Genomic DNA, 121896 nt, shown 5'->3' with positions numbered 1-121896 from the left:
CCCAGTGGCAGGACTCCCGCGATCAGGCATCTTATCCCCTATCTTTTGGATAGGGGGAAAAGATGTGTAAGCACCGGAGTACCCCTTTAAACTGGCCATAGATTTTCTGCTTTAACCACTGACAACCTGTTTATAGGGACAGGCAGCAGACGCCCGACATAATCTGTTGGGAGAAACAAGCATCAGATGTTTGGTTTGCTTCCTGTCCCATAATGCACAGCACCAGATGATTTGTCAGATGCTTATTCCGCATCTATAGAAATAACATTCCCAACAGGTAATTGGAGGAGTCAGGGGAGAATATCTATAAGCCGGTCTATGGGCAGCTTTACTGTGAGGTATACTATCGCAACAACATGAAGGTTTAGTGTTTTACCATTTGGTCATGATTGCTTAGGAATGGGCAATTGCATTTTCTCAATGAGGTGAACCGATACATTTCTATAAAAAAGAATACATCAGCGATCAGTCCAGCAGCGTTCTCAAACTAGAAAATAAAGTCCCTAAAACTCTAACGCTCATGTTGAGACTGGACTGTACATCTTCAGAAATGATGATCAATCACAGCTTATGTACAGTGGAATCAAGTCTAGGTTATCAGAACGTATACAGCATCCAGGCTTCCTGCAGCAATGAAGGTCACCGTCACTTTACATGTTACAAGGAAAACAACTGAAGTCTTTTCGATTGTAAATCTTCACTTTCTTGGCTGTTTGATAATATCCAGCTTAGTAACAGTGAATACAGCCCTTAGGTGACGCGCTGAATCTCCACGCACTTGTGGAGAGATCAAGTGTTGTCACACATTGGCCCAGATTAACCAATCTGTCTGAGACTAAAATATGCCAAAGAGCAACCAATCACAGCTCAACTTTCAATTGCTCTGGTAGAGTGAAAGCTGAGCTCTGATTGGTTATCATGGATAAATCAGACCTTTTTTTGTAGCTGCCAACACTTCCCGTCTCAGCTGGAAGGGACAGAGTGACTGTGTAGCTGCCAGAGTTTCTACTTAAAAAGATAAAAACAGTATAGCATAAAGACCTACATTGTGTGTTCTCTTCTAAATACAGTACATTAAATGTGCAAATATTATTAGATATTATATCTGTCCATTTTACCTGTTTAGGTGAAGTCGACAAACAAAGTTTAGAACTGACCTGAAATCAGTGTGGGCACTACTCCATCTTAGTCACTATAGATAGCTATCCTTTTACACTGTATATCACACAGGGGTCAGCCAACACTGGTCTAAGTAATCACCACCTCACCATAAACCAGGATTGTCTGTCTCATTTCTCCTAGAGGACCATGGGAAATGTCATCTTATTAGTTTTATGAGGGGGTGCTAACACTTGTAAAAACTAAAAAAGACAGAATTATTTTCTGATTTGGTTGGAATTCCCCTTTAATAAAGGAATAATAGTGTAGTGTTTATTCTCATGTCTTTCTATCTTGCCAAACAGCAGTAATCCGTTACCATCTCATTGGCAGATATATGGTTAATGTAGTAGTGCAATGTAATAATATGCATCCAAACCATTTACAGAGCGAGGCATTCTCTAACCACTAGTCTAGTAAAATGGTCATTTAAAACCATGATTTATTTCATGAGACTAAGTCATCTCTTCACCATATGGCCCCAAATATCTGTCTAAGGCTATAAGGACTGCAGTGCAGTGAAAGATGTGGAGGGACTTAACTATTGTTACAATGTATTTAAGAATAAGCAATAATTGATTGTATGGAAAAATATCCCACACAGGAATGTGAAAACTACTTCCCTGTGATAACATGTAATGAAATTAAAAAAGTCACAGATTCATCTTTCTACATGATAAAAATATTAAATGGGCACTGTCATAAAAAAAAAATGTTATGCATTGATAGAGCAGGTAAAATAAATAAGATTTGTTCCCTGTAATATGTATTTTTATGTCATTTTCATGGCCTTATAAATCTGTCCCTTAGGGGTCTCCCTACAAAACTTATTTATTTTACCTGCTGTATCATATGCAAAAAATAATAATAATGACAGTGCCCATTTAAGTACCAAGGTCAAGAATCTCCACATTTATTCCCATCGAGATATACAAAATGTAGTCAGCTCCTGTACAGAGATATAAATCAGGTATTGAGGCCCTTTCTCCGGTTTGGGGGCACATTCATATGCATATAGGTCCTGGGGTTGTTCTCACAACTGGTATACAAATACAAATTCAGCATCTGGATACCTGTCTGGATGGTAGCCTCTGAGAATATCATTTAAAATATGGTGCTCTGCAAAGCCAAATCAGCATGCACTTCAAATGTCAGAGATAAAAGACCATCACAACCAAGAAAACATGACACTGTGTGTCAGATAGGTACATAGGGAGCAGTGTGGTGAACCAGCACCACAATCTGGAATTATTCTTCAATTTCAGAATCTTCTTATTAAAGAAATATCATTGTTGCTTTCGTCATATAGCTCTCCCTGTCTTTATTTTCTACAGTTTCTCTATTTGCAGCCTTATCACAATAATAATGTGATAGACAGCTTCAAAAGTCCCATTCTGGTGAGACTACTAAAATGACAATGCAAGGAACAGTTACCTCATGTGATGGCGTACATCAGCAATATGAGTAAAGAATCCATTGGTGGAGCAGAGTGTAGTGCTCACAATCACCACCCTTATTTTGGCTTTGTAAAGTAGAAGGATACATAGAAGGTACAAGACCATCCTGTATGTCACCTAGGTTTAGATGTATCATTTACAAAGACAGAAAGCCCGTTTCTTTTTCTAAAGTGGCCGTATTCTAGTTTTGCTTCCCTATTTGTAACACAAATGCTTGTGGTGAGCTGAAGAGCAAGTGATCTGTAGATCAGATTCCTCTACAAAGAAAGAAGACACTGCTACAACATAAGATTGAGAGGCTGGTAACTGAAGGTGTAACGTCCTATATGAGAAAGGAATCTAGATTCTGCCAAGGAGAAAACGGAAAGAAACCACAATATATGATTAAACACCTCTAAGAGACGGCTGGAGGCATAGATCTTACTGCGTGTTGTAACATTAAAATATACTTTCAATCACTACTGTGTATGATTTTAGCATTTACCAAAAGCATTAGATGACACAATGCTACTGATATAACTGCAGCATATAAACACTACCAACTTCACAATGGCAATGCTCAAAAAAGCTATTCCATCTAAGGAAAAGATGTTCTGAAAGGTCTGAACCCCCAAAGCCATTAATTCCCTAGGAGATTATTCTAGCAGGAGTTGCTCATCAAAGTTAGAAACTCTAACTTTACTCCGAGGGCACATTCTTATGTGGTAGAAGATACCATGGATAGATGACTAGAGGTTCACCGTGATGGTGGTGCCAGCACAGGATACATCAGAGTGACATTCAGAGCATCATTGTGTTGCACCAGGGATGTGTGCTGGTAATGTAGGACTAGCTCTTTTAAAGAAGCATAAAGGTAATAGGGTTCAGCAAAGCCGTAGCCGGTGGCTGTCTTGTAGATAACGCAGTGCTTGGTGTCACCATCAACCCTAAAAAATGTGAGATTAAAAGCGTTAATGCATATAGAAAATACATACTATCCAGATACCTATTTAATGTAAAACCTGTACATTTTTACTTACACAACAGAGCATGCATAGCAACCTTTCTGCCTGCTCTCTCGAATCAAGAAAGTACCATCTGGCTTCCCACTAAGCATGTCTTCAGCCTGCTCACGTTTCATCTTTCCCATATACCAGGTTCTCTCTTCATGGTGCGGGAGATCCTCCTCATCATCCATCATGGAGTATGGACTGAAAGGAAAGAAAGATCTGTGTATGTCTTGGTAAGATGCTCCCTCTTGTTCATCATCTTAAACTGAGTTACTGGGCCTTTTTGCAGGACCATTAGGCGAGGTTCACACTACAGAATTTTTCTGTGAGCGATTATGAGTTTAGCTAGGACTGTGCAAACATTGCCATCCCAATAGACAGCAATGTATTCCAGGCGGATTGCGATGAAAGAATAAGGCTGGGTCCACACTACATTTTGTCCCATACGGGAGCGCATACGGCAGGAGGGAGCTAAAACCTCGCGCTCCCGTATGCGCTCCCGTATGTCATTCACTTCAATGAGCCGACCGGAGTGAAACGTTCGGTCCGGTCGGCTCATTTTTGCGCCGTATGCGCTTTTACAACCGGACCTAAAACCGTGGTCAACCACGGTTTTAGGTCCGGTTGTAAAAGCGCATACGGCGCAAAAATGAGCCGACCGGACCGAACGTTTCACTCCGGTCGGCTCATTGAAGTGAATGGCATACGGGAGCGCATACGGTCACATACGGGAGCGCGAGGTTTTAGCTCCCTCCTGCCGTATGCGCTCCCGTATGGGACAAAACGTAGTGTGGACCCAGCCTTAGCAAGATGATTCATTCGGAGGTGGAAATTCTGCGGAAATTCCGTAGTGTGCACTGTGCAGCAAAATCCCATTACCAGCAATGGGATTTTGCTGCACTGGAATTTGGGTGTAATTACACTTGGAAATGCAGTAGTGTAAATCTTGCCTTAATGTTAACACCTCCTTTATGACAAGCACATTTTTGTGTTTCAATTTTCTTCTTGCCTTTTAATAGCCATAACTCTTAATTTACAAACTCATAAGAGCTTGTTTTTTTTTGCAGGACCAATTTTTCCAGCTACTGAAATCAGCTAGGGGTCGCGGGGTACAGAGCCTGCTCCCTACACCCTTAGAGGCACCATGAAGGATTAGAACAGTTATGGGTCACAAAGGGGTTAAAAATGCCTCACTAACATCCTTGTAAATGGTTACAAGTCTGTATTTTTGAAAGTTTAATATTTTAAACTTTTTTTGACTAGTAAACTTTTTTTTTTTATGATGTAGTTTGTTTGGTCAGTATATTTGAAGAAAATAGATCCATCAAAAAATGTGTCTTCAATTCGATATTACAGCTTTATATATCTTAAATAACATTTCCTAAATGATACTATAAATGGTGTAATAATAGTATCCTACAATGTGACCAATACCACATTATAGAATGACTAAAATATGTAATGAATATACTGTTGACAACACTTACTCTTCAGGTTCATTCTTCATGTCCAACCACTCACTGATATCTTTCTGTCGAGCACCTTTCCCAACTAGCCAGCTACAATATGAATTGAAATAGTCAGAAATCATAATACAAATGGTTAAGCTTTACATCAAGTCAGCAAGTTATGTTTGTATTAATGCAGAAGAAAACTGTTAAAAGCAATACACAAAAAAGGCACTAACCCCCACAATAAAATACAAAAAAAAATTGAAATGAAATGAGGTACATTTATCCAGCAGTGCAATGAACAAGTGTCGTAGTTGCCCAAAAGCAGACAATTACATTTTAGTTTTCATTTTCCAAAGAAAAATTGATTGGTTGATCTCAGATATCACTTTAAATAAATCTTTGGCAATAACTCCCTAAAACGTGCCACACATGGGACACTTTACTTCAATTGGACATTCGAAGAATACAAAGAGTCAACAAAATGTGTAGGACAATTTAGCAGGCATCCAATATTTGTGGAATGCAATACAGTTGCCTACCAAATCACACCCTAAGGAAGTCAATGGAAAGTCAAATGCCATTTTAAACAACTTCTCTCTATTTGATAGCCCCTGTGTGATTCCTAACATATTTGCAAATCTCTTCATTGCCCAAAAAAATAAAATAAAAAAGAAAACAGCCCTAAAAATTGGCACTAGGTGTCTCACTTGTTTGCATTCTGCTGTCCACTTTCTGTTGTCGGGACAAAACACAGGTGAGGGGAGGCTTAGAAAAAATCCTGGGCTGTCCACCTGCAAGCAGAGTCTGTCTGCCTGCTGCAGATGATACACAAAAGGTATATCAAGGCTTTCCTCTCATCTTTGAGCACCTATATTAAAATCAGAGCAGCTGTCCCTTGTGCAAATAGCAGTGTACTTTTTGCTCTATGTATAGAGGGCTGTAGTGTAATCTGTTCTTTCCCCTCCCTTTAGCTTCTCAGCAGCAGCTAATGTAACCACTTCATTGTTGCTGCTGTTTATTGCAATTCTGCTCCTCACACAGCACCTGGCAAAACCAGTGCATCAGTAACCATTTCTGCCCTCCACATGTCTTTATAGTACTAATACTAAATCATTGGCCAACACAGTCGGCTTGTTTCACCGGCACTATGTCATGGCATAGCCAAAGACAGTTTCCTGGACTTTGTGTTAGTAATTTCAACTAAAGGGACATATGTATTAAAAGTGAAAAACATAAAGCATTAAAAAAGGGCAAAGGAGTTCATTGAGTGAGGCAGGAGAATCATGGAGCCAAGTTACTTACACAAGATACTGGTCTCTTAGTTTCCGAAGCTGCATCAGATCTGGCTTCAAGCTATTCATTTTCTTGTCAATCTCTCGGTTTTCATTCGCTTGCTTCCTTAAGTCCTGCTCCAGTTTTTTTTTGCTGTCATGGATCTCTGTTACCCGAGACTTTAGTTTTTCAGAATTCATCATGATTCTATTAGAAGTTGAATAGAGGAAAGTGACAAAAGGGAAAGGTATTGTATATATTATATACCTGGTTTTATTATTCCGTAACATGTCTAACACTTACGCCTCACATATAACATATTCATAATGTAACTGAGCACTTTCCTCTTTATGCTATCTACCTCCTGGGTATGAAATGACAACATGTCACAACAGTTTATTAGAGCTTCACAATAACAACTTCCTTCATTGTAGACTTGTTTCTGGGTCCCACACACCCACAAATGTATTTAATACTTGGGGCTTCTATGGACCCAACATAAAAAGTTTTGAAAGGTTCTGAAAACTTACTAAATGCATTGCATATTAAGGAAGCATTTCCACCTAGAAGCATTCATTTCATAGTATGGCACCATGCGGATGGGCACAGAGGGCTCGCCTTTTTGAAAACTACATTTCTTGAGCACTGTTTAAAAGGGTTATCCAAGAGGACTTTCCAAATTACCTGTCAGCCAGTAATACCAATGCTAAACAAGGATCTGTGCTTGTGTTGTTGGTAAATGGCCGTGTCCTGTGTTCCCCATTCTGCTGCTGGCTTGTTTGTGTGAACTGGCTATTTTCTGTTTCTGTACCCTCCCTCCCACTACAATGCTCAGGATCCCTTGTTTCTAGATGGGAGGTGACATATCAAGCTCAGCACGCATGGAAGGGAGCTCAGCTGTGCTGCACTGGGTGGGGTACCCAGTGCAGCACAGCTGAGCTCCCTTCCATGCGTGCTGAGCTTGAAACTACAATTCCCTACCAAGAATTATCTCCCTCCCACCCAGCAGTCGCTCCAACCATTGAAGCACAGACAAGCTTCTTTTCAACATTTGACTAGAGATGGAATGTCTTGGGTTCCACTGCAACCTGAGAAAAACCCAAGACAACAGATTTTGAATGCTGCTAAAAATAAAAATACAAGGAAAAGATAACCTAAGAATTGCAAGACCAGACATCAAATGCAGGTACAGACACTACATTATGAACTACACTAACTTTATAGCCCCTTTAGCACGGGCAAATAAAATAAAAAATAAAAACATCCCGGGATTAAGTATTTTTTTTATTGTCGTAATTCCAAGAAGACAATGCTTTCTGTATGTTTATTTTTTTTAATAAACAGTATTATATATATATATATATTTTTTTTTTTTTCCTTTTTTCTTCTTCTGTAAATGGTGTCATTTTCAGGTAACTGTTTTGGGACTGGTGAGAAAGAGGGGGAAAAAATCATTTACACCACAGGTTTTTGTATATATTTTTTTATTACACTGTTATTTGCTAGGTATATAAAACTTTTCATATATTTTCTACAGGTCATCTTATTTATGCCAATACATGATCTGTATAGATAAGTAGAAAGAAAAAGTTGGAATATTCAGAGACCATTCCATCGTGCATCTTGGAAATCCTAAAACGATAGGACTGTGGACCAATAAAGGGGTGTGTTGTTTTGGTGTTGGTAGAGGTGGGGGCCAGTATTGGTGAACTCCTACCAGTGGATTATTGTGCGAGATTGACAAGTCAGCAATTTAACATCCTGTGGGACTGTGTTTAACCTACTTTAAGGGTTGGAATCCTGCCATGATATCTGGTGGTTGTTCAAAAGCAGCACTGGCAGTTAAAACAATCACCTTTATTCCAACTTCTTAGAAAATCATGATACAAAATCAAAGTGTGGTGCAGCAAACATGAGTTGTTCCTCCTACTAATCTGATATGTTACCACCCTACAGGGCTTTGACAAGTTAGTGTTCGTGGCTGAAGAGAAGCATAGTCACATGCAAGGGAAATACATGAACCCTTTTTGCTATCTGGTGGTTGTTATAAAGCAAACCATTTTGCATTATCCTGAGGAATAATATTGGGATATAAACTATTGTGGCCCCAATTGTGCCTAAAGAATTTAACATGATGAGGCAAGACGTGAACCACCGGTTTTGAAGGACTTACCACCAAGTCCATCCACATATGTCTGACCACACTGGGCTCATCATGTTTGGAGATAGATAGATATATATATATATATATATATATATATATATATATATATACATACACATACACACACACACACTAATATACCTATCTACAGTACATCATTCTTAATACATATATGCTGTATATGAAGGTGTGACAGGATCGGCTCAAGTTTTATCATCGGCAGAGTCTGTAATATCATATCACTGTTCGATTATACCACACCCTACTAGTCCCCTGATGAACCTTCTCTTTGTTCCATTGTATGTCTGATATGGGGAAACGCGTAATATATCGTAATTTACATATATGTTTGACTTTTAAGATATGGATGATTCTTAGTGAATTTATTTTTGTGATCCAAGTCTGAGTGAAGACAGTGCACTAGAGAGAAGGGCGCCCTTAAAAGGGTACTCCAGTGAAAAACTATTTTTTTTTTAAATCAACTGGTGCCAGAAAGTTAAACAGATTTGTAAATTACTTCAATTTAAAAGGATAGGGAGCAGGATAGGTTTTCTATTGGGGATTTGTTCCTGCTCTTGACAGTTCCTGAGACAGACAGAGGTGTCAGCAGAGAGCACTGTGGTCAGAAAATAAATGTAAAAAGAAAAGAACTTCCTGTTAAGTACTGGAAGGATTAAGATTTTTAAATAGAAGTAATTTACAAATCTGTTTAACTTTCTGGCACCAGTTGATTTAAAAAAAAAAAAAAAAAAAAAAAAGAAGAGTACCCCTTTAACCCCTTGAGGACTCAGCCCATTTTGGCCTTAAGGACTCAGACAATTAAATTTTTACGTTTTCATTTTTTCCTCCTCGCCTTCTAAAAATCATAACTCTTTTATATTTTCATCCACAGACTAGTATGAGGGCTTGTTTTTTGCGCGACCAGTTGTCCTTTGTAATGACATAACTCATTATATCATAAAATGTATGGCGCAACCAAAAAACACTATTTTTGTGGGGAAATTAAAACGAAAAACGCAATTTTGCTAATTTTGGAAGGTTTTGTTTTCACGCCGTACAATTTATGGTAAAAGTGACGTGTGTTCTTTATTCTGAGGGTCAATACGATTAAAATGATACCCATTATTATATACTTTTCTATTATTGTTGCGCTTAAAAAAATCACAAACTTTTTAACCAAATTAGTACGTTTATAATCCCTTTATTTTGATGACCTCTAACTTTTTTATTTTTCCGTATAAGTGGCGGTATGGGGGCTCATTTTTTGCGCCATGATCTGTACTTTTTTTTGATACCACATTTGCATATAAAAAACTTTTAATAATTTTTTTTTAAATAAAATGTATTAAAAAAGTAGGAATTTTGGACTTTTTTTATTTTTTTTCGTTCACGCCGTTCACCGTACGGGATCATTAACATTTTATTTTAATAGTTCGGACATTTACGCACGCGGCGATACCAAATATGTCTATAAAAAATGTTTTTTACGCTTTTTGGGGGTAAAATAGGAAAAAACGGACGTTTTACTTTTTTATTGGGGGAGGGGATTTTTCACTTTTTTTTTACTTTTACTTTTACATTTTTTTTTACACTTGAATAGTCCCCATAGGGGACTATTCATAGCAATACCATGATTGCTAATACTGATCTGTTCTATGTATAGGACATAGAACAGATCAGTGTTTTCGGTCATCTTCTGCTCTGGTCTGCTCGATCACAGACCAGAGCAGGAGACGCCGGGAGCCGCACGGAGGAAGGAGAGGGGACCTCCGTGCGGCGTTCTGAATGATCGGATCCCCGCAGCAGCGCTGCGGGCGATCCGATCGTTCATTTAAATCGCGAACCGCCGCAGATGCCGGGATCTGTATTGATCCCGGCACCTGAGGGGTTAATGGCGGACGCCCGCGAGATCGCGGGCGTCGGCCATTGCCGGCGGGTCCCTGGCTGCGATTAGCAGCCGGGATCAGCCGCGCATGACACGGGCATCGCTCCGATGCCCGCGGTTATGCTTAGGACGTAAATGTACGTCCTGGTGCGTTAAGTACCACCTCACCAGGACGTACATTTACGTCCTGCGTCCTTAAGGGGTTAACCCCTTCACGACCAAGCCCATTTTCACCTTCAGGATCTGGGCATTTTTTGAACATCTGACAACTGTCACTTTAAACATTAATAACTCTGGGATGCTTTTACTTATCATTCTGATTCCGAGATAGTTTATTCGTGACATATTCTACTCTATGTTATTGGTAAAATGTCACTGATATTTGCATCCTTTCTTGGTAAAAAATCTAAAAATGTCATGAAAACTTAGAAAAAATGCTACATTTTCAAACTTTGAAGCTCTCTGCTTGTAAGGAAAATGGATATTCCAAATAAATTATATATTGATTCACATATACAGTGGCCCTCATTTACTTAGAAAATCGGGTTGTAAGTCTATCTTGCTTTCTTACCCGATTGCTTTTTTCCCCTGATATTTATTATTATGTCGCATCCTGTTTGTCGCACGTGGGTTTTGTTGGTTTTGGTTTCCAAGTTCTCTGAGTTGTCGGGAAAAAATCCACAACAATTCAACACATTTGGGTTGGAAACCTGTATAAATACGTGGGAAAGCTCAGAAATGTCGGGTTACGCCCCTTTTTCGGGTTTGGTAGAATCCACATCGGGTCCGTAGGGAAAAAATGTTGCATCGTGTCGCAGACTGGCGCACCATGTCTGCGACATGTCGCAGACAAAGATGGGCCAAAAAAAACGACAAAACAAGTCGGGTTTAGAATAGTAAATGAGGGCCAATGTGTCTTCTTTATGTTGGCATCAAAAAAATTACATGTTTTTACTTTTGGAAGACATTAGAGGGCTACAAAGTACAGCAGCAATTTTCAATTTTTTTTACTTTTTCAGGGACCAGTTCAGGTTGGAAGTGGATTTTAAGGGTCTTCATATTAGAAATACCCCATAAATGACCCCATTATAAAAACTGCACCCCCCAAAGTATTCAAAATGACATTCAGTAAGTGTGTTAACCCTTTAGGTGTTTCACAGGAATAGCAGCAAAGTGAAGGAGAAAATTCAAAATCTTCATTTTTTACACTCGCATGTTCTTGTAGACCAAATTTTTGAATTTTTAGAAGGGGTAAAAGGAGAGAAATCACCCTAAAATTTGTAACCCAATTTCTCTCAAGTAAGTAAACACCTCATATGTCTATGTAAAGTGTTTGGCGGGTGCAGTAGAGGGCTCAGAACGGAAGGAGCGACAATGGGATTTTGGAGAGAGTTTTTCTGAAAGGGTTTTTGGGGAAAATGTCCCATTTAGGAAGCCCCCATGGTGCCAGAACAGTGGACCCCCCCCACATGTGACCCCATTTTGGAAACTACACCTCTCATGGAATTTAATAAGGGGTACAGTGAGCATTTACACCCCACTGGCGTTTGGTCTGTGAAAATGAAAAATACAATTTTTCATTTGCACAGTCCACTGTTTCAAATATCTGTCACTGTTCCAAAAATCTGTCAGCCACCTGTAGGGTGTAAATTCTCACTGTACCCCTTATTAAATTCTGTGAGGGGTGTAGTTTCCAAAATGGGGTCACATGTGGGTATTTACTGTTTTGCGTTTATGTCAGAACCGCTGTAACAATCAGCCACCCCTGTGCAAATCACCTCAAATGTACAAGGTGCACTCTCCCTTCTGGGCCTTGTTGTGCGCCCCCAGAGCACTTCGCGCCCACATATGGGGTATCTCCGTACTCGGGGGAAATTGCATTACAAATTTCGAGAGTCTTTTTTCCCTTTTACCTCTTCTGAAAATGAAAAGTATGCGGCAACACCAGCAGGTCAGTGTAAAAATTTTTATTTTTATACACTAACATGCTGGTGTAGACCCCAACTTCACCTTTTCATAGGGGTTAAAGAAGAAAAAGCCCCCCAAAATTTGTAAGGCAATTTCTCCCGAGTACGGCGATACCCCATATGTGTCCCAAAACTGTTGCCCTGAAATACGACAGGGCTCCAAAGTGAGAGCGCCATGCGCATTTGAGGCCTAAATTAGGGATTTGCATAGGGGTGGACATAGGGGTATTCAACGCCAGTGATTCCCAAACAGGGTGCCTCCAGCTGTTGCAAAACTCCCAGCATGCCTTGACAGTCAATGGCTGTCCGGTAATACTGGGAGTTGTTGTTTTGCAACAGCTGGAGGCTCCGTTTTGGAAACAGTAGAGTACCAGACGTTTTTCATTTTTATTGGGGAGGGGGGCTGTGTAGGGGTATGTGTATATGTAGTGTTTTTTACTTTTCATTTTAGGTTAGTGTAAGTGTAGTGTTTTTAGGGTACAGTCACACGGGCGGGGGTTCACAGCAAGTTTGCTGCTGGGAGTTTGAGCTGCAGCGCAAAATTTGCACCATCTCAAACTTGCAGCACTCACTATAAACCTCCGCCCATGTGAGTGTACCCTGTACATTCACATTGAGGGGAGGGGGCAAACATCCAGCTGTTGCAAAACTACAACTCAGAGCATGCCCTTTGGCTGTCCGTGCATGCTGGGAGTTGTAGTTTTGCAACAGCTGGAGGCACACTGGTTGCGAAACACGGAGTTAGATAAACTGGTGTTTCGCAACTAGTGTGCCTTCAGCTGTTGCAAAAACTACAAATCTCAGCATGCAGTGACAGCAGAAAGGCATGCTGGGACTTGTAGTTATGCAACAGCTGGAGGCATACTGCTACAACTCCCAGAATGCCCTTTAGCTGTCCTTGCATGCTGGGGGTTGTAGTTATGCAACAGCTGAAGGCACACTGGTTGCAAAACACTTGAAAGTTTATTACTTAACTTAGTGTTTCCAAACCAGTGTGCCTCCAGCTGTTGCAAAACTACAACTCCCAGCATGCATGGTCTGTCAGTGCATGCTGGGAGTTATAGTTTTGCAACAGCTGGAGGCACACGGGTTGGGAAACACTAAGTTAGGAAACTGACAATGTTTCCCCAACTAGTGTGCCTCCAGTTGTTGCAAAACTACAACTCCCAGCATGCCCAGGCATGCTGGAAGTTGTAGTTCGGCAATATTTGAAGGATCAGATGTTGCCGAACTACAACTTTCAGCATGCTTGGGCAGTCTGGTATGCTGGGAGTTGTAGTTTTGCAACATCTGGAGGTCCACAATTTGGAGACCACTGTATAATGGTCTCCAATCTGTGCTCTTCCAGATGTTACAGAACTACAACTCCCAGCATGCCTGGACAGCCTGGACAGAAAGCCAAAGGCTGTCTGGGCATGCTGGGAGTTGAAGTTTTGAAACTCCCAGAGGCAGTGGTGAGATCGCTTTACGGCGATCTCACTGCTGCCAATGAAGATGCCGCACTGCTGCTGGAAACTCACCGCCGGGACCGCTCGGGACACCGCATGGCCGGGTAAGTGACGCCGGGGGACGGGTAAGGGACACTTAGCAGAGTACACATTCAAATGTGTACTACAATACAAAGTGGACTGTTACTAGCACACTTTATTGTCCAAATTTCACCATGATAGGATTTGTAAAATGTAACATGGATATTATTATGACTATATGATTGTACCTGCTCATTATCTTTGGATATATCCACTGTAACAAAGGTTTCCTGAGTCCAGAGACACTAATTATCTGTGAATGGATTATGCAAGTAAACTATCTCGCTCTGGGACTTGTGTCATATAAGTAACTATATGTTTGTGCATTTTCACCAGTACTGGATCATTATCTTATATAAAACAGTTTGACATTTCTAAGATTGTGTAGAAGTTTTTTTTTACACCAGATATTAATAAAATGTAAATGTTAGCTAGTTTTTCTTTGTCAGTGATATATCACATTCAGAGACAAAAAAAATGTCCATAAATAAACAAAGTCCTACGAAAGTTTTTTTTTTTTTAGCAAGGCAAGTCAAATTTTTCATTAGAATTACCTTTTCTTACAGTTTTATTGGTGGGGGGGAGGGGGATGCTTTTTCATGGCAAACCACTTTTTAAATAAACTATTTTATTCCGGCTATTGCAGTGTTTTACTAGGTACCTGAACCAGGAGGCTATGTTCGGGTGCATTCACACCACGTTTTTACAATACAGTTCCCGTATCAGGTTTTTGATGAAAAACTGATTCCTGAAAACCTGACTAAACTATATCAAAACATGAACAAATTTTAACCCATATATAGTTAAAAACTGTATACTGTTTAAAAAATGATGTCCAGTTGCATCCGTTTTTTTAAGAAAAAAACATAAGTTTTTAACTTTTCACTCCATTATGAATAAAGTTTCACTTGTTTGATTGACATTCCAAGAAAAACTGTGCAAAGTCAAAAACCGTACGGTGTAAACCAGATGGAACTGTACGCACATACGGTTTTGTACGGTTCCCATTGACTCCCATGTTAAAAAAAAAAACGTATACGGTTTAATACGGTTTTTGACCCAGACCAAAAACCGCGATTTTGGGTAGGGGAGAAAAAAAAACGGACAAAACCGTACAAGACGCAAAACGGATGCAACCGGATGTATCGTTTGGCATACGGTTTTCAATGGAGAGTCAATGCATACGGTTTTCAATACGGTTCTGTACGGTTTTCACATTGAAAACGTATATGGGAAATGTATTGATGTATTACAAAACCGTGGTGTGAATGCACCCTTAGGCCAACAGCTGCTATAAAAACCCATCAACCACCAATCCATAAGCCCACTCCCCCTGTTAAACACCTAGATGCTACAGTTGCTATAGATGCTGGCATCTCACATAAAATTGTCCTGGCAGTTGCAATATGCTAAAGCAAACTCCCACTAAAGATGGCAAAAACACTGCTCTCGTGCTATCTCCATAACGCATCTGTAGGTAAAGGTGCTGGAAGTCACCTTTAAATCATTTAGCTGAAAGAGGAGTCAGCAAAGCCACTGTGATTGGCTGAGACGCGCACACCCGCCCCATACTATTGGTTGTGTGTGTGTGTGTGGGGGGGGGTGCAGCCTTGGTCAGCTCAGTATTTTGGCACCAGCTCCCTGAACACATCTCACTACACCCCAATCTCTGCGCTCTCACAGCAGGATAAAGCAAACTGTATATCGGGACAGAAGCAGAGATACAGGGATGTTGAAAACTGTCTCCCTGCTGCTACGGCTCACTCTTGCTGCTGTAAAACTGTGAATCCGATTCCCACAGCTCTCATTGAAATGCGTGTCCCCGCTGCTGGCTCTCTCCATCCCCGATCCCTGCGGCAGGGATGTAGAAATGTGTGTCCCCTAGTACAGAGGCAGGGGAGACCGCTATCCATCACCGTTCTCCCCTCCCTCTGATTACCGCTTCTTCAAATCATTGTACCCGTACCTCACTGTTTCCCCAGAAATTTTCTACATCCTTGAGGCAGTGGAGAGCGCAATCACCACTCTCCCCTGCCTCGATGATGTAGAAATTCTATGGGGAAACAGTGAGGCACGGGTACAATGATTTGAAGAAGCGGTAATCAGAGGGAGGGGAGAGCGGTGATGGATAGCAGTCTCCCCTGCCTCTGTACTAGGGGACACACATTTCTACATCCCCGCCGCAGGGATCGGGGATGGAGAGAGCAAGCAGCGGGGACAAACATTTCTACATCCCCCAGGCTGATGAGAGCCGTGGGGATCGGGTTCACAGTTTGACAGCAGCGGCCAGAGCGAGCTACAGCAGTAGGGACACAGTTTTCAACATCCCTGTTCTCTGCTTCGATCTCTCCAGTCCCATAGAGAGGATACAGTTGGCTATATTCCGCTGTGAGATCGGGGTGTAGTAAAAAGTGTCCAGGGAGCTGGCAGCAAATACTGAGCAGAGCGAGTCTGCACACCCCCACAACAACCAAAAGTATGTGTGAGTGTCAGAGTGGCTTTGCTGACTCAGCATTTATCATCAGCTGCTTGGACCCATTTCTCTACAGGGAACAATTTTCTTCACTAAACCAGCAGCATGGGGGAAGGGGAGTGGATCGCTCTGTGCTCTGCATGGAGATGTCTGGAGGAAGCAGGTTGGGGTCACTGTGCCACACACCAGTCTGTATACTATATTCTCTAAGATACAGTCAGCTCCAAGCTATGACAGCAGCTCTCCTGCCCAAGAGATAGGCTCTGGTCTCTGTCAGCCTATAGACTCCCATAACAGTGTTCCATTTACATATCCCCCATACCAGTATCATCTAACCCCCCCATACCAGTGTCATTTACGAATCACACATAACAGTGTGTCATCTACAGATCCCCATAACAGCGTGTCATCTACAGATCCCCCATATCAGTGTCATTTAGAGATCCCCCATAACAGTGTGTCATCTACAGATCCCCCATAACAGTGTGTCATCTACTGTGAATCAGGGTGCTCCCCCCTGGGCTGCAGTACAGGTTAATGCAAGTGTTCTCTCTCTAAATCAGTGTTTCCTAACCAGCGTGCCTCCAGCTTTTGTAAACACTGCCCCCCCCCCCTTTTTTTATTTATTTATTTTTTTTTTTAAACTGTAATTTTTATTAAAGGATTTTTGTAAAAAAAAAAAAAATCAATAAGGATAATGCAAGTGACTGTAAAACGCAAAATAGCACAAGTTGGGAGGTTCCAAAATATAAAGCACTTGAAGTATACAATATCCAAGCTCAAACCAAAATAAAAGGGTAGGGTAATATAATTACAAATAAAAAACCACAAGACAGACTACACAACATAAAACAAATACACACAAGACAACAAAAAAAGAGGGAACAACACTAGGAGATAAAAGGAGGGAGACACTCAAGGAGGTTGAGGATCAGTAAAGCGATCCCATGGATCCTAGACAGACAGAAACAACAGCACAGCATTATTCAGTGAGGCAGTCAAAGACTTTAGGGATCGGATCTCACGAACACTGGCCGCTCTCCGAAGGGGGAAGGGTTCTCTTCCAATATTTAGTAATCAATGTTTTTGGCGGCAAGCAGTGAGACAGGGACAAGTGGCACGAGGAGGCAGTGGGACAGGGACAAGTGGCACGAGGAGGCAGTGGGACAGGGACAAGTGGCACGAGGAGGCAGTGGGACAGGGACAAGTGGCACGAGGAGGCAGTGGGACAGGGACAAGTGGCACGAGGAGGCAGTGGGACAGGGACAAGTGGCACGAGGAGGCAGTGGGACAGGGACAAGTGGCACGAGGAGGCAGTGGGACAGGGACAAGTGGCACGAGGAGGCAGTGGGACAGGGACAAGTGGCACGAGGAGGCAGTGGGACAGGGACAAGTGGCACGAGGAGGCAGTGGGACAGGGACAAGTGGCACGAGGAGGCAGTGGGACAGGGACAAGTGGCACGAGGAGGCAGTGGGACAGGGACAAGTGGCACGAGGAGGCAGTGGGACAGGGACAAGTGGCACGAGGAGGCAGTGGGACAGGGACAAGTGGCACGAGGAGGCAGTGGGACAGGGACAAGTGGCACGAGGAGGCAGTGGGACAGGGACAAGTGGCACGAGGAGGCAGTGGGACAGGGACAAGTGGCACGAGGAGGCAGTGGGACAGGGACAAGTGGCACGAGGAGGCAGTGGGACAGGGACAAGTGGCACGAGGAGGCAGTGGGACAGGGACAAGTGGCACGAGGAGGCAGTGGGACAGGGACAAGTGGCACGAGGAGGCAGTGGGACAGGGACAAGTGGCACGAGGAGGCAGTGGGACAGGGACAAGTGGCACGAGGAGGCAGTGGGACAGGGACAAGTGGCACGAGGAGGCAGTGGGACAGGGACAAGTGGCACGAGGAGGCAGTGGGACAGGGACAAGTGGCACGAGGAGGCAGTGGGACAGGGACAAGTGGCACGAGGAGGCAGTGGGACAGGGACAAGTGGCACGAGGAGGCAGTGGGACAGGGACAAGTGGCACGAGGAGGCAGTGGGACAGGGACAAGTGGCACGAGGAGGCAGTGGGACAGGGACAAGTGGCACGAGGAGGCAGTGGGACAGGGACAAGTGGCACGAGGAGGCAGTGGGACAGGGACAAGTGGCACGAGGAGGCAGTGGGACAGGGACAAGTGGCACGAGGAGGCAGTGGGACAGGGACAAGTGGCACGAGGAGGCAGTGGGACAGGGACAAGTGGCACGAGGAGGCAGTGGGACAGGGACAAGTGGCACGAGGAGGCAGTGGGACAGGGACAAGTGGCACGAGGAGGCAGTGGGACAGGGACAAGTGGCACGAGGAGGCAGTGGGACAGGGACAAGTGGCACGAGGAGGCAGTGGGACAGGGACAAGTGGCACGAGGAGGCAGTGGGACAGGGACAAGTGGCACGAGGAGGCAGTGGGACAGGGACAAGTGGCACGAGGAGGCAGTGGGACAGGGACAAGTGGCAGCGGCAGGCAGTGGGACAGGGACAAGTGGCAGCGGCAGGCAGTGGGACAGAGACAAGTAGCAGCGGCAGGCAGTGGGACAGAGACGTCGGGCAGCGGGAGGCAGTGGGACAGAGACGTCGGGCAGCGGCAGGCAGTGGGACAGAGACGTCGGGCAGCGGCAGGCAGTGGGACAGAGACGTCGGGCAGCGGCAGGCAGTGGGACAGAGACGTCGGGCAGCGGCAGGCAGTGGGACAGAGACGTCGGGCAGCGGCAGGCAGTGGGACAGAGACGTCGGGCAGCGGCAGGCAGTGGGACAGAGACGTCGGGCAGCGGCAGGCAGTGGGACAGAGACGTCGGGCAGCGGCAGGCAGTGGGACAGAGACGTCGGGCAGCGGCAGGCAGTGGGACAGAGACGTCGGGCAGCGGCAGGCAGTGGGACAGAGACGTCGGGCAGCGGCAGGCAGTGGGACAGAGACGTCGGGCAGCGGCAGGCAGTGGGACAGAGACGTCGGGCAGCGGCAGGCAGTGGGACAGAGACGTCGGGCAGCGGCAGGCAGTGGGACAGAGACGTCGGGCAGCGGCAGGCAGTGGGACAGAGACGTCGGGCAGCGGCAGGCAGTGGGACAGAGACGTCGGGCAGCGGCAGGCAGTGGGACAGAGACGTCGGGCAGCGGCAGGCAGTGGGACAGAGACGTCGGGCAGCGGCAGGCAGTGGGACAGAGACGTCGGGCAGCGGCAGGCAGTGGGACAGAGACGTCGGGCAGCGGCAGGCAGTGGGACAGAGACGTCGGGCAGCGGCAGGCAGTGGGACAGAGACGTCGGGCAGCGGGACAGAGACGTCGGGCAGCGGCAGGCAGTGGGACAGACGTCGGGCAGCGGCAGGCAGTGGGACAGACGTCGGGCAGCGGCAGGCAGTGGGACAGAGACTTCGGGCAGTGGGTAGTCTAATCTGGTAGTTTGTACCACTCTTCAATCACCAACAAAAATGGCCCTGCCTAGTGGAATTGAAAAAACTACAAAATCCCCTCCCCCTCTACTTTTGCACATAGGACACAAAAGGGAGGTGTAGACGAGCGAGGCAGAATTTGCAGCAGTTGCTTGTTTTTACCAGATTCCCCATGTTAGCTCCCTCTGCTGGTCAACAGTGGGAAAAATGACAAGTTATAAAATTTTTCATGATTTGTAAAAAGTAAAAAAAAAATTTTTATATTTTAAAAATGTGAAAAATGTATTTAACCTCTAAAAAAAATGAAATAACATTTGGTGACACATTCCCTTTAAAATCATTTCTTTATTAATTTGTGTTATTCTGACCTTTCTATCTCCTGGTTGTTACCCTCCCTGCGACACTTCTCCATATAGTCCTTTTTAAATGCTTCTTGGGTCTGACACTGTTCCTCAAAGATTTTGATGGTTTCTTTAAAAGCCTCAATAGCTGTCCGCTTCATTTGTAGTTCCTGGTAAAAAACAGAGGGTTGTGAAATGTGATTAATAACTTGTGAAGAGCAGAATATCCAGCTCCAACTAAGCATAGTCAAGGTATTACCTGAGTTGTCCTGGTATATTCTTCATAAAGGGAGTCAAACTCTCGACTTTTATCTCTGAACTGTTGACTATAAATTTTGAGCTGTTCCCCTACAGCCTCCACACTGTCTTCCTTGACAATCTGATCCTAAATTCCCATAAGGGGAAAAAAGAAAAATAGTCAATTAAAACAATTTTTTTTTTAATTGAAGAGAATCCTCAACATATCTGTGAAATCCACCATGAGCAACCTTTACCTGCTGGTATTTCGACATTGGGTACAGAAGTTTGGTGTCCAGTTTAGCATTGTACTGCGCTAGAGACTCGTGCCGATAATGTGCAATTAGAGCCACAACAGAAGAAAAAGTCAGGGGTTCCGAAAAACCATACATGTTATCCCGGTGGAAAATTTTGATCAGCTTATTGTTCCCACCCTTCCTAAAATACAAAGGCCAAAATGAGTTAGCACTAAAAGCAGTAGCTCATATTAATTCTGACTATTCTAGAAAATGTTAAAGTATTTGTCTGGGGACATTTTTTTTTTTTACACCACATTCAACCCTATAGCAAAAATGTTAACTCATATCCCCCAGTCCCCTGCAGCTCTTGGGTAGATGTCATTCGTTCATCAATACTTCTTCCTGCTTCTGAAACAAGTCATCTCAGCAGAACCTGCCCTCTCAGCCAATCACCGACCAAGGATAGACAACTGTGGCCACTGATTGGCCTGGCGGCATGTCCGATGGGACAACTTGTTTCGGAAGCAGGAAGTGGGAAATATATGAGGTCAGATTGGGAGCAGCGGGGCAATGGGGAAGGCAAGTAGAACTTATTTTTTTCTTTCTGCACCACCCTTAACCATATAGCAAAACTTCTGTCCCCTGAGAACCCATTAGATGCATTTATATCTAAATTATGTAAATGGGGTTAAACATGACAACCACACAGCACAGCATCCATGTAGAGATATATTACCTCAGAGTAAGAGTGTACTCCCCAGGGATTTTGCTAGAAGCATCTCTCACCAAAAATGTTCCATCTGGTGTATCTCGAAGTTTATCGTTTACTTCCTCCCTGAAACCATAGAGAATCATAGTCAAAGGGTCAGCACTTCACCAGGTATGGAGCTGCAGATCCAGGCAGTTATGTGATAGGGTGCTAAAATTAACAACACCTTTAGTTTTACTATTTGTCAAGTTATAAAACAGCATTTTTTCTTAGCAGCTGAAGAGTCAAACTGGTGGTGCTGAGCTGCAGCCGTACGCCTCCTCCCCGCCCATCCCACCCCGTATGACTGATTAGTGCATATACGGATGAGAAATCAATATAAATCTACAGGCTCAATAAAATAAGATTTATGTCTTAAACAGTAGCAAACCTACAGGCTGCATAAAGAAAAATATTGTCTCACCTAGAAATGTCTCCCCAGTACCATTCTGCCTCTTGCAGTGTCCCTCCAATCCCATTAATGGTACAAGCTGGTAGTTTAGGTTTGGATGGTTTGGGAGGGAGAGCTGGAAAGGTGAAGCAGACAGTAAGTAAAGAAATCTTCATAATCAAAAGGTACCAAAACATAAACCTTATTTAAAGGAGTATTCTCATTATCAAAGGTTAGTCCCCCTAAATAAATAAGTAAATACATCAGCTGTTAAATCCCCCACCAGTGATGCTATATCATTATGACTATTGCAGCAAATTGCTGGCCTGAAGGGTAATGCCAGCATATAGTAATTTGCTGCAGAGGTAACAGCAGTAAAAGACGTAAAACTATAACCTTTGCATAAAACAGCATTATTTGGATGCAGCTATACCTGGCGGAGGCTGATCTCGTGGAGCTTCATTATCCTGAAGCAAAAGCTCCAGGAGCAGAGCAGGATAATCTGGCAAAGCTTCTGCCCTGATCAGAGTAAAAGAAAATGACAAAGTTAAATTAATAAGCTAAAATATCTACCTCATACTACAATGAGTACACTTTATCTGTTCAGGAAACCTGCATTTCTGGGACTATTTTAATCTTTCCACTCACTACTCCTTGCAAATATTTCTTACCTCTCCTTCTAGCCTTAGGCCGCAATGACATTTTGAGTCTCTGCTGCTGGTATATGTCAGTATACAGTCAAAAACGTATTCCATTGTAGACTCCAGAGCAGCCGTATATAATATGTCTGACTAAGTCTGTTTCATGACCGTATGTATCCTTTTTATATGCAGGACTAAAAAAGCATGGTAGACTTCAATACCTAGAAGACAGGTGGCTGTGAAGCCTCACGTTGCAGTGGACTTTTTAAAGGCCCAGGCATATTGGCATATTGGCATTTAAAGAAGAGGTCTCGTACAAAAAATTTTTTCCATAATGCCCAAGCTGCTTGCAAATAATACGATAAACAGGTATTACCTGCCTCAGTCACCTCAGTGTCCCGGTATCTTGCTCCGCTCCTAGTCTTCTTCCTGGTCTTGCAGTGGTCAGTGTGTCACAATTCGGGTCAGCAAATCGCCGGCTGAAGCGATGTCCTGCCTCGGCCAGAGATGGGCTGAGCAGCAGTGTGATGCATTGAGCCTAGTGACCAATGCTACGGCTCAATGCACCACTGCCACTCAACCAGCCAGGAATTTGCTGACAGACCCTGCGACACAATGACCATGGTCGGACTAGGAAGAAGACAGGAGTGGAGGAGCTGCGTGAGATACCAGGACACTGGAGGAAGGAGAGTCCTGTGTATAGTTTTATTTGCAGGCAGCCCAGGCATTATAGTAAAATATTTTGTACATGAGATATCTTCTTTAAAGGGGTACTCCACTGGAAAACATTTTCTTTTACAGATTTGTAAATTACTTCTATTAAAAAATTCCAATCCTTCCAGTATTTATCAACTGTTGTATACTACAGAGGAAGTTCTTTTCTTTTTGAATTTCCTGTCTGCCTGACCACAGTGCCAGAGTAGAAGCAAATCCCCATAGCAAACCTATCCATCTCTGGACAGTTCCTGACATGGACAGAGGTGTCAGCAGCGAGCAATGTGGTCAGGCAGAAAAAAGAACTTCCTCTGGAGCATACAGCAGCTCATAAGTACTGGAAGGATTGGGAATTTTTAATAGTAGGAATTTACAAATCTGTTTAATTTCTGGAACCAGTGGCTTTAAAAGAAAATGTTTTCCAGTGGAGTACCCCTTTGAGCGGTTTTTACAAATGTAACCATTAATTTCAGACATAAAAACATAGGGCAAATGCAATTATGAAATTTCAATTTTCCTTGTGTTAAGGTAAAGACCACATACCACAAACTGTAATTTTGTCTTGGAAAACAGGCAAAGCCTTGACAATTGTGTTACTAACATTTGCACCACTTTTTCCACACAAGCGTAGCAGATAATACTGCTACGTACAACCTAGCCTTTTCAACACTTGATTGTTCATTAGGCATTCACTATATATAAATATATAATATATTTATATATAAATATACAATATACTAATGTAACCTCTTTACTCTTTGAGCAGTATGTATGCTATTTATTAACTATCATGTTATACACAACAGCTCACCCGGCAATGACAGGTCGGAATAGCAAAGGTCCAAACACCTCCACAGCAAACTTCAAACTGAATCTATTTATGTTACTGAGGCTGCACGCTTTCCTGATGTGTTTGAGGACAAACTGGAAAGTGAAAATATGCTGTATAGGAACAGTAGGGGGCTGTAGGATTGACAACACGCGCGCTCTCTTCTGCACATCTTCCCCATTGTCTGCATGTAAGAAATAGAAAGCAAGCATTATAATAACCATACTAAACATGTGCCTATCCAGGTTAGGAAGACAAATGCAGTACATTACTGGACTTCATAATCTATTCTACTTGACAATCAATTAAATTCATCAAAATATCACTATTACTTGTGAACCGGACATTTTGTTTCCTACATTAGTGAAAAAATTACCTGTAAGTAGAAATAAGTTCTAATGATGGGGACTAACTAGAGGAAGTACATAGATTTAACTAGGAGTTCATTCAGATCTTCTGATCTTGCACCATTAGGGGGCAGTACTGTTTAACTCTCTGTAGAGTGGCATGGGCACACGTGACTAACATTGCCTGTAAACATACATCTTATAACCCCCTATCTGAAAGGATTCTAAAGTGTTAAAAGTGCAGGGCCATTATTTACACAACATCACAGGTAAAATACTGGTTTTAGTAAAGTCCTAATCCTAAAAGCCCACCAATACTGGCAGATTGTAGATGATCGAACAGGAAGGTTACTTACCTAGTAACGCCTGAATGAGATCCCGGTGGATGTGAACTGGAATGACAGGACTAGGCAACTCTTGCAGGAACGACTTCACAATGTCTGTGAGGAAATGAATATCTGCCGCTTCCAGGTCTATTCCAGAGAGATCTGAAACTACAAAACCAAAAGTAAAAGCAAGGACTAGGTAAGAGGGGTTCCAAATAAAAGGCCCATGCCTTAAGTAAAATTCTAGCCACACAACTCCCTCATGGTTAGTATTTTTATTCTGTTTGGGACCAGAACTAAATTTTGAAGTGTTTTATTTTTTAGCCAACCAGAGGGTATGGAACATGGTGGTTCATTTAAGATTTTTCATGTATTGTTTGTCCTAATAATTTAAGTATATGGAGCCTTCTTATTCTCAAAGCCATCATACAATTGGGACCCCAGCTCGGCCCTGACTCTGCTCATGCGCGTTTCGTTCCCAGCACGTCAGCTGGTTTAAACACACCCTCTCCATTCATCTCTATGGGAGAAGCGGAGACACACGAACGCTGTGCCTCCACCTCTCCCATAGAGATGAATGGAGGGGGCATGTTTCAACCAGCCGACATGCTGTGCGCAAAACGTCATTTCCTGGAGCAGAGCTTAGGCCGAGCCGGGGCCCCATATGGGAGATTGCAGTCGGACCCCCTGCGATCAGACACTTATCCCCTATCCTACGGATAGGAAATACATTTTATTGCTGGACATCTTTAAAGCAGGTCTTTCATGAAAATATGCCATTCTACTGATGAACACTTTAAACAGTTATACCGAATGGACACATACTGTGCCATTTGTAGAAGATAAAATGCCGCAGATTCAGGGAGCCTGCTGTATCCATGTGCTCCATGCTCACCACACCTCCATGGATTGAGGGACGCAGACTTATCTGCCTGTATACACTGGCACCATCAATAATTAATGATCGGGTATGGGAGTGTGTCTGGCTGATGAATACAGATCATCCATAACTGGGAATCTGCTGTCGCTTCTGAGCTATTACACCAAATGCACAATTTTCCTTGTATAGGACAGCATATTCTCATAAACAGAAACTGTACGAGACACCTTTGAAGAAAATGTATCATCTATAGATTTTTTTTGCTAAATGAAACCAAATCGTGACACAAATATAGTCTATTTTCACTAAGTGAATATAAATGCAGCTCTCTTTGAGCCAAGAGCAGCACCTCAAAACATTTCCTTTACAAAAGCCATATGGATTTAGGGAACTCTGGAGAGACTAATTTCTATGTGGAAGCACTCTAGGCATGCTCTGTGACCTGTGCAAAGGTCAATGTGCAGGGTAGATGAGGTGAGCTGTGACCTATTGTGAATAGCACAGTGACAGAATAAAAAAAAAAACACTAAGCTGAAAAAAATTTAGGTAAGGTGTAACTTTAGATACATTGATTCTTGTTTTCTGATTGTAATTTTTTTCTGTATAATACTATGAGGTCAGCCATCCTGGCCTGAACCACTGCCCTGTTCACACTTAGCTCAGTGAGATATTTTACTGAAGAAACTGTAGTGTGCGGACTCAAAAAATAAAAACACCAACAATAAAACATAATATTAAAACTATAGGTCAATTTGTGACTCAAAAAATAAAAACCCCAACAATAAAACATAATATTAAAACTATAGGTCAATTTGTGATTACATTCTCTTTAAATGTCAAAACGTCATTTAAACAACAGATTCCTTTTTGATTATTGACTCTCTTTGAATGCCCAAGTACAGAACATACCTATTTGAAGAAGGCAAGCAGCAGCGCTAAGATGTTATTCCTCAGCAAGAAACAATAGGAATGGGTATTTCATTGTTCAAGCTTTCATAAAATACCCTATTGCCATTTGTCTTTGCTAGACTTACAGGGACAGTGGCCCTCAACTGGCCTCAGGTGACAACATTTTCTGCATAAAATGGTCTTTTCTGAGCCATTGTAACTTGAAACCATATTCAACATATAATGCTATGAACAGTCCAGATCTGTAAAACATGTCAATGGCTGAAAGAACTGATCAATCAGAATGGTCATTTCACTGATAAAACATCTATATTACTGAAGTGCATGCACTGACTGGCTGTCTGGTAGCGCCCCCTACAGTACTGGAGGGTCTTACTTGTTTTGTACTCCTTTACCTGTGCCAGGATTAGCTGCTCCCCTGGACACCAGATGAAGGCGACTCCATTCCTCACTTTTTCCCATTTTTGGCTGACATTTTGGGGACTTTAACACCAATTACCAGGTTTCCATAGAGTTATGGTTTCAACATACAATGATCCTCCTGGAACCAATTAATACTGTAACTTGAAGGACCACTTGAAACGATGACAAGTAAATTCTCCTTTGGGGTACGTTGACACATACAGGATCTGCTGCATATTTTTGCTGCATATCTTGTGCACCTGATTTTGCTACCCATTAACTTCAATCAGTAGCAAAATAAGCTGCAGAAAATATGCAGCATAAATATTCCGCAGATGCTGTACACGTAAACGTCCCCTTAAAGGGGTACTCCGCCCCTAAACATATTAGCCCCTATCCAAAGGATAAGGGATAAGATGTCAGATCGCCGCGGTCCCGCAGCTGGGGAGCCCCGGGATCCCCGCTGCAGCACCCCGCTATCATTACAGCACAGAGCGAGTTTGCTCTGTGCGTAATGACGGGCGATACAGGGGACGGAGCATGGCTCCGCCCCTCGTGACATCAGGGCCCGTCCCCTTAATGCAAGTCTATGGCAGGGGGCGTGGCGACCTCCACGCCCCCTCCCATAGACTTGTATTTAAAGGGGTGGGCCGTGATGTCACGAGGGGGCGGAGCCGTGACGTAACGATGCTCCAGCCCCTGTACTGCCAGTCATTACGTGCAGAGCGAACTCGCTCTGTGCTGTAATGATAGCGGGGTGCAGCAGTGGGACCGCGGCGATCTGACATCTTATACTCTATCCTTTAGATAGGGGATAAGATGTCTAGGGGCGTAGTACCTTTAAGCCACGTTCACATGCCAGAAATTCCACAGAGAATTCTGCATGAATTTCTGCTGTCCCAGTCACACAGCTGAATTTTTGCTGCAGAATTTCTATTAAAGTAAATTGGCAATAAATTCAAGCAAAATTTTCATGCCGAATTTAGAGCAGAAATTCTTCTGTGTGAACCCGGCCTTAGGGTACGTTCACACGTGAGTATTTTTTGCTGCAGATTTTGCTGCCCATTGACTTTAATGGCTACAGCAAATCTGCAGCAGCAATTACGCATGTGTGCACGTACCCTTGGGGTGTATTCACACACATCAGATCCACTACAGATACACCCTTAAAGGAAAGTTTCAAATTACAAGTATTAGTGGTTTAAGACAGGTTTCCCAAGTTTGCAGCCATTCCTAGGCAATGATCTTCAGAGTATGAGAGGACACTCTTAACCTAGCAGCGGAGTAGCAGATAGGAACAGCAGCATTTACATTTATCCATAAAGCCTCTACTAAAGGATTTTACAATTGTATGCATCAACAAGATAAATAGTCTATAGGTGGTCTTTGTCTACATTCACACATGCTACTTTTCATTACTATTACTTGGAAATAAACTTACAATAACTGGCCACTTATTTGCATAGAATAGTGCAGCAATGATTCAAAGAACTCTGGTTTACACCAGTACTGTGACAGCTGGAGGTACGGTATACAAAAGGAGATATGCCACACAGACTGGGGCCAAGACGTGTAACAATAAACCCTAAGTACTGGCCACAGTGTTTATTCACTCCAGGCTTCCCCGTACAACAGCTTATTGGGTGGAGTGTATACTATACACCTAACTACTTAAAGACACCAGGCTAACTTTAGCTACAAACAAACAGCAATGCAGCCCTCAGTATCTCACTCAGCCTAGGCTGATTATCTAATGAATATAGGGTTAAATTAATAAACCATATATTTGTTTAATAAACACATGAATTTGTCCTATTACAATAACTTCCACAGGGCCCTTGCAGTTCACTGTATATAGGTAAAAGATCAAATAAGATAGAAATAGATGAATAAAATATCTGAATAAGATATCGGCTCGTCACACACTTCTTATAGCAAGCACACGCTATGATAGCAGATTCATGCCACCTGGAAACATGTTCATGATGTTGTATTCCACCTGTAAATTGGTCCGCATGTGGCTAGTTGGCAATAATAAAAACCACATGAAATGAAACAAAATGTTCCACCTGAAATGGAAATAATCCGCTTATAGTCACTCAATATTGCCACTGAAGTACACCTGGAAATAAAAGCAGGGACGTTCCCAAGTGGTCCATTTGGAGGACCTGTAAAGTTCCAAGTGGGACACCAATTATATCATGCAGTACAATCACTTTGAGCCATATACAGTAAATTCTCCACAGAACTGTTCCCGGAATTCAGTGTGCCGACCTGCGGGAGAAAGTGCACTAGTGTTGGCACTATGTGCCACTCACCGCTCCACGTCGTCGGGTTCAACTCCCGCTTGCGGCCATACAAGCTGGTGAGCTTGCTGTGTGGTGCGGTCAGCTGACTGCAGATCAGCTGACGTGATACAGAGTGTGCACTCCTTTGAACATATAAGCTTGTAAACTTGCTAATGCCCCCAAGAATACAGAGTCCCAAAGAATAAGTGTGTGAATGATGGATAACCTCTTCCTCAGTGGTATAAGATATCTCTAAAATATATGAAGCTGGCTCCATTCATGCCTATTGAATTAGGTCACCTGTGTATTGACATCATCAACACTAAAACCTGGTATGGGCTATATCCCAGGAAACAAGGAAAACATGAACTGAAACGGGAGTTAGAAGAGGTAGACAACTTAAAAGTGTGAATATGGGTCAATACAGCCAAATAAAACATGAAATAAATAGTGGAATAAATGATAAAAAAAAATAGGGAAAATAAAACAGAACACCGGGTAGAATTACTGAATACAATTAAATGGAATGAAATAAAAATAATCTATATATATAAAACTCAACGTGTGTGTGTGTGTATGTATGTTCCAGCATCACGTCCAAACGGCTAAAGATATTAACATGAAACTTGGCACACGTTACTTATATGTCAACAACAAACATAGGATAGGTGATTTAACCCTTACTCACCCCTATTTACCAGGGGCGGGGTGTATGTTTAAAGTCCTATACAAGTCTATGGGAAATATATGTTACTGCATAACTTCCAAACGGCTGGAGATATTTCGATAATACTTGGTCACCTGTTACTTATATGTCCACTTAAAATATAGGATAGCTAATTTAACCCTTAACAACCCCCATTTGTGAGGGACGGGGTTTTTGTTTAAAGTCCCATGCAAATCAATGGGAAATGTATGTTCCCACATAACTTCCGTACGGCTGGAGATATTTCAATAACTGGTACACATATTATGGGTCGGGACAGGAGGACCGGGACAGGAGGACCGGGACAGGAGGACCGGGACAGGAGGACCGGGACAGGAGGACCGGGACAGGAGGACCGGGACAGGAGGACCGGGACAGGAGGACCGGGACAGGAGGACCGGGACAGGAGGACCGGGACAGGAGGACCGGGACAGGAGGACCGGGACAGGAAAACAAAAAAAGCTTCCTCCTTTGTTTATTTTCCTTCCCAACAAGGATTAGGAAGGAAAAACCGGGCAACGCCGGGTACTCAGCTAGTAGATATATAAAACTCAATATGTGTGTGTGTATGTATGTGTATGTTCCAGCCTCATGTCCAAACGGCTAAAGATATTAACATGAAACTTGGCACACATGTTACTTATATGTCAACAACAAACATAGGATAGGTAATTTAACCCTTATTCACCCCCATTTGCCAGGGGCGGGGTTTTTGTTTAACTCCTTAAGGACCCGGGGTTTTTCTGTTTTTGCATTTTCGTTTATTCCTCCTTAGCTTTAAAAAAATCATAATTCTTTCAATCTTTCAACAAAAAATCCATATGATGGCTTATTTTTTGCACCACCAATTTTACTTTGTAATGACGTCAGTCATTTTACCGAAAAATCTACGGCGAAACAGAAAAAAAAAAATCAATGTTAGACAAAATTGATTAAAAAAAACGCCATTTTGTAACTTTTGGGGGCTGCCGTTTCTGCACAGTACACAGTACAATACCACATGTGTTTATTTTTATTTACACTTTTTTTTATGGGGGAAAAGGGGGGTGATTAAAACTTTTAATAGGGGAGGGGTTAAATGATCTTTATTCACTTTTTATTTTCACTTTTTTTTGCAGTGTTATAGCTCCCATAGGGACCTATAACACTGCACACACTGATCTTTCACATTGATCATTGGTTTCTCATAAGAAACCAGTGATCGATGATTCTGCCACTTGACTGCTCATGCCTGGATCTCAGGCACTGAGCAGTCATTCGGCGATCGGACAGCGAGGAGGCAGGTAGGGACCCTCCTGCTGTCCTGTAAGCTGTTCGGGATGCCGCGAATTCACCGTGGCTATCCCGAACAGGTCCCTGAGCTAACCGGCATGGTTTCACTTTAATTTTAGACGCGGCGTTCAACTTTGAACGCCGTGTCTAAAGGGTTAATAGCGCGCGGCAGCGCGATCAATGCCGCGCGCTATTAGCCACGGGTCACGGCCACTGTTAGAGGCCGGGCCCGGCCCGACCACGCTGTGGCCCCGCGTTATAGATCGGGAGCGGACTCAGGGCGTACAGTTACAGTCCCATACAAGTCTATGGGAAATATATGCTGCATAACTTCCAAACGACTGGAGATATTTCGATAATTGGTCACATGTTACTTATATGTCCACTTAAAATATAGGATAGTTAAATTAACCCTTAACTACCCCCATTTGTGAGGGTTGGGGTTATTGTTTAAAGTCCCATGCAAATCAATGGGAAAAGTATGTTCCCACATAACTTCCGTACGGCTGGACATATTTCAATACCTGGTACACATATTACAGGTCGGGATAGGAGGATGACGGGATAGGAGGAGGAAGACGGGATAGGAGGAGGAAGACGGGATAGGAGGAGGAAGACGGGATAGGAGGAGGAAGACGGGATAGGAGGAGGAAGACGGGATATGAAATCAAAAACTCCCTCCTTTGTTTATTGGTACTCAGCTAGTAATAAATATATTAAAAATGTCATTTCCATTTCATTTTTATTATCATTATTATTATTTTTTTTTTTATTTCATTCAATTTTATTGTATTAATTTAATTGTATCCAGTAATTTTCCCTATTTTTTTTTTAATCATTTATTCCACTATTTATTTCATGTTTTATTTGGCTGTATTGACCCATATTCACACTTTTAAGTTGTCTACCTCTTCTAACTCCTGTTTCAGTTCATGTTTTCCTTGTTTCCTGGGATATAGCCCATACCAGGTTTTAGTGTTGATGATGTCAATACACAGGTGACCTAATTCAATAGGCATGAATGGAGCCAGCTTCATATATTTTAGCTATATCTTATACCACTGAGGAAGGGGTTAGGTTATAACCTTCTGTACCCCGAAACGCGTTTGTGAACTTTTAATGCAAAATCGGGTTTTAGGCTTGGATCCTACACACAGTGCGACTTCTGGAGATGCGGCACTTATAATTTTTCACTCCTGTGAAACAGATTGGACATTGAGGAGTCAAACAGGAGGGTAATATCCATTATCCACCATTCACACACTTATTCTTTGGGACTCTGTATTCTTGGGGGCATTAGCAAGTTTACAAGCTTCAAAGTTCAAAAGGAGCGCGCACTCTGTATCACGTCAGCTGATCTGCAGTCAGCTGACCGCACGACAAGAAATTACCTGCAAGAACTACCGCCAGCTGTAGCAAGGAGGACAGACTATCACAAGCGGGAGCTGAACCCGACGACGTGGAGCGGTGAGTGGCACATAGTGCCAACACTAGTGCACTTTCTCCCGCAGGTCGGCACACTGAATTCCGGGAACAGTTCTGTGGAGAATTTACTGTATATGGCTCAAAGTGATTGTACTGCATGATATATTTGGTGTCCCACTTGGAACTTTACAGGTCCTCCAAATGGACCACTTGGGAACGTCCCTGCTTTTATTTCCAGGTGTACTTCAGTGGCAATATTGAGTGACTATAAGTGGATTATTTCCATTTCAGGTGGAACATACAGTTTGTGGATTTGTTTCATTTCATGTGGTTTTTATTATTGCCAACTAGCCACATGCGGACCAATTTACAGGTGGAATACAACATCATGAAGTAGCCACATATCTTATGTGAACATGTTTCCAGGCGGCATGAATCTGCTATCATAGCGTGTGCTTGCTATAAGAAGTGTGTGACGAGCCGATATCTTATTCAGATATTTTATTCATCTATTTCTATTTTATTTGATCTTTTACCTATATACAGTGAACTGCAAGGGCCCTGTGGAAGTTATTGTAATAGGATAAATTCATGTGTTTATTAAACAAATATATGGTTTAGCTGGCTGCAGACATTAATTTAACCCTATATTCATCACATACTCAGCCTAGGATGAGTGAGATACTGAGGGCTGCATTGCTGTTTCTATCTATTTTTTCTGCCTTTGAGTGAGTGAGGAAGTGGCAGTTAGCCTTGTATCTTATATTGTGAGCTCCACTCTTTATTTTTTCATATAACTTTAACTACAAACATATGAACAAAGTGTAAAACGCAAAGTAAACTGCACATGATTTCCTTGCTGTATCTGCTACACAGAATGATCAGACGTCCCCACCGCTTGCTGCATAGGCCCTTGTTAGAACTGGTTCTTACCGGTTCTTAGTGTGTGTCTAAACTCTGAGCCAGCGGTCCTGTAAAGCATTTCACTGTCCAGTCCTACAGAGGGGGGAAAAAAAGCATACAAATTTCATTTACATAGCACCCGAGCAGCCAAGTCAGCTCCCAGCCCCCATGCCATATGCCTTTCCTCACCCTTGTTATAGGTAACTGAATGTATATCTCACACCATACATATATTAACTCCACACAGGAACCATAAACTATATTCAGAATCTGGCATCAAGCACCAGAAAGACTAGTAGTTCCTTATAAATAAAAAAAAAAAGGTATACACACATTGTATATATTTTTAATAAGGAACTACTAGTCTATTTCTGGTGCTTGATGCCAGATTCTGAATATAAAATTTATATATATATATATATATATATATATATATATATATATATATATATAATTTTTTATTTTTTTGTATTAATTGTTACCAAAAAGGTCCTAGCATTACTAACCCCTTCCTTCTCGGGCTATTTTTCATTTTTGCCCTTTTTCTAAAACGCATAACACTGTCAACTTTCCACCTACAGACCCATATGAGGATTTTTTTTCTTGCGCCATCAATTTTACTTTGTAATATCATTAATAATTTCACCACAAAATCTATGGCGACACCAGAAAAAAAAAAAAAACTATTTGTGGGGCAAAATAAAAAAAAAAGCCATTTTGTAAATTTTGGGGGCTTCCGATTCTACGCAGTGCATTTTTCAGTACATATGACACCTTATCTTTATTCTGTAGGTCCATACGGTTACAAGGATACCAAATTTATATAGATCTTAAATTTTATTTTACTATTTAAAAAAAATTATAACTACGGTACATGCACCAAAATTAGTATGTTTAAAATTGGCATCTTCTGATCCCTATAACTTTATTTTTCCACATAGAGATGTATGAGGAATAATTTTTTGCGCCATGATCTGAAGAAGTTTTTTAATCTGGACCATTTTTATGGCACCTTTTGATCGCGTTTTATTCATTTTTTTCTAGTATATGAAGTGACCAAAAATACGCATTTCTTGACATTGGAATATTTTTTTTTCGCTTGCACCTTTGACCGTGCGGTTTTATTAACATTATATTTTAATAGTTCAGACATTTTACATACCACACACCTTTAGGTTTTATTTACTTTACTTTTTTTTTATTTGAAAAATGGAAAAAGGAGTGAGTTAAACTTTTATTAGGGAATGGGTTAATGCATATTTTTTATTTCCTTTTTTTATTTTATACATTATTTTTATTCCCCATAGGGGACTATAACATGCAAAACTGGCAAACCTGGCAAAACTGAAAGCATGGAGCACTGTTCAGACAGCAGGGGGGGGAAGGCAAGATACACCCCCCTGTCCTCTCAGCTGATCGGGATGCCGCGGCAGTCCCAATCAGCCCACTGTGCTAGCTGGGAACAGAATTAACCGCTTGTAGACGCCGTAATCAACTTTGATTGAGGCGTCTAAGGGGTTAATGCCTGACCTCAGCCCGATCGACAATATCCAGAATTAGCCATGGGTCCCAGTAAGTGATAGCAACTGGGTCCAACAGGGTATGATGCGCGCTCACCTGCTGAGCGTGCATCATACAGCAGGAGCCCGCAGTGGATGTACATATACGTCTATTTGTGGGAAGGGGCTAAAGTAGCTCTACCCCAAAAGGTAATTGTTAAGTGCACCTCTTCATCATCTAATACGGTAACTAAACACATTTTACAACCAAACGCTAAAGCCGATATATACGAGACCAAAGTCAGCCAAACCTGCCGATTTCAGCGACCATTCTCTCACCCGATGATAGAGAATAGTCAGGCATGTTGGAATCACCATGTCCAATACTTTTGGTCTCAAGAAGGTAGGCTGCAACCAGACCTGTCTGGTGACAGCTTTCTCCTCTCAGCCCATTAAAATGGCATGCAAGCTAAGCTGAGCCTAACATGCGTGCATACAGAAAAAGATTGAGACACAGTTTTTGTGGCCGATGGATACAAAAGGCATATGGCCAGCGTAACTGGCCATAGGCGTAGGATATTAGTTGGTACATCTAGACATTTTAACTGGATCTGCTGACATTTATATCACATATATGGGCATCTTAAATGGGGTATTGCAGTATCCTAAAAAAAAAAATTATATTATGTACTGCTGTGAAGGTAGGTACTGCTGAGATGAGGACCAGAAGATCCTGGAACAGGAATTGTGGGGGACTGAGATAGGCAAGAATCATATAAAAAATTAGAATACTGGAATACCTCTAACTGGCTGTATACAAGTTGGGCTTATTATCAGGCTACAGTTACTAATGAAAGTCTTGGGAAGCGGCATTCAATGTAGAAGCCAGACACCATTCTCACCCAGCAGCATGGTCTTCTCATGCATAACCGGATGGGTGCCTCCAATCTTTCTGCCACATGGAAGGAGCATAAAATGACAATTCTTTTAACTGTGCTGACATGGTTGACAGAATTTACAGTCACTGCTAGACCTAAACTGTTACTAAAAGTGGACCCCAATAGCTTGAGAACTTTAGCTCTAAATATGGACCACAAAAGTTATTTTGCATTATTATGATAATCAGTAATGTGTCAGTAACAACGTGACAGGCTTCATGTCAGCTTGCCAAAGCAGATAGCACTGCTCAGCTGGTACTGGGTACAGTTGGGATGGCTGTAGCAGGAGATCAATGCAGGTAAGTTAATATGACATCCTAATCCTAATTTTGTGGGTCCGGACAACAGTATCCCTGGTATTAGGAGCTCACCTTTTTTCTCAATAGCTTTGAGCAACCTTACAAGAAGAGGAGGTGCTTCTTCAGGAGGGGAAAACTGATCGACAAGTTCAAGTAGGAGGGAACCTAAAGCAAAGGAAAAAGAAGTGTTAAATGCCATGTAAAATCTATATTCTTTGAATATAAAATGCGATTATTGCACCAGCTATGCCCACTTAAAAGTGGCACTTCATGTCCGAGATTAGGAAATGTCCAGAATCTGAAATCCATCTAATAGACTACAGCACATTAATTGCATTTTATTTAAGAATTTACAGAACAGCTGCTGATCAATGTTATAGTAGAAGGTTCTTGACATAAATGAACAGGACTAGATATACATACATCACTAATATGCTACGTCTAGCTAATATGGGGTTTTAATAGATTATACCATATTAAATGTCCTTGTTATCAATACTTGGATGTTGCAGGTCTAAAATCCACAGCTGTGAGTATGTTGGCACTTAATACGTAACAAACATTACCTTTATGGTTCAGACTAGTTATAGAAATAATAAAGTGCAACTCCAGTGATGACTTGGGTGGCAGAATATATGGTTTACATTTTTTGCACAGTCACCAGACACTTGCATGAGACTATGGTGTTTAATCTAAGGATTTGGCGGAAGTCCCATAGACTTGCATGAGACTTCTGAAAAACCCGTTGATTGAATGCTGTAGTCCTGTGCAAGTCTCGAGTGCAAGTATTCTTTTTACCAAAACCAGGAGAGGGTCCTGGGTCCAAAACTTCTGGTTTTGGTATAAAACACTGATCAAAATGAGATTCAAAAACAGCTAGAAAACTAAGAACTTAAAAGGAAAACTGTAGTGGAACACTTTTATATATTCCCGTGCCCAGGCCTCAAAAACAAAATAAACTTATACATACCTTCCTATGAGCCCCCGTTGGTCCAGCACAGGCCTCACGGTCCGGCAGTGCGAACCTCATTCCACTTCCTGGGGACGGGGACACCGGCCGCAGCGATGTCTCCGATAGGCTGAGCCCACTGTCATGTAAGGAGCTCTGGCCGGCTTCTTACATAACAGTGGGCTCAGCTTATGACTGGCCGGGGCTGGACATCGCTGCGGCCGGTGATCGATACGCCGACGGCTCTGCGGCATCCCCGTCCCCATGAAGTGGAATGAGGTCAGCACTGCCGGACCGTGAGGCCTTTGCCGGACCAACGGGGGCTCGTAGAAAGGTATGTATAAGTTTATTTTGTTTGTTTTTGAGGCCTGGGCACGGGACTATATAAAAGTGTTCCACTACAGTTGTCCTTTAACCCCTTAAGGACTCAGGGTTTTTCCGTTTTTGCACTTTCGTTTTTTCCTCCTTACCTTTTAAAAATCATAACCCTTTCAATTTTCCACCTAAAAATCCATATTATGGCTTATTTTTTGCGTCGCCAATTCTACTTTGCAGTGACAGTCATTTTACCCAAAAATGCACGGCGAAACGGAAAAAAAAATCATTGTGCGACAAAATCGAAAAAAAAACGCCATTTTGTAACTTTTGGGGGCTTTCGTTTCTACGCAGTGCATATTTCGGTAAAAATTACACCTTATCATTATTCTGTAGGTCCATACGGTTAAAATGATACCCTACTTATATAGGTTTGATTTTGTCGCACTTCTGGAAAAAATCATAACTACATGCAGGAAAATTTATACGTTTAAAAATGTCATCTTCTGACCCCTATAACTTTTTTATTTTTCCATGTATGGGGTGGTATGAGGACTCATTTTTTGCGCCGTGATCTGAAGTTTTTATCGGTATGATTTTTGTTTTGATCGGACTTTTTGATCACTTTTTATTCATTTTTTAATGATATAAAAAGTGACCAAAATACGCTTTTTTGGACTTTGGAATTTTTTTGCGCGTACGCCATTGACCGTACGGCTTAATTAATGATATATTTTTATAGTTCGGACATTTACGCACGCGGCGATACCACATATGTTTATTTTTTATTTTTTTTACACTGTTTTATTTTTTTTATGGGAAAAGGGGGGTGATTCAAACTTTTATTAGGGAAGGGGTTAAATGACCTTTATTAACACTTTTTTTTAACATTTTTTTTGCAGTGTTATAGGTCCCATAGGGACCTATAACACTGCACACACTGATCTCTAATGCTGATCACTGGCGTGCATTAACACGCCTGTGATCAGCATTATCGGCGCTTGACTGCTCCTGCCTGGATCTCAGGCACGGAGCAGTCATTCGTCGATCGGACACCGGGGAGGCAGGTAAGAGCCCTCCCGGTGTCCGATCAGCTGTTCGGGACGCCGCGATTTCACCGCGGCGGTCCCGAACAGCCCGACTGAGCAGCCGGGTCACTTTCACTTTCACTTTAGAAGCGGCGGTCAGCTTTGACCGCCGCTTCTAAAGGGTTAATACCGCACATCGCCGCGATCGGCGATGTGTGGTATTAGCCGCGGGTCCCGGCCGTTGATTAGCGCCGGGACCCACGCGATATGATGCGGGATCGCGGCGCGATCCCGCTTCATATCGCGGGAGCCGGCGCAGGACGTAAATATACGTCCTGCGTCGTTAAGGGGTTAAAAGGGGTTATCCAGGAAAAAAACTTTTTTTTATATATCAACTGGCTCCAGAAAGTTAAACAGATTTGTAAATTACTTCTATTAAAAAATCTTAATCCTTTCAGTACTTTTGAGCTTCTGAAGTTAAGGTCGTTCTTTTCTGTCTAAGTCCTCTCTGAAGACACCTGTCTCGGGAAACACCCAGTTTAGAAGCAAATCCCCATAGCAAACCTCTTCTAAACTGGGCGTTTCCCAAGACAGGTGTCATCAAAGAGGACAACCTTAACTTCAGAAGCTCATAAGTACTGAAAGGATTAAGATTTTTTAATAGAATTAATTTACAAATCTGTTTAACTTTCTGGAGCCAGTTGATATATATATATATATATATATATATATATATATATATCAAAGTTTTTTCCTGGAATACCCCTTTAAGCCTAAGGGCACTCACTTCCTAATCCTTAAAGAGTAAAATTCACACACAGCAGATTTCTTGCATTTACAGTGGGGGAAAAAAACGATTTAGTCAGCCATCAATTGTGCAAGTTTTACCAGTTAAAAAGATGAGAGGCCTGTAATTTTCATCATACGTATACCTCAACTATGAGTGACCTAATGAGGAAAAAAAAAAAAATCCATAAAATCCCATTGTATTATTTTTAAAGAATTTATTTGCAAATTATGGTGGATAATAAGTATATGGTCAATAACAAAAGTTCATCTCAATACTTTGTTATATACCCTTTGTTGGCAATGACAGAGGTCAAACGTTTTCTGTAAGTCTTCACAAGGATTTCACACACTGTTGTTGGTATTTTGGCCCATTTCTCCATGCAGATCTCCTCTAGAGCAGTGATGTTTTGGGGCTGTCGCTGGGTAACATAGACTTTCAACTCCCTCCAAAGGTTTTCTATGGGGTTGACATCTGGAGACTGGCTAGGCTACTCCAGGACCTTGAAATGCTTCTTACGAAGGCACTCCTTTGTTGCCTGGGCGGTGTGTTTGGGATCATTGTCATGCTGAAAGACCCAGCCACATTTCATCTTCAATGCCGTTGCTGATGGAAGGAGGTTTTCAGTCAAAATCTCACGATACATGGGGCCATTCATTCTTTCCTTTACACAGATCAGTCGTCCTGGTCCCTTTACTGAAAAACAGCCCCAAAGCATGATGTTTTCACCCCCATGCTTCACAGTATGTATGATTTTCTTTGGATGCAGCTCAGCACTCTTTCTCCTCCAAACACGACGAGTTGAGTTTTTACTAAAAAGTTCTACTTTGGTTTCATCTGACCATATGACATTCTCCCAATCCTCTTCTGGATCATCCAAATGCTCTTTAGCAAACTTCAGATGGGCCCGGACATGTACTGGCTTAAGCAAGGGGACACGTCTGACACTGCATGATGAGTCCCTGGCGGCGTAGTGCGTTACTGATGGTAGCCTGTGTTATTTTGGTCCCAGCTCTCTGCAGGTCATTCACTAGGTCACCCTGTGTGGTTCAGGGATTTTTGCTCACCGTTCTTGTGATCATTTTGACACCATGGGGTGAGATCTTGTGTGGAGCCCCAGATCGAGGGAGATTATCAATGGTCTTGTATGTCTTCATTTTCTAATAATTGCTCCCACAGTTGATTAATTCATACCAAGCTGCTTTCCTATTGCAGATTCAGTCTTCCCAGCCTGGTGCAAGTCTACAACTTTGTTTCTGGTGTCCTTCTTTGGTCTTTGCCATCGTGGAGTTTGGAGTATGACTGTTTGAGGTTGTGGGCAGGTGTCTTTTGTACTGATAAGTTCAAGCAGGTGACGTTAATACAGGTAACTAATGGAGGACAGAGAAGACTCAAAGAAGAAGTTACAGGTCTGTGAGAGCCAGAAATCTTGCTTGTTTGTAGGTGACCAAATACTTATTTCCACCATAATTTGCAAATAAACTCTTTAAAAATAAGACAATGATTTTATGGATTAATTTTCAAATTAGGTCTCTCATAGTTGAGGTATACCTATGATGAAAATTACAGGTCTTGCACAATTGGTGGCTGACTAAATACTTTTTTCCCCCCACTGTATTTCAGCAACTAAACGGTGTTTTACTGGCTAGCACATGGGTTTTTGCCACATGTTAATTGACCCTAAATGTTCGTATACAAAACACAATTCCTACTGTTCAACAAGAGTAAACCTTGATGTGGATGGTCTTTGGATGTACACAGCATCATACGACTAAACTGTACAGAATTAAAGAGGGAGCTTTATTAAAACCTGCCTAGAGGAAAAGTTTCTGAGTTGCCCATAGCAACCTATCAGATTGCTTCTTTCATTTCTCTCAGGCCTTTTCAAAAATGAAAGAAGCAATCTGATTGGTTGCTTTGGGCAACTCAGCAACTTTTCCTTTGGAGAGGTTTTGATAAATGTCTCTCAAAGTGCATGCAGGATGTGTCATGTGGACATAGTAGTTCAGCAGAATCAAACTATGGACCATCTTCGTGTAAACTAAAGGGTCTTTAATCTAATACTTTTTACTTCTTTTCTCCTAAAAGCATAATCTAGCTCTCTCTCCTCTATCTATCCATCCATCGTTTAAAGGAAAACGATCACCCGTGCACCCGCACTATAACCTGATACACCGGGTTTTAGTGCGGGTGAACAGGAGATCGATGCAGGGTCTCAGACTGCAATACCTACCTGCAGTCCGGCGCCCCATTTCTCCTAAAGGTCCCCCTTCTTCCAGCACTCATTTGGGCGCTGAGGCGGGCCCGCCGGCTAGATGTAAATATTCATAAGCGCCGGTCACATGAGCGCTCAGTAGGCATGAGCGCTCACGTGACTGGCGCTTATGAATATATAAATCTAGCCGGCAGGCCTGCCTAAGTGCCCAAGTGAGCGCTGAAAGAAGGGGGACCTTTGGAGGAACGGGGCTGCCAGACTTCAGGTTGGCGCCTCGTTCTTCCAAAGGTCCCCCTTCTGGAACAGCAGTCCGATACCCCGCATCTTCTGTTCACCCGCACTATAACCCGGTGTATCTGGTTATAGTGCGGGTGAACGGGTGACCGTTTTCCTTTAAACACTACACCAAACTGTGATTATATACTTTACATTTCACATTTATAGCAAATTAAAACAGTAAGAAATTCCAGCAGTTTCTAGGACAATGACATTTGTCACCCTTCAGCAGTGCTTAGGAGAAATGCGAAATTGAGGAAAGATTCAGAGTGAGACTTTGATGCTTCCCTGCCCCCTCCTCCTCACACACATCCTGGCTCTGTGCTTAATCCTCAGCCAGGCTTATTTAGCCTTGTCAGCAAATTCCAGCCTCTCCGAACACATTAACTCTTTATAGAACACAGTGGACATACTCTGATCCAGCCTTACAAATGTATCTTCAACACTGCATAGAATCAACCAATGCCTGGAATATCAACATATAACGGTCTTTCCTAAATAATTGCAATTCAATATCATACTCCATATACAACGTCACAAAGTCGAGATCCATGGCTCGTGTGAACGGCTGGAAGATCTGACCAACCTGAGAGGGCATTTCACTAGTAAAACCCCTGTAGAGCAGTACTGCATTGCTCTTTATCTATGCCAGCACTACTCCTTTGGACACCAGATGAGGGCAGATCCATGTTGTATCAGGTTTACTGTGCGTACAGTACAGGACCCTGAAGAACCACCTGCCCTCTAGGATTTGTTGATGAGTTATGGCCCCTAGATACTATGGTTTCAACATACAATGTTTGTCCTAGAACCATTGTAACTTGAGGGCCCAAGTTTCTGGGACAATTCTGTATGTTCCATGTACTATTTATCTATTACTGTTCTGCCTATTGTATTCCCAATATTGGAGACTGTGGCTAATCTTCTACAGATATTGGGGGCCTTTGGTGAACTGTATTATTAAAGCATTGGCCCTGATTTATTCAGAGTAGAGTAAAGATTTCATTGTGGGTTTTAATTCCCTACAAGTATTTTTCCACAGTATTTACTAATGTTTCACTACATTTTGCCTTTTTTTTCACACCTTCTCTGAGCTGTGGGGTTTTCAGAGCTCAAATCCACCATATTTTCTGTGTAAACCTTAGTAGATATGTTGGGATTTTTTTTGAAAACGTCGGGGACATGCCCCCTTTTTGGCTGCCACACCCCCTTTCCCTGTTGGCCACTGGGTTTTCTGAGTAAAATGGAGAGTTGGTGGGATTTTTACATTTTTTGGAGCACAACCCCCCAAAACAGGCTGGGTTTACAATAGTCAGAGCCATTGTTTCTATAATATATAAAGTTCTCATTTCATGAAGCCTTGACTTATACATCTATATGGTTGCCATTAGCTGTAGAAACTAACAGATTGATAGAAGAGGTTTATGGCAGATCCTCCAGTTTGCAAGCACTAATGTGTCAGATAAAATAGCAAGTGACTGCTTCCCTTCACATGCCCTATCAGGGGCGTAGCTATAGAGGTAGCAGTCATATTGGGGCCCTGGTGCTCAAGGGGGCCCCAAAGCACATCTTCCCCATAAGAGACCAGTATAATAAATGGCATATGGGGCCTTGTTGCAGATTTTGCATTGGGGCCCAGAAGCTACAAGCTACGCCTCTATGCCCTATGTATGTTAAGTAGCTTGATCATGACTGTATCTACTGTCAAAATCTGCTGGGTCACAGATCAGTCACTGCATAGGTGTCATCATAGGCGAGCAACTGAAATAACAGGAATTTTAAAAGGGAACCACATGTGCATGTTTTTTTTTTTTAGGCCGATAACTGTAGCTTATGTCTACAAAACCAAGTTCACAATAAATCATTACATGACATGACAGCATGCTCAGCCTATCACCGGCCGAGGTGAGACATAGCTGCGGCCGGCAATATGGTGACTGCAGTGTGACGTTCTGAGCCTAAGAAACAGGGAGCCGAGCAGCACCGGAGGAATGGGACGCTGATATCGCCGCAACAAGGGAACATAGAAAGGCGAGTTAAAGTTATTTTTGTTTTTGCAGCCCGGGCACGGGGGAACTTAAAATATTTCTGCAATATTTCCCCTTTAAACAAAATCTGCAGAAATAAAAATAATTCTCTTGTTCTCTTCATTATAACAAAAAGACAGCTAATCACACTGGAAAGTCTTTGAGAAGAATACTCTCACGCTACAGGGAAAGAATAATTGCCAGAGACATAGAAATAGTCTTTTTGTCTTAAAGGGGGCTATCACCAGAGAATGGTCCCCCTGTTCAGGGCCTCCACCACTTAGTTGTTGCATAGATTAACTCTTTCTTCAGGGGACCCTGCACATCCATGCTTTACATGAACAGACCGTCTATTTCAGGGGGACCTGTGTGATGGTTTATTTTCCCTATGGAGGCACAGCCGTTTCATTTCTAGATTATAGTGTGTTGATGAAAGTCCAAGCAATGTGATAGCCTGAGATTATTCTTTTTGTGCAGACTCGCAAATAAATAAATTCAATAAGCACAAACTCCTGCACCTACTAATTTATAAAACCTAGCCTGTGTGGTTGTTAAATACAGTAGAAGTATAAATCATGGCCACAATGTACTTGCATAGAAAGTCAGACAACGTAACCCCCCCCCCCCCCCCATCCCATACACATCTGTTAAAAGGTGGGACCAGCCAAGCATCTAATGTGTATATAGGCCTCCTGATTCTCTCCTGACAGATGATGTCAGAGAAAAGGATTGGGCATGTCCGATTTAACCCCTTAAGGAAAGAAGGGGTTTTACCTTTTCGCCTTCTAAAAATCGTAACTTTTATATTTCCATCCACAGACCCATTTGAGGACTTGTTTTTTGCGCAACTAATTGTACTTTGTAATGACATCACTCATTTTACCATTTACCAAAAAGTTATTTGTGTGTGGAAACTGGTAAGAAAACCACAATTTTGCTAATTTTGGAAGGTTTTGTTTTCACGGTAAAATGACATGTTTTCTTTATTCTATAGGTCAATACGATTCAAATGATGATTACACAGTTTTCTATTATTGTACTGCTTAAAAAGAATCTCAAACGTCTTTAACAAAATTAGTAATCCCTCAATTTACAATGGCCTCAACATACAATAGTTTCAACATACAATGGTCTTTTCTGGATCATTGTAACTTGAAATCATACTCACAACGGACAGTCCAGATCTGTGAAACATGTCAATAGATGGAAGAATTTATCAATTAGAATGGGCATTTTACTGGTAAAACCCCTGTATTACTGAAGCGTATGCACTGAAATCCTGTCTGGTAGCGCCTCCCTACAGTACAGGGAGGAATTACATGTTTTGTACTACTCTTAACCTATACCAGTTAGCTGCTCCTTTGGACACCAGGTAAGGGCGGCTCCATGTTACTTTTTTAGGACATTGCTTGTACTGTACAGGACCCTGAAGAAGCTCCTGTCCTCTACATAGACAGTGATTTACAGCTTCCAGGAGATCTTTCTTACTTTTATATGTAAGGACTTGCTATATCTAGATTAGTTATCTACGTTTTGTTTAATCCTCACTTTTTCCTATTTTTGGATGACATTTTGGGACCAGAACTAATTACCAGGTTTCCATAGAGTTATGGTCTCAACATACAATGGTCTCAACATTCAATGGTCTCCCGGAACCAAATAATATAACTTGAGGGACCACTGTAGTATGTTTAAAACCACTTTATTTTGACCACTTTAAACTTTCTAATTTTTCCATCTACAGAGCTGTACGAGGGCTCATATTTATGCAGTGATCTGAACTTTTTTAAATCAGTACCACCATGTGTATGTGTACCTTTTTATTTATTTGTTTTTTTATAATTTTTTGGGGAATGTGATGTGACAAAAACAGCAATTTTGGCTTTTTTTTAAGTTTATGCTCTTCACCGTACGAGATCATTAACTTTATATACGCTTTTTGGGCTAAAATGGGAAAAAAGGGCAATTTACATTTTTTTTTTTTTAACACTTATGTCCCCATAGATTTCAGATACTGAACAGTGTTATGCATAGGCATAGCACTGATCAGTATTATCGTGATCTTCTCTGGTCTGACCAGAGGAGAAGACCGTGGGCGATCCGATCATCCATTCAAATTACCGCATTGCAACATATGCTGTGATCTGTAGTGATCAAGGCATCTGAGGGGTTAATGGCGATTGCTGATGTCTGCAATTACCGGCGGGTCCCTGGCTGCTGATACCAGCCAGGAATTGTCACCATGCATGATGAGAGCACCGGTCTGGTGCTCGCGTCATGTACAGGACGTAAATATACGTCCTGGTGCGGTAAGTATTAGGGCACCAGGACATACATTTACGTCCTATGTCGTTAAGGGGTTAAACTACAAAATAAGCCAATGCCAGAAGAGTCTCTGGACCTTCAGCCGACAGCTATTGTGTATGGGCTCCTTAACATTTACATACAACTTCACAAACAATATAGAGTAAATATTTAAGGTCAGTTTCCCCAAATTATAATTGTAGGATTATTTCCTGTATTCATTTTTGCTCTTACACTGGGCTCTTATCGTAATGACACCTATCCTTTTTTGGAGTTCCACTTTTTCTTCAACCTGGTGAATAGCCATACTCCATTTTAAGCATGACAGAGACACATGTAGTGGTGACTGTCCAGCTGAAGTATGGCCAAAAACAGTGCCAAAGTGTAACTTTACTGAAAGTTTTTCAAATAATTACATAGTTTATAGCATTGAAAGAAGACAAAGAAACCTACATTCCTACTGTGTTGATATTTATACATAGTTATTAGCCACCTTTTTCTAAACTAAATAACCCTAATTCTGATAATCTTTCTGGGTACTGTAGTCCTCCCATTCCCCGTATTACCCTGGTTGCCCTTCTTTGAACCCTCTCCAGCTCCACTATATCTTTCTTGTACACTGGTGCCCAGTACTGTACACAGTATTGTATGTGTGATCTGACTAGTGATTTGTACAGCGGTAGAATTATTTCCTTTTCGTGGGCATCTAAAATCATAAATGTGTCTCTCTACCCTGAGTATAACCCCAATTTCCTACTGGGGGCCATTCAAAGGAAAATGCTGTACAAGTCATAGAGGTCAATGATCTTTTTGACTGGAGTATTGGACTGTTATGGATCAGTTTATAGGATGGAGCAGAGACGGCAGTGCTTTCCTCATGTGTAGACAGTCCATAATGAACTTTTAGAGGCCAGCTGTCAAGTAGGAATTCCAAGTTCTTTCACTGGTTCAAATGTGATAAAGGGGGCATGTCCTTGGAGTGGGGATCCATTACGTAAATTCTATTAATTTTGGAATAAAAATAAAAAAACACAGTTCATTATATATCTTAAATGAGTTATCCAGTCTACCTGCAGATGGGGGAGACGTTTTTAGACTGGACTACTCCTTTAAAAATAAGACTTCTGCCAACATATTGTATGCAAGTCTATGGGAGGGGGCATAGCTGTGACGTCACGAGCCTCCGCCCCACATCGCCAGTAATTCGACAAGAAGTTCGCTCCGTGCACTGGATGTCTGGTGTGCCGCAGCCTAGATCGCCCACTGGCAGGACCCCTGCTATCAGACATCTTATCTACTATCCTTTGGATAGGGGATAAGATGTCTAGGGGCGGAGTACCCCTTTAAGCCTCATTCACATCATGTTTTCAATCTCCACTGCAGTATACATTGAGATACTGTCAATATATTCCAATGCATAGAGGCATTTTTTTTTTTACAATAAACTGGTGCCAGAAAGTTAAACAGATTTGTAAATTACGTCTATTTAAAAATCGTAATCTTTTCAGTACTTATTAGTAGCTGTATGCTCCACAGGAAGTTATTTTCTTTTTGAATTTCCTTTCTGTCTGACCACAGTGCTCTCTGCTGACACCTCTGCCCATGTCAGGAACTGTCCAGAGCAGGAGAGGTTTGCTATGGGCATTTGCTCCTGCTCTGGACAGTTCCTGACAAGGACAGAGGTGTCAGCAGAGAGCAATGTGGTCAGAAAGAAATGAAATTCAAAAAGAAAAGAACTTCCTGTGGAGCATACAGCAGCTGATAAGTACTGAAAGGATTATGATTTTTTAATTGAAGTAATTTACAAATCTGTTTAACTTTCTGGCACCAGTTGATTAACCCCTTAAGGACCCGGGCTTTTTCCGTTTTTTCATTTTCAATTTTATCTCCTTAACTTTAAAAAATCATAACTTTAAAATGTTCACCTAAAATTCTATATGATGGCTTATTTTTTGCGTCACTAATTCTACTTTGTAATGACAGTCATTTTACCCGAAAATCTACGGTGAAACGGGAAAAAAAAAATCAATGTGCGACAAAATTGATGAAAACACACTATTTTGGACGTTTTGGGGGCTTCCGTTTTTACGCAGTGCATTTTTCGGCAAAAAGTATACCTTATCTTTATTCTGTAGGTCCATACGGTTAAAATGATACCCTACTTGTATAGGTTTGATTTTGTATCACTTCAGAAAAAAATCATGAATACATGCAGGAAAATTTATACGTGTAAAATGGTCATCTTCTGACCCCTATAACTTTTTTATTTCTCTGTTTTCAGGCTGCTATGAGGGCTTATTTTTTGCGCCGTGATCTGAAGTTTTTAGCGTTACCATTTTTGTTCTGATCAGACTTTTTGATCACTTTTTAGTGGTATAAAAAGTTATCAAAAATGCGCTATTTTGGACTTTGGAATTTTTTTGAGCGTACGCCATTGAACATGCGGTTTAAAAAGCGGTATATTTTTTATAATTCGGACATTTCCGCACGCGGCGATACCACATGTTTTTTTATTTTTATTTACAGTTTTTTTTTATTCTTGGAAATGCCAGGTGATTCAAACTTTTATTAGGGGAAGGGATAATTGAAAGGGTTAATGATTTTTTTACACTTTTCTTATGCAATATTATAGCTCCTATAGGGGGCTGTAACATTGCATGTACTGATCTTTAAACACTGATTGATGCATCTCCATAGGAATGGATCAATCAATGTTTTCGGAGATTGAATGCTCAAGACTGGATCTCAGGCTTGAAGCATTCATTCGGCGATCGGACAGCGCAGGAGAAGGTAAGAAGACCTCCTCCTGTGCTACAGCTGTTCGGGATGCCGCGATTATACCGCGGCGATCCCGAACAGCTCCCTGAGCTAGCCGGGCACTTTTACTTTCGTTTTTAGCCATGCACTATTAGCGTCGCGTCCCGGCTTCACTATGACGCCGGGCCCGCCGCGATATGATGCAGGGTCACCGTGTGACCCCACGTTATATCGCAGGACCAGGACCCTCTGGGTCCTTAAGAGGTTAAAAAAATAAATAATGTTTTCCAGCGGAGCACCCCTTTAAGAAAGGTTACACATTTTTGGACAAAATTTGGGACACATCAGGATTAGCAATGCTTTTGGCACAAGTTATGCAAAAAAAGGTTGTAAGTTACTTAGTAAGTGCGTGTACAGTTCCTTTTTATTTTACTGTTCTGTGGCAGTGTGGGCTTTGGAGCCTGAAAAAGCATGAGGGTTAAAAAATTTGGCAGGCGAAGTGCTGTCTTCTATACAAAATGTCTGTGACAAGGGACGATATCAGAGCTGGCTTGAGGACGGGAGAGGAACAAAAGAGGAATTATGCACCCGGCTGGCCCTCCCTGGGCTTTCTTTGATGCTGACAGCTTGTGGGCCAGAATAAGAGAACAATCAAAGTTTCACACACAGGGCAAACTATGCTGCAGCAGGAAATTGACAAGAGGCAGAAAGGTTGTCTATGCTTGTAAACCTAGCTTATGTTTGAGTTTATAAAATATAGGCTAGCCTCTCAAGTATTGCATGTGTGGTCAAGGCTCCATATACACTGCTCAAAAAAATAAAGGGAACACTTAAACAACACAATGTAACTCCAAGTCAATGACACTTCTGTGAAATCATACTGTCCAATCAGGAAGCAACACTGACTGACAATCAATTTCACATGCTGTTGTGCAAATGGAACAGACAACATGTGGAAATTATAGGCAATTAGCATTGCTGATGTTTTGGTCACTTTTGAATGCTAGCGGTGCTCTCACTCGAGTGGTAGTATGAGACGGAGTCTACAACCCACACAAGTGGCTCAGGTAGTGCAGCTCATCCAGGATGACACAGCAATGCGAGCTGTGGCAAGGAGGTTTGCTGTGTCTGTCAGCATATTGTCCAGAGCATGGAGGCACTACCAGGAGACAGGCCAGTACATCAGTAGACGTGGAGTTCCTGGGTTCCTCCTAATGCAAGATAATGCTAGACCTCATGGGGCTGGAGTGTGTCAGCAGTTCCTGCAAGAGGAAGGCATTGATGCTATGGACTGGCCCGCCCATTCCTCAGACCTGAATCCAAGTGAGCACATCTGGGACATCATGTCTTGCTCCATCCACCAACGCCACAGACTGTCCAGGAGTCATCAGGAGTATGCCCAGGTGTTTTAGGGAGGTTATACAGGCACGAGGAGGCCACACACACTACTGAGCCTCATTTTGACTTGTTTTAGAGACATTACACCAAAGTTGGATCAGCCTGTAGTGTCATTTTCCACTTTGATTTTGAGTGTGACTCCATATCCAGACCTCCATGGGTTGATAAATTTGACTTCCATTGATCATTTTTGTGTGATTTTGTTGTCAACACATTCAGCTATGTAAAGATGAAAGTATTTCATACGATTAGTTCATTCATTCAGATCTAGGATGTGTTATCTTAGTGTTCCCTTCATTTTTTGAGAAGTACATTAAAACCTTTCCTATGGTCACATAGTACCATAGTGCTCATAATGTAGAGCAATGCATAGCCACAAGCAAAGGGACTATCAGATCCAAATGGGTATATTTCAGTACTTGAGTACTGTCTGGAACCCATTTGTTTAGTTTGTAAGAGGGGAACCAAACTTTTGCCACATCTAGAGACAAGCAGTTAAGAGGGGTACTGTAGTCTTTAAAAAAAACAAAAACTGCTGGGTGCGGGAGAAGGAGAGGGGAAACATAGGAGAAAAACAAAAACTCATCTGGAGAATCTAATAACAATGACCTAATATGTTTTCGTAGTTTAGAGTACCCGTCACCAGATAAAACTTAATATAGTGCTCCTTGTGTAATTAGCAGACACTTTCCCATTCACTTGCTTTTAAAATTATCAAAATAAATATATGTTTAAAAAATAGAAAAAAACGGCTACTAGGTGGCTCTGTTCTGTTCCCTGCCGCAATTAATACAGGAGACCAAACTCAGGAGGTGCTTCTCTGCACTGAGCTTGATTGACAGCTGCACAGAGCCTGAGGTCTTCTATTCATCACAGCGCTGCAATGATCTGAGGGCAGAAGTGGTCCCCCAGCAGGCTTCAGTGATGTCATGCCTGTTGGGAAATGTCCACTTTCTCCTGCTGGGAGATTGCACTATGTGAGCAAGAATAAAAAAGGTATGATACACAGCACTCTTTTTTTTTTTTTTTTTTTTTTTTTTTTTTAAGGGTGGGAGGAGTGTTCGGGAACATGGCCTAAGTTAGTTTTTTTTATTTGGTGACAGGTACTTTTTAAGGTCTAGTGACCAGAACTGAAAGCCTCATAGGGTTCTATGATACTTTCTGTTTGAGTCATTAGAACCACAGTTAGGCTGGGACTTGCGTTCATATTACAGTTGCAAGAAACCGGCCTTGAGCAATATAAAGAATGTATAAAGAAACTGTAGAGTAGGATCCAATATTCTGAGAAAGGCAGGGAGTTTAAAAATAATAATATTATAATAGTAAAATAAATGTACAAGAATGAGTTTCAATACGTGTCTTAGTTTTATTAATGAATACATTGTAGGTTTCTATTTTATTCTTTAAATAAAATTATAAATTGAATGAACTTTTATTAAACATTATAAACTGTCTACAATTAAGCGCACAAATAAATGTATGCCTTGTATGTGTGATTGCTGGGCATTTTTTTTTGTCCTTTTCTAACTTCACAATTTTCGCCTCATTGTCAAAAAAAAAACTGCAAAAGTAACCTACCTGTTGAGCTGGGCTGGTCTATCCTAGATGCAGTAGGAGTTGCAGGCAGTGGTCTCTGCCCACGTGGACGGTGGGCCGGCAATGACATTCGTACAGGTCCGATAAATTCAACATAAGTTCCTGGAAAGTCTCCCTTCTGCTTGGTTCTATCGTTGACTCCCAAAATCCAGCCAATATGCTGTGGGTCCCGCTCCTCTCCATCTTTACACCCTAATGCTAACAAAGATGCACGACTGACTGTTAGAACATCTCCTGGCAAAAGGTCTATGTCTTCCTCTCGTTCTCTCTCATAAGGATACAAAGCTCGATACTGGAACCCTTCGGTTGACATTGGTACAGAAGGTTTCCGGTTGCAACTTTTAAATGTCCTAGAAGTCTCAGGTGCTCAGTTATGTCCTTAGTGCATTACAGCACCAAAGATTTTTTTGGGGGAAAAAATTACACTAAGAAAAAAGATGGACTTTCCATTAACATTGTTCTACAGAGAGTATACAGAAAACTCTTCTGAAGCGGAGTTCACATTTAGCAAATAGAAATTAAACGGAGAACATAGAGGGTAGTGTGACCAAGACAAATATGCCTTTAGCTGCCTCTTATTCTGAGCTTGAAACCTCTATTCAGCCAGATGATAGAGCACAAGAACAGTGCGACAAACATAATCCAGGACTTTTCAGGGATCATGCGGCAAATGGAAGAAAAACAACAAAATGGAGGAGGCGAGTAAGGATTGTCCTTACAGTTGCCAGTACTTCCTTGATCAATGTTCAACGTGTTGAAGGTTGCAAATCTGAAAGACAAGGAGTACAATGGCATGAGAAAAGACTCAGTGATCACTTAGAACCAGTTAAATACAGTGAAATATACTATTCCCTATTATAACACAATATTTATTTGTAAAACTTTCTTTTAGGGGGATGGGTTCACACCATGTTTGTGCTTTATGTAACTGGTATATATCAAAATGTTGATGTATACAGCAGTGGACTCAATGGATCGAGCATAGCATATCACTGACTGTGTTCAGTCTTTAGATCTAAGGGATATTTATATTTTGCATGATTTAGGAGTGCAGTAGACAACACTTTTTAGTTGCATATAATAAAAGTATACATTCAGGAAATTAACCCAGTGTAATCACTAGGACACTATATTCAGTGATGTAAATGGTCCCGCTGTGGTATATGGCAGCATACTTGTTAGTATTCCAATGTATACCTGTAAAATAGAGCACGAACACAGTGGAAAGCCAGCCTTAGCATGAAAGACTTACATATATTTATCATCCAGTGTTGTAGTTAAAGGCATACTCCGGTGGAAAACAATTTCTTGCTTATCAAAGTTAAACAGATATGTAAATTATTCTATTAAAAAATCTTAATCCTTCCAGTACTTCTCAGCTACTGTATATTAAGTGGAGTTGTTCTTTTCTGTCTGACCACAGTGTTCTCTGCTGACACCTCTGTCCATGTCAGGGTCTGTCCAGAGCAGGAGAGGTTTGCTATGGGAATTTGCTTCTACTCTGGAAAGTTCCAGACATGTACAGAGGTGTCAGCAGAGAGCACTTACATTTTAGTGCGGTAATAGAGTGAAATAGAGCAGACAGCAGTGCAACAAATGGAAGGTAGACACACAAGAAGAATGCAGTTTGTAGGTCACATCTGCTAGTCGAAAATTCCTACTGCTGCCTCTGGAGACAAAGAAACTGAGAATTTACAACAATTTGGCTATGAATGAAATCCTCACCTCACAGTGGTCTGACAGGAAAGGCCTTAACACTTTAGTGACACTGCACAGTTAGATAGCAGAATATCCTGTGCCATGCTGGGAACATTTTCTTTTTCCTTAACCCCTTAAGGACCAAGCCCATTTTGGCCTTAAGGACCAGAGCGTTTTTTGCACATCTGACCACTGTCACTTTAAACATTAATAACTCTGGGATGCTTTTAGTTATCATTCGGATTCCGAGATTGTATTTTCGTGACATATTCTACTTTAACATAGTAGTAAAATTTTGTGGTAACTTGCATCCTTTCTTGGTGAAAAATCCCAAAATTTGATGAAAAATTTGCTAATTTTGCATTTTTTTTTAATTTGAAGCTTTCTGCTTGTAAGGAAAATGGATATTACAAATACATTTTTTTAAATTCACATATACAATATGTCTACTTTATGTTTGCATCATAAAATTGACAAGTTTTTACATTTGGAAGACACCAGAGGGCTTCAAAGTTCAGCAGCAATTTTCCTATTTTTCACAAAATTTTCAAACTCTATATTTTTCAGGGACCAGTTCAGTTTTCAAGAGAATTTGAAGCCCAATTTCTCCCAATTCAGAAATCACCCCAAATGGGAGTTAAAAGTGCTCTGCTGGCGCACTACAGGTCTCAGAAGAGGAGTAACATTTGGCTTTTTGGAAGCAAATTTTGCTTGGGGGGCATGCCGCATTTAGGAAGCCCCTATGGTGCCAGGACAGCAAAAAAAAAAACAAAAAAAAAAAAAACATGGCATACCATTTTGGAAACTAGACCCCTTGAGGAATGTAACAAGGGGTTAAGTGAACCTTTATACCCCACAGGTGTTTCACGACTTTTGCAAAATGTTTTTTTACCTAAAATGCTTGTTTTCCCAAAAATTTGACATTTTTAAAAAGGGTAAAAGCAGAAAATATCCCCCAAAATTTGTAACACAATTTCTCCCGAGTACGGCTCCCCCATATGCGACCCTAAACTGTTGCCTTGAAATACGACAGGGCTACAAAGTGAGAGCGCCATGCGCATTTGAGGCCTAAATTAGGGACTTGCATAGGGGTGGACATAGGGGTATTCTATGCCAGTGGTTCCCAAACAGGGTGCCTCCAGCTGCTGTAAAACTTCCAGCGTGCCTGGACAGTCAGTGGCTGTCTGGCAATACTGGGAGTAGTTTTGCAACAGCTGGAGGCTCCATTTTGGAAACAGTGGCATACCAGACATTTTTCATTTTTATTGGGGAGGGGGTCTGTGTAGGGGTGTGTGTATATGTAGTGTTTTTTACTTTTTATTTTATTTTGTGTTAGTGTAGTGTAGTGTTTTTAGGGTACAGTCGCACGGGCGGGGGTTCACAGTAGTTTCTCGCTGGCAGTTTGAGCTGCGGCAGAAAATTTGCCGCAGCTCAAACTTGCAGCCGGATACTTATTGTAAACCTCCGCCCATATGAGTGTACCCTGTACGTTCACATTGGGGGGGGGGGACATCCAGCTGTTGCAAAACTACAACTCCCAGCATGCGCTGACAGACTGTACATGCTGAGAGTTTTAGTTTTGCAACAGCTGTAGGCACACTGGTTGTGTATCACTGAGTTTGTGACCTAACTCAGTGTTTCACAACCAGTGTGCCTCCAGCTGTTACAAAACTACAACTCCCAGCATGTACGGTGCATGCTGGGAGTTGTAGTTTGCAACAGCTGGAGGCACACCGGTTGTGAAACACTAAAAAAAAAAAACATCTGAGCTTCACAACCAGTGTGCCTTCAGCTGTTGCAAAACTACAACTCAGCAGTCACAGACAGCCAACGGGCATGCTGGGAGTTGTAGTTCTGCAACCAGCAGATGCACCACTACAACTCCCAGCATGCACTTTGGCTGTTTGTGCAAGCTGGGAGTTGTAGTTATACAACAGCTGAAGGTACACTTTTCCATAGAAAAAATGTGCCTCCAGCTGTTGCAAAACTATAAGTCCCAGCATGCCCATAAGGGAATGCTGGGAGTTGTGGTGGTCTGCCTCCTGCTGTTGCATAAATACAGCTCCCAGCATGCCCTTTTTGCATGCTGGGAGCTGTTGCTGAGAAACAGCAGGAGGCTGTCACTCCTCTCCAACTGCTGCAAGCTGCCGCATACATGTCAATCCCTCACCGCCGCCGCTCCTGGGGCCCTGATCCCAACATTGACGCCGGGGATCGGGGTCCCCAGCTGCCGGGGTCTTCTTCCCGCATCCGATCACGTCCTCCGGAAGAGGGGCGGAGCGGCTTGCGGGAGTGACACCCGCAGCAGGTGTCCTGATTGGTCGGCCGGTAAACCGGCCGACGAATCAGGGCGATCGTGAGGTGGCACCAGTGCCACCTCACCCCTGCTGGCTATGGCTGTTCGGGGCCGTCAGAGACGGCCCCGAACAGCCTGTAATTCCGGGTCACTGGAGACCCGATTGACCCGGAATCGCCGCAGATTGCTGGGCTGAATTGTCCAGCGATCTGCGGCCATCGCCGACATAGGGGGACATAATGACCCCCCTGGGCGATATGCCGCGATGCCTGCTGAACGATTTCAGCAGGCATCCGGCTCCGGTCCCCAACTGGCTAGCGGTGGGGCCCGGATTTCCCACGGGCGTATGGATAAGCCCTGTGTCCTTAAGGACTCGGAATGCAGGGCGTATCCATACGCCCTGTGTCCTGAAGAGGTTAAAGGGGAACTCCAGTGGAAAAGTTAAACAGATTTTTTAATTACTTCTAGTAAAAAATCTTAACCCTTCCAGTACTTAGCTGTTGTATACTAAACAGAAATTTGTGAAGTTCTTCCAGCCTGACAACAGTGCTCTCTGCTGACACCTCTGTCCATGTCAGGAACTGTCCAGAGCAAGTAGAGGTTTTCTATGGGGATATGCTTCTAATCCGGACAGTTCCTGACACAGACAGAGGTGTCAGCAGAGAGCACTGTTGTCAGACAGAAAAGAAATTCACACATTTCTCTGTTTTATACAGCAGCTAAAAAGTACTGGAAGGATTAAGATTTTTAAATAGAAGTAATTTACAAATCTGTTTAACTTTCTGGCACCAGTTGATTGGAAAACATTTGTGTTCTATTTGTTTCCATTGGAGTTCCCCTTTAAATTAGGATAAACAAATTGCCCTATTCCCTTTAAAAGAGGACCAGTGACCTCTACTACTCTGTGTTGCGCTATGCACATGTACGTCATGGGTTGTGGAGTTAAATTGGTTGTCTATATCACCTATGAGCATTTCAATGGGCACAGTGTATTGGGACATTCCTGTTGCAGAGTATTCCTGCAGCATCTAAATCTTCCGCTGGAATGTCAGCTGATGGTAAGGGTTTTTTTGCAGCTTGGGCAGCATCTTCTACAATTCATTTGAACACCAGAAAAATCTAATTCCTACGTTCCTAATCCACTATGGTAATAACTTAACCTGACAAACATGTAAATAAAGCAACATCATTTGCTTAGAAACATTTTCAGCTGCTTACACCGCCGCACTTAAACCTTCTGCAGTGTGTATGGAGAGACTGCAGTCACTCATTCACGCCTCCAGCTGCAAACATGGGAGAACATACAAACTGTATGTAGATGTTGAAACACAAGATCTCGGGGCTACCCAATGAGACGCCATGCTTTGTTATACTTTACAAACCAAAACAACAACTAAAAGAAACGGGAAGGCTTCTGGCAATTGTTGGATTATACAAAGCATGATGTCTAACAGCGCCCTAAACGGTTAATGGTACTGGAATTATTTATTTCACCCCCATGAACTGACAAGGCTTTCATGTTGAACATTCCCAGGAAACAGTGCTCTCTGTTTCTTACAGATGTGACCTATGGCCCAACAGTTTACAAAAGGTGTCACATGGGCACAAAACAGAATTGATAGTGATGTCTTACTAATTTATAGAGGGGCCGGCATATTTATGAAATACCTTTCTGTCAGGATGGACTGTGGTAAGTGGTTAGCCACATGCTCCGCATGACCTACCTCTAATGGGATAAAACAAAATGAATGGCGTACACATGAAACAGCATATACACAGAAAACTACACCAGTCATTCTCCAAGCAAGAGGGAAATGCATTCACCGAGAGGAAAGAAGTGTATCTTTAGGAACATAACATGGATGCTGCAGGGAATCTATTGTGTGTGAGAAGCAGCAGAATACATACCAGATGTCTGTGCTCTTAGACAGTTGTTAAATTACTAAAGCCATTTAACCTCTAAAAGGCCACATGCACAGAATTTCCTCTACACAACAGGGACACCTCATGGTGTTACAGTTCTCTAAATGTGTGAGGCTACTTGAACAACCATGAATAGCCATAATTCACTAGGCAGATAGTCATGTATGGCATATGGCCATTATATATATATATATATATATATATATATATATATACACACATACATATATATACACATACACACACACAATCACAAATGTTGACTGGAATGGGAACCATAAAAATTATAATGTAAATAATAAAATGTAACTGTGCAGTCAGCAGAATTGTCTGTCAACAACACAGTAGATCAAGAGAATTCTACACAATCCTCACACTACAAACCAACAAATGCCACAGATGCTAGAAAAAGATAACTAAGATAGTTTGTTCGGAATAAATTTGTCATTTAACATATCACCTAAATATTGTTCCTATCAGACAGGACTACGATTTACCAGATCCTCCATTCTCTGTCTTGCCCAAGAAAGCATTGTAAACAAACACAAACCCCTGAACAAGTAACAACCTTGTGCAGGCTCAATACAGCTTCCTGGTTTGGCATGGAGTTGTGTGGGTTAGGCCCTGTTCACACAGCCGGAATTCCACTTGTGGCAGACCCCTCCCCCCATTGATTCTGCTGTGAAGTTTATACTGCAGGTTCTGACATAGAATTGGATATACCACCAGAAGATTGAACACGTTCAATCTTCTGGCGGAATCAGCCAGAGAGGTCCAGTGAATAGCTTCAATGGCTGCCAGACATTGCCGTGGAATTCAATCTCCCGTTGCACGCATACCGATCAGAGCTGTTGATCCTCTGTGGGGCACTTTATAACCATGCCAAGAGCTGCCCTCGGCATGCACTTCCACCACCATTGTACGTTGGGCTCCCAAAATTAACCACTGTGACGCACTGATCCTAAGAATGGAGGACAACTGCCCTCCAAATGAATGGGGTGGTAGTGCGCATACCCGGCCAGCTCTCCACTAATTATATATGATGCCTCATTTATTTATTTTATTTGTATAGCGCCTACAGATTACGCAGCGCTTACAATTATGGGGTACAAACAAAGACAAGAATCAGACATAATATTACACAATAACTATTCAAACAAGAGGTGTGGGGATATATTGAGGATATGTTGAGGCCAATTAGAGACTGTTATAGGCCTGTCTGAAGAATTGTGTTTTTAGGCCACATTTGAAACTATGGATGTTGAGGGATAGCATTCCAGAGAACCGGTGCAACACGAGTGAAGTCTTGGAGACGGGAGTGAGAAGTTCGGATTATAGAAGATGTTAGTGTGAGATCATTAGCAGATCGGAGAGAACGTGTAGGATGGTAGACGGAGATGAGAGAGGAGATGTAGGGAGGTGCAGCATTGTGGAGGGCTTTGTGTGCGAGACTGAGGATTTTGTACTGTATTCTGGACTGAATTGGTAACCAGTAGGGATCGACCGATATCGTTTTTTTCGGGCCGATACCGATAATCGGTGGAGGTTAGGGCCGATAGCCGATAACTTATACCGATATTCCGGTATAAGTTATCGGCTATTTATCCCCCACCCCGCGACGCTTTAAATCAATGCACTGCAGTGGCTTTTGCGGTGCCATAGGCCGCCGCCGCCACCCGCTTCTCTCCCCCTGCCTGTCTGGGAGTCCCAAGACTTATCAACGCCACCGCTCCCCCACCGCCGCGACCGCTCCCCCGACACACCGCACCGGCCCCATTGCCTCCCCCATCCCCGATTTAATAATTACCTGTTCCAGGGGTCCACTCTACAGCTGGCTCCGGTGGCGTCCTCCTGAGCTGTCACTGTGCGCACTGACGGTGACGTCACGTTGCGCACGTCACGCGTCATTGCGCACAGGATGCAGCAGCGTAACGCAGGATGCAGCAGGAGCAAGAAGTAGCGTTGGCCCCGGGAACAGGTAATTATAAAACAGGGGATGGGGGAGGCAATGGGTCCGGGGCGGTGCGACGTGGTGCGGTGTGGTGGGTCGGGGGGGGGCGTTCACGGTGCGGCGGGTCGGTCGTGGTGCGGTGGGGCATTATCGGCAAGGTAATTGCCGATACCGATAATGCCCAAAATTGTGATTAGCGGCCGATAATATCGGCCATACCGATAATCGGTCGATCCCTAGTAACCAGTGTAGTGACTGGCACAGGGAGGAGGCGTCTGTGTAGCGGCTGGAAAGGAAGATGAGCCCGGCTGAGGCATTAAGGATGGACTGGAGAGGAGAGAGTTTAGAGAAAGGAAGGCCTTTAGTCGAGGTGGGAGTGAATCAAAGCAATAATGAGAGTTTTAGCAGTTTCAGTAGTGAGAAACGGGCGGATTCTTGAAATGTTTTTGAGATGCAGGTGACAAGAACGTGAAAGAGACTGAATATGGGGAGTGAAAGACAGATCAGAGAGTTGAACGTGTCAAAAAGGCGTTTTGGGTTGTTAGACAGAGAGGAGATGAGGGAGGTAAAATATGTTTGTTTGGCGAGGTGAAGAGTAGAGTAATAGGATTTAAGCATGAATTTATAGTGCAGGAGTCTGAAGAAGTCTTAGTTTTCCTCCACAGACGTTCAGCACACCTAGAGCATCGCCTGAGAAAGCGGGTTGTTAGCGTGTGCCAGGGTTGCTGCCGTCTGTATCGGGAGGTTTGTGTTTTAGAGGGTGCCATTTGATCCAGGGTAGACTTTAGGGTGTCATGGTAATGTTTGGCTGCTAGATTAGGGCAGGAGAAAGAAGAGATTGGTGATAGTGAAGATTGTAGAATGTCTATAAATTGATTAGTGTTTATGGCACGCAGGTTTCTGTAAGTGTACAAGGTTGGAGTGTCTGGAAGAGGATAGGAGTTACTGATAGAGAAAGAGAGAAGGTTGTGGTCAGAGAGCTCAAAAGGAGAATTAGTGAATTTAGAGACAGAGCTTCAGAACAATATCAAGCTTTGCAATAAAATATGTGGAAATGTATACATGGATGGTGTGCTGTGGCTACAATCTTTCTTTACCTGGATAACTAGGGTGTAATCAGGCCTTCCCCTTAAAGGGGTACTCTGGCCCTAAGGCATCTTATCCCCTATCCAAAGGCTAGGGGATAAGATGTCTGACCACGGGGGTCCTGCTGCTGGGGACCCCCGCAATCTTGCATTCGGAACCTACCTCTTTGAGCTGCACGCCGCGCTCCCAGCTCACAAATTGCCGGATTCCGACCACAGGGCCGGAGTATCGTGACGACTGTGTGTGATGTCACGCCCCGACCCTACTTTGCAAGGCTATGGGAGGGGGCATGACGACCCATAGACTTGCATAGTGGAGGCGGGGGTGACGTCACACAGGAGCGGAGTCGTTACATCCCTATACTCCGGCCCAGTGGTCGGCACCCGGCAGTTTGTGAGCTGGCAGCGCGGCCTGTAGCTCAAAGAGGTGGGTGCCAAATGCAAGATTGCGGGGGTCCCCAATGGTGGGACCCCCGCAGTCAGACATCTTATCTCCTATCCTTTGGATAGGGGATAAGATGTCTAAGGTCCGAAATACCCCTTTAAGCTGTGTGCACAAGGTTATGGACAGATGACCACCTAGTCTGCTGGTGCTGTCTGAACCTTTTTGATTCCAGCATTGGAATTGGGGCACCAGAGGCTACAAAATGATGTAAAAAGCTTGTTTCTTATACTACAGGTCCACACTATGATCAGTTAAAAGAGCTACAAAAAGTCTCCATGTAGTCAAGGTCTTATCCTGCAGTGCGGGTCCCGAGGAAAGCAAAATTTGGCAGTTGCCGAACCAGTGATTTTACAAAAAAATATTAACAACTGACATAAATTAAATAAAAATACATTTTGGCTCATCTCAGACAGTAGTTAACACCAAAAACAATTTAGGAAATAAAGCTTCACAACATCAAGTTGCAGCGAGTTTCATAAGATTACTACTTCTCGGTAACACCCACCCTTAAAGGGGATAAGATGTATGATTGCGGGGGGTCCTCTGCAGAGCTGGAGGCTCCGAGTGTGAAGCGTAAATGGGGCAGGAGTATCGTGACGTCATGACTTTGCCCCTGTGTGACATCACACCCCGCCCCCTCAATGCAAGTCTATGGGAGGGGACCTGACAGAGAGGAATCCCCTCTAGAAACGAGTTGTCCTGCACATCCCGAATCTGTGTAACTAATATTGCCCGTGTATACTACTGTACATTGGAAATAAAGTTCTCACAGTATTCCTGCAAAAATTGTCTTTTTCATCCTGGAGAAGCTCTGCACAAGCAGTCGGATTTTGGGTCCGTCCCTTGCCATGGACACCCGCAAGCCACTTCCAGCCTGCATCCTGACTGCCTGCCAGCGGTGGCGACAACCAGCAGCTCCCAGAACCCAGCCGCACCTGCCAGTGGTATTAACATCCAGCGGCTCCCAGTACCTCACCGCACATCACCTGCCAGTATCTTGAACGTCCGCCAGCGCTGCCGACAGCCAGCGTCCCGGGACCTCGCCGCACACCACTTTGAGTGCATCCCAGAGTTGTGCCTCTAATTTTGCACAACTCTATAAAAGGTGAGCAGTACTTCATTCATTCAGGTGCCATCTCTGCGTTTTCTTTTTGTACACCCCCCCTCCCCCCTGTATATCAGACAGGAGAGAGCACAGAGAGGAGCGCCATCAGGCAGGAGAGAGCACAGAGAGGAGCGCCATCAGGCAGGAGAGAGCACAGAGAGGAGCGCCATCAGGCAGGAGAGCACAGAGAGGAGCGCCATCAGGCAGGAGAGAGCACAGAGAGGAGCGCCATCAGGCAGGAGAGAGCACAGAGAGGAGCGCCATCAGGCAGGAGAGAGCACAGAGAGGAGCGCCATCAGGCAGGAGAGAGCACAGAGAGGAGCGCCAGACAGGAGAGAGCACAGAGAGGAGCGCCATCAGACAGGAGAGAGCACAGAGAGAAGCGCCATCAGACAGGAGAGAGCACAGAGAGGAGTGCTATCAGACAGGAGAGGGCACAGAGGAGTGCTATCAGACAGGAGAGAGCACAGAGGAGTGCTATCAGACAGGAGAGAGCACAGAGCGGAGTACTATCAGACAGGAGACAGCACAGAGGAGTACTATCAGACAGGAGACAGCACAGAGGAGTACTATCAGACAGGAGAGAGTACAGAGGAGTACTATCAGACAGGAGAGAGTACAGAGGAGTACTATCAGACAGGAGAGAGTACAGAGGTGTACTATCAGACAGGAGAGAGTACAGAGGTGTACTATCAGACAGGAGAGAGCACAGAGCAGTGCTAGCCCACCCTCACCTACTGGACTTTGTCCATGCCTGAGCTTTAGCTCCGACAAAGCCATGATTTTATAAGCCATGATTTCTATAAAAAAAAAAGGAAATAAAATTTTCTTATGAAGTATATTAGAAAGGTTAATGATTTGCCAAGATCTACTAAGATATTAAAAGTTGTATCTGACAGTGCCCATTTAAGACATATATTATTTTAAGTGAAGAAGGCAAATGATTGTAAAACAACAAAAAGAACTTTACAAGCACTACCCTTCCTGTCTGAGCAAAGTCTTCCAAGCCGTGGCTGATTTTTAATTATCTAGCAGTTCCTATAGACCTTACAAAGATTCAGAAATCTATGGCACAACAAAGTGGTTACACTTTACAATACATTAGCAACAATGAAATCCCTAGCAAAGCTCCAGGCATTCCTATTTACCTGTGTGGCGTGGTATCAAAGACCAGATACAGGTTACTTTTGTTAAGATAGTCCAGAATAGCATCTCAGAATTTATTTTTATTTTTTTAATCTTACCCATGACAGATGTTAAACTTACAGGCCTATAGTTGCCAGGATCCCTTCTTGATTAATGGTACCACATTTGCCAAGTGCCAGTCCAGCAGAACAATCCCTGTCATTATATAATATTTAAATAAGGAATAAGGGTCTCTCTAGAACTGTACTTTATTCCTACAAAACTCTGGGATGGATACCATATGGGCCCAGTGATTTATGTGTTAATGTTAATATGGCGGCTCTGCACTGTTGGGGTAAAGAGGTGAGATTTGCAGGAGATTTTACAGTATCCCTTCAACTGTCATCTGACATTGGATTTTCCTGTGTAATTACAGTAGAGAAGAAAGCATTTAGTAGATTGGCATTTACCTCACTCTCCTCCAATACATCCAAATATTTCTTAGGGGGCCATCATTCTCAGTTTTAAATGTCTTATTTGTGTAGGTAAAAAATATTTTGGGTTCTTTTTACTTGATATGACAAACACCTTCCCACTACCTTTTTCTTTCTGAATGTAGTAGTCTGAATGCTTTCAGTTATCGCAACCCCTACCGTTTTAGTTAAAGGAAAAGTTACAGGCTGTTAACCCGCACTACACCCAATATGCTGGGTTATAGTGAGGGTTATACTGGGTTAATTTGTCTGTCCGTTTAATCCCCTATTGATATAGCACTTCTGTGCGCAATGAAGGCGGGAGATAGCTCGCCGAGCTTCTCTGCCTCCTCAATATGCATCGCACTGCCCGCCCCTGAAAGGAATATGCTAATTTCTTCATTTTCACATCAGGAGGACATGAGATCCTGCTGGTGTCTATGCTCTTCGAGAGAGCGCCTCTTGTCCTGTGCTGCTATCTCGTCCCCCCTGATGTATGCCATCTGACGGTACTAGTGCGGCACTTACGTATAACTTTGCATACGTACAATAGCAACAAGATTGAACTTCCGTCAGTAGTAGGAGCCTGCCATGGAGGACCTCACCAGCTAGTAATACAACACAAGTACACTACATATGCTCATAGTTTTACACAGCTCCATCAGAGCACACCATATACTGACTGCAGTCACCATATTTGGCATAATCCTAACATTTGTGTTAATGTTAGAGGGAGTGGGCGGGACTGGACTCATGTTGTGGGAGCAGAACATACATCGTGGGAGTGGGTGGTAAAGGTCAGAAGTTCATCGGGAGCAGGCTGAAATGGGATTAAGAAAACCGTCCCACGCAAGGCTCTACCTGGCCTTAAGCTTACTGTCGAAGTCTCTGAAATCATTTTTTGAGGACACTCCACCTACCCTTACTTTTGTCATTGGTGTCAATGTGCACCATGACTGCTGGATCTTCTCCAGCTCTGCACCCCCCAGTAATCTGTCAACACAATCTGCAATGTGGGAACTCAAGCTCCAGGAAGACAACACACTGTTTGACCATCCCTGTCTTTGTGACAGATTGCCCTAATAATTGCACTTCTCTCCCCTCCCCCTTTACTGGCGCAGACACTCCTCTCTGGTGTCAGAGGCAGAGTCTTGCTGCAGCGATGCTAATTCTAAAATGACAACCCCATCATATGCCAAACCTTATTCCTCTACCATTTCTTCTGAGGAAAGGGATTAAGGAGTAATCATTTTGAAGGACTTAAAGATAGGCAGACAATGTAATATAGCAGCAGGAACGGTTATAAGAATGTTTGGGTGTATAGGAAGAGGTATTAGTAGTAGAAAAAGAGGGAAGTGGTCATGCTGCTATACAGAGTGCTAGTGATACCTAATTTAAAGTATTGTGCGCTGTACTGGAGGCCATATCTCAGAAGGAGAGAGAGGGAGATTTGTCAAAACCTGTCCAGAAGAAAAGTTACCCAGTTGCCCATGGCAACCAACCAATCAGCTCGCTTCTTTCATTTTTAACAAGGCTTCTGCAAAAGGAAAGAAGCAATATGACTGGGTGCTATGGGCAACTTTTTCTCTCAACAGGTTTTGAGAAATCCCCCACCTTGAAGAGAGTTCAGAGAAGAGCTACTAAACTAGTACATGGATTGCAGGATAAAATTTACCAGGAAACGTTAAAGGACCTTAACATGTATAGCTTGGAAGAAAGAAGAGACAGAGGGGATATGATAACTGTATATATATATATATATATATATATATATATATATTACACAAAAGGGAATCAACACGGAGAGTATATTTAAAAGAAAAACAACTACCAAATAGTTTTATAATAGAGGGGCAAAGGTCTATGCAGTGATATCAAGAAGTATTACTTTACTGAGAGAGTAGTGGATGCATGGAATAGCCTTCCTGCAGAAGTGGTACAGCCATCACACCCCCTCCCATAGATATGAATGGAGGGGGTGTGATGTCAGGACCACAGCCGGCAAAAAAACAGCTTTCTGAGCATAAAGGTTCAGAATGCTAGGATGCCAGGCAGATCACGAGGGGCATAAGGCTATCCATCATATGAAATTACGGCAGGGACTATTTATAGTATTCAGAATATTGAACAAACTAGATGGGCCAAATGGTTCTTATCTGGCGACACACTCTAGGTTTCGGTTTGTCACAAATCTACTTGCCTCTTTCTCCTGCACCTGGTTCCCACTACACCCCTTTCTGTTATCCCTGCTTCTCAATGTTGCCAGTTTGTTTTAGATCCAGGATTTAGGCTTCCAAGCACACAACAAGCTCATATCTCGCACAGCAATATGCACCCTCAATCAGCTGTTCAAGGAATGCATACATAACACAAGATGTTTATTGGACCACATTGTAGACTTGTGTAGATAACAGAATCTAAAACACATTTAACTATAGAGAAAAGTGTAAGGTCACTGAATCTCAAGTCTACTTCTAAATTGCTTTTAAAGCAGTCTTATCCCCAGTCAAAATGCAGTAGGTTCTAATTAGCAGTATTTAAAGGGGTGTTTCAGGAAAAAAACTTTTTATTTAGATCAACTGGCTCCAGAAAGTTAAACAGATTTGTAAATTACAGGGTGTGGGGAATAGTGATGTCACGGGCCCGCCCCTTGTGACATCACATCAGCCCCCAAAATGCAAGTCTATGGAAAGGGCGTCACGCCCCCTCCTATAGACTTGTATTGAGGGGACGGGGCATGACGGCACGAGCTGTGACGTCACAAAGCCCTGCCCCCTGCACTGCCCATCAGTCTCTGGTACAATATATGCACAATCCATCACTTAAACAAATGCAGCTTTATTCTAAGTTAGCAGAAGGTACACAGAATCGCCCCTGCACAGACCACTCCATTCGTTCACATCTTGACGAGATTCAGGTGCATGCGCCCTTTGTCAAGAGATGTGAAAGTGCGCATACGCCCAAAACACGTCATGTGAATAGGTAGGTTATGCAGGTGCTATTTTGTGTGCCTCCTGCCAACTGTGAATAAAGCTGCATTTGTTCAAGTGCCCATATTTTTGACAAGGACCCAGACCTCAACCCCCCCCCATTCACATTTTGCCACCAGGCTTCTACTGGGGGTATTGAGGTCGGGGACAAGGTTGTATTTTAAATCCTTAAGATGGAGGGGGGGGGGTAGCTGTAACACAATTTTGTTGATCTTGATTGCTGGCACTTCACATGGCTCTAACTAGCAACACTTAGAAACATCCTATAATGTATATATTTCCCAAGTCCAGTGCCATCCTGAAAGATGAGTGTTTAGCAGGTGGCAATCCTAGACGTCTGTATGCCAGGCTGTATGTGATCAGCTTATCTCTGATTCATCCATCTTCTGTTGCTGGCAGCTTGTCCCAGCATTGATGTGCAAGTAAAATTTATGTTATAGCTTCAAATATTGATCTCGCTCTTCCTAATTTCCTCAATTTTTAGCATTGCTGTGAAAAAATGCAAAAAAAACTTTCAAATAGTGGGGGGAAAAATTGGCAAATGCAAATCTGCTTTGACTGCAATGCAAAAGCAGATATATGGTAACGTAGAGGCGATACAGGTGATATTATTTTACCTTGTACTCACATATATTTGAGGAATCTATCAGAAACTGAGGAAAGCACATTTCCTTGCCCATTTTGAGATCTGCCAGTTCCCCCTCACCCCAATGCATTAGTAAATCAATTCTTCCACTGTATTCTATGGACCAGCTTGGACTCGTACTGACAGTTATTAAGCGTACTGCTGCCAGGACACCATTCAACTCTCTACATGTTGTTCTTGGCCCGATCCTGCAACTTCAGTTACATTATATAAGCAGTTTCTTGATGTTGTCTTAAATGCAGGTTCAGGGTGAGCACCACCCCTTCTACATTACAGTCCACTACAGGGAACAGGATTGCAGTGTTAGGAAGTGTAAGAATTCACAGCAATTCTTCAGCAATATAGAATTCTATAACAATGTTTGTCTTATAATTCATCATACCAATGGTTATGCACTGCAGTACCTGCATAACACCAGCTGAGGGTCTGTAACGTCCAGGGAAAATGCTGAACAGGCTATAGGGTCCATTTCCTGGGGGGATACTGATCCCAGGGTTTCCTCTGAGAAGAACACTTGACGATGGACATCTCCCCGAGATGGATAAGGAAAACAATGCCTGTACCTTTTCTCTGAATAGCTAAAAACTTGTTTAGACAGAAATCATCATGACTGAAACAATATATCTGGGTTTTTTGTGTGCACTGAGTTTTTGATGTCAGTTTCTTGTGGATCAACATGAAATTCACATTAAAGAGACTCTGAAAATCTGCACTGTGAAAACAGCATAGTTCTTAATCTTCATCTAAAATCCACAAGTTGTCACATGGAATTTAAATTTTCTTACCAAAAAGAGTCACATAGTTACACAGTTCATAAGACTGTTCAACCATCAAGTTCAACCTATATTTCTATTGTGCTTCTACTGAGTTGATCTAGATGAAGGCAAAGAACCTGTATGTCAAGCTGATCCCAATTGCCACACGACAGAGGAAAAATTCCTTCCTGACAATCGGAATAAATCCCTGGATCAACCTTCTGTCCCTATAGATCTAATATACATAACCTGTAATGTTATTATTCACCAGAATTGCATCCAGCCCCCTTTGAACTCTCTTACCGAGTTCGGCATGACCACCTCCTCTGGCAGAGGTCTCACTGTTCTTACAGTAAAGAACCCCCGTCTGTGCTGGAGAGGATGCCCCCTTGTTATAGATACAGTCCTGGGTATGAATAGATCATGGGAGAGAGATCTCTGTACTGTCCCCTGATAGATTTATACATAGTTATTAGGTCTCCCCTAAGCCTTCTTTTTTCTAAACTAAATAACCCTAATTCTGATAATATTTCTGAGTACTGTAGTCCTCCCATTCCCTGTATTACCCTGGTTGCCCGTCTTTGAACCCTCTCCAGCTCCACTATATATTTCTTGTACACTGGTGGCCAGTACTGTACACAGTATTCTATGTGTGGTATGACTAGTGATTTGTACAGTGGTAGAATTATTTCCTTGTCGTGGGCATCTATGCCCCTATTGATGCACCCCATGATTTTATTTGCCTTGGCAGCAGCTGCCTGACGCTGGTCACTACAGCTAAATTTACTGTCTGCAAAGTTATTATTCAAAACACTAAGCTATGTGAACATCCCAAGTGTTTGCATATCCAGCGTGTCTTGACTGCTACAAACCTGTTTAGGGAATGTTCACACCTGCCATATTTTGCTGCAGATTTTGATACCCATTGATTTTTAACGGTTAGCAAAATCAGCAGCAAGATACGGACGTACCCTTAGAACAGCATTTCCCTACCTGTGTGCCTCCAGCTATTGCAAAACTACAACTCCCACCATCCCCTGGCAGTCTCTGGCTGTCTGGGTAGGCTGGGAGTTGTAGTTTAGCAACTGCTGGAGGCACACTGGTAGGGAAACACTGCCTAAGAGTGAAATTAAGAATATGAAAGTTGAATAGGGCAATGCTGCAGACCAAAAATTCAGCCAACTCTCACACTACAGTATAGATGGAAAGGCTATCCTGTCCCTTCAAACCTGACCGGACACATGAATATACAAAATGGTGAACAAATGATAAAACCATATTCACAGGATAAAGAATGTTCCCTATTGTCTGATAATAAAGCTTTGTTAACAATTCTGCCGGCTGAATCTCCTCCGCTTGCAGCACGCTCCACTGAAGTAGTCCATGGTAGGACCGCACAGACGTACAGAATCTTAGCAATGTAGTCCACCCGAAGAATGAACACGCCGACATTCACACTGTGGACATAACGCCAGCAGAATTCTGCTTGGACAGAGTCCAATTGTTTCCAATGAGATTCTGCTGCTCTGGGCACACTGTGGAATTGCAGCAGTGTGAACGAGCCCTAAAGCTGTGGGCATCCATGTAAGGAAAAGCTGAGTAAACTGCTAAACATTAAAGTGTGCAACACTTCCCTCTGACCGCCACTGGGAATGCATTCAAGGAACCATCATGGCATCATGTTTCATAGACAGAGGGAGGCGGTGAAGTAGACTACACCGATACAGATACATTAGTGACTGGGAACAAATAAGTTGCAGTTACCGTATAAGACGCACTTTTTCTTCCCCAAGTCTTATAAGGCGAATACACACCTATCGCGGCGGTCCCTACGGCCATCAACGGCCGGGACCCGCAGCTAATACAGGACATCGCCGATCGCGGTGATGCCCTTTATTAACCCTTCAGACGCGGTGATCAAAGCTGACCGCCGTGTCTGAAGTGAAAATACTAACCCGGCTGTTCGGGACCGCCGCGGTGAAATCGCGGCGTCCTGAACAGCTTACAGGACACCGGGAGGGACCTTACCTGCCTCCTCGGTGTCTGCTCCGTGCCGGGATCCCCTGCATGGCCAGCACTCTCCTTTGTCATTATCATGTCGTCGTGCACGCTGTCCTGTCATGCAATAGGAGCGGCGTGCGTAGCGACGTCATGGCGGCGACGGAGAGCGAGGATACCCAGCAGCAGAGGCGTTCCGGAGCAACAGGGACACCCCGGGGACACGGCCACAGCGATGGAGGGCAACATACAGGGCTGCGTTGACTGGTCCGGAGCGGCGGGGACACGTGAGTATTACCTCCTATACCAGTGGTCTTCAACCTGCCGACCTCCAGATGTTGCAAAACTACAACTCCCAGCATGCCCGGACATCCAACGGCTATCCGGGCATGCTCGAAGTTGTAGTTTTGCAACATCTGGAGGTCCGCAGGTTGAAGATCACTGTCCTATACTTTACATTGTATTTGGTTCAGAATCTTTATTTTCTAGATTTTTATCCTATAAAATTAGGTGCGTCTTATATGCCAGAGCGTGTTATATAACGAAAAATACGGTACATCTCTGTAAGTAATTGTTTCAATATTTCCTGCTTCTCCAAAAACCATGCCAGCCATATATTACTGATAAATCCCTGGGTAAAGACTATATTTATACATCTTCCCCATCTGTGCCAACTTTCATTTTTGCATTTCCGTTCTTTCCTGATCTACTTTTAAGAGCCTTAACTTATTTTTCCCATCTACAGACCCCTATGTTTTTTGGAGGATTTTTTTTGCATGCGACAATTTTACTATGTAATTGAATAAACCTTTTATTTTACCTTAAATGGGCACTGTCAGATACAAAAACGTTTTATATGTTGTACATTAGAGATGAGCGAACTTACAGTAAATTCGATTCGTCACGAACTTCTCGGCTCGGCAGTTGAGGTCTTATCCTGCATAAATGAGTTCAGCTTTCAGGTGCTCCCGTGGGCTGGAAAAGGTGGATACAGTCCTAGGAAAGAGTCTCCTAGGTCTGTATCTACCTTTTCCAGCCCACGGGAGCACCTGAAAGCTGAACTAATTTATGCAGGATAAGCCATCAACTGCCGAGCCGAGAAGTTCGTGACGAATCAAATTTACTGTAAGTTCGCTCATCTCTATTGTACATCTTGGCAAAACGTTAACCTTTCTAATATACACTGAAGATAAAAAATTAGAGAACAATTTATGAACTTGAAATAATGTAATATACCTTGATCATCATTTGAAGGATTTTTTTGTAAGGGGTACACCATGCCATTAGAACAGTGTCTTACAAAATAACCAAAGTATAATCAACAAAAACCGTGATGATAATTCGAGAACAACAAGGACTGTAGCACAGAGAAAGATTGTAAGTAAATTTTCTGAAGGTTACACCAGTCACCAATCAGTAGGAAGTGTACAAGCCTTTGCTTTGAATGACTTCAGCACATCTGCGCCCCCCACAGGACATCACTAGTCTCTCACACTGCTCTGGTGGGATTTTGGTCCACTCTTCTTTCAGTCTCTATCACAGTTCTGTGACTGTTGTGGATTTCTTGGCCATAGCTTTGTCACCAAGGGTTTTCCAGAGGTTTTCTATTGGGCTTAGATCAGGACTCTGGGCGGCCATTTCATGGTTTCAAGGAACTGTTTTACCCATTTTGCTGTGTGACAGGGGGCATTGTCCTGCATGAAAATTGCTGCTGATTGATGAACACAAGGAAGGAACCCCGTGTTGTTGAAGAAGGTTCTGATACACACCATGTAGCTGTATGAGAGGTCCAACTCCTGCTGCAGAAAACATTCCCCAAACCATGACACTTTCTCCTCCACCTTTCACTGACTTCTTTACACACGTTGGGTTCAGTCTTTCCCCATAATGTTTCCCATCAGACCCAAATAAATTAAACTTGCTTTCATCACTAAAATGAACTTTGGACCACTTCTCTGTCCACACAACATGCTCCTCAGCAACGGTGAGTCCGGCCTTTTGAGTCTTTCTGCTAATGAGAGGTTTGGTCACTGCAGAGAGGACTTTCAGTCCAAATGCTCTTAGGGTGCATTCACATCACGATTTTACCATCCTACTTTCTCTCACGATTTTTAACTTTGAAATCGTACAAATCTGCATGCCAAGTCGTATCCATTGACTACTTCCATTCATTAATGGAAAAAAAATGCAGCAGTTTTGATCTGCAACAGATTTTGCACAATTTAAGATCGGAGGTAAAATCATGGTTGACCACGATTTTTCGTCCAGATTCAAAATCGGATCAAAATAGTGTCAGTTTTTTTATTATTGATGTCTATGTAAATTGCATGGAATCATGTGACTGTGCGATTCTACCACATTAATCGCACACAATTTTTTTTGTACGCATTCGCAGTAGACTTCAAAACACATACACTTCAAATATATAAAACTTTATTGCCATTGGCATACATATTCATTTTAAAAACAGGATCAAATTTTTATTGAAAATCAAATGGAATTTTCATCTGTACGATTTTTGGATACGATTTTAAATTCGGATAGCAGAGATAATTTTTACATTCAATTGTATACGATTTTTTGCAAATAAGATTTCGTCCGATTTTACAGTCCGATAATCGGATGGTTAAATCGTGATGTGAACCGAGCCTTAAAAGTCAAGACACTGTATTGCGAGACAGAACCTTACCCTGTTCGGTGCTGAACTGGCGAGCAATTCCAGCTGCAGTGTTTTAACTATTACCCATGGAGATTCTCCCCATTATCCTGTCCTCTCTTGCATTCGTCTTTCGAGGGCGACCAGCCTTCTTGGGGGACTTGAATGAGTTTGTGATGTTGTAAAGATGTAATAGTCTAGAAATCACAGACTTGGAATGACCAACTTCTCTTGCTGTGGCTGATAGGGTCACCCCTTCTGGACAACCTGCTGCCGGAGGGTTTCAGTCACTTTGGAACGGCACACCATTTTGGCAAAGTCAGTGAAAACTGGAAGGTTAGGCTGCCAGTTAAATAGGGTTTGTCAGATCATGTCCAGTGTACTTCATTAGATAATTAAATTTTTTTTGTTAAGGAGTTATCCAGGGACAGAAAAACAAAGCTGTCCTCAGGTTACGTGTGGTATTGCAGCTTGGTTCCATTGAGGTAAGTAAGTTATAATACCACACACACAAACTGAGGACATGGGCAGTACTATTTTTTGGGGAAAAAATAGTTGTTTCTATTCCTAGATAACCCCTTAAAGAAGACAAAACAACATAAAAAAATCTTTACTCAACTGTTTGATTTCATCTAGCACATAATGTGCTGCCCAGAAGACCCCTTTAAGATGGTCTATGAACCCCACTTCTGGCACTGGACCCTGTACATAAATCATGCATGGCAGGAAAGAGGTGGGCATTCTGCAGCTCAGCCCTATGATTCTTGAGCTTAGAAGGGAAGCACTACTTTATAACTTTGCAGTCAGCCATCAGCTAAACAACAGGTATCAATTGTTTCATCTCCGCATCAGCCCATGTCTTTAGCTATGACATACAGCTAAAAGATTAAAGGGGTATTCCGGGCAAAAACATCTCATCCCCTCTCGAAAGGATAGGGGATAAGATGTCTGATCGCTGGGGGCCGCTGGGACCCCCGGGATCTCCCTGCAGCGACCCGCATTTTATGCATAGCTGCGTCTGCAGTTTCGGAAACCGCCGGGCTTCCGAGACAGGGACGTGACGTCACGCCACGCCCCCTCCATTCATTTCTATGGAAGGGGGCATAACGGACGCAACACCCCCTCCCATAGACATGAATGGAGGGGGCGTGGCGTCACGTCCCAATCTCGGAAGCCCAGCGGTTTCCGAAACTGCAGACGCAGCTACGCATAGAATGCGGGCTGCTGCAGGGAGATCCTGGGGGGTCCCAGCGGCGGGCAACCCACGATCAGACATCTCTTGCCTGGAATACCCCTTTAACTTTAAATGGAACTTGTCATCACTTTCATGCTGCCTGAACCATGAGACATAAGTGCAGCCCCCAGAGGATTCATTCTGTCCCACCAGCTCAGGGGCCAAGAAAAGGAAAAAACTAAAAGACAAGCGCCCCTAGTGAAATATGTAATTACACCGGTATTACAATTGGAACAGGATAAGCTCACTCACCCTGCAAAGTTGCACTAAGAGCACAATGTCTGTAAGCATATGGTAAAATGTGAATGGTCCTGCAGCCGTGTTCCTCCCGGTTCCAGGGATTGGCGGTCCGGTAAAAGTGACAGAGAAATAAGCAGTGAAAACTGGAACATGATACAGCGATGGATCTGAAAAGTATTATCTTGTGGCAAGGAAACCGTATATAACTATAAACTGTTTATTAAGGGCACATATATACGCATTTCTGGCCCGGATTGGGCCCTTCTTCACGATGAGGTGCATCAGCTCAGGAGGGCAGAGAAGCCACCGGAGACCACATTGATGACTTGTGGTTCAAGTAGTGCTGGGCGATATACTGGTACATACCGAATACCGCTATTTTAATTCTGTACGATATGAATTTTTCCTATACCACAATACCGGTCGGGCCCCTCAACCCCTTCGAGTGAATGAATTATCAGCTGCAGCGCTGCGCTGTCCCCCACATCAGGGAACTAATCATATGTGACCCGCGGGCGCTGCTACCCCCGTCCTCCTGTGAGCCGCCGGCGCTTTAGATGAACGAGTTGTGTGCCACGGCACTGGAAATGATTAATAAAGAACATCTGCACTGATTAATTTTACATATTACTGAGCCCGGGCTGCAAAAATAAACAAAATAAACTTTGGCTCACCTTCCTAAGTTCCCCCATTGCTCCGGTATCGGCCTCACTGTTCTGCGCTGCGATGGGAACGTCACAGAGCCGTCAGCGTATCATTGGCCGCAGCGATGTCCAGCCGGTGATAGGCTGAGCGCACGGTCATGAAAAGAACCGGCCGGGGAATACCGTTAAATACATACCGTGGAACCGCCATAACTTACAAAAATACTGTGATATGCATTTTTGGTCATACTGCCCAGCACTAGGTTCAAGCAGCATGAAAGTGACGACAGGTCCCCACTGAGGCCTAGTAAATACAATGGAACAACATCTTCCAATAGTCAAGTAGACTTTGTATGCATTGCTTTTTGGAGGAAATTAATCTGTACATACTGCATGCAAGTAAAACGTGCCGAAACAAGCCAATTCAAATAAAAACTAACAGCAAATCTGCTGTGTCTGAGCTAAGGGCTATGATCACATCTACATTGAAGCTCCTACAGATCCTGCTAAATAAATGGACGAACCCCATTAAAGTCAATGGGATCTGTTAGTGTCCATTGTTCAAGGGACCGTCCAGCTCCATTTTCTGACCCCGAACAGAGCTTCAGACACAGATGTGAACCAGGCTTTACCCTTGTGCAGAGTGTCTGCTGGAAAATACAGGCAGACAATCTGCACATTTACCCGATTCAGCAGGACCGCCATCTCGACAGACGGCAATGCATTCCCAAGTGAAGTCAGCAGAAACATTGAACAGGAATCGGGATTTCCACAGCAGAAGCATCTGTCATGGAAGTTCCACAGTGTGCACAGTGCAGCAGAACTTCCTAACGGAATATTTCCGCAGAATTTCGCTCTAAAATTTCGCAGTGTGAACATAGTCTTACACATCTCTGTGCCTGCATTGAGGCCAGAAAATGAGGCCCAACTGTAGATCTATTGACCTGAACTGACCATGTGATAGAAAGCTAGAATACATACAGTTAGTTTGTGCCACTAGACCCACAATAGACCCACGCATTCATATTCAGTTTACGCTTTCAGTATTTTTACTCCGTGTGAAATCTGCATTACTTTTATAATGGCAGCTGTTGAAATGGCAATGGTGAAAGAAATCAAGAGATACTGACAAATAGTAGAAAAACAAAAAAAACGTAAGAATATGTTTGGTTCTCGACCATCCTTATAAATAAGATAAGCTACAGCAATCCACTATTATGGCTTCATAAATGGATGCAGAAGACATCCCGGAGAAGATGCATACACTGTTAAGATAAAGGAAAAAGCCACAGAAATTCCTGCAACAAATCCAGCACATGTGATCATACCCAAATACTACTGTTTTAAGCCCCTTCCCTACCAGACGATCTGCTAGTTTGATCCATGGCTCAGACAGGGCAGGTGCACATAAGGATAGTGGTTTTGGCGTGGAGAACCTCACTATTATTATAACGTCTGTAAAAACTCCATGGGGCGTGCCAAATGTCCAGCCTCTTGTCACACACAGCAGTTTTAGAAGCCGAAGCCAGAAGTGGATCCAGCAGGTAAGTAGAAGGCCTTCTTTAATATTTTCCATTCCTTTTGAATCCACTTCTGGCTTTGACTCAAAAACTGGAATGGTAGTGGTAAAAAAATAAAAAAATAAAAATATATATGCTTTTTGTGTGACACCACAAAATTAAAATCTTTTAAAAGTCATGAACACATTGTTAACAGTTTAGATCCAGAGATCTGCTGCAATTGTGGGTTATATGTTGGTGAAGTGTGTGATTCCACGCGCTTCACTCCCCGGCTGTCAATCAAGTCCAAATATTTCACTATAATAGTCCATGCCAGTGTTTCCCAAAAGGGTGCCTCCAGGTGTTGCAAAACTACAACTCCCAGCATGCCTGGACAGCCAAAGGCTGTCCAGGCATGCTGGGAGTTGTAGTTTTGCAACACCTGGAGGCACCCTGTTGGGAAACACTGGTCTATGCAGTGTATTTTTGTGCTAGCAAAGTCTATGGGAGTAATAATAAACACCCATAGATATTGCTAGCACAGAAATACGCATGCATCCAACATACAGTGTATACGCTTTGTGTGACCCTACCCTCAAGGTAAGGACACGCATTGCGTATACGCAGCTTATTTCATGCTGCTCAAAATTTGCAGCCCAGTAAGGAAATAAGCTGTTGTATTCCATGAGCAGACACACAGAGCTACCCCTGGCAGCCGTGTGTGTGCAACGAAATTTGGAGGCTGACATGGCTGTGACGCACCGGCCCACCTCCAAACTTTACTGCATGCACAGGGCTGTGGTAGGGGAGCCCTGCGAGTCTGCTCATAAAAGAATATGCAGCGGATTTTGTGCAGTGTGAAATACGCTGCATTTGCACTACATGTTACTCTACACTTAAAGGGGTACACCGGTGAAAATGTTTTTTTGTTTTTAAATCAACTGGTGCCAGAAAGTTAAACAGATTTGTAAATTACTTCTATTAAAAAAAATCTTAATCCTTCCAGTACTTATTAGCTGCTGAATACTACAGAGGAAATGGTTTTCTTATTGGAACACAGAGCTCTCTGCTGACATCATGACCACATTGCTCCCTTCTGACACCTGCCCATTGCACCATATGTTTCCTATGGGGATTTTCTCCTACTCTGGACAGTTCTTAAAATGGACAGAGATGTCAGCAGAGAGCACTGTGTTCCAAAAAGAAAAGAATTTCCTCTGTAGTCTTCAGCAGCTAATAAGTACTGGAAGGATCAAGAATTCTTTTAATAGAAGTAATTTACAAATCTGTTTAACTTTCTGGCAGCAGTTTTTCCACCGGAGTACCCCTTTAAAGCACAACTGCAACCTAGATTCTAATCTAAACAGACCTTTGCTAAAAAAGCAGGCTGCTGTATACTGACAAATCGGTTTGGAAATCCCTCCTGAAGTCAGCCAAACAGTTGGAAAGTTTGGCTATGCCACTTTGTTGACTGACACACAGCGCTTGTCTGCCGGAGACGGCCCTGCGTACTTCTTCTGCGTACACACTGTCAATCAACAGTGCATCATAGTCGGAGGTTCAGCCCCAGAGCTTAGCAGACCAGCGGCCCCGCCTCCCTGACTCCCGAAACTATTTTCAAACACATTTATTGTCAGTATACAGCAGCCTGGCATGGATAGAATATTGTCAGTATACAGTAGCCTGGCATGGATAGAATATTGTCAGTATACAGCAGCCTGGCATGGATAGAATATTGTCAGTATACAGCAGCCTGGCATGGATAGAATATTGTCAGTATACAGCAGCCTGGCATGGATAGAATATTGTCAGTATACAGCAGCCTGGCATGGATAGAATATTGTCAGTATACAGCAGCCTGGCATGGATAGAATATTGTCAGTATACAGCAGCCTGGCATGGATAGAATGTTGTCAGTATACAGCAGCCTCGCATGGATAGAATATTGTCAGTATACAGCAGCCTGGCATGGATAGAATATTGTCAGTATACAGCAGCCTGGCATGGATAGAATATTGTCAGTATACAGCAGCCTGGCATGGATAGAATATTGTCAGTATACAGCAGCCTGGCATGGATAGAATATTGTCAGTATACAGCAGCCTGGCATGATAGGCCCTACTGCACAGCTTCACAAGCCTATTTTAGGTGACTTTTCCCCACAAACAATGCCCTCAAGCTAGGATGTGGAACCATCTGTGGTCTTTCTGCTAAATGTGACTGGAAAGCCATAAAGGTAACAAATAGACCAAATTCAGCAAAGCAGCCAGTATGGGCACAAACATGACGAGATAGGTTGGCAGGACCTGAGGGGCTGATTATATTGTGTTGCTATGGTCCTTCCTTCCTCTGTGAAATAAAAGTCCTATCTACTGTAACCTTCAGTGACCCCCCCCCCCCCCACATTGATGCCAGTTTCTGCTCCCCATCAACCAGATTCATAACTGACAAGATAAAGTGACTATATAGTGAGGGACATACCGCAGCATAACTAGGCCCATGTACATCTGAGGACTGGCTACTAAACACAGGAACGTGCCACGTCTGAACACAGCCACGGGCCACTATAATACAAGCACATTTTAGCAGTCCCATTACAGAACTGCTGGAGGTCTGCAGTGTGCCCGCATTATGGCCGCCTGAGAGGGATGTCATTGTCAGGACACGGTCTCCAAAATAACATTCTTTTCTATTTTCTTTTGATTTATTTAGTGAACTGCCGAATATACATTTGTATACTGCCGAATATACATTTGTATACTGCCGAATATACATTTGTATACTGCCGAATATACATTTGTATACTGCCGAATATACATTTGTATACTGCCGAATATACATTTGTATACTGCCGAATATACATTTGTATACAACACAATGAAGGAAACAACTGGTGTATGAGGACAGTTGGGGGTGCACAATGATAGGTCTAAACAATTTAGGGACCGGTCATTTACAAAGCTTCATGGGAATTTACTTTTTTGGGGGGGTTTTCTTCAAACTACTTTCTCAAAAAAGTAACTCCCCATGTATTTCTCTAGGTTCACCAGATCCCATGCCACCACCTGTAATAGGTAAGTACCTACCATCTCCTCCTACAGTAGGACTGTATATAAGAGTATGTATAGTAATACTGTGTACAAGGCTTGTGGAGAACCGTCCAGGGCCCAGCCGGCTGACTAGTCCTTCAGGGAGTCCCTGGCCTCTTCCATACTTGTCCTAAATATACAGTAAAACCTCTTGGAGAAGACCACCTCCTTATCCAGACCACATTTCCAGTCCACTATGCCCTTTGGGGGGGGTGAGGAGCACTTTTTAATGCAGCACCTCCCTCCTACACTGCGGCCAGGCTGCCAGCCTCAGCACTAGGCGCTAATTTGTTGCGGAGAAGTGGCAAAGACGCCCCCCCAGCACATAAGGCGCACAGAGACAAAGCGCAGCCGCAGCTCGGTCCCCGTGCAGACACAGCAGTAGCCCGAGGCGCACGTGTGCAGGCCAGGCCTGAGCTCCCCACTAGTTGCCGTCCAATGCCCTCTAATGCCCAGCCCGGTGCCAGCCTCCGCCGCATCTTACCGCTCTGCGCTCTCCTGGCCGGCCCCGGGGCCTCGCCTTTCCCCCCGCTTCTCTGTCCGCCTCCTGCCTTCACACGCCGAGGCTCCCGGGAGCTGCCATCATGCAGCTAGCTGAGAGGTAGAGCCGAGCGATTCCGGAAACTGCCGAGGTGACGTATCATGGCGCTGCTGAGGGCTCACGGGAAAGAACGAGCTGAAAGCCGATCCGTACGAGACAAAGCGGAGCCCGCATTCCACTGGAGCCGAGCGGCAACCCTTAAAGAGACAGTAGCCCTCCAGTGTGGGGAGTCCACTCCTACTTCATGTCTTTAGTAGGGAACCACATCTAGATCCAATAGACCACCAGTGGTCTCCAAACTGTGGTCTTCCGGGCATGTTGGGAGTTGTAGTTTTGCCACATCTGGAGGTCCACAGTTTGGAGACCACTTTGCAACACTGTTTGTCTATTCACACGGGCGGGATTTCTGCACCAATTCAGCTTCCTTGGGTGGTTTCTGGCTTGTGTGGAATTGGTGTAGAAATTCTGCATGCGGTATTTCAGAAGTGTGGAATCCCATAGAAGTCTATTGGACTTTCATTGAGGCGGACATTCTGCTGTGTGAATAGAGGCTCCCGCTGACCTGAAGGACATGTACCTATGTGCAGTATTTTCTTATATAAGAAAGAAACCAATAGGCCCCTAGGGAAGGTCTTATGGATAGTTGCATGTGGTAGAAGGCTTTTCTCTCTATTATTTTCTCTTTGTGTGGCACAGTCTTTAACCCCTTAAGGACCAAGTTCATTTTAGCCTAAAAGGACTGAGCCAATTTTCATTTTTGCGCTTTCATTTTTTCCTCCTCCCCTTCTAAAAATCATAATGCTTTCAATTTTGCACATACATATCCGTATAAGCGCTTATTTTTAATTTTTTTCCCATCACCAATTGTACTTTGTAATGACATAAGTCATTTCATTACAAAATCTATGGCGAAACAAAAAAAATAATATATATATTTGTGGGTGGGAAATAGGGGAAAAAAAACTAAATTCATTCTGTAGGTCCACAGGGGTACAAGGATATTCATTCTGTAGGTCCACAGGGGTACAAGGATATTCATTCTGTAGGTCCACAGGGGTACAAGGATATTCATTCTGTAGGTCCACAGGGGTACAAGGATATTCATTCTGTAGGTCCACAGGGGTACAAGGATATTCATTCTGTAGGTCCACAGGGGTACAAGGATATTCATTCTGTAGGTCCACAGGGGTACAAGGATATTCATTCTGTAGGTCCACAGGGGTACAAGGATATTCATTCTGTAGGTCCACAGGGGTACAAGGATATTCATTCTGTAGGTCCACAGGGGTACAAGGATATTCATTCTGTAGATCCACAGGGGTACAAGGATATTCATTCTGTAGGTCCACAGGGGTACAAGGATATTCATTCTGTAGGTCTATAGGGGTACAAGGATATTCATTCTGTAGGTCAATAGGGGTACAAGGATATTCATTTTGTAGATCCATAGGGGTACAAGGATATTCATTCTGTAGGTCCACAGGGGTACAAGGATATTCATTCTGTGTGTACCAGTATGCCTTGGTCCTTAAGGCAACATTGGCGCATTTCATAATCGGATTATCGGCAAGGTAATTGCCAATACCTGTAACGTCTAAAATCGTGAATATCGGCCGAACCGATAATCGGTTGATCCCTAGTAAGTATAAAACATTATACATACGTGTCTCAGAAGAAGAGATAGGCGGCACCACTGTATCTCAAGACTTAATGGATGCAGTGTAGAGGGTGCTGTCTCACCAATGAGTCCGGTAGTGCTAGGAATAACCGAAGGCAACCATCAATGAATAGTAGAGTAGAACAAACAACAATATCCTGCACCCACCGCAAAACAGACAACTCAAAGCTCCTCTATAGGGGGACCGGCGGACCTGGCTTGTTGGTATGCTTGGGGGGCTCAGAGGCGACTGCCGGTGTATAAAACGTTACACACTGAATTAGAGAGAGCTGATGCCTGACATCTTGTGACCAATAACACAATACCATGTGGTGACAACATCACCAGAAGCTCTATGGGGGAGATTTATCAAAGGATTTAGTCTGGTTTATTCAGTCTAAAATTGTTGCCCAGAAAGTCGCAGTCTAAATATGCAACTTTTTCACGACTTTTGCTTTAGAGGATTTTTAGGCTATTTTAGACAGAAAAATGCATTGGTGCTGAATTTAACAAAAGTGACTTTTCAGCAACAAGTCGCATCTGCTGAAAGTACGCCTAAATGTCAGACCATACTGGATCTGGTTTAAATACAGTGGTCCCTCAACATACGATGGTAATCCGTTCCAAATGGACCATCGTTTGTTGAAACCATCGTATGTTGAGGGATCCGCGCAATGTAATGTATAGGACAGTGGTCTACAACCTGCGGACCTCCAGATGTTACAAAACTACAACACCCAGCTGTTGGCTGTCCGGGCATTCTGGGAGTTGTAGTTTTGCAACATCTGGAGGTCCGCAGGTTGAAGAGCACTGGTATTGGAGGTAGTACTCACGTGTCCCTGCCGCTCTGGACCATCACCGCTGCCCTGGATGTTGCCTTCCCGCCGCTCCAGCAAGGCCTCTGCTTCCCCGGCACCCTCGCTCTCCATCACGTGGCTATGCACGCCGCTCCTATTGGATTATGGGACGACGTGCGCAGCGACGTGATGACGACTGCCATCGTATGTTGAAATGATCGTATGTCGGGGCCATCGTAGGTCGGGGGGTCACTGTACAGTAAGAGCCGTGTGACCTTTAATAAATTAGGCGCACAATTGATCGGCCTTACGCTCTGTAGTTTGGTCTATATTGATGCGGGACATAGACAACTTTGATAAATCTCCCCCTATCTGTTGAACTCCAAAGATGTGGTGCCAGTATTTCTGAAACTGCTGTACTACTGTGTACACAGAATGGATGAATCGTTGTCAGACATCCGACAGAAGACCACACAGCAGAAGCCCCTGTGAGACTGATGAAAACACTTAAGTAGGTAATGGATAACTGGTACCCCAAGACCAAGATGAAATAGGGCCCTTTGGTGCATATAATTGAGTATATTATAGTTAGAAGAACACCAATTAGGCAAGGAAAGATTATAGAAAATATTTACTAGGAAATGAAGTGCCCACATTACAATACATACATATAATAAACAAAGAATGATGGGGGAATAGGCTACAGGTGAATTTCTACACTAGAGTTCCCACCTATCTAGGATGGAAACTCCTGAACTAAGTGTGGATAGGGAAAGGGGAACAAAACTAACAGAGTTGATAATCTATGAGCTAGCCTCTCTAACCAACGTGTTTCACCCGATAGTTTATAGGGATCATCAGGGAACAAGAGGAGGTCAATAAAATGAAACAAATACAATGCAGGTATTAGATAACACAATTAGTAAACACACAAGTGTTAGATGATAGTTAGTGGGCACAGTACAGGATTAATACACAATGTTAGATACACAATTAGGATAAGTAGGCACAGCGTCAGTGGGTAAAGGATGGTCAGTCAGTCACAGAGAATAAGAAAAAGGTTGTCTTTGGTCCAGGATTACAACAGACAATGTGTGAGAAAAGTACAACAACAGAGGTCAACAATAACATAATCATATATTGGATAGAAAAAACAAAACATCAATAATGGCCATGAAGTATGTTTATGGGTGTTGAACTTCCCAAACGTCCATCAAGGACCGAAAGTTGTGCGTATGTCCGGCAATTATATACCAGCCCGCGTGGGTGATATTAGTCAACCCACGCAAACATAATGGGCCCGTATGCTGGTTTCCGGGCAATGGAACGCACAGGAAAGCAGTATCCGGTCTCCTGAGGCGCATAGTTCCCATATAATGGAACGCAAAAATGCGTTCCAAGTGCCGAGATACCGATGACAGCAGTAGTATGGTCAAAAAATAGGCGGCAGCATAGCCTAAAATAAAAGCCAAATATACTCAGCTTAGTGTAATCCTCATTGATAAATATTTAATTGATGAAAAAGTGGATAAATGATGAAATATTGTCATGCCAAAGACACTGTACCTATTGGTCTACACTGGTAGAGGACATGATATGATAAATGGCAACCAGGACTTACAATTATGTAGATACCTAATAATGAACCAGGGGGACGGAAAGACAATGAAAGAATAGATTTAAGAACTAGATATATAGACAATAGAAGTAAATAAAAAAAAAATGATGAAAAATAATATCAAAGTAAATACAATAAAGAGGGATTGTCAGTTAGATAAAAGAGGCAAAGGATATTGTATCATTTAAGCCAGTTGGAGTTACAGTTTTTAAGCAGTAAATCCATCTTGCTTCTGTTTGTATTAGTCTCCTGTCCAGATCACCCCCTCTATTGTCCAGTTTTACCATTTCTATGGCCTGAAAGGAGATGCTGAGAGGAGAACCAGGATGGACTGAGTGCATATGTTGAGCTAGAGTTTTTTCTCGTTTGTTTTTGATGTTACCAATATGCTCTAAAATCCGACGTTTAAATTGTCTAAGCGTTTTCCCAACATATCCTTTTGAGAATGGGCATGAAGCTACATAAATGACACCTGTTGAAAGGCAGTTGACAAAGTCACGGTTATTGAATTCCTGCTGATCAGTGTACCTTTTGAAGGTTTTGGATACATTGATATTATTTACACACCTTGCAGCCACCGCATCTGTATGTACCCTTCACATTATGCATTAGCCAAGTCAGATGTCTAGGTGGAGAAAAGTGGCTATGTACTAGTAGGTCGTGAGACTGATCCAAGAGGTGAGCGCTGGGTGTCACATTTGATATCTCAGCAGACAAAATACAGTGAACCAACTGACCCAGCAGTAAGACAGATTTCCACAATAACCAATGCTGTGTACCGTGAGTTAGCTGTGGTTCAGTCGAAGACAGACAAGGGTGCCCTTAACAATCCCACATCATCACAAACAACATTGGACATATGGCAGGTCATCTGGAATGGAGAGTCCTGTTTATGTTGAACCATACATGTCTGGGTCCACATTTAGCGTTAACAGCATGATGTCATATCCGGTGGGTGCATCAAAGGGATCAAAAGGCAGGTGGTGACAATGTGACAGTCTGGGGTGTGTTTTTATGGCATGCCCTAGGACTGTTTGTCATCCCACCACAATTCTTGAATGGTGATCGCTATAGGGACCTGATAGCTGACCATCTGCACCCATATCTTCAGGAGATCTACCCCATCACAGTGCGATCTCAGTTATGGGGCCCTGATCACAACAATAAACCTGGTTGGAAGAACATGACTGTGAATTCCCTACACTGCCTTAGCACCCAAACCTGCTGGCCAGTAACCCCATTAAACATGTTTGGAATCTGCTTCCACTCTTTCAAAAAATGTGCACCAACTGATGCACATGCATGAGTCGAGTTGAGCATACAGGATGTTTGCCACCTTGTGGAATCTGTTCCCAATGTTTGCAAGCCGTATTCGCCCAAAGGTAGACCAACCCGTTACTGATGCATTCCCAATGGATTCAGTGTAAATACCACAGGCACATATGGAATATGGCATATAGCAGATTACAACCAACCACAGGTCCAGACCTAAACTAGTCATAAAACTGTGTAACCGTTCTGTGTTTTACCCAGAATACTCCTTCAATGTCTATTCACACGTACACATGCATATTTGATGCACAGGATTTTAAGCTGTTTTAAAGTCATTTAGTTTACATTAAAGGATAACCGCGGGATGTACAACTTATCCCCTATCCTAAGGATAAGGGATAAGTGTTAGAACGAGGGGGTCCGAGCCCTGGCCCCCCCCCCCCCCCACGATCTCCCGAACAGAGCCCCGGCTCCCTGCAAGAAACAAACATTTTCGACCACCAGCAATGGCCGACATGCCCCCTCCATGCAGTTCTATGGGAAAGCCAGAGTGCTGCTTTCAGCAATCTCCAGCTCTGCCATAAAACTGCATGGAGGGGCATGTTGGCCACAGCAGTGTGGTCGAAAACGCTCATTTCATGCAGGGAGATCGCAGGGGGCCCCAGCAGTTGGACCCCCCCCCCCCCCCCCCCGTGATCTAACACTTATCCCCTATCCTTAGGATGGATAAGGGATAAGTTGTACATCCCGGAGTTCTTTAAAATCTTCAAAGTCAAATCTGTGCAGTATACTGTAGGAGTGAATAAACCCTAAATTTTATTCCATCTGAGATATGTACTATACGTATCTTATAGTATAGCTAAATGAAGCTCAGCTCACCCTGCCAAGATCTCAGCCACAACACGGCAGGTGTAAGGCCACACTTCAGTCCGTAGAAGATGCCAGCGTGGATAATGCTAAAACTCCTGTTTATTAGGATGTCCCTGACTTTTACTTCCTAATAAATGGAATTTCTGCAAGGGGACTACTGGGGGCTGCAAGAATTGCTAGAACAGTAGACCCAAGTCCACCATACATTCATTACTTATTCTGTGAACAGCGGATACATATAATTTTAGGAAAACTTTAAAGAAGTGTCACATAGGAATTTTTTTTTCCCCATCAGTGCCCGAGCTACAAGAAAATAAACAATAGAGCGGACTCACCTGGCGTAGCTCCACCGGTATCTTGCTCTGCTAATCTACCACGTCCTCTTCCTTGTCAGCAAATGGACGGCCATAGTAATGTCACGCCTGGCCAGCGATAGGCTGAGCAGCAGTGTGATGCACTGAGCCACAGAATTGGTCGCCGGGAATCCAAGGTGAGACTTCTCCCTTAACCTCTTGTACTGCTTCCCTTCTATGACACGCAGTAAAAAGGCGCTGTCCCGATCAGCTGAGAACCCTTACCTGCCTCCTTGTTGTCCAATCTGTGCCTCCATGCTCCAGTCAGACATGCCAGGCTGGAGCAGTCAAGCACAGATAACACTGAACAATGCTATACTGTGGCATAGCATTGAACAGTGTATGCAATCTAATGATTGCATGTTATAGTCTCCTATGGGAGTATAACATTTTGTTAAAAAAAAAATTATAATTTAACCCCTTCCTTAATAAAAGTTTGAAATCACCCTCCTTTTCCCATAAATGTTTATATATATTTATACAATTAGTGCAAAATTATACAAAATTACTCATATAAAAAAATAACAACGTGCATACATTGTGTATATAAAAACAAAATATACAGTGTCTATGGGAGCGCTCACTCACCGGTACATGATTAGGTGTTCCTGGCTTGTAAACATTACAAATGCGCATGTCTGTCGCACTATCTAACAAATTCGTCTCATCGGCGTCACGTCACATCCGGCCGGGGCCACCAATGCCGGAAGTGCATCATCCATCGTCATGGCAACAAACCAACTGCATACTGCGCTTGCGTGCAGTGTAATCTACTAAACCGGCGCACGCGCACATCGCCTGCATATGCGCGGCAGCCATTTAACTTAAGGGAAAAGGTTCCATATATGAATACCGTGCGTTCATGAGCGCACGGCGGGCATATTAGAGACTGGCAAATCTGCCCTTACTCCGCTGTTAGCCATAATCAGGGTATAGAAGCAGCATGAGAAGGTAAGGTAAGTATATTGGCTCGGTACCCGGCACAATGAAGTGTCGGATGCCCAGACATATACCCGGCATCTCAACGGTCACCATCAATCAAGTGGATATCCGGAGAGGTCAGGTTAACACTACCTCAACCCAATGACCCTCACGGTCACTACAAGTTCAAAGAATTAACCCCTAGGCATATGAGCAGAATTGTGCATGGACCAAATGTAAAAAATAATAAATAAAACAAAAAAACATTCTAGTTGCCATGACACAGATGTGCACCACCCAGATTGAGGCTCATCCTCATGAATGTGACAACACCTCGATGATGTAAATATCAACAATTTTATTAATGAACAATATTACATCATAAATACATATCTTCCACTGTACTATCCGGTGAGCGAGGAAGTCTCCACATTAGTACACTGTAAAAGGAACAAGAAAAAAATTGTTAATCAAAATATTAACACATTCATATTTATAGATCATACTGAGTATACTCAAACTGATGTACGAGGACATGGGCTACATCCTAAGGTACCTATTTCCCCACAATCCTAGAAGATATTTTAAAATCCACATTTAGACCCTTTGGTTTCAAACAATCCAGTTCGAAAATCCATTTCAGTTCACGGCGCTTCAATAATGCCTGTCTATCCCCCCCTCTCTTTAGTGGTGGGATATGATCCACAATCATGAATTTCAGTTCACTTTCACTATGTCCCGAGTCCAAAAAATGTTTATGTACCGGGAGATCCATTTTCTTTTTTCGAATAGTGTACCGATGTTGGTTTATCCGAGTTTTTATGTCCCATGTGGTCTCACCTACATAGATAAGACCACATGGGCACCAAAGTACATAAATTACATATGAGGAATTACAATTAAGATAGTACCTGATAGGATACTCAAGGTGTGTAATAGGGTGTTGGAATTTTTCACCTTTCACTAGATATTTACAGTTGACACACACTCTACACGGAAAGCAACCCTTTCTGTCCACCGAGATGTATTTTTGTGTTCCCCCAGTCTTTTTTGAAATATCAGCCACCACGAGTTTGTCTCTGAGATTTGTTGTCCTCCTATATGACATCAAAGGAGGAAGAACAAATTCAGGGACATTCTCATATCCACTTAGTAAATGCCAATGCTTGCGCAAAACTTTTGCTATCATTGGCTAAAAGTTCATGTGGATATCCTCTTTGTCTGAAATTAGAGGTCATCCGGTCAAGTGCTTTGTTCAATTTATCAGGGGTGTCAGTAATCCTCCTTGCCCGCAGCATTTGGCTGTAAGGCAAGGAGTTGACCATAGCCCTTGGGTGGCAACTATCATACCTGAGTATGGTGTTCCTGTCTGTGTCCTTGGTAAATAAGTCAGTTGTTAAATGTCCATTTTCTACTGTCACCATAACGTCTAGGAAGCTGACCGATTGAGATGAATGTGTCAGGGTAAAACTGATGTCCGATAGTCTGCTGTTTAAATAACCCTGAAAAGATAACAAATCTGTTAAATTACCAGTCCAAATAATAAAGATATCATCTATGTACCTCCACCACTCCAGTAAATATCTGGAGTGGGGAGATACATAGACGAACTGTTCCTCAAAATTCCTCATGTAAATATTGGCGTATGTGGGGGCAACATTGCTCCCCATAGCGGTTCCCTTCCGCTGTAAATACAGTTTACCGTCAAACGAAAAATAATTATTATATAATACCAATTTTAACAATGAGATGACAAAGTCAATTTTCTCACCAGGAAAGCAGGCATCCATCAAACTCCTAGTCACTGCCTCCACACCCCCATCATGCTGGATGGAGGTGTAGAGGCTCACTACATCAAAAGATGCTATGATACAATTATCAGGTATCTCCAGACATTCAATTTTCTGTAGAAAATCAGAGGTGTCTCTAATGTACGATTTTGCCCCAACTGCAAAGGGTCTCAGTAGTTTATCCAGAAACATCGAGATCTTTGAAGTGATAGAATTGCACCCCGATACTATGGGGCGACCCGGGGGATTAGTAAGATCTTTATGTACTTTAGGCAATAAATATAGTTGAGGTGTCACAGGAAACAACACTACCAGGTATTTGGCCAACTCCTTATCAATGAGCCCTGTACTAAGGCTCCTGTCTATAACCATATTAATTTTTTTCTCAATCTCATTTTTCGGATCTCTAGATAAACATTCATATACTGTCAGGTCCTGTAGCTGTCTCTCCGCTTCCCTAACGTACTGGGACCTGTCCATGACCACGACCGCACCGCCCTTGTCTGCCGGTTTTACGATGCGGTCGCGGTCACGGACAAGCTCAGTCAGGGAATCCATTTCTCCCCTAGTCATATTCGGATGTCTTAATTTGTTACAATTAGACCTTAACTTAAAGAAATCACGTTTCACACAATCAAGGTAAGTATCAATTGCATGAGTTTCAATGTTTGGTGAGAAATCACTCACGTTTTTTAACCCGAACTCCTGTAACTTCATGGTTCTGCTGGAGGGAAGAGGGAGAGATCCAGAGACATCATTGGCAGGGGCAGACAATTCAGATACATCAGACATTGGCAAATTTTTTGAAAACCACACTTTCAATTTAAGTTTACGTATAAACTGTAAAAAATCAAGTTCAAGCTGAAACCAATCAAAAGACACACTTGGGCAAAAACTTAAACCTTTTTGTAAAAGTCTAGTTTGATCATCAGATAATGTTCTGGAAGAAATATTAATCACTGTGTTCATTTCTTCCGGGTTTGTCTGTTCTGGGGAGTCACTACATATCTCTTGTTCCTTGTTTTTAAATTTTCTGTTATGTTTTCTGCCACCCCGCCTACGGCATCTCCTTGGGGATTGCTCTGTCCTAAAAAATTAGGTGCCTGGGTTTCCTCGGTGTTGTTTCTACGTTCCTTCGGTGCACTATTACTCCTGTGCAGTGGTGTTTCTTCCGGATTTTTCCTCCTGAATCTTCTCTGATTAGTAAATGAGGAACCCCAGTTATAGACTTTACCCGATGTATAGTCCTGTTGGTCGCGGTGCCATTTACGTTTTTTAGTGTCCTCCAACCCAACTCGGTATTTAGACAAAAAGTCCTTTTGCTTCTCCAGAGTGCTAGCAAAGTCCATATCAGGTAAATTATCCCTAAGTGTCGATTCCAACTGTGACACAGATTCCTTGATTTTAACCACATCCTGATGAAGAAACTCCATTTGTAACAACATGAGGTCCAATGCATATTTATTTGATATGGCCTCAAATCGATTACGGTATTCATTCTCATGCATATATGCACTATCTCTGGGTTGAGACCTTAGACCACGTGGGATTCTTTTAACTTTATAATATTCAGCAAGCATAGTTAAATGAAGCTGTAAATTTAACAATTTCTTAGTGAAGAACTCATAATTCCTTTTTATGTCAATAATTGACGGAGTGTGGAGAAAAGCAGGATCCTCAGACGCACTCCCAAGTATCCTAGTAACATCAGTCTCAGTATATGAAAAGACACTCATGGTATTAGATAAATTAGGCAACGTACCAATATCAGTTATTTCAGAGTCCATGGTGGTATCCAATACACATCAGCGGAGTGCACGCTTATAGACCATCCAATAGAAGGTGTAGGAAAACAGCACATCCAAAAAAATTATATTAAATGTATTATGGTGCTCGCAGGTCCAGACCCGGGTCAGGGATCCATTTTAGATAAAAAGAGAATATCCACAGCACACATCCAATGGGTGAAAAATCAAAAGTGGTTTATTCCATCAAACAGAGTGTCCAGAACAACGTTTCAACCAGCTCTCCTGGTCTTTTTCAAGCTCAGTATATCTAGTGTCTCACACATCTTATATAGGGGCATTCATCAAATGCCATCAATAACAATAATCATACAATTAGTGCAAAATTATACAAAATTACTCATATAAAAAATAACGTGCATACATTGTGTATATAAATATTAAATATAGGAAAAACGTGCAAAAATTACATGGATATTATTCATGATCACAACCAATAGTGCTACATTACTTAATTGGACATTATTATATAAATCATAACGCCCAGGTGATTGTATATTTTGTTTTTAATTGTTTTTAACCATCACCTGGGCGTTATGATTTATATAATAATGTCCAATTAAGTAATGTAGCACTATTGGTTGTGATCATGAATAATATCCATGTAATTTTTGCACGTTTTTCCTATATTTAATATTTATATACACAATGTATGCACGTTGTTATTTTTTATATGAGTAATTTTGTATAATTTTGCACTAATTGTATGATTATTGTTATTGATGGCATTTGATGAATGCCCCTATATAAGATGTGTGAGACACTAGATATACTGAGCTTGAAAAAGACCAGGAGAGCTGGTTGAAACGTTGTTCTGGACACTCTGTTTGATGGAATAAACCACTTTTGATTTTTCACCCATTGGATGTGTGCTGTGGATATTCTCTTTTTATCTAAAATGGATCCCTGACCCGGGTCTGGACCTGCGAGCACCATAATACATTTAATATAATTTTTTTGGATGTGCTGTTTTCCTACAACTTCTATATATATTTATATATATATATTATATACCGTATATATATATGTGAACAAAAACAAACATGTGGTAGCACCATGTGTGTGAAATGATTTTGTGGTGATAGGATTGATTTTATTACAAAGTAAAATTAGTGGCGCAAAAAACAAGCCCTCATATGGGCCTGTAGGAAGAACATTTTTGCACCTCCCCTTTCAAGCGTTATGATTTTTAGAAGGGGAGGTGCAAAAATGAAAAATGGCCCGGGCCTTAAAGGGGTTAATATCCCGTGGCAGTTCAACATGAGATGAAGACTATAGTTATTGACTTAAAAAATAAATAAATAAAAATGAATGAATAAATAAATAAAATGTGTGTGAATGTAATGATAATAAAAGTGATATTAAGGTGAAAAGATATGTTTTTTTAAGGGAAAACTTCCCAATTGAAAGGAGGCTCTAGCCTGGATAAAAATGACATATGATTGGGCATGGAGACATACAGGTTCTGTATGAGATTCTGCAGCCTGTAGATCCTGCAAGGAGCCTATCTGGCCCTACTCTAGCTGTTACCCTATCCCAGCTATCGCCCAGTTTTCCTGATCTCCATACTCATTGGGTATGCTAGGTTATGCATAACTTAAATAATGCATTTCTAAGTAACTCATAAGTACTTGCCAGCCTTATTAAACATTATACTAAGGGTTTTATTTAGTTTTGATACCTGTTATTAGTTTTACATACCAGCTAGTCGTAATCACTTCCGCAATCTTCCAGTCCTCTATTAGGCATAGCGTTCGGGACTTAGCCCCGCCCCCTGTACGCATCAGAGGAGGGCGTCGCTTGAGTGACGCAATTGCCGGGGCGACAGGATACGACACCAGGAGCCCTGCATGGTGAACACTAAGAAGCAGTCATTACCAGTACGGCTCCCTGCCACTGCGGGTTAGTGCACCATCCAGGACTCCATACCGGCAACGCGGCGAATAACAGTGAGTATCCTAGCGGCGAAATAGCTAGATTCCTTTGCAGGAATTCCGGACCTTGATAGTAATAGGCCTATATGTGTTTTTCTCTCCTTAGGTGACGGACATAATAACCGGGACTGTAAGTACAGTACCCAGCATTATAAGGATTAAAGTCATCAGTTACTAGGAAAGATCCATTGCTATAAGGTCCTTTATGTTTCTCTCTTACAGGTCCGGATTACCATCATCAGTTTTACATGCCGCTGCTTTGAGTACACCTGTTATAGTGAGCAATTGAGATTGATTGCCTCTATTGTGCACTTATAGTGAGCACTGAGTATCAGGTGCCTCTACAGGTTGTTTGATACCATACTATTTTTCCCACATGCATAAATTGTATTAAACCCCTGAGGATGTTCCATATAGGAGCAGAAACGCGTAGGGTTATGACAATTGTTGTGGTTTGCATTATTTCCACTTACTAGTGGTATGAGTCTTGCCAATAGTTCTCTTTATTTTTGGCGTCGGTTGATTTGTTGCACTAGAATTTGAGGTGTTATTTTAGAAAAACGGATTAAAAGTTACATTTTAAAGCACCCCCATATTATTTTTCTTAGTTGGAACATCTGTCCACTAGAAGGATATTTTTGTTGATAAGTCTGTGTAAAACCAACTGTTATTTTTATTGGAATCTTAAATATTTTGAATTGACCTAGGTGGTAGCATTACACCCATCATGATGCAAACTTTTTAATACAGGTTCTTTTTTTTTTTTTTTTTTTACTGGTTCAGTCATATGTTATTTTATTTGTGTAACCAAACAGGCCAATATTGCCCTATGTAAAAGGGCCAGGGATCAGCTAACAAATGAGTAAAAATCCTTATTCCATGCTAAAAGATCATTGCTCTTAGCCCATTCACACCCGAGAATTTCCACCTGAGAATCCATGTGCTGATAAATTTCTGCTGCAGAATTTCCAGCTGAAAATGTTCTATTGGCCAAATTTTGCGCGGGATGCATTGCTGTCAATAGTGATGGCAGCACCTGCTGCACTCTGAATCTGTGCCCGGAATTTGAAGGTACCTTTTTTTATGCAGTCCTCCACATTGGTCATTTAGGCTATGTTCACACTATGGAATGTCCACATCTCCAGAATTTCTCTGCGGACATTCCACAAACTGCCGGCACCAGTATAAAACATGCCGGCACTAGGACCGCACAGGAATGCCCCATCTCATAGACTGCTATGCATTCCGTGCAGTGTCACCAGTAAGAATGAATGTGTTAAATTATTTTTGCGGACACGGAAATTCCGCCTTGTGCACAGCGAAGCAGAATCCTGCTGAACTCAACGGGACTCTGCTGCATGGAATCTCTAAATTCCGATGCAGAATCCGGCATGGAAATTCTGATGTGTGAAAGTGCATGTTAGGTCATAGGGCCCTTAGGCTAGGATTCCACTGAGGTTTTGTCCTTGCGTTTTTTAGCCTAAAAAATGCCAGAAAAATATGCATGAAAAACTGCCACAGATTTTCCCTGCATTTTGACCTTGTGTGGAAATAGCATTTTTGGCCCCTTTGGCAGTTTACATGCGGTAGGGATAAAAAAAATTGTAGAGAACGAAATTTCAATTTTTTAGAACTACATTTTTATAAATGTATGTGGAGCAGGCAGGGACATAAAAATTTAGTCACAATTTTACAAATGGAACAGACTCTGTTCCATTCTGGGAGCTGTAGTACCTGCACTAAGACAGATCGAAGCAGGTGTCACTCCTGACACCTGTTGCGATCGTCCTTTATAAATCGGGAGAAGCAGGTGGCACGCCACACCTCAGCTCCCCTGCCCTGTAGTCCGGCATTGATGTGAAGTTCTCTTCACATTACAGATTCATATTTGCGGGCAGCACTCTGCAGCGATCCGGTCCTCTGCTATGAACTGTGGCCGACCAGTGATGTGAATAGAAATTGGCCGGATAATCACAACTCTCAGCGCCAAATATGAATCAGTGATGTGAATTTCTATTCACTTACTGGCCAGACTGAGTTCATAGCAGAGGACCGGAGCGCTGCAGAGTGCTGCCCGCAAATGTGAATCTGTGATGTGAAGAGAACTTCACATCAATGCCGGAGTACAGTGCAGGGGAGCGGAGCGGTTCGGCGTACCACCTGCTTCTCCCAATTATAAAAGGACAATTGCAACGGCTGTCAGGAGTGACACCCGCTTTGATCTGTCTCTTAGTGCACGTACTACAGCTCCAAACATGGAACAGAGTCTGTTCCATGATAGAAGTAGAAGTAGTACCAAAATATTGACAGAAATATAGCTAATAAAGTTTAACAGTGATTTATTTTAATTACAGTTTATACATTACAATATTAAAATACAAGAATAGATTTTACAAAATTAATTTAAAAAAATATTATTTTTACAATTACATGGTCCCTTTATTCATTTGTAATATTGCGGCTACATTTTTATGTCCCTGCCCGCTCATATAAATTGGTCTCTGATTGAAAATGTGTTCCCTATCATTTTCTTCCATCCCTACTGCATCTTTTTTTTTTTTTTATGGTAACCTATGAAATTTTATCAAAATATGCCAAAGTCTCAACATGAGGTTGTTTTTGAAAAATCGCCCACTGAGCCGCAAAATAACAGAAAAATGCAAAAAGGATAAAAAAAATGAAATGCCAAACTGAAAAACTGCAAGTGAATAAGGTATTTTGCAGTTCCCTGTTGCCTTGTAGCTAAGGCTGGGTTCACACTACGATTTGTAACTACGGTTCCCGTATACGGCTGGGAGGAGGGGGGCGGGGCTTAATCACGGCACCCGCACTCAGCCGTATAGAGGAACCGTAGTTAATGTATGTCTATGAGCCGACCGGAGTGAACCGCAGCCTCCAGTCGGCTGCTTTTTCGGCCGTATGCGGTTTCCCGACCGTAGGCAAAAACGTGGTAGAATGGGCGTTTTTGGCTGAACAACCTTAGTGGAAATCCAGCCTTAAAAGGGATTGTCCAGTGAAAGACAACTTATTCCCTATCCACAGGATAAGTGTCACACTGCGGATGGTCTAACTGCTGGGACTCCCCGGCTTTCTGAGAAGAGCACATGCTACAGATGGCACATGCTCCATTCATTCTCTATGGGAGCACCGAAGAGACCCCAATGCTGTACTCTCCAGTGCTCCCACATAGAAATGAATAAACCCCCATGTGATCCATTGGACTTTGCTTTATTGGACAGCCTATAGAAGTAGCAGACTACAGTTCACATCATTGTTGACACCCTTTCCAGGGCCGATGAATATAAACAGATGTTACATAACCCCTGCAGCCAATCAACAGCCTCACCGCTGCTCCCTACTCTTGGCATTACTGAGGGTTAGGAGCCATGATGCCAAAAGTACAGAGAGTGACAGAGGCTGCTGATGTGGAGGCTGTGGAGGTGAGGTAATGTCCACTCCTAAAGTAAGACGGGGTGCCATTCAGTACGGGATCACAGAGGTAATAATATTGATGCCTATTTTTTTTCCACATAGAACTGGGTCCAAGACTATTAAGCACTATCCTTTTCAACATGATTGGTGCGCCCAGTCAGCCAACTCTTTGAAACCCCTTGATGGTACGCATCTTAAGAAACACCTGCTGTATGCAACCACATAAAAAGAAACACCAAACACAGAAAAATAGGTCATATTTGCATATTATATTTATAAACAGATCTGCAATGTTTTTTGTACAAACAGCGATCCCACATCACTGACACTTTCAGAAGTTATTCCAAAACGCAGCATTGTCAAATAGAAATACAGGGTAAAAACACCCTCACACATGCCCTTGTAAACATTCATGGTACAAAATCTAAACGTGCAAAGAGAACGACGATACTGTTTTCATTCTAGGTGTTGCTCTTGCAGCAGGCAGGCTACTTGCAGAAAGTGGTGAACATAGGTTTACTTACTGCATTCAACAAGATTTCATACTGTATCCCATTCAATAGGATCCATAGATTCTGACTGAAATGAACCCGAAATTCTCAATAGGGGCACTAACATATAGGTACCTTACTCAAATCTTAACTATAAACATTTATTTCAATAGGGAAAGAAGACCTAGGCATGTTAGCAGCTTTTTTTTATTTTTATAAACAATAACTTGGGAGGCCCTATAATTTCAATATCATAAACCAACCCCGCTCCTTTTTCTAATGTGTATGGCCATATTGAGGGATTAAAAATAATAAAATGTTTACTTTTATATGCATGATCAGTGTCCTAGCTATTTACTCACCCTGCACTTCATCTAATCCACTGCTCATTACTTAGAGCTCCTCCAAGTGTCTATATTCTAAATGGAGACCTCAACTGTAGCAACTAAAATGAGGGCAGCATATCTATTGATTGTTACAGGTCAGTGTTGAAAGGTATCAGGAGGTCCCTTTAGTGTGTCAGAACACTTGTTTCCCAAAACCAGATAAAGGTCAGATAAACAGCACTTTTATCCACTTACAATATGCACATTTGGTCTGTTCTGCCTGCAGCATAATAGTTATAGAGAGAAAAAGGTTACAAACCAGTAATAATGTAAAAAAATAATAATCATCTTCATAGTTAAAACTAAAGAATACATTTTCATATGCAATAAACCAGCACAAACTATCATACAAAAGGTTATAGCATTTGTAGTAGACAAACAACACAATGTTAAAATATTCCTTGGCAATTCTAGACTACTCCACCAATGGCAGCTGTGTGAACTTTATGGAATGTCCTCAATGCAGAGAAATTAGATCTATATACACATGCGGATGTGTAGGAGGAAAATTTCACTATGGAAACTTCCTAAAATTATTTTAAAAACGGAAGTTGCTGCAGCTTTGCCCGAATCTCTACTATAGTGAAGAGCTGATCTTGAACACAACATGCTTTGCTTAAACATTTCAGTCTTTCATTGCTTCCAGAGTTATAAACCTATACTCAGAGTGTGTAGTATTAGTATCATTCATATGTCTATATAACCGTCCAAATGGGTTGTATATACAGAGATAGGAATGAAAATTAGCACTTATTGCTGGTAGTTCTTGTTAGTTGAATGTGTATTTACTATTAACAAGGATGGGAACTACACAAGAATTATTTCACTCAGTATATTACTACACCTCTTGATTCATTGTTAAAAGTATTTCCCAATCTTGCAATTTTATCCCCTATCTACAAGACCCAGCAGACAGAACCCCTACAATCTCAAGAACAGGGAACAAAGTCTCCTGCCACTCCAATTATTCTCTATGGGAGCTCCTGGAAATAGCCAAGTACAGCATTGGACTGTCTTCATGCCGCCTATAGAGAATTAATGGAGCAGTGGAACGCATGCACAACCTACCTTTCTATTCTACTGGAAAACTCAGGTCCCCATTCATGAAATTGCGGGGGTTTCCATGCTCAATCAATGTAGTAGGACACTTCAAGGCATACTGTAGATAACAGCCACAGGCTTTCTACCATAATGTAACAGCACAGGCAGAGGGCACAAAACCACAAGGTGCAGGCAAACAAATACATAGAAATGCTGGTTGGGAGCTCCATAATGTCAGGGGTTGTGCTTGTTCCTGTTCAGAATGGTGCAATAGCTCTGTCTGAAAGGGTAACCATTTTGTGCATAGATAAGACATGAACAGTTAATTTATTGTGAGTGACTACAGTATATAACATCATGCAGTGAGGGAAGGTTCAATATTAAACAGCATTTAGCTATGATAAGACAGTCTTACAGCAGATCACTAGTAGGAATGTTGCATGCTAACTTTTGAACACCCTGCAGATATAAAATAAGACAGCCTGAGAGGTAAAGAGAATGCAGCTGTTCTTGACTTGATATTGCAGGATTGGTCAGGATAAGAACCTGTTTGAAGTGACAGATTAGATCATATTACAGGGTTCTGACAAGAACCAGTTCATTCTGGGAAGCATCCTGTACATTTAAAAGTTCAAGTCTATGGAAAGGAAGCACTGTGCTACAGTTGACCCAGTCCATAATATACCTATAAAATGCCAAATGTCTAAAACAATATGTTACACAAACAGTTACTATTGAATACCCTTATAATGAATTCTTCATTTACACACCATGAGAAATTGTGCTGCTCACCTCTGGAGAGATCTGGAATTTCTGCAGCTACTAAAGTCCCTACTACAGTAAGGAGAGTCCAAAAATGCTGCCGCATAGTGCCAAGCTCCATAGTATGGCTAACCTATTCATGGAGGAAAGATCACACAAACTGGGCAGTAAACTTTGATTTTAGCTGTACTGAGAATTTCTCAATAAACCCCATGAAATCTATGATCAGAGAATGTATACAATTAGACAACTGCAATGGTCAAGCTGTAGTTTGGCAAAGTACATTTGGGAAGAAAAACAGTCTTAAGGAAAAAATAAAAGCATAAAAAGAAATGGGCCAGAAACCTGATTAAAATAATTCAATACACAAAACATAATAACCTGTCAGGAGGGTAGGACATTATTTGGTTAGAGTTCAATTACTGGCCCCTTAATAATCCCTGCAACAGATAACATACAAATCACTGCTAGCTGTTTTCTAATAAACAAAAAAGTATAATAAAAATAAATATAAAACACATTAAGAACTTATACAAGCTGGTGTTTCTATAAAAGAAAAAACAAACAAACAACAAAAACCACACCGACAGTACAGAATGCCAGAAGATAAATAATGCACCATTTCCTTAAAGGGGTTATCCAGGAAAAAACTTTTCTTTTATATATCAACTGGCTCCAGAAAGTTAAACAGATTTGTAAATTACTTCTATTAAAAAATCTTAATCCTTTCAGTTCTTATGAGCATCTGAAGTTAAGGTTGTTCTATTCTGTCTAAGTGCTCTCTGATGACACCTGTCTCAGGAAACGCGCAGTTTATAAGCAAATCCCCATAGCAAACCTCTTCTAAACTGGGCGTTTCCCAAAACAGGTGTCATCAGACAGAAAAGAACAACCTTAACTTCAGAAGCTCATAAGTACTGAAAGGATTAAGATTTTTTAATAGAAGTAATTTACAAATCTGTTTAACTTTCTGGAGCCAGTTAATATATATAAAAAAGTTTTTTCCTGGAATACCCCTTTAACCCGTACAGGACCTAGGGCGTATGCATACGCCTTCTGTACCTGGGTCTTAAGGACCCAGGGCGTACAGGAACGCCCGTGGGAATTCCGGTTCCTGCCACGCGCCGGGCAGGGATCGGACTAGGGTGACTGCTGATTAATCAGCAGGCACCCCGCGCAAATGCCGAGGGGGGTCATCAGCCCCCCCCCCCCCATGTCGGCGATCGGCACAAATCGCAAGTGAAATCGCACTTGCGATCTGTGCAATTCCCGGTCTTACAGGTCACGTGTGACCCGATGACCCGGAGATACATGGTGATCGGGGGTGTAGAATACACCCCCTATCACCTACTGTATCTATGGGGAGGTGGCGATTCCGCCCCCCCCCCCCCCCCAGGAGAGCTGCTATTGGGTGGACGATCGTCCAGCCAATAGCAGCCGGCAGGGGAGGGGTTAAACGGCATCCTCTGCAGCGCTGACCCTTAGCTGGGTTCAGTCAGCGGTCAGAGCTGCAAGAGGAACCAGGGACCCCCCCCTCTGCCCCCATCGGATCGCCTCATGAGACCCGAAGATTCCCTAGATCAGGGACAGAATCAACCAGAGGGAAAGGTAGGGAAATCCATGTAATAAAGTAAAAAAAAAAAAGTAAAAAAAAATAAAAAATCCCCCCCTGACCCCCTAATAGGGCTCAAGAGTACGCCTCATCTTTTTTTTTTGCGTGACCCGGGCCCTATTAGGGGTTCAGGGCGCTGCGATTTGCCCCCCCCCCCCTTTTTTTTTTTGGGCCGCAGCGTTTTTTTTTTTTTTTTGCTCACATAACGGTGTGTGATTACTAATCACACACCGTTCTACATAGTTACACCAAGCACTCACTACACACTCCCCCGCCATGGGTTCAGGAGTTTGTTGGCGACTCCGGAATCCGGATTGACACGGCTGGGTTCACTGAATTTGACTATTTCAGTTATTTTTTCAGTGACGGCCTGGTCAATCTAATGGTGGAGCAGACGAATCTGTACGCCAGGCAGTTCATCGCCCACCACCCAGATTCTTTTTTGGCCAGGTCCAATGAATGGTACGCCGTCAGTGCAGCAGAAATGAGGACATTTCGAGGCCTCTTGCTGCATATGGGCCTGGTCAAAAAGCCCAGTGTCAGGCAGTACTGGAGCGGGGACATCTTCTAACAGACCCCGCTTTACAGTATGGCCATGACACGTAATCGGTTCAAGGCTATTTGGAATTGCTATTGGAAGCTTTATAAACTTTGTGAGACTACCTCCGGGTACACTCTCAAGTTTTGAGTGTATGAGGGACGAGATTCCCGTATTGAACCCCCAGATTGCTTCCCCCACTCTGGGTGTTAGCGGGAAAATCGTTTGGGACCTTATGTACCCATTGCTGGATAAGGGTTACCACGTGTACGTGGACAACTTTTATACCAGCATCCCTCTCTTCACATCCCTTGCCGCCAGATCCATGTCCGCTTGTGCAACCGTGACGAGAAACCCTCTAAATTTGATCCAGACACCTATTCCCAAGGGCGAGTCCCGTGCCCTTACCTATGAAAACCTGTTGCTGGTCAAGTATAAGAGGGATGTCCTTATGCTGACCACTATTCATGGTAACGGCAGCTCACCTGTCCCTGTGCGAGGTACCACAACACCGGTCCTCAAGCCCGATTGTATTCTGGACTACAATCAGTATATGGGGGGAGTTGATCTTTCTGATCAAGTCCTCAAGCCATACATGGCCATGTGGAAAACACGTGTATGGTACAAAAAAGTTGCGGTCTACATGGTACAGGTTGCCATGTACAACTCTTTTGTACTGTACCGGAACGCTGGCAACACAGGGACATACCTCCAGTTCCAAGAGAAAGTCCTAAAGGTCCTGATCTTTGCTGACCGGGAAAGAGCAGGCCAGACTTCCCAAGAAACTGGAGTTATAGGTGCCAGGATCGTCCCAGGCCAACACTTTCCAGGTGAGGTCCCCCACACTGGAAAGAAGGGACGATCCCAGAAAAAAATGCAGTGTGTGTAACAGGAGGGGGATACGGAAGGACACCACCACTCAGTGTGACACTTGCCCCGATCATCCGGGCCTCTGCATTAAGGACTGCTTCAGGGAGTATCCCACTTCCATGGAGTACTAAATTTTCCCTCTTCATTTAAATTTTCCATAATTTGGCCCCAATGTACCAAGTCCAGAGTACATTCCAAATTTTAACCCCATAATACCACTAAATTGCCCAAAAAAAACTATTTCATAAAAAAAAAACTGATAAGACCTCTGGGGGTATTTTTTCCAAAAATGGGTCATGGGTCACTATCATCGGGGACTTTTTATGTTGCCTAAAATGCGCAGTGCTCTCTCTCCACCTGAGCGGGTGCGCATTTGAGGCAACAGGTTAAGGACAGCCACACACGTCACATTCCCAGAATGATGATTCAGAGCATAGGGTTTGGGGTGGGCATATTTTTTTTTTGTTTTGGCTATGCTCTGGGTCATCATTCTGGGAACATAACCTGTTTTATAATTTTATGTCCCACTGTACCCCTTGTTAGTTATTAGTGTACCCCATATAATGCCCCTTGAGGGGGGTCCCACTGTTCTGGCTCCATAGGCAGCTGTCTAGAAGCTCCAGGCCCCTGACTGCCCTCCTGTTCCTCCGTGACCAGTGCCGATCTACGCCCAGAAATGAGGTATGTCCTTACTCCAAAGAAATGTATTTACAAATTATTATTATTATTTTTTTTTTGCTGTTCTGGCACAAAATGTGACATTCTGAGCATTGTAGTGCGCCAGCAGAGCCCTTGACATCCACACATGGGGTACTTCCATACTCAGAGGAGATGGGTTTACACATTTTGGGGGACATTTTCTCCTATTACACCTTGTAAAAATGTAAAATTTTTGGAAAAACAGCATTTTAGTAAAAAAATAAATTCATTTACACATCCAAAGTCGTCAAACACCTGTGGGGTGTTAAGGCTCACTGTACCCCTTGTTACGTTCCTTGAGGGGTGTAGTTTCCAAAATAGTATGCCATGTGTTTTTTTTTTGCTGTCCTGGCACCACAGGGGCTTCCTAAATGGGACATGCCCCCCCAAAACCATTTCAGCAAAATTAGATTTGCAAACGCCAAATATGACTCCTCGTCTGAGCATTGTAGTGCGCCAACAGAGCACTTGACATCCACATATGTGGTGTTTCCATACTCAGAAGAGATGGGGTTACAAATTTTGGTGGGCATTTTCTCCTATTACCCCTTGTAAAAATGTAAAATTTGGGGGGAAACTAGCATTTTAGTGAAAAAATAATAATAATAATTTACACATCCAACTTTAACGAAAAGTTGTGAAACACCTGTGGGGTGTTTAGGCTCACTGTACCCCTTGTTACGTTCCTTGAGGGGTGTAGTTTCCAAAATAGTATGCCATGTTTTTTTTTTTAGCTGTCCTGGCACCATAGGGGCTTCCTAAATGGGACATGCCCCCCCAAAACCATTTCAGCAAAATTTGATTTGCAAAAGCCAAATATGACTCCTCCTCTTCTGAGCATTGTAGTGCGCCCGCAGTGCACTTGACCTCCACATATGTAGTGTTTCCATACTCCAAAGAGATGGGGTTACAAATTTTGGGGGGCATTTTCTTCTATTAACCCTTGTAATTTAAAACCTTTAACCCGTGTAATTAAAAATTTGGGGGAAAACTAGAATTTTAGTGAAAAAAAAAAGGAAAATCATTTACACGTCCAACTTTAACGAAAAGTCGTGAAACCCCTGTGGGGTGTTAAGGCTCACTGGACCCCTTGTTACGTTCCTTGAGGGGTGTAGTTTCCAAAATAGTATGCCATGTGTTTTTTTTTGCTGTCCTGACACCATAGGGGCTTCCTAAATGCAACATGCCCCCAAAAACCATTTCAGAAAAAAACTCACTCTCCAAAATCCCTCTGTCGCTCCTTCCCTTCTGAGCCCTCTAGTGCACCCGTCGAACACTTGACATACACATATGAGGTATTTCCTTACTTGAGAGAAATTGGGTTACACAATTTGTAAAAATTTAAAAAACGGGTCTACAAGAACATGCGAGTGTAAAAAATGAAGATTTTGAATTTTCTCCTTCAATTTGCTGCTATTCCTGTGAAACACCTAAAGGGTTAACAAACCTTTTGAATGTCATTTTGAATACTTTAAGGGGTGCAGTTTTTATAATGGGTCATTTGTGGGGCATTTCTAATATAAAGGCCCTTCAAATACACTTTAAAACAGAACTGGCCCCTGAAAAATTTCGATTTTGAAAATTTTGTGAAAAATTGGAAAATTGCTGCTATACTTTGAAGCCCTCTGATGTCTTCCAAAAGTAAAAACATGTCAACTTTATGATGCAATCATAAAGTAGACATGTTGTATATGTGAATCAATATATAATTTATTTGGAATATTCATTTTCCTTATAAGCAGAGAGCTTCAAAGTTAAAAAAAATGCAAAATTTTCAATTTTTTCATCAAATTTGGGAATTTTTCACCAAGAAACGATGCAAGTATCGACAAAATTTTACCACTAACATAAAGTAGAATATGTCACGAAAAAACAATCTCGGAATCAGAATGAAAGGTAAAAGCATCCCAGAGTTACCGTATATACTCGAGTATAAGCCGAGTTTTTCAGCACGATTTTTCGTGCTGAAAACACCCCCCTCGGCTTATACTCGAGTGAACTCCCCCACCCGCAGTGGTCTTCAACCTGCGGACCTCCAGAGGTTTCAAAACTACAACTCCCAGCAAGCCCGGGCAGCCATCGGCTGTCCGGGCTTGCTGGGAGTTGTAGTTTTGAAACCTCCGGAGGTCCGCAGGTTGAAGACCACTGCGGCCTTCAACATCATCCAGCCCCCTCTCGCCCCCCTTTAGTTCTGAGTACTCACCTCCGCTCGGCGCTGGTCCGGTCCTGCAGGACTGTCCGGTGAGGAGGTGGTCTGGTGGGATACTGGTTCCGGGCTGCTATCTTCACCGGGGAGGCCTCTTCTAAGCGCTTCGGGCCCGGCCTCAGAATAGTCACGTTGCCGTGACAACGACGCAGAGGTGCGTTCATTGCCAACGTACTTCTGCGTCATTGTCAAGGCAACGCCTCTATTCCGGGCCAGAAGCGCGGAGAAGAGGCGCCCCCGGTGAAGATAGCAGCCCGGACCACCTCCTCACCGGACCACCTCCTCTCCGGACAGCCCTGCAGGACCGGACCAGCGCCGAGCGGAGGTGAGTACTCAGAACTAAAGGGGGTGAGAGGGGGCTGGATGATGTTGAAGGCCGCAGTGGTCTTCAACCTGCGGACCTCCGGAGGTTTCACAACTACAACTCCCAGCAAGCCCGGACAGCCGATGGCTGCCCGGGCTTGCTGGGAGTTGTAGTTTTGAAACCTCTGGAGGTCCGCAGGTTGAAGACCACTGAGGGCGAATGATGAGAAGAGGATGATGAAGGGGGGGGTGTGGGGATGATGAAGGGGGGTGGGGATGATGAAGGGGGGGGGGTGTGGGATGATTACAAGGGGATAATGAAGGGGGGGTGTGGGATGATAAGGGGATGATGAAGGGGGGATGTGTGGGATGATAAGGGGATGATGAAGGGGGGATGTGCGGGATGATAAGGGGATGATGAAGGGGGGATGTGTGGGATGATGACAAGGGGATGATGAAGGGGGGATGTGTGGGATGATGACAAGGGGATGATGAAGGGGGGATGTGTGGGATGATGACAAGGGGATGATGATGAGGATGTTAATGACGGGTCTGGATGATGACAGGGGGGGATGAGGTATTTCCCACCCTAGGCTTATACTCGAGTCAATAACTTTTCCTGGGATTTTGGGTTGAAATTAGGGGTCTCGGCTTATACTCGGGTCGGCTTATACTCGAGTATATACGGTATTAATGCTTAAAGCGAAAGTGGTCAGATGTTCAAAAAATGGCCGGGTCCTACAGTGAAAATTGGCTGGGTCCTTAAGGGGTTAAAGAGCACATAAAACATTATTAATGTAAACTGTGTAAAGGACTTAGGCTAAGGTCACATAAGCAGAATATGGGTGCAGTTCTTTGTTGTTTTATGGCCACAAGACCCAGCCAAACTGTGCGTCTAGCGATCCAAACTATTATGTGGCTATGAAATTGGCATTGGGGTTTTCCTATATATTCACAGCTAGCATCTGACAGCCTAAAAGGATGGCATTAGATTTTTTAAACCACAGAGGTCAACAAATGATGGCTAAACCTCATACTAAATCACATAAAGTATGTGCTACCACTGGTCAAATTATTTCACAAAAGTATATATCATGCAGATTAAGAGTATATTCCTAAAGTTATAAAAAGTAGACTCCAAATCAGTGTGGTTTTTACATCTGGATTTTTTTTTTTTTTTAAAGCTTCCGTGGTTTTCATTTTGCACTTCCAATGAAGCGTAAATGAGCTTCATAAAGCATTATAATGCTGTCATCACGGTCAGAACCAAAGTCAGGATGGGACTTATGGTTGCATTATGCTCATCTGATTTTCCATATTTCTGCGAAAGGTAATGCTTTATTACAACATATTTGTTTATTTAACAGCTTAGGGCTCATTCCCATTACATGTGTGCCCTCTGTGGCTTTGGTAGGTAGGCATAATTTCAAAGTGTGATGCTGTAGTATATGAGCTTCAATGAATTCTATGGCCCAAGTGTAGTTAGCTATTGACTATGTTCAGGTTGTTCCCTCCACATATACATGTTTGAGCATAGACCCATAAGCGTGCAACAAACCACGATTCTGAATCAGAGCCCAAACATGTAGAAGTGAGAAAAAATTACCTGAACTTAGTGAATAGCAGACTACATTCAGGCCATTGCCTGTCCATGCACAAATAGTATCTGGAGGCCACAAAAGTAACGTGGACTCAGCCTTAGAAAAGCAGAAATAGAATCATAGGCAAAAATGCCAACAGAATTATTTTAATCTTTTACAAAAGGTCCTGCAAATTAATTGACTATTTACATACTAACCCCTTATTGGACACAGTCAATAAAGAGTTCATGAACCACAAGACCACAGAATCGCAGCTGCATAAATAATGGTGCCCTCTATTATAATGGACCTGACTGCCAGGGAGAGAAGGGGGAAGCCGGGTTTCAATGCATAGCTGTAATTTGGGCTGGTATACAGTAGAATCTCAATAGCGGACAATCACGGGGGAAAAAAAAAAAAAAAAAGTGTCCGCTATTGAGAGATGTCCCCTATTGGGAAAAAGGCTCAAAATTCTTCCTAAATGACAGATTACTGTACTGTATTCACTCCAGAGTGTAATTACCTATAAAACATGATAAAAAGCAATATTACAGTACACTCTCCCAGTGTCGTTTAATCACCCCTTATCCCTCCCCCTGTATCATTTCATCCCCCCTTTATACCCTGTGCCACCTTATTCAACAGTGCCTTGTGCCAAATTATGCCCCCTTACCCTCTGTGCCACATCGTTTCCCCTTGATCCCCGCTTCCTGTGCCATTCCATTCCCCCTTCATTACCCTCTGTGTAAATTCATCACCCCTGTTTTTATGAAATGGCACAGGGGGATAAAATGGCACAGGGGGTGGTAAAAAAGGGGGTGATGAATTTGCACAAAGGGTAATAAAGGCAGAATGAAATGGCACAGGGGGGGATCAAGAGGAAATATTGTGGCACAGGAGGTAATAAAGGGGGATGATTTGACACAGGGGGAACAAAGTGGCATGGGGGGGGGGGGGATCAGGGGGGTGAACGATGTGGCCAGCGGACATACAGAAACAGGAGACCACTGTTTAAAAATTGGTCTTCTGCTTCTGTGCTGGGGCTTCTGAAAGGGGGTGCGGCACAGGGCCACTGTCAGGTGGTATTAGGTTGTGTACAAGGTAGGGCCGGCACATAAGCTTGGTTGTCCCCCTATTGGGAATGTTTTGTCCCCTATTGGGAATGTCCCCTATTCGGAGGGTGCAAATACATTAAGTCTTTTGGTACTGTGCCGGGGAATTAAAAACTGTCCACTATTGGGAGGTGTCCGCTAAGGGAGATTTCACTGTTGTTGGAAATTGTATATAACAAAAATTATTTTACCTAGTGTTTTATTTTGTGTTTTTTTTTCATTACCTTAACAAAAGTAGTTAAAGAAAAAAAAACAAAAAAAAAAGCATATGTATTTTACAGCTAAGACACTGGGGGCATATTATGTGCTTAAAATGTTTTGGTTACAATTGCCAGCGACAAATGAAAGGTCTAAAGTCTGGGTTTACACTACTGAATTTTCCCACCAGCGCCGACTGAATCAGTTTGGGCTAGGACTGCATGGACATGGGGCGGATTCTGTCAAGATCATTCTTTTGGTGGTGGACGTTCTATCAATGTCTGCACGGTCCTAGAGGAGCATCCGCTGCTGAAATTTCATAGTGTGCACTGTGCAGTGGAATCCCATTGCCAGCAATGGGATTCTGCTGCACTAGAATTGCGGTTGGAAATTCCGTAGTGTAAACCTAGCCTAACTGTTTTACACCCAAAGCTACTGAGCTCTTTGAGATCAGGCTGTCACTAAGGCATACTTACATTTTTTACTTTAAAAATGGTCTAAAAAAACTGCCATATTCTATTTTGCAATTCATACATTATACCCTTTTTTTGTGGTGTACATTTCAAAGTATTGTGCTTTTTTGCATGGGTTATTTGGTGCTTGTTTTTTTCTGTGACGTTTGTCCTGTTGCAAGTCATGTAATCCATGGATTGCTTATGAAGACTGAAGAAAAACGCAGCACCTGTTTACACATACAGTTCTTAAGGCTGGAAAAAAAAAACACCTATGGAAGGCAAATCATGGCTAGAGCATGCAGAATAAAAAAAGAAAAACATCACAAACTAAAAAGCATTTTATATTTCAATATTGATTCCTAACAGCGTTTTTTCTTGAAAAATGCTGTGTGCCAGACTACTCTTTTACAGGTTACAAGTGAAATTTTTTTTTTTTTTTTTTTAAGTCTGGTTATTATTCTGGTTTAGTCAGCTTTAAAATATTTCTGTCCTTGAAGCTTCTTGCAAAGATGATAAAGTGGCTTGTGTTTTTCATCACCTATTAAAAGGTATTCTGTCATCACTTTCATGCTCGCTGAATCGCAAGTTATCAGGGGAGTCCCCAGCTGCTTAAACACGCCCCACCAGCCTTAATTGATAGATCTCTTAGGGTAAAAAAACACAATGTGGTTGGCCATTTGCCTAAGTACTTCTGAAATGCTGCTGTTAACCAGTTTTTTTTATATATATTTTTTAAATACTTGCCAGTTTTAGCTATTAACCCCCTTAAGGACGCAGCCCATTTGGGCCTTAAGGACGCAGACAATTTAATTTTTACGTTTTAGTTTTTTCCTCCTCGCCTTCAAAAAATCATAACTTTTATATTTTCATCCACAGACTAGTATGAGGGCTTGTTTTTTGCGTGACCAGCTGTCCGTAGTAATGCCACCGCAAACTTTTTAACCAAATTAGTACATTTAAAATCCCCCTATTTTGAAGACCTATAACTTTTTCATTTTTACGTATAAGCGGCGGTATGAGGGCTCATTTTTTGTGCCCTGATCTGTACTTTTTATTGATACCATATTTGCTTATATAGAACTTTTAATCCATTTTTTATAAAAAAAAATTTGGGAATAAAATATTATTAAAAAGCATCTATTTTGGACTTTTTTATTTTTATGATCACGCCGTTCACCGTACGGTATCATTAACATTTTATTTTAATAGTTCAGATATTTACGCACGCGGCGATACCAAATATGTATATAAAATATATATTTTTTTAACACTTTTTGGGGGTGAAATAGGGAAAATGGGACAATTACGTTTTTATTGGGGGAGGGGGTTCTTTACATTTTTTTTGCTTTATTTTTTTAACTTTTATTTTTACACTTTAATAGTCCCCATAGGGGATTATTTATAGCAATCATTCGATTGCTAATATTGTTCAGTGCTATGTATAGGACATAGCACTGATCATTGTTATCGGTCATCTTCTGCTCTGGTCTGCGGGAAGGCAGAGCAGAGCAGAAGACTCCTGGAAAGCAGCAGAGGCAGGTGAGGGGACCTCCGGCTGCCGTGCTGGATGATTTGATCGCCGTGGCAGCGCTGCGGGCAATTCGATCATCCATTTTAGTGTCCGCAATGCTGCAGATGCCGTGATCTGTATTGATCACGGCATCTGAAGGGTTACTGGCGGACATCCACGGGATCACGGGTGTCGGCCATTACGGGCGGGTCCCTGGCTGCGATCAGAAGCCGGGACCTGCCGTGCATGATCCGGGCATCGCTCTGATGCTTGCGATTATGCTTAGGACGTAAATGTATGTCCTGGTGCGTTAAATACCCCCTCACCAGGACCTACATTTGCGGCACTAGTCGTTAAGGGGTTAAGCAACTGAGGTGTAATTGGCAATCATTAAAATAAAAAGACGGTTAAGAGCAGCATTTCAGTATATACTGCATATGGCCAACGTCAACACAATCATAATGTGCAGCATCTTTGTCCCAGCTGAAACACAGGCTGGGACAAAGTTCAGGAAAGGAGGTTGGGACAAAGTTAAGGAAGGGAGGATGGGACTAGCACTCCTCTGTGCTCAATCCTGAAAACAGAGAAGACACGGTTGCAGAGCAGGCTGCAGTGATTGATTGAAGGGACCCAGCACAGCAGATTCATGGTGGATGTGAATGCATGGTGAATGAGAGCAAGCTCAGTGCTTACCTTGGACATGACACTTCCTGACCAGTGGATGTCCGGATGAGTGAGCAGCAGAACAGAAGGATTTGTGAGCGAAATACAGAATCTAGAAACCTAAAAAGACATGTAAAGAACCCACATGACCTAGCGAGTAACATTTAAGAATTATTTTTTTTCTCTGATATGACAAGTATGCTTTAATAATCTGCTGCATCGAACCATTTTCTTTCTTTCTTTCTAAAGGAGTAGTCCAGTCTCTCCACATTAATGAAGTGTGTTGACCCCTGCATGAAACAATGGCAGACATGCTCCCCTTCTATATCTCTATGGGAGAGCTGAAGATACACGAACACTGCATCTCCGGCTCTCCCATAGAGGTGCATGGAGGGGGTGTTTCCGCCACTGCTTTGTGGCGAGGTCAACACACATCATTAAAGCTGCATTCACAACACGTTTTTGCAATACTTATACAGGTTAAAATTTGTACACACGTTTTAAAACAGTTTAATCCGGTTTTGAGGAATCCGTTTTTCATCAAAAAAACTGATATGGGAACTGCAAAAACATGGTGTGAATGCAGCTTAAAGCGGAGAGTCGGGGCTCCGGGCAGGTGATCCCAGGGGGGCCCAGCGGTCTGAAAACTTATCCCCTATTCTGCAAAATGAGGAACAAAAACTAATAAACCAGAAAATACACTTTTGTTAAAATAATTACTTTGCAGCAAAAATATCAAAACAAAGGCACAACGAATTGAATGGGCACAGTGGAACCGCTATTTTTATTGTCTTCCTATTAAAAGAAAATCAGCAATTAATAGGGTTTTCTCATTTAACTTCAGGAACCCCTAAAAGTTATACATACTTGATCATGCTCTGTTTTGAAGCCTGTGCCTGCTCTCCTATTTCTGTCAAGATCAGCAGTTGTCATAAGCTATATGGGAATTTGCACACGCATGTTACTTTCTTGGGTGATGTGCACTGAGCAAGTAACTAGCAGGCCTATTGTATGGGCCGATTACTGACTTGTGCAAAAGACCCAGCAATCAATGTCAAACAAACTCATTGCCATGATCATGGGGCCCTAAAGATCATTGCTACTTGGCTGCACATTTCTTTGTGCAAATAGGATTTGCTTCCAAAAATGATGTAAGTGAACAGCTGCATGAACGATTCAGCGACTGTTCCTGCAGCTCTGACTCACTAATTAAAATGTTGAGCTTTTACCAGGTTTAATTTAAAACATTGCCGTTTTAGCATTAAAATCCAAATCCACAACTTGTTATCTTGATCTACATCAGATTTCATGGCAGTAAACTAGAAGTCATTTAGAAAACTACATATATGATCATGTCTGTGTCTTCCAGGAGAACTAGTATTTTCAACATAACTCTATAATATTAAAACTAAAGAACTGCAGGAGTGTAACATTGATGACAGATTTTCTACTTGAGGTTGAACCATAGCTTAAAAAAAAACAAAAACAATGCATGCCACTGATCTCATATAAATACAAGTACAATAAAATAGGGTTACAAAGTATCAAAACCATACCATGAAAGTTAAATTACATTAAAAAAAAAGTAAAAGATAATGGAAAAAATTCTGTTTCCCAGGCTTATTCTTGAAAACCTATACAAATCTTTGCATCCTGTAGACATTTCTTGTGTGAGGTTTCAAAGCACTTAGTTCGTCCGTTAAGTCATAACCACCAAAACCGCTCAGCTTGTTTTCTTTACAGATTGTTCTGTTTGTTCATGTCCTTTGCTTTTACCCTCTTTGTTACTTTCCAAGTGCACATCTGTGCCTACAGTAAACAGCTGCATAGGATTAAGATGACCCTCGGCTTGTCTCTCTGGACTAGCAGCTGAAGGCTCCGACATCCAAGACACAAGAGGGCATCTGTCTCTACTCGTACTTGTAGGTTGAAGGGGATAAAATGCTTGACACTCCCAGTGCCCAGAGGCCTTGTCGTGCTCCTCACTTTCAGAGGTTTGAACAGCAATTTGTGGCACTAAGCGGCACTGCTGTTCATGGGCTGTAATTACTGAGGATATACTTGCTGGTCTTGCTTGAACCCACGATGTTTGGTGTGGCAGCCTTTCCCATAGAACAAAATTGCCCTCCTTTTTCTGCCCTTCAGAACCACCTTCACCCCCTACTGTGTCCTGCTCATCGAAGCTAACTTCTTGCACAGCTTCCTGCTTTTTGAAAGAGTCCCTTCTTTCTGAGAGATTTAGCCTCCTCATAACCACTACCTCTGTATCACGCTCGTGTTTATCTGTTCCCCAATCTTTATTACGACTAGTTGTTTCAGATGTACCGTCTGTGCCATCATGTGATTCCTCCCATGGCTGAATTTCTGGAGGTGTTGTCTTCCGACCACAGTTAAAGTGGCTAGCCATCTTTTCTACTGACTGTACTCTTTTTAAAAGAGGCGAACGAGGAGCTTCATTTGCTCTGCTACGTGCTCCTTGTCGCACAATGGCAGGGGGTGACAAAGTAGTGCCCTGGAAGACACCATGACTAGTCCTTGAATGCCCAGGCAACAAAGGAGAGGGAGAACGTTGAGGGGAAGATGGTGCATGATGGGCTGGTGATGGAGTGCAAGCCAGAGGAGATGGGGGAATGCTGCTTGTAGACTTCCTCCGTCCTACCTTGTAACGCTGTCCACTGAGCTTGGGTGCTAAACACTGCAGTGAACTAGGCCGAATGTGACCAGCAGGAGAGCTTGGTGTACTAGAGCACGGAGATGTACTTTGAGGTGACACATTATCTAAGAAACAAAGATTTCACAGTTAATATTCATGAAGTGGCACTGATCATTTTTCAATCAATGTAAAAGGAGGTATAAACTATCTGCAGGAAATGTTATCTAATTAGAAAAAAAAAAAAAAAAATATTCACCAATCAAAAGCCCAGAACAGAAGTTTCCATGGTTCCCACAAGTCTGTTTATTTTTCAGGCAAAATCGTGTTCCATACCAACAAGTGTTTGTTGTGCCACATTATGGCTCCAGGAACAACAAAGCATCCGCAGTGGAGCAGCATTGAGTAAGTAATGTTTGTTATTTTTATCCCAAAACAGCTCCATAAGCTGGTTTATTTCAACTCCTAGATAGTTACAGCATCTCCTAGAATGTAAAGGGGTATTCCAGTGAAAAACTAATTTTCAACTGGCTCCAAAAAGTTAAACAGATTTGTAAATTACTTCTATAAAAAAAAAAATCTTAACCCTACCAGTACTTAGCTGCTGAAGTTGAGTTGTTCTTTTCTGTCTGACAACAGTGCTCTCTGCTGACATCTGTCTGTCTGTCTCCGGAATTGTCCAGAGCAGATGTTTGCTATTGGGATTTGCTCCTACTCTGGACAGTTCCTGACAGGGACAGAAGAGAGCACTGTTAGACTGAAAATAACTGCTCAACTTCAGCTGCTGATAAGTACTGGAAGGATAACAATTTTTTATAGAAGTAATTTACAAATCTGTAACTGTCTGGAGCCAGTTGATATGAAAAAAAAAAAGTTTTCACTGGAATACTCATTTTAGTATGTTTTTATAGCTGCAAATTGTGGGGTACTTTATACTCCGTACTTAATCCTGACCATGTACATCAAATTTTTATGTGTCTAGCATAGTATGTTAGTATGTTTTTATAGCTGCAAATTGTGGGGTACTTTACACTCCGTACTTAATCCTGACCATGTACATCAAATTTTTATGTGTCTAGCACTTTTATTTTTTTTATTATACTTTAAATTTAGCTCACTAGTCTGGATTCCTCGGAGGGGGCGTGGCCTCACTGTGCAGGTCTCTGCCCCCTCCCTCAGTATGCTGTCTGCTCATATCTCCCCTAGCATTAGCAAAACTACAACTCCCAGCTTGGCCTCACTGACAGTAGCGGGACACAAGCTGACAGTGGGAGGATTTTTCCTCCAGCTGTGAGCCCTGCGCTCACAGCTGTCAATCAAGGAAGCGTGTCCATGACATAGGTGATGACGCATGGACACAGCAGGACTAGTATGTGTCCAAGCAGGCAGGGGGGCAGTTGTTTGACTGGCTTTTTCAGTATGAAATACTGAACATTTTCTAATGAAAGCTATTGCAAAACTTATTGGTTCTGCATGCTTCACAACACATCAAAAGTTTTTGTATCTGACATTTAAACATTGAAATGACGGCCATCGGAGCCAGTTCCAATGTCAGTCATTACCAGCAGATGTCAGCTGCAGATAGCAGAGGGCATCTGCTGGTTATGATGCAGACTCGTGACATATTCCCCTCACCCAATCCATGATGTAAAGGTACACCATGTGTTGGGAAGGGGTTAAAGCTGTACACCCACACTATAACCTGGTATACTGCATTTAGTGTGGGTAAACAGGCTGTCAGTTTCTTTTTAAATCCCTTGCACAGCTTGCTAAGGGCTTTTCTAAGACATGTTATTGGGCCTGGAGTTTTATGAGAAAAAAGGAGGGTTTGGTAGTGGGGCCTTTCATCCATTTCCTAGGCCACTCCAGGTTTTCCGATTAGCTCCTCGCTCAGCTTTAAAACTAAGTGAGAGAGTGTCTGCAAGCCAAGGCGGTGAAGAACCTGACCCTCTAAATTTTAATTATAAATGCTGCAGTAACATACTTGTTATCTACTTTTTTGGGAGGCTTGTAGTAAGCCACCTGGATTGACAGGGAAAACTTCTATATAATTAGTGTAGGATAAGCAGAATTTACTTTTTTATTGTTTGTTTGCTGGAAAAACAAACAGGAGAAGCTCAGTTTTACACTTGACCCTGTGACCCTCTCTCTGACTGCTTTTTGCCTGGCTCTATAGATCTACTTTCCAACATTCTTTTTAATCCCTTTGTTCTGGCATGAGAGCCAACAAAAACATTAGCCATTTCTTTCCTTTTCATTTATAGCATTCACCCTTCAGGCTAAGGGTTGCAAATTTTTAATTTCAAAACATCACCTTTAAAAAAATAAAAATAAAAAAAACACTTTACATTAATCCCTTAAAGACCAGGCCTATTTTGGCCTTAAGGACCAGGCCAATTTTATTTTACCATTTTTTATTTTTCTCCTCGACTTCTAAAAACCATAACTCTTTTATATTTCCATCCACAGACCCATATGGGGCTTGTTTTTTATGAGTCACAAATTTTACTTTGTATTGACCTCACTTATTTTACCATAAAATGTACGGTACAAGCCAAAAATTATTATTTATGTGGGAAAATTGAAAAGAAAAACAGCAATTTAACAAATTTTGTAAGGTTTTGTTGTCATGCTGTACACTTTTACGGTAAAAATGACATGTTTTCTTTATTCTGTGGGTCAGTACGATTAAAATGATACCCATGTTACATGCTTTTCTATAACTGTACTGCTTAAAAAAAAAATCTTAAACTATTTTAACAAAATTAGTATGTTTGAAATTGCTATTTTGACCACCTATAACCTTCTCATTTTTCCGCATACGAGGCGGTATGAGGGCTCATTTTTTGCGCAGTGATCTCTAGTTTTTATCGGTACCACTTTTGCTTAAGGTTTTATTTTTATTAATTTTTTGGGGAATAAAATGTAACAAAAAAGCAGCAATTTTGGACTTTATTATTTTTTTTACATTTACGCTGTTCACCGTATGGGATAATCAACAACATATTTTGATAGTTCAGACTTTTATGCACTTGGCAATACCAAATATGTTTATACATTTTTATGCTTTTTTGGGGTTAAAATGGGAAAAACGGATGATTTACATCTTTATTGGGGGAGGGGATTTTTCACATTTACTAACTTTTTTATTTTTATAACACTTTAATAGTCCCCCATAGGGGACTATTTATAGTAATCTTTTAATTTCTAACACCGTTCAGTGCTATGCATAGTACTGATCAATGTTATCGGCTATCTTCCGCTCTGCTCTGGTCTGCTCGATCTCAGACCAGAGCAGAAGACCCCTGGAGATGGCCAGAGACAGGTGAGGGGACCTCCGTCCGCCATGCTGGATGATCGGATGCCCGCGGCAGCGCTGCGGGCGATCCGATCATCCAAAGTACCGCACTACCGTGATCTGTATTGATCATGGCATCTGAAGGGTTAATGGTGGACATCCATTACCAGTGTGCCCCTGGCTGCTGATAGCAGCCGGGACCTGCCGAGCATGACGTGAGCACCGGTCCGGTGCTCGCTGTCATGGCAGAACGTAAATGTACATCATGGTGCGCGAGTACCAGGGCACAATGATATAGATTTACATCAATCATCGTTAAGGGGTTAATATACTCCACCAAGGAGTTTTGCACATACAATCGCTTAAATACACTGCTCAAAAAAATAAAGGGAACACATAAGATAACACATCCTAGATCTGAATGAATGAACTAATCGTATGAAATACTTTCGTCTTTACATAGTTGAATGTGCGGACAACAAAATCACACAAAAATTATCAATGGAAATCAAATTTATCAACCCATGGAGGTCTGGATATGGAGTCACACTCGAAATCAAAGTGGAAAACCATAAAACCAATACAGGCTGATCCAATTTGGGTGTAATGTCCTTAAAACAAGTCAAAATGAGGCTCAGTAATATGTGTGGCCTCCACGTGCCCGTATGACCTTCTTACAACTTCTGGGCATGCTCCTGATGAGGTGCTCCTGGACAGTTCGTGGTGCAATGTGGCGTTGGTGGATGAAGCGATACATGATGTCCCAGATGTGCTCAATCGGATTCAGGTCTGGGGAATGGGTGGGCCAGTCCATTGCATCAATGCCTTCCTCTTGCAGGAACTGCAGACACACTCCAGCCACATGAGGTCTAGCATTATCTTGCATTAGGAGGAACCCAGGGCCAACCACACCAGCATATGGTCTAACAATCTTTGTGTTCTCTGGCAAATGCCAAACGTCCTGCACGGTGTTGGGCAGTACGCACAACCCCCACCTGTGGATGTCGGGCCCTCATACCCCCCCTCATGGAGTCTGTTTCTTACAGTTTGAGTGGACACATGCACATTTGTGGCCTGCTGGAGGTCATTTTGCAGGGCTCTGGCAGTGCTCCCCTTGCACAAAGGAGGAGGTAGCGGTCCTGCTTCTGGGTTGTTGCCCTCCTACGGCCTCCTCCACTGGCCTGTCTCCTGGTAGCATCTCCATGCTCTGTACACTACGCTGACAGACACAGCAAACCTTCTTGCCACAGCTGGCATTGATGTGCCATCCTGGATGAGTTGCACTACCTGAGCCACTTGTGTGGGTTGTAGACTCCATCTCATGCTACCACTAGAGTGAAAGCACCGCCAGCATTCAAAAGTGACCAAAACATCAGGCTGGAAGCATAGGAACTGAGAAGTGATCTGTGGTCACCACCTGCAGAACTGCTCCTTTATTGGGGGTAACTTGCCAACTGCCTATAATTTCTCCCTGTTGTCTGTTCCATTTGCACAACAGTATGTGAAATTGATTGTCAATCACCTGTGTGGACAGTGTGATTTCACAGAAGTGTGATTGACTTGGAGTTACATTGTGTTACGTGTTCCCTTTATTTTTTTGAGCAGTGTAGTACACAGAAATATTAATGTATCACAGTGTATTGTCAGTTTGCTATGCTCCTTTTAAAGGAAAACTGTCAGCTTGCTCCCCCCTGCACTAACCAGCGGTACTGGCTGGTAGTGCGGGGGACGCTGATCAGTTTGATTCATACCATGCCCATATCCACCACGCCATTCGCCCGTTATCTTCTTTCTTCTTGATATGCAAATTAGCTGCTAACTGGCACTTGCAGGGTTACTGCCTTCATCTGGCACTGTGACGTAACCACCGCCCGGCTTATGAATATTCATGTTCTCCCTCATCTTCTCCCTCTCCTCCCTGCTGATTTCAGGACTCCACTGCGCTGAAGCGGCTTCCGGATGTAGACAGGAAGCCAGCACATGGGCAGTGGAGTCCTGAAATCAGCAGGGAGGAATGGAAGATGAAGAGGGAGAACATGAATATTCATAAGCATGGCGGTGCTGCGGGCCGTGGGGGTTACGTCACAGTGCCAGATGAAGGTAGTAACCCTGCCCGTGCCAGTTAGCAGCTAATTTGCATATCAAGAAGAAAGATGATAACGGGTGAACGGCACGGCAGATCCGGGCATGGTATGCATCAAACTGATCAGCGTCTCCCACACTACCAGCAATTACTGCTGGTTAGTGGGGGGGGGGGGGACGGGGGGGTGGGGGGGAAGCATGCTGACAGTTTTCCTTTAAATCTTGCCTCTGGGGTGTTTAATAAGCACAACCATGTCAGCAGTGAAGTTTTCTCAAACCCCTCGGCTGCTATAACTTTAAATCGGCACTCCACAAACATGCGCTCCTAACCATCAAGATGCCACATTTAAACAATGGTTTCTGAATCTAGGGGGTTAAAGAACCCAGTCTATAATGCAATCTTTTCTCCTAAGCTTGCTCCATACTTTCGCAGTGCACTTCTACCGGTAATGTCACTAAGCGTTAATTGGCTATAAATACTTTTTCTTAACACAACTAGCAATGTGCCTTATCACATCCAACTAATGCACTAGGTTCTAAAGCAGTATAAAAATCGTAAAAGACTTACCAATGGGCATATCAGAAGCAGGACTTCGACTAGGGGTTGGGGGGCCAGGAGAAAGGCTGTGGGTTGGAGAAGCTGGAAGGCTCTCACTGGAAGACAATGACTGATGAAGTCCTGAGGAAAAACTCTTACTGGTTTGTAATACTGTCGACTGCTTAGAGATTTTCTTGAAGAGAGACCGTTTTCTAAAAAGAAAGGTACTAAGATAATTTAATGTTCTGAATTTAATGGCAGCAAACACCTGTAGTGGTTTTAAAGACCTCAGTATACAATCCATACAACTGCTTACAAAATGTATTGAACCATCACACTTAGACAAAGGTCACTTTTTATCTTACAGCAAATACACAAATCAATGTTAAATAGCGGAACATTCCGACTTCCTGAAACATCCCTCAAACTCATTACAGTAATATCTGGCTTAGCGGACACCTCCCAATAGGGAACATTTTTTAAGTTCCTGGCAGAGTCCCATAAGACAAGGCATTTGCAACCTCCAAATAATGGACACTCCCAATAGCAGATGAGGACAATCCCAATAGGGGACAAAACACACCCAATAGGGGACAAAACACACCCAATAGGGGACAACCAGGCATATGTGCCTGCCTTATCTTGTACACAGGGCCGCTGTCAGGGGGTTACTGCCAAGACCCCAGTAAGGCCTCCAGGATCCCCGCTGCACCCCCCTGCACAGAAGCAGAAGACTGCTGTTTAAACAGTGGTCTCCTGCTTCTGTACGTCCGCTGGTGACATAATTCGCCCCTCTCGCCCGATCCCCCTGTGCCACTTTGTTTCCCCTGTGCCAAATCTTTTATTACTCCCACTTCATTTCCCCTTGATCCCCCCTGTACTCTCTCATTCTACCTTTAATACCCTTTGTGCAAATTCATCTTTTCCCCTTCATCACTTTTCCCCTTCACTCCTCCCCCTTTTTACCTGGCCAGGCTCAGGTGCTCTCAGCGGGTTTGACATTCTCCTGACGTCCTCTGCACTGCACCCACTGAGAGGCTGTGAGCAGCGGCTGCTGCAGGCACTGACGAGTAAGGCTTCTGATGACACTCGTCAGTGCCCGCAGCAACCACTGCTGCTCTCAGTTGTAAGGCAGAGGACATCAGGAGAAGGCCAAACCAGCTGAAAGCACCTGCACCTGAGCCTGCTGGCCAGGTAACTGCAACAGGGGGAGGAGGGAAGGGGAAAAGTGATGTGGAGAAGAGAAATGAATAAGTAAAACAAAATAAAAAAGGGTATTCAGACCTCAAGGAACAGTTATTGAGGTGGTGTATGATTTAGGGGTAATTTGCAATAAAATGGGATATGATTTTCCTCCCCAACAAGGATGAGGTTTTTCCTTCCTCATCCTTGTTGGGGAGGAAAATCAACAGAAGAGGAAGCTTTTTACTCCATATCCCATCCCCATATATTGTTGTCATATCCCAACCCAGGGATGTGGAAATCCTATAGCCCGACGCCCGGGACAAGTAGTTTTGGGTGCCGGGCAGGTGAATTGTTTATAGATTTAGCCCTGTATCGGGCGAGCAGGGAGAGACAGACGTCCCCCTTATTTTTCTTTAATGTCTGTGTGAGGTGCAGGAGCCGATGGAAGTCTACACCTCACACCAGCGCTCAGAGTGTATGGAGGGGGCGGCGGGGGCCCCAGCTGACTGCAGAGTCCCCTTATCTCCCCTCCTGGAGGATGCAGCTCTATACAAGAAGACACAGCAGGGGGAGAGAAAGGATGTAGACAGCTCCGTGCACAGCTCCATCCCCCGCACACAGCTCTATCCCTCCCCCTCCCCGGCTCTGTCTAGACAGGACCTAATCCACCACGGGGCGGTTGCTAGTTTGCACGGGGAAAACACAGAGCGGGGGAGGGGAGGGGGAGGACTACAGCTCTGATGTCCACTCATGGTGGCTCAGGTGAGGAGGCCGAGAATACAGGCGACAGGAAGGGTGGTTGTATATGTATGGTGTGAGTGTATGTGTGTATGTAATGTATGATGGGGGAGGATGGTGTATATCAGTGTTTCCCAACCAGGGTGCCTCCAGCTGTTGCAAAATTACAACTCCCAGCATGCCCTGGGCATGCTGGGAGTTGTAGTTTTGCAACAGCTGGAGGCACCCTGGTTGGGAAACACTGGTGGATATGTATGGTGTGTGTGATGTGTGTATGATGTCTATGTGTGATGTGTATGTAATGTATGATGTGTGTATAATGTCTAAGTGTGATGTGTATGTAATGTATTATGTGTGTATAATGTCTGTGTGATGTGTATGTAATGTATAAT

The 121896-nt window shown here is 42.8% G+C and overlaps 2 protein-coding genes across 14 annotated transcripts in view; both read right to left on the bottom strand.

Moving 5' to 3' along the window:
* Positions 1 to 322: 322 nt before the first annotated feature.
* PIK3R2 (phosphoinositide-3-kinase regulatory subunit 2) lies at positions 323 to 80274 on the bottom strand. Of its 2 annotated transcripts, XM_056570042.1 has the most exons (17): positions 80082 to 80271; positions 52465 to 52514; positions 51728 to 51943; positions 36166 to 36258; positions 33388 to 33450; positions 24603 to 24740; positions 23882 to 24083; positions 22149 to 22234; positions 21749 to 21851; positions 21313 to 21411; positions 20595 to 20775; positions 20360 to 20485; positions 20128 to 20270; positions 6361 to 6537; positions 5092 to 5163; positions 3635 to 3805; positions 323 to 3541 (listed from the first exon to the last, which is right to left on the bottom strand). In XM_056570042.1, exons 3-17 carry the CDS (start codon positions 51813 to 51815, stop codon positions 3352 to 3354), a joined length of 1932 nt encoding a protein of 643 aa, XP_056426017.1. In that variant the 5' UTR covers positions 51816 to 51943; positions 52465 to 52514; positions 80082 to 80271; the 3' UTR covers positions 323 to 3351. The 2 variants fall into 2 exon arrangements, with proteins under 2 accessions (XP_056426017.1, XP_056426009.1); XM_056570034.1 differs by having other exon boundaries at positions 51728 to 52514; positions 80082 to 80274.
* Positions 80275 to 106067: 25793 nt separating this feature from the next.
* The window catches only part of MAST3 (microtubule associated serine/threonine kinase 3), a 349606-nt gene continuing 333777 nt past the window's right edge, over positions 106068 to 121896 (bottom strand). For 7 of the 12 annotated variants that reach the window (XM_056570004.1, XM_056570015.1, XM_056569949.1 and 4 more), the window contains 2 exons: positions 119612 to 119793; positions 106068 to 113791 (listed from right to left, as the gene is read on the bottom strand). In XM_056570004.1, the coding sequence (XP_056425979.1) occupies positions 112737 to 113791; positions 119612 to 119793 (1237 nt within the window). In that variant the 3' untranslated portion in view covers positions 106068 to 112736. The remainder of the gene's footprint in view (positions 113792 to 119611; positions 119794 to 121896) is intronic. The other 5 variants (XM_056569973.1, XM_056569982.1, XM_056569993.1 and 2 more) reach the window with 2 other exon arrangements.

This window comes from Hyla sarda, chromosome 1 (genome assembly GCF_029499605.1).
Source record: "Hyla sarda isolate aHylSar1 chromosome 1, aHylSar1.hap1, whole genome shotgun sequence".
In the NCBI taxonomy this organism is placed as follows: Eukaryota; Metazoa; Chordata; class Amphibia; order Anura; family Hylidae; genus Hyla; species Hyla sarda.
The sequence above is the reverse complement of the archived record's forward strand: the minus strand, read 5'-3'. Positions and strand labels throughout refer to the sequence as shown.

Bases quoted from the DNA above. Each gene is read 5' to 3' on its own strand.
- PIK3R2 (XM_056570034.1), bottom strand. From the start codon at position 52,058: ATGTCAACCGAAGGGTTCCAGTATCGAGCTTTGTATCCTTATGAGAGA. The intron at 3,806-5,091 runs GTAAGTGTTGTC...CTTTCCTTTCAG, and splicing joins ATGAAGAATGAACCTGAAGA to TCCATACTCCATGATGGATG. The intron at 3,542-3,634 runs GTAAGTAAAAAT...CACATTTTTTAG, and splicing joins TGCTATGCATGCTCTGTTGT to GGTTGATGGTGACACCAAGC.